General features: G+C 45.1%; 1 protein-coding gene and 1 long non-coding RNA gene across 3 annotated transcripts; both read left to right on the plus strand.

Moving 5' to 3' along the window:
* Window positions 1–2,670: 2,670 nt before the first annotated feature.
* Window positions 2,671–106,795, plus strand: POLR3G (RNA polymerase III subunit G). Its single transcript, XM_077288987.1, has 8 exons — window positions 2,671–2,795; window positions 12,165–12,283; window positions 12,837–12,966; window positions 50,891–50,959; window positions 52,279–52,332; window positions 55,198–55,259; window positions 77,070–77,192; window positions 106,434–106,795. The coding sequence occupies exons 2-8, from the start codon at window positions 12,167–12,169 to the stop codon at window positions 106,515–106,517; spliced, it is 639 nt and encodes a 212-aa protein (XP_077145102.1). The 5' UTR covers window positions 2,671–2,795; window positions 12,165–12,166; the 3' UTR covers window positions 106,518–106,795.
* LOC143807428 (uncharacterized) lies at window positions 4,998–6,486 on the plus strand. Of its 2 annotated transcripts, none has more exons than XR_013221721.1 (3): window positions 4,998–5,375; window positions 5,759–5,981; window positions 6,236–6,486. It is a non-coding gene; the product is annotated as an uncharacterized LOC143807428 (long non-coding RNA). The 2 variants fall into 2 exon arrangements; XR_013221720.1 differs by lacking the exon at window positions 6,236–6,486 and having other exon boundaries at window positions 4,998–5,197; window positions 5,307–5,375; window positions 5,759–6,192.
* Window positions 106,796–118,771: the final 11,976 nt, after the last annotated feature.

The raw sequence follows: 118,771 nt of genomic DNA on the forward strand, positions 1-118,771 counted from the left end.
CCATGATGCAGATACAGTTGAATGCGGTGCACACTGGGGGGCAGCGCTGGCACCGGGCTGGGCTTATGGGAGCCCTTGGGGGAACAGGGCCCTGGTCTGCCAGCCCTGATAGTGGGCAGTGTTACATGCAGGCCCACTATTAAAGTGAATTGAATATTCACTCCTCTCCACGCACATGGGGTCATGGGGAAGAGTGAATATTCATTTATCTTTAGCAGCGGGGACAAGTTTTAGCCGCAGCAGCTCGCTTCTACCTCCTGTCACCCGCTGCTGCTCCGCTGGCACTGGGCAGCCCCCCTGACTTATGGGCCCCATAGCAGCTGTGTGGTGTGCTGCTATTAGCGATGTAAGGGGCTCTAAGGACTGATGCTTGCCCCTACCCCTTTAAGAACCGCCCCGGTTCTCATTGTAACATGTGGATGTTTTATACGATTGTAATTGCTGATATGTTCATGTTTGCTGCTATGTTGCTGTATTTAATATGCCCTTTTACAGGTCCTTCTCAAAAAATTAGCATATAGTGTTAAATTTCATTATTTACCATAATGTAATGATTACAATTAAACTTTCATATATTATAGATTCATTATCCACCAACTGAAATTTGTCAGGTCTTTTATTGTTTTAATACTGATGATTTTGGCATACAACTCCTGATAACCCAAAAAACCTGTCTCAATAAATTAGCATATCAAGAAAAGGTTCTCTAAATGACCTATTACCCTAATCTTCTGAATCAACTAATTAACTCTAAACACATGCAAAAGATACCTGAGGCTTTTAAAAACTCCCTGCCTGGTTCATTACTCAAAACCCCCATCATGGGTAAGACTAGCGACCTGACAGATGTCAAGAAGGCCATCATTGACACCCTCAAGCAAGAGGGTAAGACCCAGAAAGAAATTTCTCAACAAATAGGCTGTTCCCAGAGTGCTGTATCAAGGCACCTCAATGGTAAGTCTGTTGGAAGGAAACAATGTGGCAGAAAACGCTGTACAACGAGAAGAGGTGACCGGAACCTGAGGAAGCAGTGGACTGAGTCTGGTGTGGAAACATCCAGAGCCACCGTGCACAGGCGTGTGCAGGAAATGGGCTACAGGTGCCGCATTCCCCAGGTAAAGCCACTTTTGAACCATAAACAGCGGCAGAAGCGCCTGACCTGGGCTACAGAGAAGCAGCACTGGACTGTTGCTAAGTGGTCCCAAGTACTTTTTTCTGATGAAAGCAAATTTTGCATGTCATTCGGAAATCAAGGTGCCAGAGTCTGGAGGAAGACTGGGGAGAAGGAAATGCCAAAATGCCTGAAGTCCAGTGTCAAGTACCCACAGTCAGTGATGGTGTGGGGTGCCATGTCAGCTGCTGGTGTTGGTCCACTGTGTTTCATCAAGGGCAGGGTCAATGCAGCTAGCTATCAGGAGATTTTGGAGCACTTCATGCTTCCATCGGCTGAAATGCTTTATGGAGATGAAGATTTCATTTTTCAGCACGACCTGGCACCTGCTCACAGTGCCAAAACCACTGGTAAATGGTTTACTGACCATGGTATTACTGTGCTCAATTGGCCTGCCAACTCTCCTGACCTGAACCCCATAGAGAATCTGTGGGATATTGTGGAGAGAAAGTTGAGAGACGCAAGACCCAACACTCTGGATGAGCTTAAGGCCGCTATTGAAGCATCCTGGGCCTCCATAACATCTCAGCAGTGTCACAGGCTGATTGCCTCCATGCCACGCCGCATTGAAGCAGTCATTTCTGCCAAAGGATTCCCGACCAAGTATTGAGTGCATAACTGAACATTATTATTTGATGGTTTTTTTGTTTGGTATTAAAAAACACTTTTATTTGATTGGTCGGGTGAAATATGCTAATTTATTGAGACAGGTTTTTTGGGTTATCAGGAGTTGTATGCCAAAATCATCAGTATTAAAACAATAAAAGACCTGACAAATTTCAGTTGGTGGATAATGAATCTATAGTATATGAAAGTTTAATTGTAATCATTACATTATGGTAAATAATGAAATTTAACACTATATGCTAATTTTTTGAGAAGGACCTGTATGTGCTGTTGTACCATGTATATTACTTTCTTATAGGGAAAGTGCAGTACCTTAGTTAGGACACTAGATGGGGCACAATAGTGTATATAGTTAACATAGGAGGGCCAGCTGTGGGTAATACAGGAGCCCACAGAGGTGATAACTAGCATCCAGAGTACGTATCTATGACAGGGAGTAGTTATCGAGGAAAGGATACACCAATTTATTACTGCGCTGTGCTTCATCTTCTCCAGTCTTCTGGCCATTCTCCAGTCACCCCCACTATATAGTCTGAAAACCCATTTAGCACGTCATATGTGAAGCATCAGGGTTAGGGCTCATACTCACATGCGAGAAACTCGGATGAGTCTTGCACGTTAATACCCGGCACTCAGATTGGAGTGTGCGGCCGCATAGAAATACTTAAAATTTCTGCATGAAAATTAATATAAGGTGTGGAATGTCAAATCTTTGTGCAGGACTAATTGCGGATGCAATGCACAAGGTGAAATCTGCAACAAAATCTGCACATAATGTGGATTTTGCTGCAGAAAAATATGCAACAAATCTGCCAAGTGTGAACATAACGTCAATCTGCTCTCCTGTTTCTTTAAGAAGTTACTTCTGGATTAGCTCACCTGCCGGCAATGTGAGTCCTGCTAGTGAACAGGTAATGCCTGCGACTCTGGGCTGGGAGCTGGACGTCTCCAGAGAAGATCTGATTGTGCACTTTAGCTAAAGATCAGGGTTCTTCTGGTAAACAATAAACATTATGATTATTACTATATTATGATTTCATATAAAACATAGAAGATGTGTATCTGTAAACTATTTATGACATAAGGTGAAAAATAGGTAATGAAGTGATGTTGGTGCAGTCATTGTAATATGTGTGTATGTATGCTCCATATGATAACCGTATTGTTTGGCACAAGCAATGTACACAGTGATGGGACGCTTTGCCTGTGATGTGTAAGGGAAGTTGCTGTTGTGCCTTCTCTTATCCTAGAACAGGTTTCCATAGGGCATCTGACCTGTATGAGGCTTTTTTCACTTTTCGTTGGAATACAGCACCGCTAGACTATGTTCACACACTGCTTGTTTTTGTTTGTCTATTTTTTTTTTCTTTTTTTAACAATAAATGTAAAGCTGCTTTTTACAGTGCAAGCAAACACTATAAGATGCACACACTTGTTTGTTTTTTTTCCTTACTGAATTTGAATATTGCTGTGTGTTTTTAAAAAACTGCAGCATGTCAAATGTTTCAGCATTTTTTTTTTCACTTAGAACGTGGTGAATAATAATGCAGCAAAAATGTTGCCTTCAGTTTTTGTAGCATTTGTGTTGGGGGGGGGGGGAGGGAGGAAGAGCACGTGCGATAGGATGTGAGGCACATTTATTTTTTGTGAGCTTTCCACGTTTGAACTATGTCTTGGTCTCCTCACGTGAGCATGGATGTTCATTTTAGTTTAATTACGCTAGTGATAGGTGTTAGGCCAAGATCACACATGCGAGAAAATCATGCCTGTCCGATACAACTCTACCCGCTTTTATTACACTTGCAATTGTGTATTTTTTTTCATGAACTCGTGAACTTTTTTTTCTCCAGAATAGTCACTATTTTTTCAGACATAAACAAAAAAACAAAAAAAAACTTTTCCACTAATTTGATCAAATTGTTCGCTTTTTTTTTTTTTTTTTTTTTTCTAAAAATGTTTTATGGTATCATAGTGTTAAGAGTTGGAAGGGACCTCCAGGGTCATCGTGTTCAACCCCCTGCTCAATGCAGGATTCACTAAATCATCTCAGACAGATGTCTGTCCAGCCTCTGCTTGAAGACTTCCATTGAAGTCACCACCCACCTTTCACATACTGTACGTATTGCATTAGTGGCCTGTATTGTTTATACTTGCATGGTGGAAACAAAGCTGACTTTTGGAATCCTGAAAAACACAGCAAAAACTGCGTTGTTTTTTTTCCCTACTGCCAAGAGATCAGGTTTTGGCTGCAGAAAAAAATCAGGCACAAAGCAATGTGTGAACATAGCCTTGTAGTTTTCTGTAGAAATGCACCACATAGGTGTATTGGGATCCATATTGTACATATGTGTTCATGAAGCCTCGTATTGAAAGTGTAATAGATCCATGTGTTAAACTGGGTGCTCAGGTTTTGCCATGGCTCTGAGAAGAACAATCTAGCTCTAAGGCTGCCGTCACACGATCAGTATTTGGTCAGTATTTTACATCAGTATTTGTAAGCCAAAACCAGGAGTGGAACAAATAGAGGAAAAGTATAATAGAAACATATGCACCACTTCTGCATTTATCACCCACTCCTGGTTTTGGCTTACACATACTGAGGTAAAATACTGACCAAATACTGCTAGTGTGACGGCAGCCTAAGGCTGGGTTCACATTGCGCTAGGTGTGTCCGTCTAACGGACTCGTTTTTAAGTAGTAAAAACGCAATGTAACGCACTTACTAACGCGCCCATAGACTTGCATTGTAAAACGCATCGTGACGCATCCCTAAATTGGTATGCGTTTGTCACATAACGTTTTTTTTCTGACGGACCTTCAACGCGGCTTGCAGCGTTCTCGGGTCCGGTCAAGCTAACGCACTACTAACGGAAGCGTTCATTCTGCCATAGAAGGCTATGGCAAACGCAGTCAGACGCAAATCATGAAAAATTTCCAAATAGGACCACACGTTTTAATAGCGTTTGAGGGTGGTCACATGTGTCATGTGACAGGAAATGTGATTTCGGCCATTAAGAGGAATATACCACCCACAATAGGACTACTGCACGTGACAGAGTGTTGCAATACCTCTCCTGAAATGTAAGTACATTTCTATATATATATCTCAGTATACATCATGGGAGTCTGTAAAATGTCCGTCGGATGTGTGTGTACTAAACATGTTGCTTTGTTGCACACAGATGTCGGACACAGATGTCAGCAGCAGCAGCAGTGTGTCTGCGATTTTTTCGTCACAGTCGGTAGGCTTGCACTTTAAAAAACCACTATAATGTTGTGTGAAACTCCATTGTATTGAGCTAGGCATAACAATCCTGTTTATTGTTTTATTGTGAATAGGAGTCTTCTGAGCCCGAGGCTGCTAGACCACCCCCCAAAAAACATGCTAAAAAAACAAAGGTACATAGCACACATGTTGAATTTTTCAGGCATAAATTTATTGATCCAATGAATGTTAACATAATTTAATGTTAAAATGTTTTTTTTTTACATTTTACATACACAATAGGTGGTGCAACACGGAGGACAAAAAAGAAAGAAGGTCCCTAGCCGTCTGTCGTCGCCACAACTGCCAGTGGTAAATATCAAATTAGAAATATTCTATCCAATATTTATCAACAATCTATCTATTCAATTTCTATCTACTATACCTGTAAAATATCAACTATCTATCGCTCCATCTATTTTTGTCAATCTATATCTATGTATATATCTATATCCATGTATCTACCGGTATCTATTTATCTATCTATCAATATCTATGTATCTATCTATAAATATGTATCTATCTATGTATCTATCTATCTATATCTATATCTATGTATCTATCTATATCTATATCTATCTATATATATGTATCTATCTATTGCTATATCTATGTATCTATCTATCTCTGTATATATGAATATGGCCATCCAGTGAAATTGAAACTATCAACCTAAATTTTTTGGGTTTACCTAGTCCAAGTCAGCGGCCAAAAAAAAAAGGATTGTCGTTGACGAAGAGCCATTGACTATCCACAACGAGACACTGATCAACCTTGTTGAAGCCAACCCCTCCATATGGGACCAGAGCGACAGCTCCCACCATGACATCGTGAAAAACCGGAAGTTGTGGGATCAAATAATCTGTCACTTTGATCCCCGATACATGGAGAAGTCTACAACTTCAAAGAAAAAAATTGGTAAATATTGGTGACGTAACATCGGAAAATGTAAACCCCAAAAAAATTTCTATCCTATCAACCTATCCACTTGTTGTCTATCTCTCAATTATGAACTATCTGTACACTATCTATCTATACACTATTTCTAAAAACTATTTCTTAACTATCTATCTACTATTTATATCTCAACTATCCTAGCAAACTATGAAAAATGTTTCCTATATCTTCAAACTATCTGTCTACTATTTATTTTTATTTTTTTTAATTTAAAGCCGATGCTGTCCATACCCGTTGGAAGTCCATCCGCGATCGCTTTGTCCGTGACTACCGGAACAATCAAAATGCAGCAAGTGGATCCAGTGGTAAACGGGTGACCCCGTATGTGCATTACGACCAACTGCTCTTTCTTCAAAAAACATTGTCTCAGCGCTCGTAAGTACAAAAACGTCTGTGTGCGAGACAAAATTGTTTAATAAAGGTAACTAATTTACTTTATTTATATTAATTTTTTTTTTGGGTTACAGCACAATATGCAGTACCGCTGCTCCGAGACCGACAGAGGAACTGGAACCTTCTCCAGTGGAACCAACACAACCTGAAGATGTGTCTGGCATCAGCGAGCCACGATCTGCGGACAGAAGCACTGTTGCTGCAGGTGTGAGTGCCCGGTTGCAATCACAGCGTGGACGCAAGCGAGCAACCCAAAAAGATGAAGCTGATGCAATTATCGTGGATGGACTCCAACGGGTAGAGGACATGTGTCGCAGTGAGCTGAAAGACGTGAGGCGAGAAATTACCGAGCTGCAAGCACGCGAGTCTGTCTACTCTGCTAATGAGTGGAAGCTACTTTTCTTATCCTATGTGCCTGTTGCCCAAAATATCCCGGCACATAGAAACTTTATGTTTAGACAAAGACTGAACGAGCTTGTAGAGGAATTTGTGGGACCACAAGAACCCGCTCCATCGGGAACTAGAAGAATGGACTTGCCGGCCTACAACCCTCAATATAGAGGCCGGGGTGAAACGAGCGTGGAACCTCATAGACATAGTAGCAGTCCATCATATAGTTGGGCAGACAATACGCCCGTGCAGTACCAAAGTCTTTAGTACAGTTCAGTGTCCCCAGCCAGGTGCAATAACCATGTTGCAAGTTTTCTATTTTTTTTTTTTTATGTTTTTTGTTGTGAATTTCTATTTTCCTTTTTTTTCTTCCCTATGGGATATCATATGTTAAACCTGTGTACCAAAAGTTTGTTGGAAAAACCCATAAACATGTTGTAAACTGTTTCAAATTTAATAATCTTGGATGACTTTAACTTTTAACACAACACAACTTTATACACGACATAAGGTAATTTTTAACACGACATCTGGTTAAAAAACTTTTTACACGCCATAAGGTAACTTTTTACACAACATCAGGAAGACTTTACAATATTTTCACACGTATCTGTCTTGCCATGGAACATGGCCTTCATGTGTGAAGTAGTGTGCAAACTGATCACGAATCCTCATTATTTGTGCTGTTGACCGAACAGCAGTAGATTCAATGCTCATGAGGTTCGACTCACAATCATCAGGGTCTACCACCTGGGTTTCATGTCTCGCCACAAAATTATGCAGACAGATGCACGCCTTCACAACACGGTCCACATTTTCTGGTTGCAGTTGCATGCAGGTTAGTAAAATCCGCCATTTCAATGTCAAAATCCCAAAGGCACACTCCACATAACGTCTAGCCCGGCTCAAGCGATAATTAAAAATGCGCCTGCTGGAGTCTAGACTACGGCTTGAGTAGGGCTTGAGGAGATTTTGTCCTAGTTGGAAGGCCTCGTCACCAACTAAAACATAGGGCAAACTTGGGCCTTCGGTCCCCGGAAGAGGTCTTGATGAGGGTATGTTGAAACTTTGGCTGTACAAACATCGGCCCATGTTGGAGTCTCTGAATACTCTGGAATCGTTAGTCCGGCCATAAGCACCAATATCCACAGCAACAAAACGGTACCTGGCATCCGCAATAGCCATCAATACTATAGAAAAGTATTTCTTATAGTTATAGTACAGGGAACCACTATGCGCAGGTTTCTGAATCCGAATGTGCTTGCCGTCCACGGCACCAATACAATTGGGGAAATTAGCCACATCCTCAAACTGTTGGGAAATCGCTAGCCACATTTCTGATGTCGGGGTTGGTAGCACAAGTGGTTGCAAGTTATTCCAAATGGCATCACAAGTTTCCCGAACCAGTTGGCAAATTGTTGACTTCCCAAGTCTAAACTGATAATGCAGTGATGCAAAAGTTTCTCCGGTAGCCAGATATCTGTCGACATTTAAATAAAAAAAAAAAATTAGGATTGTTAGTGATCATCTAAAGCCTAGTTACAATAGAATATACAATTGCAAAATGAACATTATGCCCCACGATACCTACATCTAGTGTTTGTCAATAGAATGCTAAAAAAAATGTATAATTACCTCACAGTCACTACTAGACGTTGCTCCGCACTGATGCTTTCACGGAAAGTGCTGCGCTGATGATGTATCTCATCCTTCACATGCGAGAGCAGAACATCAAAGGTCTCAATGGACATCCTGAGATAGCGTTGGAATTTGGAGGGGTGATCCCGAAGCTGCACATACAGGGTGTGAAAGGCACCATATGTACTCCGCAAGAAATTCACTTCGTGGATCCAATATCTCCTTTGCGAACTGCGCTTTCTCTGACGAAGTCGCAACCGCATCAAGCGAAATCTGACGAGCTCAGACACAAACATCTTGCTAGCAGAAGTTCACTCAATGCTTTCAAAATGGAGAATGAGTCTGTGCCCACACCCGACAATGACAAAAGGGAAAAAAAAAAAAAAAGAACAACTTTATTGACAGTGACAAACGCAGACAAACGGATACGGACATCAAAATGAAAAACGCGATCACATGCGTTAACGCTAGCGTTACTGTGACGACGAATTTCACATATTTTTTGCTCCTTTTCTGTACATGCGTTTAACGCCATGTACTTGACGCAATGTGAACCTAGCCTAAGGCTATCCATCTGTAATACATGGTGACCATAAATTTGCAGTCTGCTCTACTCCATAGGTTTTGGGAGGAAGCGAAGCTTTGTTTGGCACACAGTACATCTTATTCTATAAAGTGACCCTCTCAGTGGTAGTAATTGATTTATGGATGGATTTATGTGTCGCACTTGTGGTTAGAGCGTAGCATCCACCACTGCACCATTCCACAAGATCTCGCGTCCATGTACCGCTGGCACAATACTCCAGCTTTGTCATGCACGAAAGACGGTCCGCATGCTAGCCAATCAAATTATGAGTTCACAGGCAGTTTGCAAAAATTGGGGAAATTTGACCATGTCTGCGTGTTTTATATTTTTCTTCTTATCATTTGATAAAGGCACATAAAAGTTTGCCAAACTACATCCGAGCCTTCAGACTCTCCCTTGGCAGATGATGTCAGGTGAGAGCAGATGCAGCCGTAGTAGACTATGCTCCCACAATGGTTATTTGGTGAACCTTTGATGTTGCAGATTTTCTACACCTTTTAGGTCATTGTGGTTTTTCTAATATATTTTTCTTTTAAATGCGGTTGTATTGCCTATGGCGTTACTTTTTTTTTTTTTTTTCTCTTGTTGATATCTCATTTTAAAGTGAGCTACTTTGATTTCGATACTTCCTGGTATTTGACTTTGACAACTTTTATTCATCTAGTCATGTGCGAATTACATGTGTTTATAGCGTTTCTGAAGAAGAAACGCGCTAAAAACAAACATATGCTTTGTGCCTATGGATTTTACATATTGAAAGCAAGTCTATGCAGAAATTCTTGGCATACCCACAAGAGAAATTGACATGTTGCGGATTTTAAAAAAAACTCACCGCAGGCCAATTTCCACAGCGTAAAAAGAAAAAGAAAAAAAAAATCAGTGGGCATGCTATTTCTATAAATGTCATCTACTTTGTTGGATCTGTAAAATGCTTTTTTTTTTTTTTGCTGCAAACCTAGCATCAGCAATTCATCATAGGTGCTTAAAGGGGTTGTTCACTGCTAGGACAATCTAAATGTTTGCCCCCATTAAAATAACACTTAGGCCGGAGTCACACTACAGCGAGATACGGCCGAGTCTCGCAGGTTAAAAACAAGCTCTGGCAACGGCACTCCGGAGTGGAGCGTGCGGCTCCATGATCTCGCTGTGTGTGATCCCGGCCTTAGTCTCACCTCCCGTGCCAGCTTGTCGATACACCGGTGTCAGCACTCGCATTCCTGGGGCTCACATGAAGTTTTTTTCATGTGAGCCATGCGCCCAATTAATGCTGGCGTCACTGTCCCCACGTTCAGACATATTGAACATCAACAGGAAGTCGGGGCTGTGTCTCTGACACCAGCGCTGATTTGGTGCCAGGCTCCAGAGGTGTATCTAGCGTTTCTGGCACCTGGGGCAAGAATTCATTTTGGCGCCCCCCCGTCAGCCCCATCATTGTCCTCTCCTCCACCACCATCCCTATCATTGCTCTCTCCCAGTCAGCCCCATCATTGCGCTCTCCTCCCCCCACACACACACACCATTCACTTCTCTGCACATTCCCCTGCAGCGCGATATATACACACACACACACACACACACACACACACATACACACATTCTCACACACACATTCACACACACCTCTCACCTCTCCTCGCGCTCTGCCGCAGCAGCTCCATCGCCTTCCTCTGACACAGCCGGCGGCTGAATGATTACGTCATCCAGCAGCGCCTCTGTGTGAGAGGAAGCAGGAAGACAGATCGCTGGGCAGCGGAGCTGCAGGGATTTCTCCCTGCCCGCCGCAGCCACTTGTCAGGGGCTCCCCTCCCCCTCTGCACACATTGGGAGCCGGCACTCTGCAGCTTCTCTGTGCCGGCTGTCAGCTTGACAGTTGGCACAGAGAATAGCTGACTCCCAGACCGGGGGCGGCAGAATGCAGCTGCCGGGGGAGACACTGTGGACCGCCGAATTAGGCGGCACGACTGCGCCCCCCTGCCGGCTGCACCCGGAGCACATGCCCCGGCTGCCCCCCCCTAGATATGCCACTGCCAGGCTCACATGACAAAACCATGTGTGAGCCCTGGAAACAAAAGTGCCGACATCACTGAAACCACACCGGCGGCACCGAAGGTGAGTAGAAGTGTTATTTTAATGGGGGAAAACATTCAGATTGAGAAGGGTTGGTCCTAGTGGTGGACAACCCTTTTAACCTTAATCTATGACACTGGATCCTTTTCTTAATCCAGGAGATGAGCTCCTACCACGGGTGTTCAGCAGCGCCTTACTCCCCTCTTCCCACTGAAAACACATGCAAGCTTGGTCAGGCTTCTGTATTCGCGGGTGAATCGGGAAATTGTTGGCTGAACAATAGTGATGAGCGAATATACTCGTTACTCGAGATTTCCTGAGCACGCTCGGGTGACCTCCGAGTATATTTTAGTGCTCGGAGATATAGTTTTCCTCACCTCAGCTGAATGATTTACATCTGTTAGCCAGGCGGAGTACATGTGGGGGTTGCCTGGTTGCTAGGGAATCCCCACATGTAATCACGCTGGCTAACAGATGTAAATCATTTAGCTGAGGTGAGGAAAACTAAATCTCCGAACACTAAAAAATACTCGGAGGTCACCCGAGCGTGCTCGAGAAATCTCGAGTAACGAGTATATTCGCTCATCACTACTGAACAACCATTTGGGCGACCCTTATCCTAGTTATATGGGCACCATTTGGTGGCAAATTCAAGAAAAAAAAACCTGTGGTTATGCCAAACAGCAATGTATTAAGTAAAGTAGCTCCAGTAATCCAGTAAATCCTGAGAGTTTTATTTATTTTTTTAATAATCATATCACATTATTTCTGCTGCAGACTTCAATGACAATAGGCAATGTATTTAGATGTCGTCTTGGTGCGGGGATGGTCCGCCTTTCTGTGGGGTGGTCTTAGTATACAAATACAAACTGGAGACTATGGATCTCTAGACATGAACTTAGTAGAGATACCAGTCCTGGATGTGATTCCTTCTGCTGTATTGTTACTTTGTGTTTTTGTATTTTTTTATGCTTGTTTGCATACTTCTAAAGCAACATAATTACAATATTTTAAAAAGTTGTATAATTATAATAATCATTGCTGATTTTACATGTTTTTTTTATAAACAGGTATGGCTGGTAAAGGAAGAGGGCGAGGGTCAAACTTTACATTTGACCTGCAAGCAATTGGCTTTTCAAGGGGTGATGCTCTTCCAGAGACTCAAGCACAGCCCTTGCCCCTGTACCCAGTAAGTGCTGTTAATGCTATGGATTTCAAAGGCCTCATTCTGATGTCCGTTTTTTGCATACGATTGCTATCCGCTATTTTCATAGATGGCACTTTCACTTATAATAGTCTTTGGGGCCATTCACAAATTAGATATTTTTTTTTTTCCTCGTACAGAGTGCCGCAGTCAGATTAAAATAAGCAATGAAAGTCAATGGGGCAGTGAAAAATTGGACTGCACTCTGGTTACATCTGAGCGCAGACCAATTTTCACAGACCTTAAAGAGAGCCCCATTCTCATCTGTCAGTAAAAACTCAAAGAAAGGATTACACTCTTGGGCACAAATGAGAGGTGAAGTTCTGTCCACTTCTGCTTAGGACAGACACTTTCAGGGCTTTGTTGTGGCCTATAATGCTGGTGGATGGTAAATGCATGCTCCCTCCTTATGGATCCATACTGGTTCATCTTGTGGCTCTTCTTGACGATTCTTGTGGTATTGATTACTGAGTACTCGGTGTAATAAGATCTGTATATTTACGAATATACATATGCTTGTTGTTTCTGCCTATTCTAGCACATAGACTTCAAACCGTCTTCTTTACTAGAAGGGGAAGAACAGAGCTACTTACTGGCATTAAAACAAGAACTGCGAGGAAACATGAAATCTTTACCGTACTATATGGGGAACACCAGTGAAAAGCAAAGTATGGTATACTGAATTCTGTACAATGTATTACACCACTACGTACACTCGGGGTAATATACTGTGTATACGGTAATTTGTATTTCTATAACTATATGCCCTCCATAAAAGCTTCCACAGGGGTGTTGCTTAGTTGTTATCTCTGCCAGGATTGCATAGTAAAGAGCGGACTCCTGTATTCTCGTGGTCACCGCTGAAGACAGCTTGGCCCTAACCCTTGCATCTGGGCATTATTTGTGGCAGCTCCTGATTAAAATTGTTATCGTCTTTAATATAGTGCAAAGATCATATTATACAGCACTGTGTACTTACAATTGCTCATTCTGTCCTTCTACCCAGCTCATTCTTCTCTTTTCCATTAGATCTATGACATCATGTGATTAAAAATTGACTAGCTGAATCCTTCTAAGTTCTATATAGAAACAAGAGGTCATTTAAGGCAAAATGAACAATTGTAAGTACACAGTGCTATAAAATATGACTGCAATATATTAAGAGGCTGAAAACGTTGATGGGAGGAGTGCTTCTTTAAGAAGGTTGTACATATGAGAGGTATTGGTATCTATAGCTTGTTTTAAAGTTACTCTCCGGTGCAAATCCAAAACTTGACTACACAGCTCTGGCAAAAATTAAGAGACCACTACAAAATGTTCAGTTTGTCTTTTTTTTTTTTTTTTTTTTCTCTTTATAGGTATACAGTGGCATGTAAAAGTTTGGGCACCACTGGTCAAAATGACTGTTATTGTGAACAGTATAGAAAGTTTAAGATGAAATGATCTCTAAAAAGCCTAAAGTTAAAAATGACACATTTCCTTTGTGTTTTAGGTAAAAACAAATAAATATTTTCATCTTTTGCATCTTAAAAAATACAAAAAGGAAAATGGGTAGATGGAAAAGTTTGGGCACCATTGAAGAAGTTGTGTGTTTTCAGATAAATTTGACCAATGTTTCAAACCTTAATAAGCCTGTTAGGGGTTATGGCTTGCTCACTATCCTTGTTAGGAAAGACCAGGAGATGCAAATTTCCCAGCTTTATAAAAACCCAGCCTCCTCTAACCCAGGGGCGGATTATCAGAGGGTCAATATGGGTGGTAGCCCAGGGCCCAGTGGTGTGGGGGGGCCCTGGGCTACCGCACATATTGACCCTCTGATAATCCGCCTGAGTGTGAATGCCCGCCGGCATTTATGTGCCCCCGGACCCGGTGGGCAGAGAGAGGGGGCCCGCATCGGGCCCCTTCTCATCTGCCCACCGGGCCCCTTCCGGCGCTGCGGCAGTTTATTCCTATTGACGTGCGGGCGCGCGCCCGCACGTCAATAGTTAACAGCCGCCAGCCAATTGGAGGCTGGCAGCTGAAGTCAGCCGCAGTGCACACGTCGACGGCGTCTGGCGTCATTGTCAGTCGCCGGCGAGTGTGCGCTGCTGGAGGGAGCTCACCGCCTGGAGCGCTGGTCAGGTGAGGAGACTCTGTTTTTTTTTGTTTTGTTTTGTTTTTGATGAGCTAACGGTGGACACACTGGGGCAATGCTGGAGACACTGGGGCAGGTTGCTGGAGACACTGGGGCAGGTTGCTGGAGACACTGGGGCAGGTTGCTGGAGACACTGGGGCAGGTTGCTGGAGACACTGGGGCAGGTTGCTGGAGACACTGGGGCAGGTTGCTGGAGACACTGGGGCAGGTTGCTGGAGACACTGGGGCAGGTTGCTGGAGACACTGGGGCAGGTTGCTGGAGACACTGGGGCAGGTTGCTGGAGGACACACTGGGGCAGGTTGCTGGAGGACACACTGGGGCAGATTGATGGAGACATTGGGGCAATGCTGGAGACACTGGGGCAGATTGCTGGACACACTGGGGCAATGCTGGAGGACACACTGGGGCAATGCTGGAGGACACACTGGGGCAGATTGCTGGAGACACTGGGGCAATGCTGGAGGGGACACTGGGGCAGACTACTGTACAAACTGGGGCAGATGATTGCTGGAGACACTGGGGCAATGCTGGAGACACTGGAGCAATGCTGGAGACACTGGGGCAGATTGCTGGACATACTGGGGCAGATTGCTGGACACACTGGGGGCAATGCTGGATACTCTGGGGCAATATGCTGGACATACTGGGGCAGATTGTTTTAAACCAAATATTTTTTTATTGTGCAAAAGAAATATAATAAAATCCATTTAAATAACAGGGTGCATTAGTGTTTTTGATTTTAAAGAAACATACCCCCCCACCCCCCTTGAAGACCAACTCCAATCGTACAAAACTGTTGGAAAGAAGAGAGTAAACATTACATACATATTTACTATTAGCATCATTTTACCACCACCCCTCAGTTATTCCCATCCAGCCATGGCTGCCACAGCTTTTGAAAAAATCCCATCCTGTTCCTCTTATTATATATGCTTTTTTCGAGCTGGACAATATGATTCACTTGTGCAATAAACTCTCGTCTAGTAGGAGGTCCCTCCCTGATCCAATACCTTGCAATCACCTTTCTCGCAATGAACAATAATCTAGCAATTGCCATTTTGGCAGTTTCGTCGGTCAGGATTTCCTCCACATACCCAAGTACACAAACCACCGGATCCCTGGGAATCAAACATCCATAAATTACCCCTATCTGGTTCAGCACAACAACCCAGTATGCAAACAATCTGGGACACAGCCACAACATGTGCAGTATCCCCGCCTGAGACTGGGAGCACCTAGGGCACCCAGAGTCAACTCTGAGCCCGGCTTTAAACAACATGTCAGGTGTCCTATAGGCCCTATTTATCACATACAGGTCCTTCTCCAAAAATTAGCATATAGTGTTAAATTTCATTATTTACCATAATGTAATAATTACAATTAAACTTTCATATATTATAGATTCATTATCCACCAACTGAAATTTGTCAGGTCTTTTATTGTTTTAATACTGATGATTTTGGCCTACAACTCCTGATAACCCAAAAAACCTGTCTCAATAAATTAGCATATCAAGAAAAGGTTCTCTAAACGACCTATTACCCTAATCTTCTGAATCAACTAATTAACTCTAAACACATGCAAAAGATACCTGAGGCTTTTAAAAACTCCCTGCCTGGTTCATTACTCAAAACCCCCATCATGGGTAAGACTAGCGACCTGACAGATGTCAAGAAGGCCATCATTGACACCCTCAAGCAAGAGGGTAAGACCCAGAAAGAAATTTCTCAACAAATAGGCTGTTCCCAGAGTGCTGTATCAAGGCACCTCAATGGTAAGTCTGTTGGAAGGAAACAATGTGGCAGAAAACGCTGTACAACGAGAAGAGGTGACCGGACCCTGAGGAAGATTGTGGAGAAGGACCGATTCCAGACCTTGGGGAACCTGAGGAAGCAGTGGACTGAGTCTGGTGTGGAAACATCCAGAGCCACCGTGCACAGGCATGTGCAGGAAATGGGCTACAGGTGCCGCATTCCCCAGGTAAAGCCACTTTTGAACCATAAACAGCGGCAGAAGCGCCTGACCTGGGCTACAGAGAAGCAGCACTGGACTGTTGCTAAGTGGTCCCAAGTACTTTTTTCTGATGAAAGCAAATTTTGCATGTCATTCGGAAATCAAGGTGCCAGAGTCTGGAGGAAGACTGGGGAGAAGGAAATGCCAAAATGCCTGAAGTCCAGTTTCAAGTACCCACAGTCAGTGATGGTGTGGGGTGCCATGTCAGCTGCTGGTGTTGGTCCACTGTGTTTCATCAAGGGCAGGGTCAATGCAGCTAGCTATCAGGAGATTTTGGAGCACTTCATGCTTCCATCGGCTGAAATGCTTTATGGAGATGAAGATTTCATTTTTCAGCACGACCTGGCACCTGCTCACCGTGCCAAAACCACTGGTAAATGGTTTACTGACCATGGTATTACTGTGCTCAATTGGCCTGCCAACTCTCCTGACCTGAACCCCATAGAGAATCTGTGGGATATTGTGAAGAGAAAGTTGAGAGACGCAAGACCCAACACTCTGGATGAGCTTAAGGCCGCTATTGAAGCATCCTGGGCCTCCATAACATCTCAGCAGTGTCACAGGCTGATTGCCTCCATGCCACGCCGCATTGAAGCAGTCATTTCTGCCAAAGGATTCCCGACCAAGTATTGAGTGCATAACTGAACATTATTATTTGATGGTTTTTTTGTTTGTTATTAAAAAACACTTTTATTTGATTGGACGGGTGAAATATGCTAATTTATTGAGACAGGTTTTTTGGGTTATCAGGAGTTGTATGCCAAAATCATCAGTATTAAAACAATAAAAGACCTGACAAATTTCAGTTGGTGGATAATGAATCTATAATATATGAAAGTTTAATTGTAATCATTACATTATGGTAAATAATGAAATTTAACACTATATGCTAATTTTTTGAGAAGGACCTGTATAGTTGCGACAGTCTCCCAGGTTCACTCATCGACAGACTGGGTATGTATTCCAATATAGATTCCCACCTATCGTCATCTATTTGTCCCAGTTCATCCTCCCACTTCCCTCTGGCCTTAATAGGGTAATCCACTAAAAAGGTATGTAGTAAATCGCCATATACTTCGGATATTGCCCCTTTTGTACCGTTGTTATTTAGTATAAAGTCCAACATTAGGTCCTTCTGAATCACTATAGGCCCTCTCTTTTTTTGTGCCTGAAATGCGTGTTGAACTCGTCTATAGTGATACAACTTCAACCCCGGGAACTGAAATTCCTGCTGCAGCACCTCAAAAGATTTAAGATTCCCGTTATGAATCAACTGACCTATCAACCCAATGCCTTTTTCCCTCCACTCTCCTATTCCTTCCATATGATTAAATTCTTGATTAGAGGGGTTATCCCAAATAGGTGAAAACTCAGTGAATTTCACAACCCCCCTTATACGTTTAATCGTCTGCCATACCTTATGAATTAACTTTATAGTGTGAAAACAAGCTCCCAATTTCTTAAATAGTCCTGCTTCTAGACCCTGACCCAAGGGCCACATGCCGATAATATGTACCAGGCTACTATGTCCCTGACCTTTCTCAAGTCCTTCCTCCCATCCTCTAAGATGCTGGCTCTGCGCAGATAAAAAGTATAACCAGGGATTAGGCAGGGCAAGTCCCCCTTCATCTTTAGGTCTCTGCAGTATCTCCTGCCTAATTCTAGGGTTCTTCCCACCCCACACCAATTCCCCGAATAATGATCTTAGTTTACGAAATCTGGTCAGAGGGATCCATACTGGAGAGTTATGCAAAATATACAAAACCTGTGGCATCACAACCATCTTAAGGAGATTTACGCTACCCACCACTGACAGATGCAACTTATTCCAAGCTGAGATTTTGGCGCGTAATTTATTTATTAATGGCTCAAGATTAAGCTCCTCAAATCTAGTTAAGGGAAGAGAAACCTGGATCCCTAGTTATTTAAATTGCGACACCACCCTTAATTTCGTACTCTGCTCCACCTCCCCCGTACAATCCAATTCCCTATCCACCTGCATAACACTTGATTTGTCCCAGTTGATAATCAATCCAGAAATTTGCCCAAATCCTTCAATTAATGAAATCAGCAACGGGGACAACGGACAGCCCTGCCGCGTACCTCGAAACAGTTGAAAGCTTTCCGACAGTACATTGTTCACCCTAAGTTTAGCCACTGGAGAGGAGTATAAGAGTCTCACCCATGACACAAAAACTGGCCCAAACCCAAAGCGACCCAGAACCGACCACAGGTATTGCCATTCTATACTATCGAAGGCTTTATGTGCATCGAGGGAAACTACCACCCTCCTACCAGCATTCTCCGCCGGTATCTGCATATTGAGGAATAACCTTCTCAAGTTGATGGCAGTGGATTTATTAGGCATAAAACCGGATTGGTCCGAATGAAACACCTTTTCTATTACCCGAGTCAGCCTGTTCGCCAAGGCTTTAGCCAGGATCTTAACATCTGTTGTCAGGAGTGATATCGGTCTGTATGACTCTGGCAACCGTGGGTTTTTGTCGGGCTTAGGAATGACCACAATAGTGGCCTCCCTCATGGAAGCAGGCAATATTCCCCTCTCCAGCGACTCCTCAAATACCCCCAGCAATCTGGTCAACAACTCTTCAGAAAGGACATCATAGATTTCAACAGGGACGCCGTCAGCCCCCGGAGCCTTCCCCCCCCGCCATTGACCTCAAGGCACCTTCCAACTCTTCCACCGTGAGCGGTCTATCTAACAAATCTCTATCCTCAGCTTCCAGCCTAGGTAAATTTGCCTCCTCTAGAAATCTGTCAATTTCACCTTCCCTCTGTCCCGTATGTGAAGCGTACAATTTACTATAAAATCCCTTAAACCCTTCCAGAATTTGGGCCCCGTGTGTCACAATGCTACCATTTTCTAATTCAAGAGCATATACGTGTGTCGAGTCCCTCTGAGCAGACGTCACCACTGATAGCAGGTGACCCACCTTCTCCCCCTCCGCGTAAAAGGCCTCTCTTTGGAAAGCTCTCGCCCTCTCTGCTTTGCGTAAGTGTAATTTGTTAACCTCCTCCTGAGCCATCTTCATACGATTCATGGTGTCCTGAGAACGTAGATTACTCAATGCAGCCTCCGCTGCCTTCAATTCCTCCAATATGGCTTTGTCAGACTCCCTTGTTTGTGTTTTATGCCTAGATATCCCTTTAGAAATTATTCCCCTCAAATAAGCTTTCATGGTATCCCAAACCACGTTTCGCTGCACTTCCATCATTAAATTTAAAAAATTCCCCTATCTCTTCCCCGATCTTCCCCATGTCAAGAATTTGTAACCAAAAGGGGTTAATCTTCCAACCCAATTTAGCCATTTCCCCAGGGCCTTCAATTTTCAGTGTTACTACCAATGGGCTATGATCCGACACAACTCTAGGCATATAGTCTACCTCCTGTACCAACCTATCCATTTCTTCATTACCTAGAGCCATATCAATACGGGATAGAGAGCCATATGTCGCCGAATAACAGGAGAAACAGTATGTATCCTTATTACGAACTCTCCACAAGTCCCTCCATGCCACCTCTTTCAAATAGCTACCAAACGCTGTTAAATTCCCCTCCTTCCTCAACATAGCCTGCTGCCCCCTATCCCAGTGATCATCAATAATATTGTTCATATCCCCAATTATGAGCAATGGAACTCCTCCCCACCTACCAGATATATTTGGGATTTCCTGTAGTTTTTTCCCCGAGTACGGTGGAGGAATATACACCGACACGACACACAACAGCCTAGCATACATCTTACACACAAGGAATACATATTGTCCATCACTATCTATTACCACCTCTACCTCCTCGAACGGTACACTTGTATGCACAAGTATTGACACTCCTCTAGCATAGGCCGAGAATGTTGCATGATATGCCTTTCTCACCCATCTTTTCTGCAATAAACCCGTTTTTTCTTTTACTAAATGAGTCTCTTGAAGGCACATCAGCGAGGGTCTCTGCTTCAAAATATATTGCAAGATAGCTTTACGTTTGATATCATTCGATAGACCCCTAATGTTCCAGCTCAAAATTTTAACTTTATCTCCCATCATTTTGCATAGTGGTGAAACTTCTCAACTTCCTTCCGTTGGTCTCCCTTACCCCCCTAACCTGAGCCCACCTACCCAAAACTCCCCCCCCCCAAGCCCTCATTATTACTAACAAAACCCTTCCTTTACCCATCCCTTCCCTCTACCCTTCCCTTCCCTCAATAACTTCCTCCCCCAGAACTTTATACCAATCAACTTATAGTCTCCTACTCCCTCTCTTTATGAGAAAGGGGAACGCGCTGTCGCAATCCCAGCAGTGGCTCAAAAGCCGACACCAACCCCCAATAGGTTTAACACTCTCCTACAGTCGTTCCTCTCCCCGCCCTTTAGAAACAGAATATAGAAACAGTTGCGCTGCCGAACACAACTTTAACACACATGAACCACATATCAGCTTCCTCTAATAATATATCTGAATCAACCAACAACTCGATTTTCCTATCGCCACGACAGCACCCCTACGAGAGAGGGGATCCGCCCACCTTCCTGACAGGAACCTACAGGATTTAAAGGGGCGGTCCCCCTCATCACTCCAGTTTGGGTTCCTGTCCGGACGGCGGGAGCCTGCAGGCAGTCTTACCCGGGCCTCCATGCCTCTGCGCGGTGTCTTTAGGAACGGCAGAATCGGGGGCTCGGAAGCAGCGTCGGGGGTGTTCTGCTGGCAGACCCCCCCTCGTCTGGCCAAGTGGATCGCGTCCCAGGAGTCGGGCAGTGCCGTCCTGGTTCGCAGTTGAGCGCGGTGCACACCGGCGCTGGTGAACCCGGAAGTAGTTCTTACACTTCCGGGGTAAGCCGGGGGAGGAGCGCTGCAGCGTTGTAAAAGAGCGCCGCCTTTGGAATGATGCGTGCAGCTATGTCCTCAGTCGGGGACGCCGAGCACCCTCATGGAGAGGGAATGGAGCAGCGCAGTAAAGACGGTAGCGGCCGCTCAAGAAGAAGCAGCAGCAGCGTGGTACGGGGGCAACGTGCGAGCGCCCCAGCGTCACATTTGAATCCCACTCCTTCAGAATCGGTATTCACAAAGTCAGCCTTATGGTGAGTGTTAAACAAAACTCCTGGTGCTGATATGGTCTGTTATTGTGTGCTTTGTTTTAGGGGAAAAAAACAACTAAATCTAAGCACAAGCAATGTGCTCTATGCACGACTCCAATGCCTGACAGTTATACCAAGAGGCTGTGTCAGGCTTGTATATGTCAGACCTTAGAAGAGGAAGCTCCCCTCCGGTCATCAGACCTTAGAGCGGTCATCAGGGAAGAAATAAGCTACTCCCTTAAAAGCAGCCGCCAGGGAAGGTCGGGCAGGGACATATCTCCGGGATCTAGTCTGTCCCTGCAAGAAGGTGAATGTTCCCGCTCCTCATCTCCATCCTCCTCAGATGAAGAGGGAAGGCCTTGTTTCTCTGTGGATAACATGGACACGTTAGTTAAAGGAGTCCGAGCTACCATGGGTGTTACAGAGAGCAAGGAACCAAGGTCCGCACAGGACATAATGTTTGCGGGCTTGTGCCAGAGGAGTCGTAAAGCATTCCCGGTTGTGAATACAGTTAAGACCCTTATAAAACGGGAATGGGATAAGCAGGATAAGGGTTTCCTGCCGTCATCAGCCAAGAGGAGGTATCCCTTTGAAGACAATGATCTGGCAAAATGGATGAAAGTCCCGAAAGTGGACGCAGCGGTGGCTTCTACATCTAAAGCCGGTACTTTGCCACTGGAGGATGTGGGCTTTCTAAAAGATCCGTCAGATAGGAAGGCGGACATGTTTTTGAAAAAAGTATGGGAGTCATCTGCGGGGGCGTTCAAACCTGCTATCTCTAGCACATGTACGGCTAGATCCGTTATGGTGTGGATATCCCAGCTGGAGGAACAGCTGAAATCCAAGGTGCCCAGAGACAAGATGCTGAACTCCCTTTCGCAAATACGGGATGGTGTGGCGTATTTAGCGGATGCATCAGTGGATTCCTTAAAATTAGCAGCGAGATCGGCGGGTCTCTCAAATGCTGCTTGCCGAGCCCTATGGCTTAAGACCTGGAAAGGGGATGCCCAGGCGAGAGCTAAACTGTGTACAATACCGTGTAGGGGTGAGTACCTGTTTGGCCCGGTATTGGATGACATCCTAGCTAAGGCTGAGGATAGGAAGAAAGGTTTTCCTAAAACTTTCAATCCTACCTTTAGGAATACCTTCAGAAGACGCTTCCAATACCGAAGACCTTACCACAACCGAGACTGGGAACCAACAGACCCAAAAAAGAAAGGTTCGGACTTTAATACCTCATCATCTTCCTCAAGAAGAAGAAGAAATTATCGCTAATAAAAATCTTCCAGTAGGGGGCAGGTTAAAATATTTCTATGCTCAGTGGGCTAAAATAACTGCAAGCAATTGGGTTTTAGGTATAATTAATTCAGGGTTAAAATTAGAGTTCCGGGAAAAACCTTCTGATTTTTATATCTTGACTGCCCCCGATTCCTTACACCAACAAGAGGCCCTTGAGAAAGAGGTCCAGACGTTAATACGGAAGAAAGTTATAGTGGAGGTTCCTAAACATCAGCAGGGGAAAGGGTTCTATTCCCCTTTATTTTTAATCTCCAAACCAGATGGATCCTTTCGAACCATCATAAATTTACGGAGATTGAACAAACATCTACAATATCATGCCTTTAAAATGGAATCTATTAAAACGGCAACTAAACTTCTTTTTCCCAGATGTTATATGACAGTCCTGGATTTAAAAGATGCGTATTACCATCTGCCCATTCACCAGGATCATCAACAATTCCTCAGAATGGCGGTGCGCTTAAACGACCAGGTCAGACACTTTCAGTTTACTGCAATGCCGTTTGGTCTATCTATGGCACCGAGGGTGTTTACTAAGGTCATGGCGGAAGTAATGGCCTATGTCAGAGAACATGATACGTTAATTGTACCCTACTTGGATGACTTCCTGGTAGTGGGAAATTCGTTTTTCCAGTGTGGTGGTCGCCTAAATCATGTAATATCTTCCTTACAGGACTTGGGTTGGATAGTCAATATGGAAAAATCAAGATTGGAACCATCAATGACTCAGACTTTCCTAGGCATTCTGCTAAATTCGGAAGAGCAACTATGTTTCCTTCCGGAAGAGAAAAAGCAGAGGATTCTGCACAAAGTCAGTACGGTAACAAAAAAAACAGATCTGACTTTGAGAGACGCTATGTCCCTTCTGGGGTCCCTAACGTCTTGCATACCAGCCGTTCAGTGGGCTCAATTCCACACTCGGGTGTTGCAGGCCCAGGTCTTGAATGCAGAGAGCAGTCTTCAAGGGCAATTAAGCGGAAGACTCAGGCTGTCCGCCACCACTCTACACAGTCTGAGATGGTGGTTAAACAAGCGACATTTAGGAAAAGGAGTACGCTGGAGTATAGTTCCAGACAACGTGGTTACAACCGATGCCAGTCCAATAGGATGGGGAGCTCATATAGGAGATGTTTGGACTCAAGGGCAATGGTCTCTCTTAGAGGCCCAGGAGTCCTCCAATTGGAAGGAGCTCACGGCAGTAAAAAAGGCCCTTCTCAGGTTACTACCATCTCTGCAGGATTCACATGTAAGAGTCCAATCAGACAACACAACAGTAGTAGCGTATCTCAACCATCAAAGAGGTACAAGGTCAAGATCTCTAATGAACACCACCACAGACATATTCAACATAGCCGAAACCCACTTTCGCTCTCTGTCAGCCGTTCACATTCAGGGAGAGCTCAACACAGAGGCAGATTACCTCAGCCGTCATTCTCTGCATCAGGGAGAATGGGTTCTAAGTCGACGGGTGTTCAAACGGATAGTAGACCTATGGGGATTGCCCGTTATAGACCTATTTGCAACGAGAGAGAACAGACAGACCAACAGATTTGCTTCTCTTCGGGTGGCGGACAAGCCCTGTATAATAGACTCCCTTCAGATACACTGGGATTTTCCTCTGGCTTATGCGTTCCCCCCAAAGTGTCTGATCCCTATAGTACTCAGGAAGATCAGGGAGGAGAGGGCGAGAGTGATCTTGATTGCCCCCTTCTGGCCCAGGAGGGCATGGTTCTCGTTACTCAGGACAATGTCTGTGACCGATCCCTGGGTATTGCCAGTCAGTCCGGAGCTTCTTTCGCAGGGTCCATTCCGTTACCCCAATGTGGAATCCCTGCATCTGACGGCGTGGAATTTGAGAGGGAGTTATTGAGGAGAAGAGGGTTTTCAGAGGCTCTGATAGCTACCCTTTTAAATAGTCGGAAAGAGATTACTACCAAGATCTATGCTAAGACTTGGAAAAAGTTCCTTGCCTTCTACCAAAAACCTTTTTCAGGCAAGGTTCCAATTCCGGCTATTCTGGAGTTTTTACAGAAGGGCCGAGAATTGGGCTTGGCAGTAAATACCCTTAGAGTCCAAATTTCAGCTTTAGGGGCGTTATATAACAACGATGTGGCGGGAAATAGATAGATGGGTTTCCCGATTTATTAGGGCCACTGAACGCAGTAACCCAGTGTATATTCCTAGATTACCCCCATGGGATTTAAATTTGGTTTTAGACGCCTTTAACAGAACCCCCCTTTGAGCCATTAGATTCTGTCTCCATAAAAAATTTTACTTTAAAAACAGCCTTCCTGGTAGCCCTGACCTCTGCTAGGAGAGTGAGTGATTTACAAGCATTGTCAATTGATCCTCCTTATTTAATGGTCTTTCAAGATAGGGTAGTATTAAAACCGGACCCCGCATACCTACCAAAAGTAGCTTCTAAATTTCATAGAAGTCAAGAAATAGTTTTACCATCTTTCTGTGACAATCCGAATTCAGCGGATGAGCAGAAGTATCACATGTTGGATGTTAGAAGAGCTTTATTAGAATACCTACACAAAACAGAACCATGGAGGCAGAGTAGGGCTCTGTTTGTTTCCTTTCAGAATCCAAGGAAGGGGGCGACTGTAACTAAGACGTCTATCGCCAGATGGATAAGAGATGCCATATATCTTGCTTATACGGCTAAAGGCCAGACACCACCAGATGGCATCAGGGCCCACTCCACTCGAGCCACGGCCTCATCCTGGGTGGAAAGAGCGGACGTCTCCATAGACGTAATATGTAAGGCGGCAACGTGGTCATCTCCTTCCACCTTTTATAGACACTACCGTCTTGACCTATCATCAGAGGCCAATTTAGTTTTTGGCCGTTCAGTACTTAGTGCTGTAGTCCCTCCCAGGTGATTGATCTTTGAAAATCTCTCGTAGGGGTGCTGTCGTGGCGATAGGAAAACCGGTGTTTACGTACCGGTAATAGGATTTTACGGAGCCACGACAGCACCCGCACATTCCCCCCCGTAGTTGATCACTGGTTTCTGCACCCTTTGGGAAAAGTGTGCCTTTTAAAAAACCACTCTTTAGAAGGTGATGGTATTTAGTAATGTTTAAGTATATATGTTTATGTACTAACTCAATGGGCGGTGTCCCTTATGCTCTGAAACACAAACTGGAGTGATGAGGGGGACCGCCCCTTTAAATCCTGTAGGTTCCTGTCCGGAAGGTGGGCGGATCCCCTCTCTCGTAGGGGTGCTGTCGTGGCTCCGTAAAATCCTACTACCGGTACGTAAACACCGGTTTTCCTCCCCTCCCAAAACTGTCACATTAGCCAGAAGTTCACGTCTGATCCTCCTCAGCGGGTCTTTTCTGCTACAATACGTTTTGCATTCAAATCCAGCCAATGAGACACCTACTCAGGATTTTGAAAAAAGTGAACCTTTTCCATGGCCACCACACGTAGTTTAGCTGGATACAGCATAGAATAAACCAGACCCAGTTCACGTAAGCGTCTTTTAGCCTCTCCGAACTTCATCCTGAGCTTCTGTACAACTGTGGAATAGTCAGGGTATATAGATATTCGGTTGCCATCAATAGTTAATTCCTCCATATTCCTGGCTCTTCTTAGCAGAATATCCCGGTCTCTGTAATTTAGGATTTTGGCAAGAAAGGTCCGTGGGGCGGAGCCAGGGGGCAGAGGTCCGGTCGGCACCCGGTGAGCTCTTTCTACCGCAAATAATTTAGTGAGACTGTCCCCTCCAACCTTAGTTTTCAGCCATGTCTCGATAAAGTCCGTGGGGTTGTTTCCTTCTGCCTTTTCAGGCACACCAATAATTCTCAAATTGTTCCTGCGCGAACGATTCTCTAAATCATCAGTTTTATGCTCCAACTCCGCAATGTGCTGGACATATTTTTTCTCTCTTTTTGCCAGTTCAGCAATCTGATCTTCTGCACCACCCACACGTTCCTCCAACATTTCAACTCTCCCCTCCATCTTGTGCATAGCCGAGCGAAAAGAGGCAACCTCCCCCTTCAGGTCATCCACCTGCACAGTTAGAGTTGTCAGAGCAGTCTTGCAGAATAGTACTGCAGAAAATATATCCTTCAGGGTTGGCTCCCCAGCCTCATCATTGCTCACAGATCCCATTTGTGCAGCATATTCCTGAGTCGGCTCAGCTACCACATTCAAAGAATCAGTCCTAATAACTGGTACTGTAATAGTTGTTTTGGGGGAACCGCTCACTATCCCCTCTGCCTGTGCCCCAGACCCCACATCCATCCGCACCCCTGAGTCTCTCTCTTCTCCTGTTACCTCTCCACCGGCTCCCTGCACCAGCCGCCCTGAGTTTTCTGTCCTGGCAAACTGTTCCAGCTGGGCGATCACTTCAAGCCTCCTCTGGTAGGCAGCGTCTGCCTTTGCCGCCTCTTCTACAGCGCTGTCGGCGCCATCTTGGGAGCGTGTGCTGCCCGCCATCCCGAGCTCTTTCTGCCGTTTGTGCGTCATCCCGCTGTTTTCTCACAGTGCGGCCGGCTCCCTCCGCTCCCCGGACACACCGGAGCTCCTTCCCTGGTACTTGGCGTTCGGCGGCGCCTCTAATGTTATCAGTTCACCGTTCGGGCGTCAGGAGAGGTCCGGCACACGTCCTCTCACATCTCCTGCTAGGCCACGCCCCCACTGGGGCAGATTGTTGAACACACTGTCTGGGGGCAATGCTGGAGACACTGGGGCAATGCGGGACACACTGTCGGCAATGCTGGACAATTGGACATACTGGGGCAGATTGCTGGACACACTGGTGGTAATATGCTGGACACACTGGGGCAATGCTGGACATACTGGGGCAGATTGCTGGACACACTGTCTGGGGGCAATGCTGGCCACACTGGGCAATATGCTGGAGTCAGACACTGGGGCAGATTGCTGGAGACACTGTCTGGGGGCAGATTGCTGGAGACACTGTCTGGGGGCAGTGCTGGACACACTGGGGCAGATTGCTGGACATACTGGGGCAGATTGCTGGACACACTGGGGGTAATATGCTGGACACACTGGGGGTAATATGCTGGACACACTGGGGGTAATATGCTGGACACACTGGGGCAGATTGCTGGACACACTGGGGGCAGGACTGGAGGCATGGGCAGAATGTAGACACGGGGCATGATTGGAGACACGGGGAAGAATGAAAGACATGGGGCAGGATTGGATCATGGGGCAGGATGGATACGATGGAGACAGATGGGGCAGGATGGGGAGATCATATGGTGTAGAATGGATACTCATGAGTGCAGGATGGGAGAACATATGGCTGGAGCCAGGAATGAGACACACGGGGCCAGGGTGGGGAATATTATTACCATAGGGGCTAATTAAGGGATATTATTACTGCAGTGATGTATTTATTTTATTTTTTGAGTATACTGTTTTAAATGGGGGGGCGGTCCTGTTACTGTGCAGAGTGACACTATATCGCCATTTTTTTCTCCATGTGGTGTAATTTAGAAGTTGTGAAAAATTAAGTAATGTGTTCTGCAAGCAGAGCTCGAGATAACTGTGTTATTTCCTGCAGAAACGAGTCCTGGCTGGAAGAAATGATGGCGGTCTGTGCTGGATGAAAAATGAAGGGCTTCACCTAGAGATGTCACTGGTGAGTCAGTGTTACCTATACACTGACACTATACACTGTATACTATATACAGAGGTCCTGTGTACAATGTCACCAGTGATCACTGTATTACCTCTACACAGACACTGCATACTAAGTACAGATCTCCTGTGAATACTGGCACTTATGGTGATAGTATTGTGTTTTTTTGTGTTTTTTTTTTATTACTGATCAGTATTGTAGTATTCAGTCACTATGTGGTGGTAATATGTGGTCTGGAAATGGTGTTGTGGTATTTGTCCCTTGAATGTGCTATTTGGTCACCAAGTGGTGGTAATATGTGGTCTTGACATGGTGCAGTGGTATTTGTTCCTTGTATGTGATATTATTCGATCACTGTGGTTGTAATTTGTGGCCTGGTCATGGTGCGGTGGTATTTGTTCCCTGTATGTGATGTTATTGGTCAAAATATACCTAAATTGTATTGCAGATTTTAACAAATATTTAATAGGTTACAGTAGAGTAGGGCCCGGCCATTTTTCTGGAATAATCTGGTTCGGGTATAAAATGACCCCCCCCCCCGTCACATGACTGGGGGGGGGGCCCACAGTGTCTGAACAGCCCGGGGCCCTGGCTACCCTTAATCCACCCCTGCTCTAACCTTGTGCCAAAAATGAGCAGATTAGCAGCCATGGGTTTTTCTAAGCAGCTGCCTAGCACTCTGAAAATGAAAATGGTGGAGGTCCACAAAGCGGGAGAAGGTTATAAGAAGAAAGCAAAGAGTTTTGAAGTTACTATTTCCTCAGTTAATTGTCATTTCTTAATTACATTTTTATCAGGAACAGTGGAGGTCAAAATTAGTTCTGGAAGACCAAGCAAATTTCAGTGACAGCTGCTCGTATGATTGCTAGAGAGGCAAATAAGAATCTCTGGTTGACTGCTAAATCTTTCTGAAGGTGTTTTACAGACTCTGGACTTCTGGTATATTTTTTCTAATTCTACTGTTCACAGACACCTGCACAGATACACTCTCCTGCGAGAAAACCTCTCCTGCGTCCTCACAATAAAACTCAGCCTCAAGTATGTAAAAGAACATCTAAACAAGCCTGATGTATTGCGGAAACAAGTCCTGTGGACCGATGAGGTTAAAATAAAACTCTTTGGACACAATGATCAAAGGTATGTGTGGAGAAAAATAGTGCACCAAATTCCAGGAAAATAAAATCTCAGCAACCATTAAGCATGGGGGTGGATCAATCATTCTTTGGGGTTGCATTGCAGTCAATGGCAAAGGGAACATATCTCGGGAAGAAGGGATTCAATGAAATTTCAACAAATTTTTGATGCAAACATAACACCATCTGTAAAAAAAAAAAAAAAAGCTGAAGTTGAAGAGAGAATGGCTTCTACAAATGGATAATGATCCTAAACACACATCAAAATTCACAAAACACTACCTCAAAAGGTGCAAACTGAAGGTTTTACAATGGCCTTCACGGTCCCCTAATCTGAACATCATTGAAAATCTGTGGCTACACCTCAAAATAGCAGTGCATGCAGGACGACTTAAAAATCTCACAGAACTGGAAGAATTTTCCAAGGAGGAATGGATGAAAATCCCTCAAACAAGAAGTGAATGACTCTTGGCTGGCTAGAAGAAGCATTTACAATCTGTGATACTTTCAAAAGAGGGTGCAACTAGGTACTAACCATGCAGAGTGCCCAAACTTTTGCATTGTCCCATTTTCCTTTTTGTAATTTTTAAAATGTAAAAAAATGAAAAATATATATATATTTTTACCCTTCGCCACGACAGCACCCCACATGAGAGAGAGAGAGAGGGATCCGCCCATAGGAACAGGAAACCTACAGAATAAAAGGAGGCGGTCCCCTCTCCTCAGTTTAGGTTTCCTGTTCCTATAGGTCTCCGAAGTACCTACAGTCCAAGAGGATTCCTGGGCCATGCACCCGCCTGCGTCGGTCTCTGTGGGAACGGCAGGGGCTGCGGTTCCAGAAGCAGCGGCGGGGGAGCCCCTGCTTGCAGCCTCCCCCCTCGTCTGCCATCCATGGTCCGGTCACCGCTGGTCCGCCCGGCTCCATGAGGACGCGCGCGCTGCAGCGGCCGGCTTAATATCCACAGCCGCCGCATGGTAAGAGAGAGCGGCGCATCTAACCCGGAAGTCTCTGGAGCACTTCCGGGTTGGGTCCGGGGAGGCAGGAGATTCGGCGCCAGTTTTAAAAGAGCGGCGCTGACGTCGGACCGGTGTGTATGAGATGGCTTCACCGGCCGACGAAGCACACCTGCCTGCAGCAGAGCAGCGCTCTCCCAGCAAGGAGAGAAGCGCTAGAAGCAGCACAAAAAGTGGTGGTCGACCTCCAGAAAAGAGATCTACCACCAAACAGAAGGATCACTTGCCAAAAAAATCCGCCTCCAGAACCGGTACCTGTCAGCTTCACTGGGTGAGTTTTTAAAAGAGCCTCTTCCTATATGCTGATGTATGTTCCTCCTGTATCCCCTTCCTCTAGACTAAGAAAAGGACACACAAGTCCAAGCCCAAGGAATGTGCCTTATGTGCGCAGCCCCTCCCGGATTCTTATACTAAAAGGTTATGCTCAGAATGTATCATGCTAACCTTACGGCAGGAGAATATAATGATTCCATCTGATGTTAGAGCCATAATCCGGGAGGAAATGCAGGGTTTGGCGCATACAAGTAGCACCAGTACCCGCCAACCAGGGGGATAGGAAACAAAGGGTGGTTATTAATGGAGCACACTCGGACTGGGTCGCGGTTAGCAGTGGGGTACCACAGGGTTCAGTATTGGGCCCCTTTTCTTTTTAACATATTTATTAATGACCTTGTAGGGGGCATTCAGAGTAGAATTTCAATATTTGTAGATGACACTAAACTCTGCAGGGTAATCAATACAGGGGAGGACAATTTTATATTACAGGATGATTTATGTAAACTAGAAGCTTGGGCTGATAAATGGCAAATGAGCTTTAATGGGGATAAATGTAAGGTCATGCACTTGGGTAGAAGTAATAGGATGTATAACTATGTGCTTAATTCTAAAACTCTGGGCAAAACCATCAATGAAAAAGACCTGGGAGTATGGGTGGATGACAAACTCATATTCAGTGGCCAGTGTCAGGCAGCTGCTACAAGGCAAATAAAATAATGGGATGCATTAAAAGAGGCATAGATGCTCATGAGGAGAACATAATTTTACCTCTATACAAGTCACTAGTTCGACCACACTTAGAATACTGTGCACAGTTCTGGTCTCCGGTGTATAAGAAAGACATAGCTGAACTGGAGCGGGTGCAGAGAAGAGCGACCAAGGTTATTAGAGGACTGGGGGGTCTGCAATACCAAGATAGGTTATTACACTTGGGGCTGTTTAGTTTGGAAAAACGAAGGCTAAGGGGTGATCTTATGTTAATGTATAAATATATGGGGGGACAGTACAAAGACCTTTCTGATGATCTTTTTAATCATAGACCGGTGACAGGTACAAGGGGGCATCCTCTACGTCTGGAGGAAAGAAGGTTTAAGCATAATAACAGATGCGGATTCTTTACTGTAAGAGCAGTGAGACCATGGAACTCTCTGCCGTATGATGTTGTAATGAGTGATTCATTACTTAAATTTAAGAGGGGACTGGATACCTTTCTGGAAAAGTATAATGTTACAGGTTATATATACTAGATTCCTTTATAGGGCTTTGATCCAGGGAACTAGTCTGATTGCCGTATGTGGAGTCGGGAAGGAATTTTTTTCCCCAAGGTGGAGCTTATTACTCTTTGCCACATGGTTTTTTTTTTGCCTTCCTCTGGATCAACATGTTAGGTTAGGCTATGGGTTGAACTAGATGGACTTAAAGTCTTCCTTCAACCTTAATAACTATGTAACTATGTAACCAAGCAGGTCCCGATCCCCAGCAAGCTCAGAATCAGGGGATGTACATAGATCCTCAGACGAATCTGGATCCCAGCTGAGTTCATCCGAGAATGAAGGGGGGCTTTGTCTACCTAACAGCAGTGTAGATGGAGCGGCCCCCAAGCGAAGGGCAGCGGGGTACTCGGTACCGGGTCTCTCTCGGTTCTGGGGATGTCACGGTGGCCTGACCCGGTCCGTGGCCCTGCTAAGGGGCGCCCAATTAAAGATGTAGGTGATGGTGTAGGTCGCAGTAAATAACGAGGACACAGGGTTGCAGTCTCTTTACCTCTTTACTGAAGGCTTCGGCATCCACAATCCAGAGCACTGCTAACAGGGCTGGCTGAGACCGGCCAGTCCGAAGGCACATCCAGAGTTCCCTTTGCAGGTGGAAATCAGTAGCCTACCTACTAGCGCCTGGGTGTTGTAGTACTTCCCTGCTGAGCACCACGAGATAGTCATCACAACTGTCATGTATGTTTCTGTTCTTTCTCTCTCCGTCCCCCAGATGATATGGATAGGACGCACCCGTATGATGGGGTAGGCCTGTAGTTTTTATAGGGACCCTAGAGACGCCCCTCTCCCACAATTGCCTCCGTTGTCTTCATTAGGTGTAAAAGGTGAGACAGCCAACCTAGAGTTAACTGCCCTGCCGTTGGTTCAAAGTAATGCGTAGAGTCTATTACTTCCTCGGCGTTCCGGCCGCCGGCTACGCGCCTCAGTAGGATGTTGCCGATCTCGGGGCACGACTCCTACTGGTTCTATCGCCTTTGTGCTGTGATTTTGTTTCTCACTTCTCCACAATATCCTTTGCTTCGTGTCCTTTCTTAAGATGCCGCCGCAATGAGGTGCAGGCACGGCTCCGTAACGATCTGTCCTTTGCTAGGCCTCTGCCAGGATCCCACCCCTGACAGGGACCCCCCTGAATCTTCCCATGTAACGCTCTCCTCTCACTAGATGTTACCTGGGCAAAACCCAGTCAGCTTCTCCCTAACTTCCTATCCAACCCCCAGTTTTACCAGAGTGTGAGGAGTGGCCTAATACATAGAACCTTTTGCTCCCCTGGTGGCCAGAGTATGAAGTGCAATGTGTGACTGTGATACCTGGACAGGTGAACTTTTAGTGCAATCAGACGTACCATCACTCCCCTTAGGGGCAGGGCGACGTTACTGCAACGACCAGGTCTCTGGGGTGCTGCCCTCCAACCCCCCCCCCCCCCCCGGTTAAATCCAGTACTCCCGGACTGGGAAAGAAGAACAACAATACATGTTAGCACAAGACATACAAAATTTTGAAATGCTGTGAACAAGTAAATTTTAACAGTGCTTCCCTTTATGGGAGGTGAGGACACTTGAATGTTACAAACAAAAACCTATTTACATGGTGCTTAAGATTTTAAATAACACTTATTAAATAACTATCATTACCCAGCCGGGCATACTATCTACTTAAGTGCAAACTTTTCTCGAACAATAATTTAACTTTTCCTTTAAGGGCGTAAAGCAGGTGCCCACTAAAGGCATACTACAAGACTAAAAGTGCAAATCAACATTTTCCTGAGCTCTCTTTCTCATATGCAGGACTCTCTTGTCTACCCCCACGGGACTACTGCATCTTTCCTTGTCTCTCTATCATTAGTTCCGGTAATCACTTTAACTTCAATTTTATTCATATATCATCAACATTTCTATTCCTTATCACTATCTTTCTATCTACAGACTACTACTATGTAAAACATTATTACTATTTAACTTTCTTAAGGCAACATTATATTTCGGCTTATTGCAACAATGAACATTCCCTTTAAGAGGGACATCTCAAGTCTCTTTGAGGTAGTGCAAACTATCAATTTGCAAATCTGAGGTAGACAAGAACTTCTGCACTGTATCCAGGAACAGTCTCTTCAAAAAGCTCTTTTCTTTGTGAAACCAGTAGGGGGGGGGCACCTTTAAGAAGGTGCAACTATATACAGCAACAGTTTGTGAATCATTCACCGTCCATGATTCGGCAGTCTTTGATAAACGTAGAAAACTTGTGCAAAAACAAACATAAAACAATAGGGATCCCGGGTAAAGGAAGGGATCCCTTTAAGAACTAACCCTGGTCGGGTTTAAAGCAGCAAGACCGCAGACAAACAACCAGTTAAATATTTACATACTCGTGGTTCCGAGGTTTATTCTCATAGTAGGTTGCAAGACACCAGCCGGTAGCCAACACTTCCTGACCGGGGAAGCTCCGGTTCCTTGTTCTCGGCTGATGCGGCGTCGGTATCAGTGGTTCGTCTCTCAGGCGCGGTCAGGTCACCCGGTGTCTGGATTCGAATGTCCGCTTTGGTTGCAAGTTCAGTAGCAGCAATAATGCACACAGTGGTGATAGTAGCAGAATTTGTCAGGTCCGAGTTAGTCGTAGTCAGGACAGCAGGTGGCGCCACTACAGGCCCGCATCGTTGGAGGTTCCGAGCGCACCATCCTTGCGCACTCCGATGGCGAGTGTATGTCACCTGGTCCCCTTTACATAGAAGTTGATTGTCACATCTGTTGCGGGACGGGGTCTTCACATTGTAGCTGGTGAAGAAGACTTCAGTCAGCAGTCCCGGTTCCTGTATAGAGCCCCAACCCCTTTTTGGGTGAAAGGCTAGTACAGTCCCCTGTTTTACCAAGTTCTTCTTACCGCGTTCAGTCTTTGGGTTTTGTACTTTCGGTGGGTCACTTTGTTCTGTCTCTTTTCGGGTTTTTCCAGTGTAGAATTAAGCATTGTTTAAATTGTTCCCAGGTGAGCACAGCAATGCTGAGGCCCTCCTGCCTGGCCCCGTCTGGCCCAATCCTTGGGGTATCCCATTGGAAGATCACCCCCTCTGAGCTCACATCTAGTGGTTCCCCCATAGTTGTTGGTAACGGAGGCACCAGCTTCTCCATAGTGTGGGGGGTTATCACTACCAGCTCAGCGGCGAGGATACGGTCATTGTCGGGACGGGGAGCGGTCACGGGAGCAGGATCGGTCGGTGGGGCAGGAGCGCTTTCCATACCTGCGTCTGATGTGGTTCCACCGATGTCGGTCCGTTCCATTGACGAGGACACTGGAGTCGGCGGCGGCTTGGACCGCGGTTCTTCCAATGCGACCCTCTGGGACAGCTCCGACTTCCATTGCTTCACATCTGCTGGCTCCGTGTTCGGGATAGGTGGACTCGGCTCCTCCGCCCGCGGCTCTGAGAGGTCTGGATCCTCCAGCTGCGGTGGGTTCGGATCCGCCTCCGGACGGTGGGGATAGTCCGGGATTACTTCGTCGTCATTCAGGTACTCGCTGGTCACCCTCGCTGTTTCGCGATCGACAGCTGCACACACACATGGTTCCGCCATCTTCCCAGGGTGGAGCTCCTTCTTGTCTTGGTTCCCGGGGGCGGTTCTTCTCTGCTTCGGGGCAGGTCGTCATCTTGCAGCAATAGTCGGAGTGGGCGGTCGCCACTTTTGGCGCCGCTTTGATAGTCTCCTCCCATGGCATGCCCTTCTTTTTCTGCGCTCCTCGTGGCACTGTAATGGCGGCGGTTTTGGCGGGAATTTTTGGCGGCAAATAGCAATACACAGTCTTTGCAATAAATCACGATTCAAGCACAATTCAATCACAATTCCAAGGCACACATGACCTGATTCTTCAGGCTTAAGTAGATCCTGTTCGTGACGCCAAGTTTGGAGCGGCCCCCAATCGCAAGGCAGCGGGGTACTCGGTATCGGGTCTCTCTCGGTTCTGGGGATGTCACGGTGGCCTGACCCGGTCCGTGGCCCTGCTAAGGGGTGCCCAATTAAAGATGTAGGTGACGGTGTAGGTCACAGTAAATAACGAGGACACAGGGTTGCAGTCTCTTTACCTCTTTACTGAAGGCTTCGGCATCCACAATCCAGAGCACTGCTAACAGGGCTGGTTGAGACCGGCCGGTCCGAAGGCACATCCAGAGTTCCCTTTGCAGGTGGAAATCAGTAGCCTACCTACTAGCGCCTGGGTGTTGTAGTACTTCCCTGCTGAGCACCACGGGATAGTCCTCCCAACTGTCATGTATGTTTCTGTTCTTTCTCCGTCCCCCAGATGATATGGATAGGACGCACCCGTATGACGGGGTAGGCCTGGAGTTATTTTATAGGGACCCTAGAGACGCCCCTCTCCCACAATTGCCTCCGTTGTCTTCATTAGGTGTAAAAGGTGAGACAACCAACCTAAAGTTAACTGCCCTGCCGTTGGATCAAAGTAATGCATAGAGCCCAATACTTCCTCGGCGTTCCAGCTGCTGGCTACGCGCCTCAGTAGGTTGTGGCTGATCTCGGGGCACGACTCCTACTGGTTCTATCGCCTTTGTGCTGTGATCTCGTTTCTCACTTCTCCACAATATCCTTCGCTTTGTGTCCTTTCTTAAGATGCCGCCGCAATGAGGTGCAGGCACGGCTCCGTAACGATCTGTCCTTTGCTAGGCCTCTGACAGGATCCCACCCATGACAGGGACCCCCCTGAATCTTCCCATGTAACGCTCTCCTCTCACTAGATGTTACCTGGGCAAAACCCAGTCAGCTTCTCTCTAACTTCCTATCCAGCCCCCAGTTTTACCAGAGTGTGAGGAGTGGCCTAATACATAGAACCTTTTGCTCCCCCTGGTGGCCAGAGTGTGAAGTGTAATGTGTGACTGTGATACCTGGTCAGGTGAACTCTTTTAGTGCCATCAGACGTACCATCACTCCCCTTAGCGGCAGAGCGACGTTACTGCAACGACCAGGTCTCTGGGGCGCTGCACAGACAACCTAGTAAAATCTGACAGGAGCACAATGGGGTGCCCAGATGAGAAAGGGAAGAAATCAGCCCAAGACATCATGTTTGCGGGGTTAGGACAGAAAAAACGTAGATCCTTCCCCGTCATACCCACTATTAAAGAAATAATTAAAAAAGAATGGGATAAGCAAAATACAAGAGGTTTCCTACCATCATCCTCTAAGAGACGCTATCCCTTCAGCGATGAGGAACTAAATTCCTGGTTAAAGGTGCCAAAGGTTGATGCCGCAGTCGCTTCCACGTCTAAACAATCGGTCCTACCGGTTGAGGATTCGGGGGTCCTGACAGACACGTTAGACCGTAAAGCAGAAGCCTTACTAAAAAGTTTGTGGGAGGCTAACACGGGGGCATTCAGGCCAGCTATCTCTAGTACCTGCACTGCAAGGTCACTACTAGTGTGGATGGAACAGTTGGAGGAACAAATTAGAGGTAGAACTTTGAGAGAGTCAATCTTGCCGAAAATCCCTCTAATTAAAGAAGCGATAGCATTCCTGGCAGATGCCTCTGTGGATTCGCTACGCCCAGCAGCCAGATCAGCCGGCCTAGTAAACACAGCCCGGCGAGCACTCGGTTGAAAAACTGGAAAGGGGACGCACAGACAAAAGCAAAACTTTTATGCGATCCCCTGCCAGGGTGAATTCCTTTTTGGGAAAACGTTGGACGAACTCCTGAATAAAGCGGGAGAAAGAAAGAAAGGCTTCCCTAATCAATCTCTTCCATCTTACAGGACAGCCTTCAGAAGACGCCCCTTTACCAGAAACAAACCGTTCGAACAAAGGGAGCGATGGGAGACGAAAGATCCAAAACAAAAAGGTGCTTTGTTTAGCGGATCCTATAATCCACCAAAGCGTAACAAATACCGCTAACCATGAAGTGGGTGGCAGATTAAAAATTTTCTTTCCCAAATGGGAACAAATAACATCTAGCCAATGGATTCTGGACATTATACAATACGGTCTAAAATTGGAGTTTGATCGAATCCCTTGGGATTCTTTTATAGTAACATCACCAAAAGGACGGGAGCAACAAATGGCTCTGGAATCAGAGATCCTATCTCTTCTATCTAAAAAAGTCCTAGTAGAGGTTCCCCAGGATCAAGAAGGGAGAGGGTTCTATTCCCCTTTATTCTTGATCAATAAACCAGATGGTTCATTCAGAACCATCATAAATCCCAAAAAATTAAATTCCTTTTTGCGTAATCATACTTTTAAAATGGAATCCATTAGTTCTACCATCAAACTTTTGTTCCCTAGATGTGTCATGGCCGGGATAGACCTAAAAGATGCCTACTATCATCTTACCATACATGCCGATCAGCAGTACCTAAGGGTAGCAGTCATCCTGGCAGGACAGGTTCGTCACTTTCAATATGTAGCAATGCCATTTGGGCTTTCTATGGCTCCCCGCATCTTTACAAAAGTGATATTAGAAGTGATGGCTCATCTACGCCAACGGGACACTTTGATAATACCCTACCTAGATGATTTTCTAGTAGTAGGAAATTCTTTACTTCAATGTAAAATTCGATTATCTAATACGATCTCGTCCCTACAGGAGTTAGGTTGGATCCTCAACTTCGAAAAGTCCAGGCTGAATCCAGAAACCATTCAAACATTTCTAGGAATCCAGCTAGACTCCGTAAGTCAGAAATGCTTCCTCCCACAGTCAAAAAGAGTGACTATACAATCAAAAGTGTCAGAGGCAAAGGACAAACCACACATGACACTAAGGAAAGCTATGTCCTTACTGGGATCATTATCCTCGTGTATCCCAGCTGTGCCGTGGGCACAATTTCATACCCGTCAATTACAGTATGAAGTATTGTCGGCTCAGGGAAAAGGACATTTGGAAAGTAAACTAACTCTTTCCAAAAATGTCATAGAATCCCTATCCTGGTGGCTAGATATGGAGCACCTTTCAAAGGGTGTACCATGGATAATGGACCCTTCTAAGATAATTACTACCGACGCCAGCCTTATGGGGTGGGGTGCACATATGGAGGATAGTCTGGCCCAAGATACTTGGGACCAGGCAGAATTAACATGTTCTTCCAATTGGAAAGAGTTAAGAGCGGTAGAATATGCCTTAAATCATTTTCTTCCACAGATTCAAGGAGCACATGTAAGGGTTTTCTCTGACAATTCCACCACAGTGGGATATGTGAACCGTCAATGTGGTACAAGGTCAGGAAGTCTGATGACCATAGCAGCAGACATCTTCCAGCTAGCAGAGACTCATCTCGCATCCCTAACAGCCCTACACATCGGAGGTGTAGAATACATCAAAGCAGACTACCTCAGTTGGAACATGTTACGCCAAGGGGAATGGACCTTAAACAGAACCATATTCAAAATGATAACAAGATCATGGGGTATACCACAGATAGATCTGTTTGCCACAAGAGTCAACAGGCAAGTAAAAAGGTTCGCTTCCCTGAACTTCATGGATCATCCAGACATGTTGGACTCTCTCCACCATCCTTGGAAGTTCAAACTGGCATACGCCTTTGTAGCGCCCCCACCGCCGCAGGGCCGAGGGGTACCCGGTACCGGGCCTCTGAGTCTCTGCTCTGGGGTTGTCACGGTGGCTAGGCCCGGTCCGTGACCCTGCCGAGGGGCGCACAGTGAGTGATAAGTATGGATAGTGGTGGTGGTGCGGTGCAGTAAATAACGAGGACACCAGGTTGCAGTCTCTTTACCTCTTTACTGAAGATCTCTGGGTCCTCAGTCCGGAATCCGGATACCCAGGCTGCGCAAGTCCGGCCGGTCCAATGGCACCTCCAGAGTTCTCTTTACAGGTGGAAATCTGTGCCTTCCTTCTAGCGCTATGTGTTGCGGTCCTTCCCTGCTGTGCTTACGGAAAGTCCCCACAACTGTTGTGTCTGTTTCTTAAGTTCCCTCACAACACGATTAGTTGATGTTCTGCTAATCTTCCGTCCCTCCCTGTTACGGTTAGGACGGCACCCGTTTGACGGGTAGGCTCGGAGCTCTTCCGGGACCCTAGAGTCGCCCCTCTCCACAAGTTGCCCCCCAAGACTGCATAGGTGATTTAGGTGAGACAGCCCGCCTAAGACTGACTGTCCTGCCGTAGGTTCGAAGTATTGCCTGAAGCTGTATATAGAAATACATCCTTCGGCGTTCCGGCCACCGGTTGTTTGCGCCTCAGTAGGATGTTGCCTCGGTCTTACAGCACGACCCCTACTGGTATTCTCCTTCTTGCTTTGATCTCGTTTCTCACTCAGCACAATCTATCTCGCTTCTAATCCTTCCTTGGGCACCGCCGCTATACTGTGCAGGCACGGTCCCGTTACGTTCGCTCAGGTTGCCAAGCCTCTGTCAGGATCCCACCCCTGACAGGGACCCTACCGAATCTTCCCCTGCAACACCCTCTGCCACAAGGTGTTGCCTGGTTCCAACCCAGTCAGCTTTCTGTCCAACTTCCTGCCTGACCCCCAGTTTTACCAGTGTGTGGAGAGTGGCCTAGTAAATAGAACCCTTAGCTCCCCCTGGAGGCCCGGCGGTGAAATGTATTGGTGTCTGTGATATCTGATCAGATGAACCCCTTCAGTGCCATCAGACGTACCATAGCTCCCCTTAGTGGCGGAGCCACAGTACTGCAATGACCAGGACTCTGGGGCGCTGCACCTTTCCTCCGATGTCTCTGATTCCACTAGTGATCAGGAAAATCAGAAGCGAACAAGCAAGAGTAATCCTCATTGCACCCTTTTGGCCAAAAAGACCATGGTTCTCTTGTCTCCAGACCATGTGTCTATGCGACCCATGGATTCTTCCATCAGACAAGGAGCTGCTGTTCCAGGGCCCCTTTTTCCACCCGCAAGTGAAAGGGCTTCACTTGACGGCGGGGAATTTGAGGCAACTATTAAGTTCAAGGGGGTTTTCAGTAGAACTAGTAAACACCCTTTTACTAAGTAGAAAAAGATCCACCACCCTAATATATAGTAGGGTATGGAATAAATTCTTAAATTTCAATACAGTACCGTTGACTAAGCAAGTTCCGGTGACACCTATTCTAGAGTTCTTACAAAAAGGCCGAGAATTAGGGTTATCGGTAAATACCTTAAGAGTTCAGGTCTCGGCATTAGGAGCCTTATATGGATGCAATATAGCAGCTAATAGGTGGATCTCCAGATTTATAAAGTCTTGTGAATGTAGTAACTGGTACATATTCCCCGTCTGCCTCCGTGGGATTTAAATCTAGTACTGGAGGCCTTAACCAGCTCCCCATTTGAGCCACTAGATTCCATACCTTTAAATGTCCTAACATATAACGTAGCCCTAACCTCAGCTAGAAGGGTTAGCGCCATCCAGGCCCTATCAGTAGACCCACCTTTCTTACTAATATTTCAAGATCGGGTAGTCCTAAAACCAGACCCCTCATACCTCCCTAAGGTGGCATCCACCTACCACAGATCACAGGAAATTTTTCTCCCTTCCTTTTTTGATTCCCCTGCAACTCCAGAACAACATAAGTTCCACACGTTAGATGTCAGAAGAGCCATCCTGACCTATATAGAAAGGTCTCAGACATGGAGGCAGAGTAGGGCTCTGTTTGTCTCCTTTCAGGGCCACAAGAAAGGACATGGGGTCACAAGAGCTACCATATCTCGGTGGATCAGAGAAGCCATCTGCTTGGCCTATGCATCAAAGGGCGAGATTCCTCCAGTGGGGATAAAAGCACATTCAACACGAGCCATGGCTTCCTCCTGGGCGGAACAAGCAGATGTACCAATCCATTTAATATGTAAGGCCGCAACCTGGTCTACACCTTCTACAACCATTATAGACTTGATCTATCTACATCTTCTGACCTGACTTTTGGTAGAGCTGTTCTTAGTACAGTAATCCCACCCAGATAATGATTCTCTGAAAATCTCTCATGTGGGGTGCTGTCGTGGCGAAATGTAAAAAGCCGGATTACTTACCGGTAATGCTCTTTTAATGAGTCCACGACAGCACCCATTTACAACCCTCCCTGATTATGCACAGTTTCTTTCTTTTAAGCTCACAAATAATGGTTGTATAGAGTTTAAGACATTTATGTTGCTGACTAAGAGTTAATACTAAAGCTTTTGCGGTTCCCTTTTTATACTCTGTAAACTAAACTGAGGAGGAGAGGGGACCGCCTCCTTTTATTCTGTAGGTTTCCTGTTCCTATGGGCGGATCCCTCTCTCCCATGTGGGGTGCTGTCGTGGACTCATTAAAAGAGCATTACCGGTAAGTAATCCGGCTTTTTTGCATAAAATACAGAGGAAATGTGTCATCTTTAACTTTAGGCCTTTTAGACATCATTTCATCTTCAACTTGCTTAACTGTTCACAATAACGGTAATTATGACCAGGGGTGTTCAAACTTTTACATCCCACTGTATTTTTGAGTAAAATGTTAATTGTTCTTTTATTCTATAAACTACTGACAATATGTCTCCGAAGTTACAAGCAATATGTTTTGTATTTATTTTCTGAAAATGAGAAATGGTCAAAATAACAAAAAAATGAAAAATGCATTGCTTGCAGATCTCAAATAATGCAAAAAAAAAAAAAAAAAAGAAACAACAATACTAATGTTTTAACTCAGGAAGAGTTCAGAAATCAATATTTTGTGGAATAACCATGATTTTTTGTAATCACAGCTTTCATGTGTCTTGGCATGATTTCCACCAGTCTTTCACACTGCTTTTGGGTGACCTTATGCCACTCCTGATACAAAAATGTAAGCAGTTCTTCTTTGTTTCATGGCTTGTGACTATCCATCTTCCTCTAGATTACATTCTAGATGTTTTTGCAGCGCCCCAGGTTCCTGGTCGTTGCAGTGATATCATTCTCCTCTAGGGGGGAGTGATGTTACGTTTGGAGGCAAAGAAGGACAACCGAATCCAGGTAACACAAACATACAACACATTTCGCACTCCAGGCCACCAGGGGGAGCTATGCTCCTATTTATTCTATTTATTAGAGCACTCTTCACACTTAGGTAAAACTGGTTGCCTGGGGAGGAAGTTAGGCAGTTGCTGGCTGAGCTTCGCTCAGTTAGTAGGTCCCTGACAGGGGTGGGATCCTGTCAGAGGCTGAGACAGAAGGACACAGAGCTGTGCCTGCCCTGAGTGCGGCAGCTTCTAGTAAGAGACATTAAAGAACTGTATTTTAGAGAGGATGAAGAAGTCATAGCAAAGGAGTGGATATCAGAGGAGTTCTGCCCTACACAGGCTGCCTCCTTCTGAGGCACAGAATCCCGGTAGCCGGAACACTGAGGGAGCAAACGTCCATTATGCCTTGCTCCAGAGACCGGCAGGACAGCTAATTTCACGTTACCTGCCCGCCCTATACCCAGGAGGCAAGGTGGCACCGCTTAGAGGATGGGGCATGATAGAGTCCCTGTAAAACTCCTCAAGCCACCGGTCATACGGGTTTGTCCTATCCATCTGGGGGACAGAGAGAGACATAACATCTGTAACATCTTCAACAGTTGTGAGGACCTTATGAGAGGCTTAGCAGTAAGGTACTACAACACACGGCGCTAGAGGAAGTCTACTGATTTCTACCTGGACAAGGGGACTCTGGATTTGCCTCCAAACCGGCCGGACTCTGCCTGCCCTGTTGTCCGTGCTCTGGACTGTGGATGCTGAAACCTTCAGTAAAAGGTAAAGAGACTGCAACCTTGTGTCCTCGTTCTTCACTGCGCCTCTCACCATCCACCATCTACACACTGGGAAGCCCTGGGAACATACTTCACCTGTGGGAAGGTATACCATCTAGCTGCCATAACATCACCCCAGCGGACCCCTTAAAGCAGCGTCGGTCACCCTGACCTAATACCACAGGTGGCGTCACGAACATTTCCCCTTTAAAGACCTTTCCCCCTTTTACATGGACGTCTCAAGGGCCATGGACCGGTTCAGCCACCGTGACACCCCCCTGAGAACCGAAGGGCCCGGTACCGAGTACCCCGCTGCCTTTGGGGGCGCTCCATTTTCAATGGGGTTCAGGTCTGGAGATTGGGCTGGCCATGACAGGGATTTGATGTGGTGGGCCTTCATCCACACCTTGATTTACCTAGTTGTGTGGCATGGCGCATTGTCCTGCTGGAAAAACCAGTCCTCAGAGTTGGGGAACATTGCCTGAGCAGAAGGAATCAACTGCTTTTCCAGGATAACCTTGTATGTAGCTGTTCGAGCATGAACAGGAAGTCCAGAACAACCTGCCCATTTCCAGCCTTGCTGTAGTGGATCGCCCCCACGCAAGGGCAATGGGGTACTCGGTACCGGGTCCTTCGGTTCGGGGGATGTCACGGTGGCCTGACCTGGTCCGTGGCCCTTTGAGGGGCATCCAATTAAAGGTGTAGTTTGTATAAGGTTTGTGACGCCACCTGTGGTATTCGGTCAGGATGACCGACGCTGCTTAGGGGTCCACTGGGGCGATGTTATGGCACAGATGAAGTGTATCCCCAGGGCTTCCCACAAGTGTAGGTGGTGATAGTGGACGATGTAAGGCGCGGTGAATAACGAGGACACAAGGTTGCAGTCTCTTTACCTTTTTACTGGAAGCTTCAGCATCCACAGTCCAGGGTGCGGACCACAGGGCAGGCAGAGTCCGGCTGGTCCGAAGGCAAATCCAGAGTTCCCTTATCCAGGTGGAAATCAGTAGCCTTCCTACTAGCGCCTGGGTGTTGTAGTACCTCCCTGCTGAGCAACTCGGGATAATCCTCACAACCTTTGTAGATGTTCTAGATGTTATTTCTTCCTCTCTGTCCCCCAGATGGTATGGATAGGACAAACCCGTATGACTGATGGCCTGAGGCTTTATAGGGACCCTAGAGACGCCCCGACCCCCACAATTTGCCACTGTGTCTTCTTAGGTATTAAGGTCGGGCAGCCAACTTGGAATTGACTGTCCTGCCGGTCTCTGAAGTAATGCGTAGAGTCAATTACTCCCTCGGTGTTCCGGCCACCGGCTACGCGCCTCAGAAGGAGGCAGCCTCTCTCAGAGCAGAACTCCTCCTGGTGTTGTCTCCTTGTGCTGTGACTTTGTTTCTCACTCTCCACAATACAATTCCTTTCTTGTCCTTTCTTAGGATGCTGCTGCACGTGGGGCAGGCGCAGCTCCGTGTCTTTGTCTCATGCTAGGCATCTGCCAGGATCCCACCCCTGACTGGGACCCTCTGTCTGCAGCTCAGATGTTCCTCCTTTCCACCGGTCTGCCTGACAGGTGTTGCCTGGGATGAGCCCAGTCAGCTTCTCTCTCACTTTCTATCCAAACCACCAGTTTTACCCTTCTGTGAGGAGTGCCCTACTAGATAGGAGCGTAGCTCCCCCTGGTGGATTGGACTGTGAAGTGTAGTGTGTGTTTTGTGATACCTGGTAAGGTGAACTCCTTGAGTGCCATCAGACGTAATATCACTCCCCCTGGTGGAAGAATGACCTTACTGCAACGACCAGGACTCTGGGGCGCTGCACTAGCATCCCCAGATCATCACCGATCCTCCACCAAATTTCACAGAGGATGCAAGACATTGTGGCTTGTACGCCTCTCCAGGTCTCCGTCTAACCATTAGATGACCAGGTGTTGGGCAAAGCTGAAAATTAGACTCATCAGAGAAGATTATCTTACTCCAGTCCTCTATGGTCCAATCCTTGTGGTCTTTGGCAAACTTCAGCCTGGCTCTCCTTTGCTTCTCATTGATGAAAGGCTTTTTTTATAGCTTTACATGACTTGAGTCCTGCCTCTAGGAGCCTGTTACACATTGTTTTTGCCGTGCATTTCACCCCAGCTGCCACTTGCTTATCACTTGATGTCATCCTGCGGTTGCTGAGTGACACTCGAATAAGATGACTGTCATCCCGGTCAGTGGAGAGTCGTTTTCGCCCTCTGACGGTCTCTAGATTTGTTGTACCCAATATCTGCTTGACCTTATTATAATGGACTGCTGTCTTAGAAATTTTTAGGCTGGAGACAACATGATGCTCACTGTGTCCCTCTGCTAGTAAAGCCAGAATTGAGCCCTTCTATTCCTCACTCAAGACTTTTTTCCTTTTCAACTCCTTTGGCATGGTTAAAAGTTATTTTTTCATTCCTATTACTTTTGAGATATTACTAGCACTTGTTTTGCCATCCAGCTTGTCATATTGCAAGAGGATTGTGAACACCACAGCAGAGTATTTATACTTTCCTTCATTAAATCACCTAATCAGAAGCACATTAAGTAGAATGAGGTGTACCCTGTTGGAATTCAACTGATCCTGGAATGGCAGTCGGACATGTAGAGAAGCTGATTTTTATAAAGCTGTGCAGTGGTCCCCTAATTTTTGCCAGAGCTGTATGTTATACAAATGATTGTTTTTTCCCTAGTCCTAAGACGTTTTCTTTTTTCTGTCTTTCTTCTGTCCAATGTCCAGGTGTGGGGGAGAGAAGTCCTCATTCGTGATCCAACAATAGCTGCTTCTGCTCAAATCTTCGTTCTTGTTACTGTATGTCCTGTTTTCTGAGGAAGTTCAGCTGGAAACATGAATGCACAGGATCCTCCGCTAGGTACCATGCGATCCTGCGAAGTACAGATAGTACATGTGTCCTCACTTTCTTCTGATGCATTTCAGAAGAGATGAGGAGCGTCCACAGAACTGCTGTTTAGGTAGAAGCCTGGAGCGGGATTTTAAGGCATTAACTTGTAGTTCCATCAGTTCTACAATTTGAAATGAAAACCGTCACTATGTTGCAGTTACATTACATCACAGGGGCGCATTTATAAGATAATCTCATTTGTGAATGAGATTTCTCTAAGGATATGTTCACACAAAAAACATTCCTGCAACCGAAAATCCATTCCTTTCACCTGAATAAGGCTGTTTTGGTGAAAGGACATAGATTTCTGCAAGTTTTATTTTAATGTTTGCCACAAACCCACTACTAGAGATGAGCGAACCTAGCTGTAAAGTTCGTGATTCATGCCAGACAGATAAGTGTCTGGTGCTAAACGCCGAACACTGACTTCTCAAGGAAGTCCGTTTTACAGGACGGAAATTGATTTTCCAGCTCCAAAGCTCAGGTCCTCATTGATTTCTATGAGGTTCTGGCACCCGACCTGAATTTTGGACTAAGCCGAACTTTCACAGGTCCACTCATTCTTACCCACCATGTATGAATTCACTCTAAATCTCATTCACCTGCTGTAGAGAAAATTCTTTGCAAAAATTAACCTGATTTTGCCCATCCCTTGCAAAAGGTGAAATATGCCATAAATCCACACCATTTCCACAAGCAAATGTCCAGTGTGAAACTAAAGCTCCCGACAGATTTTCTTTAAATAAGCACTCCTCCCATCAAAGTTTGTATCCTCTTAATATATTGCAGTCATCATATTATAAAGCACTGTGTACTTACAATTGCTCGTTTTGTCTTTCTACCCAGTTAATTGTTCGTTTTTGTTTTTTTTTCTGCTCTATGTAGAAACAGGTAGTTTTTTTCCCCTTCTTCAGCTCCTCCCCCCTGCCAGAGAGTTTTGCACTGACTCATGAGTCATGCAGGAAAAATTGACCCCCTGTTTCTACATAAAGTTTAGAAGGATTCAGCTAGTCAAATTTTAATCACATGATGTCATAAACTTAATGGAAAAGAGAAGAATTAGCTGGATAGAAGGACAGAATGAGCAATTGTAAGTACACAGTGCTGTATAATATGATGACTGCAATGTATTAGGAGGATAAGAACTTTGGTGGAAGGAGGCGTGCTTCTTTGATATCCCCTTCTGAGAAGTTGGCAAGTAGGAGATATTTATTCACAATTAGAATGAAAAAAGATAAAATATACCTCTTTCCATTTATTTATATGGGTAGTGAGGGCTTATGCCCATCTGAGAGCACATACCTCCTTGCCGACTGTTCCTGACGTGCCGCTCCTATCATTTGTTTGGTATTTATTCACAAGTTAGATGACGAGAGTGTTTATTTACGACAAATAAAGACTTGATGCGCACTTCAGTTCTGGGGATTGTAAAGGGCATTCAGGATTAATACACCAGATGGATATTACAAAAGCCTGTTTAGTGGACATTACAGTATATTTACTGGTCAAACCAGCCCATGGGTGACCACCACAGGCTCTACTTCATGATGCGTGAGCAGGGTCGGACTGGGGCACCGGGACACCGGAGAATCCTCCGGTGGGCCCCGCCCCCAGCTCCTGTCTCCCTCATTTGTGCCTGCCCTGCATGTTCGTAGCGTGCACCCAGCAGTGTGCGCTTTATTGTATAGCCGGCACCGCACTGGCTGGCAGACTGCACAGGTGATGGGAAGTGCAGGAGCAGCTCCTTCCCATCACCTGCTGCCTCTGCCATGACTCTGCCAGGAGGGTTGAGCTGTGTGCCGACCCTCACTTCAGCCAGCACAGTAAGCGGAACAGCTGACTGTGAGGTTGAGAGGAGACGGACACACAACCCGCAGTCGCCTGTTTCCTGTACTACTGCTGCGAGCCTGCGACTCTCTGCTCCGTCCTCTTCCATCCACAAAGCCCTGGGCAGCTTTGTAAACGCTGATTGGCTGCAATTCAGCCAATCAGTGTTAGTTTTGTTTGTGTGACCTCACAGTACAGCTCAGGCAAGGAGCTATATGCTGTGATTGGTCAGCAGTCCTGCCCAAGCAGCACACAGCACGGCTGCAGTCACAGTCAGTGTGTCTGTAAGTACATAAATAGTTCTGATACCTGCACCCTGACTACATCTCCAGCCACAGAGGCAGGTAGGGGAGGGGGCCCATGCAACCTAAAGGTGACACAGGGGAGGGGGTCCACAGTGATATTCTAATTTTCTTGTGGGCCCCCTCCCCTATTGTGCCAACCACCTCTATTTTACTGTGGCTCCCCTTTCCCTCTCTGAGCAAGCCCATAGGAAATTAGAGGTGAAATAGTGGGGGAGGGGGCCCACAGGAAAATAAGGTTGAAACAGTGGGGGAGGGGGCCCACAGCATATTGGGTGACACAGTGGGGGAGGGGGCCCACAGGAAAATAGAGGTGACACAGTGGGGGAGGGGGCCCACAGGAAAATAGTGGTGAAACAGTGGGGGAGGGGGCCCACAGGAAAATAGAGGTGACATAGTGGGGGAGGGGGCCCACAGGAAAATAGAGGTGAAACAGTGGGGGAGGGGGCCCACAGGAAAATAGAGGTGACACAGTGGGGGAGGGGTCCACAGGAAAATAGAGGTGACATAGTGGGGGAGGGGGCCCACAGGAAAATAGAGGTGACATAGTGGGGGAGGGGGCCCACAGGAAAATAGAGGTGAAACAGTGGGGGAGGGGGCCCACAGGAAAATAGAGGTGAAACAGTGGGGGAGGGGGCCCACAGGAAAATAGAGGTGACACAGTGGGGGAGGGGTCCACAGGAAAATAGAGGTGACATAGTGGGGGAGGGGGCCCACAGGAAAATAGAGGTGACATAGTGGGGGAGGGGGCCCACAGGAAAATAGAGGTGAAACAGTGGGGGAGGGGGCCCACAGGAAAATAGAGGTGACACAGTGGGGGAGGGGTCCACAGGAAAATAGAGGTGACACAGTGGTGAAGTGGGTCCTCAGGTAATTAACACCTTTACGACATCAGCCTTACATGTCTGGCTCGTGTTAAATGCCAGTGTCAATATCTGACAGCAGCATATAACACATGCCAACATGTGTGCACATCATTCTCTCACCCATTGGCGCCCATGATGTGATCGTGGGTCGCCGATGGGTTATAATGACAGCCAGGGGTCTTCTTCCTGTAGCCGAGCTTTAAAGGAGACCATAATTTCTTCTATATGCAGTGATGCTGTGGCATCACTGTATATAATAGCACATGCAACATCATGTCCTCTAAGGGAGCTAACTGTACCAGTGAAAGGTAAAAAAAAATAAAAAAAAAATCCTAAAAGTTAAAATCACCCCTTTTTATCCCATTGAAAATAAATATATTTTAAAAATAAAAAAACAAATATTTGGTATTGCTGGGTTCAGAAAAGTCCGATCTATCAAACTATAAAAACAATTAACCCGATCAGTAAACATCGTAAAAAGAAACAAATGCCAAATGTCCTTTTTTCTGTTCGCCACAATTCCACAAAAAAAGCTATAACAAATGATGAAAACATCACATCTATCCCAAAATCGTACTAATAAAAACAATGTCTCGCCCCAACAGAAAGCTTTCCTGTGTGTAATAAAATACAAAGCAGTCGCCATTTTCTGCCGCTGTGTCGTTGCTTCTGTCTTCATTGCAGTGGAATATGGCCACCGGTAAGTATTTTACTACACACACTGGATCTACATTACTGCTCTCCTGTGTAGTGTAGTGTAGTATATAGAGATGTATGTATATATGTATATATATATATATATATATATATATATATATATATATATATATATATATATATATATATATGTGTATGTATGTAGAGGATCTGTTGGCTCTCCCTTGTGGTGTAGTATGTAGAGGATCTGTCAGCTCTCGTGTGTGGTGTGGAATATATAGGATCTATCCTGTGTGGTATTTTTAAACTGCATGGTGGGCCCCAAGAATAATTTTTCTCTGGTGGGCCCAAGGTACTCCAGTCCGACGCTGTGCGTGAGAGTATACGAGCGACTCTGAACATACAGTGTAATTTCTCATCTTTCTTGCCCAGGATTACTGGAATCTATGGAATATTATCTATGAATTTTTCTAATCTGTTGGCATATGTTTCAGGCATTGACAAATACAGCACAAAATATGTGCTTGAAGCGGAGAAGAAACGTACTGATGTGTGGACACCAGGTAATGCTGGACATAACATGAGACATTCGGTCCTTTCATCATGTTCTAGGCAGAGCACGGCTGTAACCTTCTAGAGAGGAGATGTAAGAAGCCCCAATACCATACTGGAGCCACGGTCTCCTCCTGCAGATGAAAGCCATGATGAAATTGGTGGAGTAGCGTTTACATGCAAATTGATACCGTAGCTTTGGTGTTTGCACTGCCAAATACATATAGATCATATATATATATATATATAATCTACTATATAATTGTCTAAGGGTACTTCCGTCTTTCTGTCTGTCTGTCGCGGTTATTCATTCGCTGATTGGTCTCGGCAGCTGCCTGTCATGGCTGCCGCGACCAATCAGCAACACGCACAGTCCGGAAAAAAATGGCCGCTCCTTCCTCCCCGCACTCACTGCCCGGCGCCCGCATACACCCCTCCGGTCCCCGCTCACACAGTGTTAATGCCGACGGTAACGGACCGCGTTATGCCGCGGGTAACGCACTCCGTTACCGCCGCTATTAACCCTGTGTGTCCCCAACTTTGTACTATTGACGCTGCCTATGCGGCATCAGTAGTACAAAATGTAATGTTAAAAATAATAAATTAAAAAAAAAAAAAACAACTGCTATACTGACCCTCTGTAGTCCGCTGAGCCGCTCGCGCCGCCCGCCATCTTCCGTTGCAGCTTGCGGTGGCAAAGATGGTATGGCAGCACGACCTGCCATGACATCACGGTCATGTGACCGCGACGTCATCACAGGTCCTGCGCTCACACCAACACTGGGACCAGAAGCTGCCGTGGACTATAAGGGGCCCTCGGAAAGGTGAGTATATGTTTATTGTTTATTTTTTATTTTTTAACCTGTGACAAACCTGGCTGGGCAATATACTACGTCACTGGCTAATATACTACGTGGCTCTGTGCTGTATACTACGTCACTGGGCAATATACTACGTAACTGGGCAATATACTACGTCGCTGGGCAATATACTAAATACTACGTGGCCGGGCAATATACTACGCGGCTGGGCAATACACTAAGTGGACATGCATATTCTAGAATACCCGATGCGTTAGAATCGGGCCACCATCTAGTATGTGTGTGTGTGTGTATATATATATATATATATATTCAACTCTTTAATATCTGACCCCTACCTCAGAGATCCAATACATTTATTATAGACTGTATATTGGTAAAATTAAATTAAGGAACTGCTTTATATTTGTAAATGTGACTAATGCAAGTTCAGAAACCAGGAACGTTTCAATGTTTCCCCATAGCGTCTGACTTTCTTGATTTTACTTTTTTTTTTTTTTTAAATATAGATTGGCGGCTACTCCCAAGAGAAATGAAAGCCATCAAGAAGACTAAAAAGAAAGGTATATCCAATGGGTGACTTTTATAGGACAAGCATTAAAGAGAACTGGTAACATGAGGAAAAAACAAACAAAAAAAACCCCTTAATCTGCAGATTAATAACCTTCTGGATCTGTCCAGCGCCTGCACTTACAACCCTGCTGCCGGGAGGAAATAAACGTTATTCTGCCTGCAGCGTTCGGAGTCATGGAGATGGTGCCAGAATGGATTCAGACACCACTCTGTGTAGTGAACAGTGGCTGTAACCGCCCCCGGCACTGACTGACAGCTGGCCCTAATGCTGAGCTGCTGTCAGTCAGTTACAGCCGCAGCTCTCAACACAACCGTCCCAGTGCCATTCCCATCACTGAACACCGGCGGAGGGGGATAATACTCATTTCCTCCAGGCAGGGGGACTGTCAGTGAGGGTGTGGAGCAGGTTCAGAAATCCATTAAAATGCCGGTTAACCCCATACCTGCAGGATATAAGCATTTTTTTTTAACGTGACCGGTTCCCTTTAATATAAAGTAAGATGCCCTAGATTTATTAAGAGATGTCTGACTAAATACTTTGGCAGTCCATGGGAATGAACTTGAAATCGATAATTGGCATTTATCAAAGGCTTTATGCTACTTTTATAGTGTAGAAAACTCCTAAATTCAGATACCTGCTATATTTGTGTTATACTTCTATATGTTTTCAAAAAGGGTTGGGTTTCACGAAAGTGGCAAAACCTCCATGGATCTGATCGAGATCATCACTCACTAGAAATTATTGCAAATTATAGTACAAATCTAGAGTTGCTCACAGCAGACTTGGAATTCAATTTCCAGCACAATCGAAAATTATGCCATATGTTCTAAAAATACCTTTTAACCAAAGGTGAACTGGAGTAAAATGTGCAAAATTTATCGAGATCTATAAATAACAATAAGTAATTTTTCCTCTAACCTGTCATGAGCTGGTGTAACAGGCCAAATTACACCTGGGTATAGTTTGGCCCAGGCCAGGGTATGCCCTGGGGATAAACTGTCCTAGGCCACCCGGGGGGTGAAAAATGGCCAAGGCCAAACTATACTTAGGGCTGACATCAGGGCATTACTATCCTTATTGGCTTATGGAGCCAATACATGAACATGAAGCGCCATGGCAAGACAAGCCGCTGAATGGGATGTACCATCGACAGATAATGGAGGTGGCTGACAAGGAGAAATCCTACCAATGACTGGAGAAACCTGGAAGATGAAGGTAACAGTGATTCCAGTGGTAATAGGAGCACTTGGAGCAGTTTCCCTAAGTTGGGCGAATGGCTACAACTAGGGTTGAGCGACTTTTGCTTTTATAGGATCGAGTCGGGTTTCGTGAAACCCGACTGTCTCGAAAGTCGGATCGTGTGAAATCGGTCGATTATTGTGAAAAGTCGGGGGGCCGACCGAAACACGAAACCCAATGCAAGTCAATGGGGATTGATTTTTATTTATTTTTTTTCTCTCCCTCTCCCTCCCCCTCTCTCCCTCTCCCCCTCTCCCCCTCTCTCCCTCCCTGCAAAATTTGTGTTTCACTGTGGGAATCGCTATATCCCAAACGTTAGGATGGCGGTTTTACCCCTTGTGACGCCGCACAAAGCGAGCCGGAACCCATGTCATCACACTGCACACACTCCTTCATTGGCTGAAAAAAATGGCGGGGAAAGCGTCATTCGAAACGCGACTTTGGCGCGAAAATCGCCGACCGTGTGGCCGATCCCACGCTGGGGTCGGGTCGGGTCGGGTTTCATGAAACCCGACTTTGCCAAAAGTCGGCGACTTTTGAAAATGACCGATCCGTTTCGCTCAACCCTAGCTACAACAGATCCTGGGTGCAACACCTCAACTCTGTCCAGAAAAGAACAATGCTTGGAACAACTAAGATCCTACGCCGAACCCTCAAACTCCCAGGCCTCTGGTAAAGGACCCGAAAATGAGAGAGGACAAAAAATACCACCCCCATTGGGGGGTGAGAAGGAAGATTTATATATAAATATTTGTGACAGGGTCACTGGCACAGTGTAGGAATGGAGATATGTGTAACTGCGCATATTAACGTCAGTGATGTAACACTAGGATAGTTTTCCTCCAGCACGCTATATGTTGAGAGGGTTCAGTTGTTTATGGGCTGGACCTTCATAGAGCGGGTGGGAGGAGGTCCACCGTATCTCCACCTGCGAAGTTCTGACAGGACCTGTGTGATGTCAAGGTCATTTGATCATCACATGGGGTGTTAAATACCTGGCCATGAGAGTGAGGGTGGTGTGTTTGGAGAGGTAGAACTCCCACGTAGCTCCAGGAGGAGCTAAGGACGCTATGCATGTTGCCTCCAGAGCAAGGACTCTGTTAAACATTACCTTTTCTTTTGTTTTACTGTGTTATGCCAGAAAAGCTCTGTTTATTTTTCCTGATCGCTGCTTAAGTTTATGCTATCCATAATAAACTAGCAGGTGAACTACTACCACTACTACCAGTATGGCTCCTGTGTCTACCTGGTGAAGGAGCTGAGTGAGTCGACCCCTCAAAAAAACGGCTGCCTGGAATCAATATGAAGTCAAAGTTTGTGCTTTTTCTACCTAAATAAATAAATGGGCAGCATGTCTCACAAACTGGCACACAAAGATGACTTCCATAACAAGTCTTCATCCAGAAGATAAAGAACTAAATAAACCTTCCCCCATCCTTGCCAGACAATAAGTTCACAGCAAAGGTCATTAATAGGTGGGCACCCCTTGCTGAAGTTTAGGGAGAACTAAAACTTGCTTCCAGGTAAGCTGCCACTCTAGTGACAGTTGAGAACCTTCGTCTATGTCTGCCTAACCTCAGAAGTTTTTATTAACTGTTGATAAATCACTTATCAGGTGAAAAAAAGGCCAAAGCGGCTAAACCTGGGACCAACGTGGATGTTCTGAAGAAAATTGAGGTGAGCTTCATGTGTTTGTAAATGTGTCATGGCTCGGTTTCGGGACTCAATCAGGTGACCTCTTGTTGGTTGGGTTCCCTCTCTGCTGAGCCACAGCCTGTGTGGTTTCTGTCCAACTGATCATAGTTCTCTTGTATTTCCCTTCCTTTAATTGGATTGCTGTTTTTCAGGTGTCTCTCACTTCCGTATTTTGTTCTGTTCTATCACATCTTGGGAGGGGATATTTAGACTTTGCTTGCACCTGCCTTCTTTGGTTGCTATACGTCAAGGTTGATGGGTGTTTGGAGTTCCATCTCCTTAGCTAGATATTATCTTGTTTTAGTAATCTCAGTTGCTTTCCTTCAGTCTGTTTGTGCTTTATCGTCCCCTGCACCATTTCTTTTCTTCCACGTTTGCAGTCTGGGAGGTTTTCTCTGGGCCATCTATTTTTAGTTTCTGCGTGAGCCTGTTTAGTATCTTACCATATCTTGCTGTCAGGGGTATTTTCCATTTTTGCGTTTCCATTTTTTGCTCCCCTTCTTCCCACGGCCATAACTTTTTTTTTTTTTTTTTTCCCATCAATATGGCCATATGAGGGCTTGTGTTTTGCGGGATGTATGGTACTTTTGAATGGCACGATTGATTTTACCATATCATGGACCGGAAAATGGGGAAAAAATTACAAATGCGGTGAAATTGCAAAAAAAAAAGTGCAATTCCACAACTGTTTTGGACTTTTTATTTTTACCATGTTCACCAAATGCTAAAACTGACCTGCCATTATGATTATCCAGTTCATTACACCAAACATGCCTGAGTTCTTTTTTTTTTTTTTTTTTTTAAATTAGTGAAAAAAAAATTCCAAAGTTTGTTTGTGTGTATGTATGTATGAATGTGTGTGTATATATGTGTGTGTATATATACACTCACTGGCCACTTTATTAGGTACACCTGTCCAACTTCTTGTTAACACTTAATTTCTAATCAGCCAATCACATGGCGGCAACTCAGTGCATTTAGGCATGTAGACATGGTCAAGACAATCTCCTGCAGTTCAAACCGAGCATCAGTATGGGGAAGAAAGGTGATTTGAGTGCCTTTGAACGTGGCATGGTTGTTGGTGCCAGAAGGGCTGGTCTGAGTATTTCAGAAACTGCTGATCTACTGGGATTTTCACGCACAACCATCTCTAGGGTTTACAGAGAATGGTCCGAAAAAGAAAAAAAATCCAGTGAGCGGCAGTTCTGTGGGCGGAAATGCCTTGTTGATGCCAGAGGTCAGAGGAGAATGGGCAGACTGGTTCGAGCTGATAGAAAGGCAACAGTGACTCAAATCGCCACCCGTTACAACCAAGGTAGGCCTAAGAGCATCTCTGAACGCACAGTGCGTCGAACTTTGAGGCAGATGGGCTACAGCAGCAGAAGACCACACCGGGTACCACTCCTTTCAGCTAAGAACAGGAAACTGAGGCTACAATTTGCACAAGCTCATCGAAATTGGACAGTAGAAGATTGGAAAAACGTTGCTTGGTCTGATGAGTCTCGATTTCTGCTGCGACATTCGGATGGTAGGGTCAGAATTTGGCGTAAACAACATGAAAGCATGGATCCATCCTGCCTTGTATGGAGCATCTTTGGGATGTGCAGCCGACAAATCTGCGGCAACTGTGTGATGCCATCATGTCAATATGGACCAAAATCTCTGAGGAATGCTTCCAGCACCTTGTTGAATCTATGCCACGAAGAATTGAGGCAGTTCTGAAGGCAAAAGGGGTCCAACCCGTTACTAGCATGGTGTACCTAATAAAGTGGCCGGTGAGTGTGTATGTGTATGTATATATATATATATATATATATATATATATATATATATATATATATATATATATATATATATATATATATATATATATATATATATCCATTTTGGTGTGTATACGATCTTTATATCGCTTGTTATTGCATTTTATTGCAATGTTGCAGCGACCAAAAAAAACGTAATTCTGCCGTTTCGAATTTTTTTTTTTTTTTTAAGCTACACCATTTACCAATTGGATTCTTTTTTTATATTGATTGGGCGATTCTGAACGCAGCGATACCAAATATGTGTATATTTGTTTTTTTTCTTTGTTTTATTTTGAATGGCATGAAAGGGGGATGATTTTAACTTTTATATATTATTTTTTTTTTTTTACTTTTTTTAAACTTTTTTTTTTACTTGCTTCATTACTCTCCAAGGGAAACTAGAAGCTACAATCATCCGATCACTTGTGCTACATAGAGCAGGGCTGGGCGGCGCTCATAGCTATCTGGCTATGACAACCACAGGGGTCTCCTGCAGACCCCGGGTTGTCATGCCAATCCATCGGTGACCCGCGGTCATGTAACACGGGCGCCGTTGGGAGGAGGTAATGATGCGCCTTCTGCGCGTGCATGTTAAATGCCACTTTCAGAGTTTTTACATGTTAACAGCCATGGGTGAATCACGATTTCACCTGCGGCTGTTAGGGGCACATGTCAGCTGATCAGATCAGCTGTCATATGCCAAAAAAGGTGCGGGCTCCGGTGAGGGGAAGGTGTCCAATGACGTTCTCTGCCCGTCAATGGACGCTAAGGGGCTAATGCAATTTTTTATGGTTTGTACAAGAGGGCATGGCTCACAGGATTCCCTAGGGCATGTCTTTAGGTTGCTCTGCATAATTATCCTGTGAGCACTGACCCCTTGCGAAGACTATAAAAAGTAGCATTAATTAAAAGGCCCAGATCTCTGGGAGTGTATGATTGAGCAACACAGAATATCAGGGAGGGGGGCGGTGAGATTAAAACTAGAGGAAAAAACCTGTCCCCTTTATACTGGTGACCAGTCCTCTCTAAGCAGAATGCTTTAGGTCACTTTCCCACTGTGTCTTGCAGTGTCCATTGGCCATTGAGCCCCATCGACATGGAGGTAAAAAAAAACGTCATGTGAGACAAAAGGATCTACCCAGAACACCCACATAACCTCCTGTCATTATTTCTCACATCCATATAGTTTTAATAATAATATACAGAACAGCCTATAGACATACCGAAGAAAATCCTGTGAGCCATGCGCCCTTGTTAAGACCAGAAAAATTGTCATAAATTGGAAAAGCCCAAATCTATGCATCCATATAGCGAATTTTATGAAAACAAAATTCTACTCGGGAGTAGAGGGACTAAAGTGAGAGCGAACATTGACTACTTTTCACCTGGTAATAGGTAGGTTGTGTGGATTGTAGTATTTCTACTAATGGGAGAACTATGAGCAAACAAATTTTAAGATTAGAACCCAATGAATTTGATGAAAAATATATAATACAAGATGACATCTGGAGGGACATAATGCTATTTTTACTGCATTTCCACATAGACAACTTTGGGGTAATATTTAGGCCCCCTTCAAGCTGTTATACCATTGTATATTCTGTTACATACTGCTCTCACTATTAATTAAATCTCTCCAGAAAAACAATATATTGTGAGGCCCTTCAAAACTAATCAAACCTTAAAGTCCATAACGACAGTGGCCGTCTGACATGAAGAGATCCCAAACTTGAAAGTTAAAACCATAATATTAAATTAATATTATAAAAAAACAATACTAAATAGACATGGCAAACAAGCATCCAAAAATAGAGGGGGGACGCTGCAAGATCAATCAGATAACCCACCCAGTGGGTGTGGGGTGGACACAGCCTCCTGTCTGCATCTCTGACCTGTCTCACCTTCAGGTATTGCTTTGGGTATTTGTAATGATTTGAGGCTACCATATTGATATCATGTCAGGAATGCCTTTGTCTTCTTCCCTCTGGATCTAATGCCTGGGATGGTATGATGGAGACACCGGACACAATCTAAGGCCGGCGTCACACTGGTGAGTTTTACGGACGTATGAGCGCAGAAAATACACCCGTAAAATACGCATAACACACGGCCCAATGATTCCCTATGTCCCAGCTCCTATCTGCCGTATATTACGCATCCGTAATATACGGTCTTCTACGGCCGTACAAAATCGCAGCATGCTGCGTTTGTCACCGTATTGCGCAAAAAAATCGCCAATGAAAGTCTATGGGTGCGAGAAAAATACGGATTACACACGGACCAGCAGTGTGACTTGCGAGAAATACGCAGCGGTGTTCTATAGAAAAGCCGGTAATTCAATTGCCGGCTTTTCATTTCTCCTTCACAAACCCGACATGATATGAGACATGGTTTACATACAGTAAACCATCTCATATCCCCTTTTTTTTTTTGCATATTCCACACTACTAATGTTAGTAGTGTGTGTATGCAAAATTTTGGCGCTGTAGCTTGTAAAATAAAGGGTTAAATGGTGGAAAAAATTGGCGTGGGCTCCTGCGCAATTTTCTCCGCCAGAGTGGTAAAGCCAGTGACTGAGGGCAGATATTAATAGCCTAGAGAGCTAGAGAGGGTCCATGGTTATTGGCCCCCCTGGCTACAAACATCTGCCCCCAGCCACCCCAGAAGAGGCACATCTGGAAGATGCGCCTATTCTGGCACTTGGCCTCTCTCTTCCCATTCCCGTGTAGCGGTGGGATATGGGGTAATGAAGGGTTAATGTCACCTTGCTATTGTAAGGTGACATTAAGCCATATTAATAATGGAGAGGTGTCAATTATGACACCAATCCATTATTAATCTAATAGTACGAAATGGTTAATAAAACACACACACATTATTTACAAGTATTTTAATTAAATAAAGACACATGTTGTTGTAATATTTTATTAGACTCTTAATCCACCTGAAGACCCTTGTCACCTGAAACAGTTTCAAAAAAACAAACAACAATATTCCATACCTTCCGTCATTCTGTCCCACGTTGTAAATCCATCTGAAAGGGTTAACTAATTTTACAAGCAGAAGCCTGTTAATGCAGCCGCTTCTGCCTGTAAAAACCCGGCGAATGAATGGATTGCACGGGACTGACCTGTAGTTACCTTGAGTTGCGGTGATGCGCCCTCTGCTGGATGTCCTCATGAACTGGAGCCTTGGAATTTTTCCCACGCTCGAGTTCATATGAGGACATCCAGCAGGGGGCGCCTCACCGCAACTCAAGGTAACTACAGGTCGCCCTGCTTCCCATTCATTCCCCGGGTTTTTACAGGCAGAAGCGGCTGCATTAACAGGCTTCTTCTTGTAAAATTAGTTAACCCTTTCAGATGGATTTACAACGTGGGACAGAACGACGGAAGGTATGGAATATTGTTGTTTGTTTTTTTGAAACTTTGTTTCAGGTGATATATTACAGCATGGTCAACCTCAATAAATACTAAAACATAACATTTAATAAACTTTTAAAATACACAAACAGCATAAAGAAATCTAAGTGCTCAAAATAACCAGTGCTCAAGTAAAAAAAGGTTTTGGTTCAATCTCACCCATATGAGTATTTCCTTCTCATTTCTTTTTGGCTTATTCTTTTAAAAAATAAACCGCACCAGCAGGATGAAGAAGATATAAATATATAGTTATTGGGGGGGGGATTCTTTAGGGTCTAAATCTCCTTGTCGTGCCCCTGTATATCTCCCGCCCTAACAAGGGCAGTACCCAAATGTCATCCTGCTCAAAAGGATACCCATGACAAATGTAGCCTCCCTATAGCATGTATACTCCCAACGCGTTTCCTTCCCCGTTACGGGGAATTCATCAGGGGAATTTTTTGAATAGGCTCAAACAGTTGCCTGCAATAACATACAGGAAGGGTAGGTCTCTAAAAAACAGACTAGTACATAGCCATTTTAGTAAGTCCCAGGATAAAAAAACTTGGCTGCCAGAGAAGCCAAAAGGTTGCTTTAAATGTGGAAGATGCGTGGCCTGTATGTCAATACAATCAGGTAGGGAATTTATAAATGACCACACAAATGAAAGTTTCAGGATTAAACACTTTATCAATTGCAAAACCACGGGAGTCATCTATAAGGCATCATGCTTATGTGGAAAGTCATATGTGGGAAAGACAATAAGGGAGTTTAGGAGAAGGGTTAGAGAGCATATTGGAGACATATGCAATGGTAGAGATACCCCATTAGCGAAACATGTCAATAGTTATCATGGGGGTAAAAGTGAAGTTATCAAATTTATGGGAATTGACAAAGTAGAACCATCAGTAAGAGGTGGAAATTATGACAAGATGATTTTGCAAAGAGAATGTAAGTGGATCTTTTGGTTAGATACGCAGCAACCATTAGGTTTAAACGAACAGCTAAATTATAGCTGTTTCCTATGAATGAAGTATCTTGACTCATTTTTTTTTTTCCCCCGTCTCCTCTTCACCTTGTATAGTTTATGATTTTGTTACATAGCTAGGTGTTCGACAGACTATAAGGAAACTAAGCCTATAAAACAGATTTATAATTAGTGTATCATGCTTAATCGTATTATAGAGAGTTATACTGAGCTGTATTTACAGTAGATATCAGTATTAATATTGATCCATTAGTAGAACGAAAGCAGAAGATATAGACCTGAAAATATCTAGGCTGCAGACTAATAGGAATTATTGGTATGGTGGTGGTTTGGTTTATTTGGTATATTATACAAGAATTGGCGTCAGAAATTTTGGTTATCTAAATAGTTTCTCATAAGTAAGATGTGCACCCAAACACTGACCTATATACAATTATAAATAGAGGCTTTATAGTTAAACAAGAGATAAGGTAAAAATGTAACTATTCATTAACACTTATCAAAGTGATACATGGAATAAAGCCTCTCGAGATATATTTTGAGCGCAGGACCGGTCATCACATGACCAAGAGAAGCGGTTCAGATAGCGCATGCGCCATTATGGCTCCTAGATTAGGGAAGACAGTGCTGCAAAGGAAAGGAGATACTCCGATTATAGGACCTACGGTCAGGTGACCGGGAGGTGCAGTGCGAGACACGCATGCGCGGTGATCAATAGCAGATCGACTACAGGACCTGTGGTCACGGGACCGGGACATGTAGCGCTACCAGCGCATGCGCAGTAATCAGTTATGGACCGCAGCCCCTGCATTATAGACGCTTGATGAGCAGGTATGTGAAAACATGGTGGGTGACTGACGAATGAGAGGGTTTGATGAATGAAGCAACGGAAGTTATGTCAGACGCCGTGGGAGTGGAATATTATCCACCACCTATTTAAGGACAGCATATCCCGGAAAGACAGAGAGCACTTTCCCGATTGAGGGGCACCGACCACACCAGTCGGTTTTCAAGTTGCACGTGCTATTGCAGGCAACTGTTTGAGCCTATTCAAAAAATTCCCCTGATGAATTCCCCGTAACGGGGAAGGAAACGCGTTGGGAGTATACATGCTATAGGGAGGCTACATTTGTCATGGGTATCCTTTTGAGCAGGATGACATTTGGGTACTGCCCTTGTTAGGGCGGGAGATATACAGGGGCACGACAAGGAGATTTAGACCCTAAAGAATCCCCCCCCCCCCCAATAACTATATATTTATATCTTCTTCATCCTGCTGGTGCGGTTTATTTTTTAAAAGAATAAGCCAAAAAGAAATGAGAAGGAAATACTCATATGGGTGAGATTGAACCAAAACCTTTTTTTACTTGAGCACTGGTTATTTTGAGCACTTAGATTTCTTTATGCTGTTTGTGTATTTTAAAAGTTTATTAAATGTTATGTTTTAGTATTTATTGAGGTTGACCATGCTGTAATATATACTGTTGCCTATGGGTCAGTTAATGGCAGAATAGATAATTCTAGTTCCTTAAGCTGAATTGTTTGTTTCAGGTGACAAGGGTCTTCAGGTGGATTAAGAGTCTAATAAAATATTACAACAACATGTGTCTTTATTTCATTAAAGGACTTTGTAATTATGTGTGTGTGTGTTTTATTAACTATTTCGTACTATTTGATTAATAATGGATAGGTGTCATAATTGACGCCTCTCCATTATTAATCTGGCTTAATGTCACCTTACAATAGCAAGGTAACATTAACCCTTCTTTACCCCATATCCCACCGCTACTCGGGAGTGGGAAGAGAGAGGCCAAGTGCCAGAATAAGCGCATCTTCCAGATGTGCCTTTTCTGGGGTGGCTGGGGGCAGATGTTTTTAGCCAGGGGGGGGCAATAACTATGGACCCTCTCTAGGCTATTAATATCTGCCCTCAGTCACTGGCTTTACCACTTTGGCGGAGAAAATTGAGCGGGAGCCCACGCCAATTTTTTCCGCCATTTAACCCTTTATTTTAGCAGCTACAGCGCCAAAATTTTGCACATACACACTACTAACATTAGTAGTGTGGAATATGCAAAAAAAAGGGATATGAGATGGTTTACTGTATGTAAACCATGTCTCATATCCTGTCGGGTTTGTGAAGGAGAAATGAAAAGCCGGCAATTGAATTACTGGCTTTAATGCTATATCGCGCTGAATTATATATATATATATACACACACACACAGTGGGGCAAAAAAGTATTTAGTCATTCAGCAATAGTGCAAGTTCCACCACTTAAAAAGATGAGAGGCGTCTGTAATTTACATCATAGGTAGACCTCAGCTATGGGAGACAAACTGAGAAATAAAAATCCAGAAAATCACATTTTCTGTTTTTTTATCATTTTATTTGCATATTATGGTGGAAAATAAGTATTTGGTCAGAAACAAACAATCAAGATTTCTGGCTCTCACAGACCTGTAACTTCTTCTTTAAGAGTCTCCTCTTTCCTCCACTCATTACCTGTAGTAATGGCACCTGTTTAAACTTGTTATCAGTACAAAAAGACACCTGTGCACACCCTCAAACAGTCTGACTCCAAACTCCACTATGGTGAAGACCAAAGAGCTGTCAAAGGACACCAGAAACAAAATTGTAGCCCTGCACCAGGCTGGGAAGACTGAATCTGCAATAGCCAACCAGCTTGGAGTGAAGAAATCAACAGTGGGAGCAATAATTAGAAAATGGAAGACATTCAAGACCACTGATAATCTCCCTCGATCTGGGGCTCCACGCAAAATCCCACCCCGTGGGGTCAGAATGATCACAAGAACGGTGAGCAAAAATCCCAGAACCACGCGGGGGGACCTAGTGAATGAACTGCAGAGAGCTGGGACCAATGTAACAAGGCCTACCATAAGTAACACACTACGCCACCATGGACTCAGATCCTGCAGTGCCAGACGTGTCCCACTGCTTAAGCCAGTACATGTCCGGGCCCGTCTGAAGTTTGCTAGAGAGCATTTGGATGATCCAGAGGAGTTTTGGGAGAATGTCCTATGGTCTGATGAAACCAAACTGGAACTGTTTGGAAGAAACACAACTTGTCGTGTTTGGAGGAAAAAGAATACTGAGTTGCATCCATCAAACACCATACCTACTGTAAAGCATGGTGGTGGAAACATCATGCTTTGGGGCTGTTTCTCTGCAAAGGGGCCAGGACGACTGATCCGGGTACATGAAAGAATGAATGGGGCCATGTATCGTGAGATTTTGAGTGCAATCCTCCTTCCATCAGCAAGGGCACTGAAGATGAAACGTGGCTGGGTCTTTCAACATGACAATGATCCAAAGCACACCGCCAGGGCAACGAAGGAGTGGCTTCGTAAGAAGCATTTCAAGGTCCTGGAGTGGCCTAGCCAGTCTCCAGATCTCAACCCTATAGAAAACCTTTGGAGGGAGTTGAAAGTCCGTGTTGCCAAGCGAAAAGCCAAAAACATCACTGCTCTAGAGGAGATCTGCATGGAGGAATGGGCCAACATACCAACACCAGTGTGTGGCAACCTTGTGAAGACTTACAGAAAACGTTTGACCTCTGTCATTGCCAACAAAGGATATATTACAAAGTATTGAGATGAAATTTTGTTTCTGACCAAATACTTATTTTCCACCATAATATGTAAATAAAATGATAAAAAAACAGACAATGTGATTTTCTGGATTTTTATTTCTCAGTTTGTCTCCCATAGTTGAGGTCTACCTATGATGTAAATTACAGACGCCTCTCATCTTTTTAAGTGGTGGAACTTGCACTATTGCTGAATGACTAAATACTTTTTTGCCCCACTGTGTGTGTATGTATATATATATATATATATATATATATATATATATATATATATATATATATATATATATATATATATATATATATATATAATATATATATACACTAGCTGAAGAGCCCGGCGTTGCCTGGGCATAGTAAATATCTGTGGTTAGTTATAGCACCTCACCTCTCTTATTTTCCCATCAGGCCTCTCATTTTCCCCATCACTCCTCTTATTTTCCCCCTCACTCCTCTCATTCCCCCCTAACACTTGTCATTTCGACCTCACATCTGTCATTTTCCAATCACTCCACTATTTTCCCTCACTCCTCTCATTTTGCACTCACACCTCTCATTTTCACCTCAGTATATACATGTTTGTCATCTCCCTTATATATAGTATACACCTGTATGTCATCTCCTGTATATAGTATATACCTGTATGTCATCTCCCCTGTATATAGTATATACCTGCTGTGTGTCATGTCCCCTGTATCTATATATATAATTGTCTAAGGGTTTTTCCGTCTGTCTGTCTGTCTGTCTGTCCTGGAAATCCCACGTCTCTGACTGGTCGAGGCCGCCAGGCCTCGATCAATCAGCGACGGGCACAGTATCGACGTAGATGTCATAATGGTTGCCATGGCGACGACGATGTCATAAAGGTTGCCTCGACCAATCAGCGACGGGCACAGTCTGCCGCGAATTCTGGAATCATCATTGTCCATATACTACGGAGACATGCATATTCTAGAATACCCGATGCATTAGAATCGGGCCACAGTCAACAATCGGGCCACAATCAGCGATGGGCACAGCAAGGCGACGATGATGTCATAAAGGTTGCCTCGACCAATCAGCGACGGGCACAGTCTGCCGCAAATTCGCCTCGACCAATCAGCGACGGGCACAGTATCGACGTAGATGTCATAATGGTTGCCATGGCGACGATGATGTCATAAAGGTTGCCTCGACCAATCAGCGACGGGCACAGTCTGCCGCAAATTCGCCTCGACCAATCAGCGACGGGCACAGTATCGACGTAGATGTCATAATGGTTGCCATGGCGACGATGATGTCATAAAGGTTGCCTCGACCAATCAGCGACGGGCACAGTCTGCCGCGAATTCTGGAATCATCATTGTCCATATACTACGGGGACATGCATATTCTAGAATACCCGATGCGTTAGAATCGGGCCACAGTCTAGTATAGTATATACCTGTATGTCATCTCCTCCTATATATAGTATATACCTGTATGTCATCTCCTCCTATACATAGCATATACCTGTATGTCATCTCCTCCTGTATATACTATATACCTGTAGGTAATCTGCTCCTGTATATAGTATATACCTGTGTGTCATCTCCTCCTGTATATAGTATATACCTGTGTGTCATCTCCTCCTGTATATAGTATATACCTGTATGTCATCTCCTCCTGTATGTAGTATGTACCTGTATGTCATCTCCTCCTCTATATAGTATATACCTGTGTGTCATCTCTCCTGTATATAGTATATATCTGTGTCATCGCCTCCTGTATATAGTATATACCTGTGTGTCATCTCCCCTGTAAATAGTATATACCTGTGTGTCATCTCCTCCTGTATATAGTATATATCTGTATGTCATCTCCTCCTGTATTAGACCTCGTTCACACGTTATTTGGTCAGTATTTTTACCTCAGTATTTGTAAGCTAAATTGGCAGCCTGATAAATCCCCAGCCAACAGTAAGCCCACCCCCTGGCAGTATATATTATCTCACACATACACATAATAGACTGGTCATGTGACTGACAGCTGCCGGATTCCTATATGGTACATTTGTTGCTCTTGTAGTTTGTCTGCTTATTAATCAGATTTTTATTTTTGAAGGATAATACCAGACTTGTGTGTGTTTTAGGCCGAGTTTCGTGTGTCAAGTTGTGTGTGTTGAGTTGCGTGTGGCGACATGCATGTAGCGACTTTTGTGAGATGAGTTTTGTGTGGCGACATGCGTGTAGCAACTTTTTGTGTGTCGAGTTGCATGTGACAGGTTAGTGTAGCAAGTTGTGTGCAGCAAGTTTTGCGCATGGCGAGTTTTGCGCATGGCGAGTTTTATGTGTGGTGCCTTTTGAGTATGTGCAAGTTTTGTGTGAGGCAACTTTTGCATGTGTTGCAACTTTTGTGCATGTGGCAATTTTTCCGCGTGTGCAAGTTTTGCGTGTGGCGAGTTTTCCATGAGGTGAGTTTTGCACGTGTGGCGAGTTTTGCATGTGGAGAGTTTTGCGCGTGGCGAGTTTTGAGCGGCGACTTTTGTGTTTCGACTTTTATGTGGCGAGGTTGGTGTATGTGTGGTGAAATGTGCGCTGAGGGTGGTATATGTGTTCGAGCACGTGGTAGTGAGTGGCGCATTTTGTGTGTGTGTTCATATCCCCGTGGTGGTGTGGTGATTATCCCATGTTGGGGCCCCACCTTAGCAACTGTACAGTATATACTCTTTGGCGCCATCGCTCTCACTCTTTAAGTCCCCCTTGTTCACATCTGGCAGCTGTTAATTTGCCTCCAACACTTTTCCTTTCATTTTTTCCCCATTATGTAGATAGGGGCAAAATTGTTTGGTGAATTGGAAAGCGCGGGGTTAAAATTTCACCTCACAACATAGCTTTGACGCTCTCGGGGTCCAGACGTGTGACTGTGCAAAATTTTGTGCCTGTAGCTGCGACGCCTCCAACACTTTTCCTTTCACTTTTTCCCCATTATGTAGATAGGGGCAAAATTGTTTGGTGAATTGGAAAGCACGGGGTTAAAATTTCACCTCACAACATAGCCTATGACGCTCTCGGGGTCCAGACGTGTGACTGTGCAAAATTTTGTGGCTGTAGCTGCGACGGTTCAGATGCCAATCCCGGACACACACACACACACACACACACACACACACACACACACACACACACACACACACACACACACACATACATACACACATACACACATTCAGCTTTATATATTAGAGAGATATATATATATATATATATATGTTTTAACGAGCATTTGAGGCCATAAATCCATTAGATGTCGGTTTTGCAAGCCTACGAGAAAATATCGCAGTACGGATTACATACGGAGGATGCCATGCGCAAAATATGCTGACACACCCTGACTACGGATGACATACGGATCACTATTTTGGGGATTTTTCTGCGTATTAGGGCCGTAAAAAACGGACCGTATTTACATACGCTGAGTGTGACGCCGGCCTACTAGTTGTATGGATCAATATGGTCTACACCTTTACTCTATAGTGTCCTGTTTATCTCATCACCATCTTACCTTTTTTCCATGGAGAATGGGTATCCTCTTAGGATGGGTATGCTAATGAAGATTGTTACTTTATTTGTACTTTATTGACCGATAACTTGATTAGTCCTTGGCATTTACAGTTGTATGCATTCCCGTTTCCTCTGTCCTTTGATTTATTATATAGTCTAATTTTCTAAATGACTTACTAGGTCATCTGATTTTGCTGTGGTCCCCCTGTATCTTTGGATGCTTGTTTGCCATGTCTTTTTAGTATTGTTTTTTTAATAATATGGTTTTAACTTTCAAGTTTGGCATCTCTTCATGTCCGACTGCCACTGTATGTTTGCTCTCACTATTGTAAGTCTGCATTGGAGCTGCGCACCAGATGGTAAGATAGCATGTTATATAGAATGTACACCGCTTGATAAAGCGACAGCGAAACGCACGTTGGGGATCTCCCCAGGATTCTGCACAGGCACTTTATTATGGGTAAGCGCTTGTCATGGCTAGTAATATTTCACATTGATTACATACTGCTGAGAAACGTTACCTTTTAGACCCCAGTCCAGAGCCTCTCACCTAGCCAAATCAGTTCTCATGCTTCGCACTGACGAGGGCCAACAGCCCGAAACACCGTGTCTGCGAATTGAGATACTGATTTGGCGTTTATCCTAAGTCATATTGCACGACTCGTTAGAGGGTTGATTGTGACTTGTAGGATCGCTACTTCCAAGAGGTGGCGCTATAGAGTTAAGTCCTCTTTTTCTCAGAAGAGGCAATTTGAATACTGCTGCTATACATTAGAAACTGGGCATTGATTTAAGTGGGCTATATAGCATATACTTTCTCATTTATTGTTGGCACTTGAAATTGCTCAGTTAACCGGTGTTTATACCACTACATAACTATGCCATTGTCGACTTTTGCCTGCTAACCCTTGAGGTTTTTTTGGGGGGATAATCTTTTGTTCACCTCCTTTTTATATTGTGTACTTTTAGTAAAATTAACATTTTACCTATATATTTTGAAGTTGGTAGTCCAGTTTGTGCACATCATATAGGTTATATTGGGCATTTACTTCTCACTATATTCAAAATTATTTTTATAAGGGGACCGTGTTGTTGTCATGACGTGCTTCCAGCAAAATTATTTTGTGTCCTGTCAACATTAGACTATTCTGTATAATAATATTATCAGGGAAGGCACCCCACACGGGGCAGCCAAAATACACTGGAAGCTGCAGGGCAGTTCTCTATTGACTTTACAGCGGATTGGAGGCACAGGAACAATACACAACCATTTACAAGACAGTTCCTACAGGAATTAATTGGATTAATGTAAACAGCCTTCACTTTACACTTTTCTGAGGCATACGGTCTATAGTCTAATTTTGTTGTGGTTACTTCCTCTTCAGAAGTAATTCCCTAGGTCTTATTTTTGATGGGATTTGAGCAACGACTGTTTTCTGGCTGGCCTTAAATTCAACTGTTGGTGGCGTCATTCCCTTGTTTTCAGTCTCCCTATTCACCTTGGGCCCAATCTTGGCTGACACTGCAGGCCTCATATATCTACAGGCTCATGCTATCTCTCCAGGCTCCAACAAATTCAACATTTCCTTCTCATTACCTTCAGGTGGTGTGTCTCTGCTTTCTTTGCTTGAAGGCAATAATCTTTTGTAGATCTTGGTGGAACTTTCATGCAGGCACCACCTTGTCAGCTTCCTCTGCAGATTCCTCACCAACATACACTCACATACAGGTGGGGGACCCCACGTTCCTTGAAACTTTTATCCCATTCTTATACACATAGTAAACATCCCCCCCATCACTATTTCAAAAACACGGAGGAGTGCTCACTTATCCAAATGATTCCAGTGTCATTCGCCAGCCACTAGCCTCTCAAACCTCCTTCTACAACTTTCCACACAAAATTGTGAAAAAACAAAGAGAACCTGTCATCACGATTTATCCTGCTTAAAATAAAGGTATGGCCATAATGACCCAGTTATACTGATTTAATGGATACTGTAGTGAAAAAATCTGTAGCCTGGTTCTTTAATTTACCCTAGAAGTTTTGGTGCAATAGCCTCTTTGTCAATCGGGGCGGGACGCACATAGGGTCTTCAGCTCTGCCGTTCACCTTCTGCATTTGTATGAGCCACATCTTTAAAAATCAGCAAAATGGCACCGCTGGCAGAGCAAGCACACCATCAAGATTTTAACTTATCATTGAGCTAAGATCTATGCATACACAGCCACTGGCACCAATGTTGTGAATTTACCTTTTGGCTCCCTCTAGTGGTTACTAGTGATTTGACTCTGGGTATGTCATTCATCCCTTGTATGCTCACCTGGGTCGTTAGGTCAGGGGTGTTGCTATATAAGCTCCCTGGACCTTCAGTTCAATGCCTGGCAACGTTGTAATCAGAGCTAATCTGTTGTGCTCTTGTCTACTGATCCTGGTTCCTGCTAAATTAAGCTAAGTCTGCTTTCTTGCTTTTTGCTATTTGTTTTTGTTTGCATTTTTGTCCAGCTTGTACATAATCTGTATCCTAACCTTGCTGGAAGCTCTAGGGAGGCTGGAGTTCTCCCCCCGGGCCGTTAGACGGTTCGGGGGTTCTTGTATCTCCAGTGTGGAATTTTGTTAGGGTTTTTGTTGACCATATAAGTTATCTTACTACATTCTGCTATTAGTAAGTGGGCCTCTCTTTGCTAAACCTAGTTCATCTCTGTGTTTGTCATTTCCTCTTACCTCACCGTTATTATTTGTGGGGGGCTTGTATCCGACTTTTGGGGTCTATTCTCTGGAGGCAAGAGAGGTCTTTGTTTTCCTCTTCTAGGGGTAGTTAGTCCTCCGGCTGGCGCGAGACATCTAGCGACCAACGTAGGCATGTTCCCCGGCTACTTCTAGTGTTGGCGTTAGGAGTAGTTATATGGTCAACCCAGTTACCACTGCCCTATGAGCTGGATTTTTGTACGTCGCAGACTTACTTGTTCCTCTGAGACCCTCGCCATTGGGGTCATAACACACCAATTTTGTTGGAGTCTCCCCTGAGGTTAATCCGAGCATGCGCTTCCTACAGCGCCGTTTTTCTTGGTGAATGCCAGGACATGACTTATACAAATGCTGAAGTGTCATGCCAGAGCCAAAGACCATACCCACAGTCCTGCCCCGATACATGGCTATTCCACCAAAACTTCTAAGGTCAATTAAACAAGAAACAGATTTTATTTTTTTCACTACAGGCAGAGCCGCCATCAGGGCTTTACTGCCCTTACTGGTGTATGGGGCCGATGAGCGACGCTAGCAGTGAATGCGCCGCACAATGGGGGCAGCGGATGCTGTTTTTCAGCGCATCAGCTGCCCCATTGTGAGGTGCGGGGAGGAGGGGGCGGAGATGCTGGACACGACGACCAAAAAAGTTACATGCAACGTTTTTTGGTGGCGACGGTCCGACGCAACCATCTCACGACGGTTGCGACGTGTGGCAATGCGTCGCAATGCGTCGCTAATGTTAGTCTATGGAGAAAAAAACGCATCCTGCAAGCACTTTTGCAGGATGTGTTTTTTCTACAAAACGACGCATAGCGACGTGCAGTGCACGATGCTAGAGTGAAAGTAGCCTTAGTAACTGATTGTGCTTCAGAGGATGTGCAATCAGTTAAAATATGTTGCCATTCAGGAGAGTCTTCCCGCATGGCAACAGTTAACAGCCAGCAGCTGACATACGATGTCACTGTTATACGCCGGAACGATCCTGCGCTCCTCATCTGAAGCATAGTAGAGCCTGGCCAAAAGGGTCTACCTTGTCACGGTGGCGGATTAAAAATTATTTTGGCCAAAACAAAAGCTGCTGGCTATGTATGTGATGATGAGAACTGTAAATGTGTGATTGATGAGGATGTGGTGCAGAAGTGGAGTTTTTTCCAAAAGAGGGTGGTGGGACTGTGGGCGGTTAGAGGGTTGGAGGCGGATCTGGGGTGGAGCCTGGGAAGACTCTCAAGGGGGCCCCGAGAATGTTGCCAGTATGGTGCCTCGAAATTCCTGGTGGCCCTGACTACAGGTATCCATTAAATTAGTATAACAGGTCCAATATGGTCATACCTTTACTTTACAGGTTAAATCGTGATGACAGGTTCTATTTATTATTATTATTATTATTATTATTATTATTATTATATATATATTTTTTTTTTTTATATAGCACCATTAATTCCATGGTGCTGTACATGAGAAGGGGTTACATACAATGTTATAGATATCATTTACAGTAAACTAATTTACGATGACTGACTGGTACAGAGGGGAGAGGCCCCTGTCCTCACAGACTTACATTCTACGGGATAATGGGGAAGAGACAGAAGGTCGGGTGTGCAGCAGCTCGGGTGGTGGTGAGGCGGCAGAATGGTTATTGCAGGCTGTAGGCTTTTCTGAAGAAATGGGTTTTCAGGTTTCATCTGAAGGATCCGAGGATGGTGGATAATCGGACGTGTTGAGGAGTGGAATTACAGAGGATGGGGAGATATTCGGGAGAAATCTTGGAGGCAGTTGTGTGAGAAACGAATAAGTGTGGAGGAGAGTAGGAGGTCTTTGGAGGATCAAAGATTGTGAGGGGGGAGATTAGTTCAGAGGTATAGGCAGGGGACAGGTTGTGGATGGCTTTGTAGGTCAGTGTTAGTAGTTTGAACTGGATTCGTTGGAGAATTGGGAGCCAGTGGAGATATTTGCAGAGGGGAGAAACAGGAGAGTAGCGAGGAGAGGTGGATTAGCCGGGCAGCAGAGTTGAGGACAGACTGGAGTGGTGCAAGAGTTAGAGGGGAGGCCATAGAGAAGGGTGTTGCAGTAATCAAGGCGGGAGATGATGAGGGTATGCACAAGAGTTTTAGTAGATTATGGGCTGAGGAAGGGATGGATTCTGGAAATACTTTAGAGTTGGAAACGACAGGAGGTGGCAAGAGTTTGGACGTACGGTTTGAATGACAGAGCAGAGTCGAGAGTTACTCCGAGGCAGTGGATTTCAGGTGTGGGAGAGGGCGTGATGCCGTTTATCATAATAGATAGGTTGGGTAAGGGAAAATACGCGAGATGGAGGAAAGATGATGAGTTCGGTTTTGTCTGCATTGCGTTTTAGGAAGTGAGAGGTGAAGGAGGATATGGCTGATGGACACTCCGGGATTCTGGACAGAAGAGAGGTGACATCTGGGCCAGAGAGGTGTCGCCCGCATACAGGTGGTACTGGAAGCCATGGGACTTTGAGTTGTCCTAGGCCAAGGGTATAGATGGAAAAAAGTAGGTGCCCCGGGACAGAGCCTTGAGGGACTTCAACAGAGAGAAGGTGGGATGAGGAGGTAGTGTGGGAGTGGGAAATGCTAAATGTGCGATCAGAAAGGTATGAGGCAATCCAGGACAGGTCAAGGTCTTTGATGCCAAGGGAAGAAAGAATCTGTAGCAGTAGGCAGTGGTCGACTGTGTCGAAGACAGAGGACAGGTCGAGAAGGAGAAGGATGGAGAACTGTCTGCTAGCTTTGGCTGTGAGTAAGTCATTAGTAATTTTGGTTAGGGCAGTTTCGGTGGAGTGGTGGGGGCAGAAGCCAGATTGGAGGTTGTCAAGGAGAGACTGAGGTGGGAGTAAAGTTGAGCATGGACATGCTGCTCAAGGAGTTTGGAAGCAAATGGGAGCAGTGATATGGGGCGGTAGCTGGGCATAGCAGTTGAGTCAAGGTTAGTTTTTTTTGAGGATGGGTGTGATGGTGGTATGTTTGAAGGCAGAGGGGAAGGTACCAGAAGATAGCGATAGGTTGAAGAGATGGGTTAGGGCTGGAATGAGCGTGTTAGTGAAGTTGGGGAGCAGGTGGGAAGGGAGGAGGTGAGTAAGCTCTCCTTCAGTGATGTTGGAGAGAGAGGTTATTGGGGAAGGGCAGAAGTCTGATATATGGAGTGGTGGAACAATAAACGTTTGCCACCTACTTCAAAAATAAGATCGACCAAATAAGGCAAAGTCCTCAGCAGAGATGAGGGGAGTTGGAGGTGCCACTGGTGGGCAGAGGAGAGGGTTGAATGTGCTGAACAGTTGTTTTGGGTTGTAAGATAATGAAGATAGAACTATTTCACAAATCTTGTGTTTAGCAGAGGTGAGGGCTAATTTGAAGGCAAGTGTAGCTTGTTTGAAAGCAGTGAAGTTGTCTGGCAGGCGTGTTTTCTTCCAACACCACTCCGCGACCCTGGATGCCTGTCGAAGTTTTTCGGTGAGATTGTTGTGCCTGGGTTGCCTATTGATTTGTCGCACTTTGCCATGTATGAGAGGGGCCACTGAGTTTATGGCTGATGTGAGGGTAGCGTTATAGAAAGTGGTGGCGCTGTCCGTGTCGTGGAGTGAAGAGAGTCTGAGAGTTGGTGAATGTGTAAGTGTGCGAGATTTCTGCGAGGATGTGCTAGTGGCTGGAAATGGGGGCGAGTTAGAAGGACAAGGATGAGAAGGTGAGTAGATGGTGGGCAGATAGGTGGAAGGGAGAGGTTGTGAGATTAGATAGGGAAAAGAGGCAGGTGAAGATGAGGTCTAGTGTATGTCCGTCGGTGTGGGTAGCTGTGGAGGACCACTGAGTACGTCCAAAGGATGAGGTAAAGGACAGGAGTTTGGAGGCTGCTGACTTGCGGGTGTCAATAGGGATATTAAAGTCGCCCATGATGATGGTGGGGATGTCAGCAGATAGTGAAGAAGCCAGGTGGAGGATTGGTCAATGAAGGCAGTGGCTGAGCCTGGTGGTCAGTATATGACAGCCATTTGGAGATTAGAGGGAGAGTAGATACGGACAGAGTGAACCTCGAAAGAAGGGAGTATATGGGAGGGTGGGGGTTGGATAGGGTTGAAGGAGCAGTTTTTAGAAAGAAGGAAACCCACTCCTCCGCCATGTCTGTTGCCAGAGCAAGGAGTGTGGGTAAAGTGAAGGCCGCCATAACTCAGTGCAGCAGGGGAGGCCGTGTCAGGGGGCGTCAGCCAGGTCTCAGTGAGGGCCAGGAAGGAAAGGTTGGGAGAAGTAAAGAGATCGTGGATCACATGGAGCTTGTTGCAGATGGAGTGGGCATTCCAAAGTGCTCCAGAGAGAGGAAGCAGGGGGGTGGGGGTCAGTGGCACAGATTTTAAGTGTGAGGGATTGTGGTGGTTTCTCTTAGGGTATATGCACTGCACACGTTGCAGATTTTCTGCGGATCCGCAGCATTTCTTGCAGTGCAGAAACGCTGCAGATCCGCAAGTGATTTACAGTACAATGTAAATCAATGTGAAAAAAACCCCGCTGTGCTGATGGTGTGGAAAATTCCATGTAGAAACGCTGCGGGTTAAAAGAAGTAGCATGTTCGCATCTCAGCTTCAGGAAAATGGCCGCCGCGATCTCCATCTGCGCACGCGCGGCATCCCGTGGCCATTTTCCTGAAGCTGCGGCCAGCAGAGCGTCGCTTCTGCGCACGCGCGGCCAAAGGAAGATGGCCGCCCCCACCGATCACCAATGAAATAGTGCACATCGCGCTCTTTTAACTCCCCTGTGCAGTGGATTCGGGACCTTGGGCATGCGCAAACCACTACGCCACCAACGGAAAACTAAGCAAGATCTGGGGGAAGACACCACGCCCATCTGACCAGACCAGCCTGATTGACAGGCGAAAACGGCTACTTTGGTAACGTATTTTGGCAGCATAGGTGGGGAATCGGGGTCCACAAAATACACTGTTGTAATGCACAGCTCAGGCCCTATTTAACAGTATTTTTATCTCATACGGAAAAAACGGAGTGACAGGTGCCCTTTAAGTCTCACCTTCTGACCAATTTCTGGACTATTTCTGATATACTTCTACACTTTTTAGGTCATATCTGACCTGCTCCATTCAACTTATACCATTCAATTGTCCATGAAATGAAGTCCGGTGAGAGAGAGGGGAGGAGGAGGGAGCAGGAGGGACAGTTCACAGCAGAGAGCAATTTACAGATTGCAGTTAATAAAACATTTGACTAGCATCAAAGCTGAAGAAAGAGGCAGAAAGATATGGAAAGGTGGGGCTAGGTGTGAGGAGCACGGACATATCAATATACATTCAGTAAATTTGAAGTATGATACGTGGAATAAAAGTCAGGGAAAAAACAGCAGCGTACCAGTTAGAATAGAGGAAGAGGAGTACATGGGATTCTGGGGTGCAGTGGGTACTCTGGATTAAGAGGGAGTTCAGAGGTACCTGTGCATGAAAGCAGATGGATCAGGGCATGGCAGCATGAAGGAGAATATACCATTGGTTAGCATGCTGGTATATTTTTGATGTTACACTTTAAAGATGTCACACTTCAAATGATGTCACATCTGACCAAGGTCATATCTATTTAAACTAAACATACCATAATTCTCAGCGACAGGCAGAAGAAAAGTGTTATTTGTAGTGAGTCACTTTTAATAGACTTGCTTTTAAATCATGACCACTAATGATCACTGTATGTTGTATCATTGATAACAGGAACTTGAGAAAAAAGGCGATAATGAAAAGTCTGATGAAGAAAATGAGGAGAAAAAGAAAGAAGAGAAAGGAGAAGATGAAGAAGAGGCTGAAGTAGATCTGGATGATGAAGAAAATGAGGAGGTATCTCATATCGTATTATATGTAAAGCATTTCTGTTCATTTTTCATGACTTTCCTTTTAATTCCTATCTGTGATCTAATAGATAATTTCACCTACTGTGGGTGCAGGGGTTGCAGTTGCATCTGGACCTTAGAGCAAAAGGGAACTCAAATGGTACCTTTGGGTCCATATAAGAAAAGAAAAACTATTCTAGCCCCATGATAGTTGGGGCTTTTGTTGAGGACTTTGCATTGAGGCTCTCGAGCTCCAAGGTATGCCACTGCAGGACTGCCAGTAGAAATTTCGGGGCCCCATACTGGCAACATTTTCGGGGACCCCTTGAGACTCTGCCCAGGCTCCACCCCAGCCCCGCCTTCACCCCTCGAACTGTCCAAAGTCCCACCGCTCTCTCTTGGAAAAACTCCACTTCTCACCTATCACACATTAACAGTTTCCATCACCAGATCACACATATAGCCGGCAGCTTTTGATTTGGCCAAAAGACTTTTTAGGCCGCAACCATAACACGGTAGACACTTTTGGCCGGGCCCTACTCTACTGTAACCTATTAAATATTTGTTAAAGTATGCAATACAATTTAGGTATATTTTTATTTATTTTTCAATTTTTAAAATGACCAATAATATCACATACAAAGAACAAATCCCGCTACACCATGATCAGACACCATATTACCACCACAGTGATCGAATAATATCAAATACAGGGAACAAATACTACAACACCATGACCAGACCACATATTACCACCACAAACTGACCAAATAACACATACAAGAAACAAATACCACCGCACCATGACCAGACCACATATTACCACCAATGACCGAATAATATCACATACAAGGAACAAATACCACCGCACCATGACCAGACCACATATTACCACCACAAAGTGACCAAATAGCACATACAAGGGACACATACCGCAACACCATGTCCAGACCACATATTACCACCACATAGTGACTGAATACCAAAATACTGATCAGTAATAAAAAAAAATAAATACAATACTATCACCATAAGTGCCATTATACACAGGAGATCTGTACTTAGTATGCAGTGTCTGTGTACAGGTAATACAGTGATTCCTGGTGATATTATACACAGGAGCTCTGTATATAATGTATAGGTAATACAGTGATCACTTGTGACATTATACACAGGAGCTCTGTATATAGTATACAGTGTATAGTGTCAGTGTATAGGTAACACTCACCAGTGATGTCTCTAGGTGAAGTCCTTCATCTTTGTTTTTCATCTTTCATCCAGCCCAGACCACTATCACTTCTTCCAGCCAGGGCTCGTCTCTACAGGAGATAACCGTTATCTCGAGCTCCGCTTGCTGAACACATTACTTAATTTTTCCCAACTTCTACATTACACCACATGAAGAAAAAAGTCACTCTGTGCAGAGTGTCACTCTGCACAGTAACAGGACCGCCCCCCCATTTAAAACCGTATCCTCAAAAAATAAAATAAATACATGATTGCAGTAATATCCCTTAATTAGCCCCTATGGTAATAATATTCCCCATCCTAGCCCCAGTGTGTCTCATTCCGGGCTTCAGCCATATGTTCTCCCATCCTGCCCTCATGAGTATCCATTCTGCCCCATATGATCTCCCCATCCTGCCCCATCTGTCTCCATCGTATCCATCCTGCCCCATGATCCAATCCTGCCCTCATGTCTTTCATTCTGCCCTGTGTCTCCAATCATGCCCCGTATCTCCATTCTTGCCCCATCTGTGTCCAGCATTCTGCCCCCATCTGTGTCCAGCATTCTGCCCCCATCTGTGTCCAGCATTCTGCCCCCATCTGTGTCCAGCATTCTGCCCCCATCTGTGTCCAGCATTCTGCCCCCATCTGTGTCCAGCATTCTGCCCCCATCTGTGTCCAGCATTCTGCCCCCATCTGTGTCCAGCATTCTGCCCCCATCTGTGTCCAGCATTCTGCCCCCATCTGTGTCCAGCATTCTGCCCCCATCTGTGTCCAGCATTCTGCCCCCATCTGTGTCCAGCATTCTGCCCCCATCTGTGTCCAGCATTCTGCCCCCATCTGTGTCCAGCATTCTGCCCCCATCTTGTTTGATGTTTGCTCCCAGCCAGGAGACGGACCCAGAGAGTGAGTGGGGGTGTGTAATACACCCCGGCACCACTCACTCTATCTGGGTCCTGAGAACAAACATTGCCAGTGCTGCTATGTGTGTGTGCTTGCAGGGCTGTATGTGTTGTGTGTGTGCAGAGCTGTAACTGTGTGTGTGTGTGTGTGTGTGTGCGCGCACATGGAGCTGTGTGTGTGTGCGCGCACGCGAAACTGCTGTGCGTGCGGAGCAGTGTGTGTGCGGAGCTGTGTGTGTGCGTGCGGAGCTGTGTGTGTGTGTGCGTGCGGAGCTGTGCGTGCGGAGCTGTGTGTGTGCGTGCGGAGCTGTGCGTGCGGAGCTGTGCGTGTGGGGGGGGGGGGGGCTGTATGTGTGTGCAGAGATGTGTGTGTGTGTGTCAGATATTGTCCGATGGGACAAATAGTCCCATCCAGCTATGCCTGCTACAGAGTGACAGGTGGCCGGATCATGGGACAGTAGTCCCATCATCCGGCTACTGTGTTGAAGGTTTAGAAAAGAAAAAAAGAACACACAAACAGTATATACATACAGTACATACAACATACAGTATATACTCACTATACACCTAATCCCTGAAGTCCTTGATCACCTGTATAAAATATATATATATATATATATATATATATATATATATATATATATATATATATATATATATATATATATCGTAATAAACCAACAGTATACTCCATGATCCGATATAATCCATGTAATAACGAGTGTCCAACGATGATCTCCCGTGGAGAACTGTCACATCGGCAGAAGCGACCTCTCTCCAGGGGCGCCAGGATACATGAAAGAGCTACATGGGCATATACATAGATTTGGACCCCTTACTTATTCCCTATGGGACTTGCAAACATGTGTGGCACTTGCGGTTTTGCACTTGCGGCGAGACGAAAAAAACACCGCTAGCGGAGTTTTTTTTCCGCTGCTGCAAGTACCGCATTTACCAGATCGCAGCAAAACCGCAAGTGCCGCACATGTCCGCAAGTCCCATAGGGAATGAATGAGGCTAAACGCAGTGTTGCCGTAAGTGATGCGTTACGTGGCAGACGTGGAAAAACTGCCGGATCTGCCGCGAAAGGCTACTTTTCACATCAGCGATTTTTGCCAAAGTCACTGCCGACAGTGTCTCCATTAGTCCTAGTCACCAATGGGGGAGGCAGCACGGGAAGTGCCTAGAGCAGCATAAACTCTAAATACGGCCCTGGATTACAGCGATAACTCAGTTATATTTTTTTATGTTTTGGCACTTTTATACAATAAGAACTATTTTATATAAAAAAAATAATTATTTTTGCATCGCTTTATTCTGAGGGCTATAACTTTTATCTTTTTTTGCTGATGACGCTGTATGGCTTGTTTTTTGAGGGACCAGATGACATTTTCAGCAGTACCATGTTTATTTATATCTGTCTTTTTGATCGCGTGTTATTCCACTTTTTGTTCGGCTGTATGATGATAAAGCATTGTTTTTTGCCTCGTTTTTTATTTATTTTTTTACAGTCTTCACTGAAGGGGTTAACTAGTGGGACCGTTTTATAGGTCGGGTCGTTACGGACGCATCGATACTAAATATGTGTACTTTTATTGTTTTTTTTATTTACATAAAGAAATGTATTTTTTGGGGAAAAAACTATTTTTTCTTAGGTTTTTTTTTTAAAAAAAAAATATTTTTACACATGTAACGCTTTTTTTTTTTTTTTTTTTTTTTATAAGCTTTCTTACATTGTCCCAGGGTGGGACATCACCGTATAAAGGCAGATCGCTGATGTGACACTTTGCACAGCACTGTGTCACATCGGCAATCTGACGGGCAGTGTAGGAGGCTTCTCAATGCCTGCTCTCAGCAGTCACTGGCAAGCCACCCCTCTGAAGGGCCCCCGCATCCAAGATGGCTGCAGGGTCCTTCCGGTTCCTGAGGAGGAGACCCTGGGGACAACACGATCACATCGTGTTGTTCTGAGGGTCTCAGGGAAGCATGCAGGGAGCCCCCCTCCCTACGCGATGCTTCTCTATGCCACCGGAACACTGCAATCTTGTTTGATCGCAGTGTTTCCAGGGGTTAAAGTGCCAGGAGCAGTCCGTGACCACTCCTGGCACATAGTGCCGGGTGTCAGCTGTGATAATCAGCTGACACCCGGCCGTGCTCCTCCCGCGAGCATGGCTGATCGCGTATGACGTACTATCCCGTCTGGTCATACGGGCCCAGGTCTCCTCAATGGGATAGTACATCGGATGTCAGAAGGGGTTAATAGCCATTGACTATGCATAGAATCATAGAATGGTAGAGTTGGAAGGGACCTCCTGGGTCATCTGGTCCAACCCCCTGCTCAATGCAGGATTCACTAAATCATCTCAGACAGATGTCTCTCAAGCCTCTGAAGACTTCCATGGAAGGAGAACGCCCCACCTCTCGTGGCAGCTTGTTCCAATCATTGATCACCCTAACTGTCAAAAAGTTTTTTTTCAAATATCTAATCTGTGTCTCCTCCCATTCAGTTTTATCCCATTGCTTCTAGTCTTTCCTTGTGCAAATGAGAATAAAGATGATCCTTCTACAATGTGACAGCTATTAAGTCTCCTCTCAGTCTCTTCTTTTTTGCAAGCTAAACATTCCTAAATCCTGTAAACGTTCCTCATAGGACATGATGTGCAGACCGGTCACCATTCTGGTCGCTCTTCTCTGAACTTGCTCCAGTTTATAAATGTCTTTTTTTTTTTTTCTAAATGTGGTGCCCAAAACTGGACACAGTATTGCAGATGAGGTCTGACCAAAGAGGAGTAGAGGGCAATAACGACTTCACGTGATCTAGACTGCATGCTTCTGTTAATACATCCCAGAATTGTATTTGCCTTTTTGGCTGCTGCATCACACTGTTGACTCATGTTCAGTCTGTGATCCATTAGTATACCCAAGTCATTTTTACATGTGCTGTTGCTTAGCCCCATTTCTCCCATTCTGTATATGCTTTTATATTTTTATTGCCCAGATGTAGTACTTTGCATTTTTCCCTGTTAAAAACCATTCTGTTAGTTGCTGCCCACTGCTCCAGTTTTAGGTGCTGCCCACTGCTCCAGTTTATTTATATCTTTTTGAATCCTCTCTCTCTTCTCTAGTATTAGCTATCCCTCCTAGCTTTGTGTCATCAGCAAATTTATTCAGTTTACCCTCAATTCCTTCATCTAAATCATTGATAAAGATGTTGAACAATACAGGTCCCAGGACACAGCCCTTTGGTACCCCATTCTTCCAACTGGATGTGCAGCCATTTACGACCACTCTTTGGGTTCGATCACTAAGCCAGTTATGAATCCACCTGGCTTAGTTGCCTTGTCCATTCCATACTTAGTCATTTTTTTCAATAAGGATTGTGTGAGATACTTTGTCAAATGCTTTGCTGAAGTCAAGATATACTATATCTACAGCATTCCCTGATCCACCCAGTGATTCTGTCATAGAAGGAAATTAAATTAGTCTGACATGACTTTAGTTACAAACCCATGCTGACTCTGGTTAATCACTTCATTATTATTATCAAGGTACTTGCATACATGTTGTTTAATAATTTGTTCAAAGATCTTTCCTGGTTTAGACGTCGGACTCCCTGGCCTATAGTTCCCTGGATCCACCTTCTTCCCCTTTTTGAAGATAGGAACAACATTTGCTCTTCTCCAGTCTTCTGGGACTTCTCTGGTTCTCCATGAATTTTCAAAGATTATGGAGAGTGGTTCAAAAATTTATTCTGCTATCTCCTTCAGTACTCTGGGGTGTAATTCATCTGGACCTGGAGACTTGAATTCATTTATGTTAGCTAAGTGTTTCCTCGCTATATTTCTGTTTATAGATATCCTGGATTCTTCTAATCCCTCAATAGGACAGTGAAAATCAGTTAAATTTCCTTTCTGAGAGAAAACAGATGCAAAATAGGAATTAATAAGTTCGGCCTTCTCCACATCCTTTCTTTCCATTTCATTATTTTCATCCTGTAAAAATCCTATAGCATCTTTGACTTTTATTTTACTTTTGACATATCCCCAAAATCCTATTTATTGCTTTTGGCGTTTCTTGCAAGCCTTAAAGGGAACCTGTCACCCCCAAAATTGAAGGTGAGCTAAGCCCACCAGCATCAGGGGCTTATCTACAGTATTCTGGAATGCTGTAGATAAGCCCCTGATGTATCCTGAAAGATGAGAAAAAGAGGTTAGATTATACTCGCCCAAGGGCGGTCCCGCTGCGGTCCGGTCCAATGGGCGTTGCGGTCCAGGGCCTCCCATCTTCTTACGATGACGTCCTCTTCTTGTATTCACGCTGCGGCTCCAGTGCAGGCATACTTTGTCTGCCCTCTTGAGCCCCTGGCGCCTGCGCACTGCAGTACTTTGCTCTGCCCTCAACAGGGCAGACAAAGTGCGCCAGAGCTGCGGCGTGAATAGAAGAGGAGGACGTCATCTTAAGAAGATGGGAGGGCCCGGACCGCGACGCCCATCGTACCGGGGACCGCCCCTGGGTGAGTATAATCTAACCTCTTTTTCTCACCTTTCAGGATACATCGGGGGCTTATCTACATCATTCCAGAATGCTGTAGATAAGCCCCTGATGACGGTGGGCTTACCTCATCATCGATTTTGGGGATGACAGGTTCCCTTTAAGGTGGAAAGCTGTGCAATAAACATTCCAGAATGCTGTTGATAAGCCCCTGATGCTGGTGGGCTTAGCTCACCTTCGATTTTGGGGATGACCGGTCCCCTTTAATTAATTTTCAGCTTTGGATAATCTGATTTGTAACCTGCAGGTTATGCAGACAGCATTATATTCTTCTTTAGATATGCCTCCCTCTTTCCATTTGATAAACACATGCTAAAAAGGAAGAAATAAATGTTTAAGTTCTGTGTTCATCCATCCTGGTTTTCTTAAATGCTTCCTATTCTTCGCTCTTTTCGGAATTGTTAACGATTGTTCTTTGAGAATCTCATTTTTCAAGATTTCCCATCCTTCCTGGACATTTTTGTCCTTAAGGATATCCAGCCATTGGATCTCTCCGATTCTCTTCTGAGTCCCTTAACCCCTTCCCGACATTTGACGTACTATCCCGTCGAGGTGGGGTGGGCCCGTATGACCGCCGACGGGATAGTACGTCATCACCGATCAGCGGCGCTCACGGGGGGAGCGCGGCCGATCGCGGCCGGGTGTCAGCTGCATATCGCAGCTGACATCCGGCACTATGTGCCAGGAGCGGTCACGGACCGCCCCCGGCACATTAACCCCCGGCACACCGCGATCAAACATGATCGCAGTGTACCGGCGGTATAGGGAAGCATCGCGCAGGGAGGGGGCTCCCTGCGGGCTTCCCTGAGACCCCCGGAGCAACGCGATGTGATCGCGTTGCTGCGAGGGTCTCCTACCTCCTTCCTGGCTGCAGGTCCCGGATCCAAGATGGCCGCGGCATCCGGGTCCTGCAGGGAAGGAGGTGGCTTACCGAGTGTCTGCTCAGAGCAGACACTTGGTAAGCCTGCAGCCCTGCACAGCAGATCGTCGATCTGGCAGAGTGCTGTGCACACTGCCAGATCAATGATCTGTGATGTCCCCCCCTGGGACAAAGTAAAAAAGTTAAAAAAAATTTTTTCCACATGTGTAAAAAAAAAAAAAAAAAAAATCCTAAATAAATAATAAAAAAAAATAATATATTATTCCCATAAATACATTTCTTTATCTAAATAAAAAAAACAAAACAATAAAAGTACACATATTTAGTATCGCCGCGTCCGTAACGACCCAACCTATAAAACTGCCCCACTAGTTAACCCCTTCAGTAAACACCGTAAGAAAAAAAAAAAAAAAACGAGGCAAAAAACAACGCTTTATTACCATACCGCCGAACAAAAAGTGGAATAACACGCGATCAAAAAGACTGATATAAATATCCATGGTACCGCTGAAAACGTCATCTTGTCCCGCAAAAAACAAGCCGCCATACAACATTATCAGCAAAAAAATAAAAAAGTTATAGTCCTGAGAATAAAGCGATACGAAAATAATAATTTTTTCTATATTTTAGTTTTTATCGTATAAAAGCGCCAAAACATAAAAAAATGATATAAATGAGATATCGCTGTAATCGTACTGACCCGAAGAATAAAACTGCTTTATCAATTTTACCAAACGCGGAATGGTATAAACGCCTCCCCCAAAAGAAATTCATGAATAGCTGGTTTTTGGTCATTCTGCCTCACAAAAATCGGAATAAAAAGCGATCAAAAACGGTCACGTGTCCGAAAATGTTACCAATAAAAACGTCAACTCGTCCCGCAAAAAACAAGACCTCACATGACTCTGTGGAGCAAAATGTGGAAAAATTATAGGTCTCAAAATGTGGAGACGCAAAAACTTTTTTGCTATAAAAAGCGTCGCTGGTTTCACACTTGCGTTTTTGTCTGCAGCGTTTTTTGCACAAAAAAACGCATGCGTTTTTTCCCTATATTTAACATTGAAAACGCATGCGGTTTTTTTGTACGCGTTTGGTCGCGTTTTCAAACGCATGCGTTTTTTTTCTGCATGCGTTCATTTTCAGAAATACAACCTGCAGTATTTTCTTGCGTTTTTAAGCACATGCGTTTGTTTGCGTTAAAAACGCATGCATTTAAACACACTGAAAAGCCACCCACCACCATCAAGGTGATAAAGGGATCCAAACCCTAACCCTAACTCTACCCCTAACCTCACCCCTAACCGTTTAATGAACATTTTCTGACAGTCATAGTGCCACGTATTTCAGTGCCACGTATTTCAGTGCCACGTATTTCAGTGCCACGTGTTTCAGTGCCACGTGTTTCAGTGCCACGTGTTTCAGTGCCACGTATTTCAGTGCCACGTATTTCAGTGCCACGTATCACATATTTCAGTGCCACGTATCACGTATTTCAGTGCCACGTATCACGTATTTCAGTGCCACATATTTTAGTACCACGTATTTCAGTGCCACGTATTTCAGTGCCACGTATTTCAGTGCCACGTATTTCAGTGCCACGTATTTCAGTGCCACGTATTTCAGTGCCACGTATTTCAGTGCCACGTATCACGTATTTCAGTGCCACGTATTTCAGTGCCACGTATTTCAGTGCCACGTATTTCAGTGCCACGTATTTCAGTGCCACGTATCACGTATTTCAGTGCCACGTGTTTCAGTGCCACGTATTTAAGTGCCACGTATCACGTATTTCAGTGCCACGTATTTCAGTGCCACGTATTTCAGTGCCACGTATCACGTATTTCAGTGCCACGTATTTCAGTGCCACGTATTTCAGTGCCACGTATTTCAGTGCCACGTATTTCAGTGCCACGTATTTCAGTGCCACGTATCACATATTTCAGTGCCACGTATTTCAGTGCCACGTATTTCAGTGCCACGTATTTCAGTGCCACGTATCACGTATTTCAGTGCCATGTGTTTCAGTGCCACGTATTTAAGTGCCACGTATCACGTATTTCAGTGCCACGTATTTCAGTGCCACGTATTTCAGTGCCACGTATTTCAGTGCCACGTATTTCAGTGCCACGTATTTCAGTCACGTTTAGGGTTAGGGTTAGGGGTAGGGTTAGGGTTAGGGTTAGGGCTAGGGTTGGAGGTAAAGTTAGGGTTGGGGCTAAAGTTAGGGTTGGGGCTAAAGTTAGGGTTAGGGTTTGGATTACATTTACGTTTGGATTAGGGTTGGGATTAGAATTATGGGTGTGTCAGGGCTAGGGGTGTGGTTAGGGTTACCGTTGGGATTAGGGTTAGGGGTGTGTTTGGGTTAGGGTTTCAGGTAGAATTGGGGAGTTTCCACTGTCCAGGCACATCAGGGGCTCTACAAGCGCGACATGGCGTCCAATCTCAATTCCAGCCAATTCTGCGTTGAAAAAGTAAAACAGTGCTCCTTCCCTTCCGAGCTCTCCCGTGCGCCCAAAAAGGGGTTTACCCCAACATATGTGTTATCAGCGTACTCGGGACAAATTGAACAACAACTTCTGGGGTCCAAGTTCTCTTGTTATCCTTAGGAAAATAAAAATTTGGGGGGCTAAAAATCATTTTTGTGGGAAAAAAAAGATGTTTTATTTTCACGGCTCTGCGTTATAAACTGTAGTGAAACACTTGGGGGTTCAAAGTTCTCACAACACATCTAGATAAGTTCCTTGGGAGGTCTAGTTTCCAATATGGGGTCACTTGTGGGGGGTTTGTACTGTTTGGGTACATCAGGGGCTCTGCAAATGCAACGTGACGCCTGCAGACCAATCCATTTAAGGCTGCATTCCAAATGGCGCTCCTTCCCTTCCGAGCTCTGTCATGCACCCAAACAGTGGTTCCCCCCCACATATGGGGTATCAGCGTACTCAGGACAAATTGGACAACAACTTTTGGGGTCTAATTTATCCTGTTACCCTTGTGAAAATACAAAACTGGGGGCTAAAAAATCATTTTTGTGAAAAAAAAAAAGAATTTTTATTTTCACGGCTTTGCGCTATAAACTTTAGTGAAACACTTGGGGGTTCAAAGTTCTCAAAACACATCTAGATAAGTTCTTTGGGAGGTCTAGTTTCCAATATGGGGTCACTTGTGGGGGGTTTGTACTGTTTGGGTACATCAGGGGCTCTGCAAATGCAACGTGACGGCTGCTGACCAATCCATTTAAGTCTGCATTCCAAATGGCGCTCCTTCCCTTCCGAGCTCTGTCATGCGCCCAAACAGTGGTTCCCCCCCACATATGGGGTATCAGCGTACTCAGGACAAATTGGAAAACAAATTTTGGGGTCCAATTTATTCTGTTACCCTTGTAAAAATACAAAGCTGGGAGCTAAAAAATCATTTTTGAGAAAAAAAATAAAAATTATTTTCACGGCTCTGCGTTATAATCTGTAGTGAAACACTTGGGGGTTCAAAGCTCTCAAAACACATCTAGATAAGTTCCTTAGGGGGTCTACTTTCCAAAATGGTGTCACTTGTAGGGAGTTTCAATGTTTAGGCACATCAGGGGCTCTCCAAACGCAACATGGCGTCCCATCTCAATTCCAGTCAATTTTGCATTGAAAAGTCAAATGGCGCTCCTTCCCTTCCAAGCTCTGCCATGCGCCCAAACAATGGTTTACACCCACATATGGGGTATCAGCGTACTCAGGACAAATTGCACAACATTTTTTGGGGTCCAATTTCTTCTCTTACCCTTGGGAAAATAAAAAATTGGGGGCAAAAAGATCATTTTTGTGAAAAAATATGATTTTTTATTTTTACGGCTCTGCATTATAAACTTCTGTGAAGCACTTGGTGGGTCAAAGTGCTCACCACACATCTAGATAAGTTCCTTAGGGGGTCTACTTTCCAAAATGGTGTCACTTGTAGGGAGTTTCAATGTTTAGGCACATCAGGGGCTCTCCAAACGCAACATGGCGTCCCATCTCAATTCCAGTCAATTTTGCATTGAAAAGTCAAATGGCGCTCCTTCCCTTCCAAGCTCTGCCATGCGCCCAAACAATGGTTTACACCCACATATGGGGTATCAGCGTACTCAGGACAAATTGCACAACATTTTTTGGGGTCCAATTTCTTCTCTTACCCTTGGGAAAATAAAAAATTGGGGGCGAAAAGATCATTTTTGTGAAAAAATATGATTTTTTATTTTTACGGCTCTGCATTATAAACTTCTGTGAAGCACTTGGTGGGTCAAAGTGCTCACCACACATCAAGATAAGTTCCTTAGGGGGTCTACTTTCCAAAATGGTGTCACTTGTAGGGGGTTTCAGTGTTTAGGCACATCAGGGGCTCTCCAAACGCAACATGGCGTCCCATCTCAATTCCAGTCAATTTTGCATTGAAAAGTCAAATGGCGCTCCTTCCCTTCCAAGCTCTGCCATGCGCCCAAACAATGGTTTACACCCACATATGGGGTATCAGCGTACTCAGGACAAATTGCACAACATTTTTTGGGGTCCAATTTCTTCTCTTACCCTTGGGAAAATAAAAAATTGGGGGCAAAAAGATCATTTTTGTGAAAAAATATGATTTTTTATTTTTACGGCTCTGCATTATAAACTTCTGTGAAGCACTTGGTGGGTCAAAGTGCTCACCACACATCAAGATAAGTTCCTTAGGGGGTCTACTTTCCAAAATGGTGTCACTTGTAGGGGGTTTCAGTGTTTAGGCACATCAGGGGCTCTCCAAACGCAACATGGCGTCCCATCTCAATTCCAGTCAATTTTGCATTGAAAAGTCAAATGGCGCTCCTTTCCTTCCGAGCTCTGCCATACGCCCAAACAGTGGTTTACCCTCACATATGGGGTATCAGCGTACTCAGGACAAATTGTACAACAACTTTTGGGGTCCATTTTCTCCTGTTACCCTTGGTAAAATAAAACAAATTGGAGCTGAAATAAATTGTGTGTGAAAAAAAGTTAAATGCTCATTTTTATTTAAACATTCAAAAAATTCCTGTGAAACACCTGAAGGGTTAATAAACTTCTTGAATGTGGTTTTGAGCACCTTGAGGGGTGCAGTTTTTAGAATGGTGTCACACTTGAGTATTTTCTATCATATAGACCCCTCAAAATGACTTCAAATGAGATGTGGTCCCTAAAAAAAAATGGTGTTGTAAAAATGAGAAATTGCTGGTCAACTTTTAACCCTTATAACTCCGTCACAAAAAAAAATTTTGGTTCCAAAATTGTACTGATGTAAAGTAGACATGTGGGAAATGTTACTTATTAAGTATTTTGCGTGACATATGTCTGTGATTTAAGGGCATAAAAATTCAAAGTTGGAAAATTGCGAAATTTTCAAAATTTTCGCCAAATATTCGTTTTTTTCACAAATAAATGCAAGTTATATCGAATAAATTTTACCACTAACATGAAGTACAATATGTCACGAGAAAACAATGTCAGAATCGCCAAGATCCGTCAAAGCGTTCCAGAGTTATAGCCTCATAAAGGGACAGTGGTCAGAATTGTAAAAATTGGCCCGGTCATTAACGTGCAAACCACCCTTGGGGGTGAAGGGGTTAAAATCGGCCTTTCTGAAATCTAACCTTGACATCTGAGTCTACACAAGTCTTCCTCCTCTAGTTATCCAAAATTACAAAATAGCATGGTCACTACCTCCTAGGGTCCAAGCCACTCTTACCTCCTCAACCATTTCCTCCCTGTTTGTAAGGATTAGATCCAAGGTAGCAGATCCCTTGTTTTCTCTCCTACCTTTTGGAAGATAATATTGTCAGCAAGAGAGGATAAGAATTTGATTGACCTGTTAGCGTAGCTACCAGGGGGGCAGAGGGTGCGGGCGCCCCGGACCCAGTGCTCTGGGGGAGCCCACCCGGAGCTATGATACTGTAACTGTATCGGCGCGTGCAGCGCGCCGATACAGTTACTTTCTGCAGCAGAGCAGGGAGAATCGATCTCCCTGCTCTGGCGCTATGGAGCCCCTGAGCAGGCGGGGGGCCAGGTGCCAGCAGAGGGCCCCCTGCCGTCATCGGAAGATCAGCTGTACCGGCATTTAGCTGATTCAGCTGATCGCAATGATGGGAGGAGCGCTACGCTCCTTCTCCCATCATCCCCCTGTCAGTGCCGGCGTCTGACGTTGCCGACGCTGACAGCAGGCGCGATGATGTCACTGCCCAGCGCCCGCTGTCAGGAGATGAGCGGGAGCAGAGCAGGAACCAGGAATAAGAGAGGTGAGTATTTACTTATTTTTTAATGGGTGCTGCTGCCTTATTACAGGGTGTGCCTATGGGGGGGCTGCCTAATTACAGGGTCTGCCTATAGGGGTGCTGCCTTATTACAGGGTCTGACTATGGGGGCTGCCTCATTACAGGGTCTGACTATGGGGGCTGCCTCATTACAGGATCTGACTATGGGGGTGCTGCCTTATTACAGGGTCTTCCTATAGGTGTGCTGCCTTACTACAGGGTCTGCCTATAGGGGTGCTGCCTTATTACAGGGTCTGACTATGGGGGCTGCCGTATGCTATAGAGTCTGCGTATGGGTTGTGCATTATACTATATTGTGGACTATTTGGTGCATTATGCTACTGTATATGGAGGCTATCTAGGGGGCCATCATACAGTATGGAGATTACAGTGTGGGGGTCATTATACATTGTTGGAGCCATCAAACAGTTTGGGGGCTACTAAGGGGTCAGTATACTGTGTATAAGAGCGCATCATGCCGAGTTGTACAGGGGGAGACTCGGGACTTTATAAAGTGGGCACTTATTGTTATAGGGTAACTCAGGTTACTGTGGCTATCAAAGGGGCACACAGTGCATTATTACTTTCTAGGGGCAAAATATGGGCACTGTTTTGTAGGGCACTTGCACCCGGCATTACTATATTATAATATAATTATAGAGGGTTGCTTTAGAATTTAGGGGCACAGAGAACCACACAGCAGGTGCAGTAATAGGGACACATATGGCAGCAGCGGCTCAGTATTAGGGTATCAGGTGCAGTAATAGGGACACATACGGCAGCAGCTGCTTAGTATTGGGGTATCAGGGGCAGTAATAGGGACACATACAGCAGCAGCGGCTCAGTATTGGGGTATCAGGTGCAGTAATAGGGACACATATGGCAGCAGTGGCTCAGTATTGAAGTATCAGGTGCAGTAATAGGGACACATACGGCAGCAGCGGCTCAGTATTGGGGTATAAGCAGGATGAGGAGTTTGTGCAGGTTGGGAATAGATGGTGATGGGGCTGGAATATGAGAAGTTAAATGTCTTTGTTGTATTCTCTGCAGGTGAGTCGTTGCTGGAAGAAGTTGTCATGTCATTCTGGGCCAGATGGAAAAGACGGGAAAAATGAACGATTCCATCAGAAAGGACGTCAGCGGTAAGACATTATCTGTAACTGTGCAGTGATCTATTATATTTTCAGTAGGACTGGTATCTACCACTGACCATATGGTGGTAATATCCACATTGGTCGTTATATAGAGATTATCTTCAGTAATAGCGCGGTCATCTGCTGAGGTCCTCCTCCTCTATTAGGGCGCATCACCGAGTTGTAATCAAGGTTACCTGGTTAGGGGCCCACTCAGAAGCTTCGCCAACCCCCCACCGGACCAAAACCCTAGCTACGCCTCTGGTCTGGATAGTTGAAATCACCCATGACAACTGTCATTTTTTGGAGAACTTGGCAATTTGATGCATAAAGAGTTCATCCATATCTTCAGCTTGCACAGGTGGCCTGTAGTAAATGCCTACAATGGTGTCCTTTACGTTGTTCTCTCCTTGTATTCTTACCAAAACAGTTTCCACAGAACTCCCAGTCTCTGAAGCTTCAATCTCTGTGCAGATATACTCTTTCTAATATACAACGCGACACCTCCTCCTCGTTTAGCAAGTCTGTTCCTTGCAATCAACTTGTATCATTCTACCCTTGTATCTGTCCCTGGCGCCTGTGGCTGCAAATGTCTCTGTGAGATGCTGAACCTCTTCACCCTACTTACACTTGGCGACGTTCACAGATAGCTTAACTCAGCTGCCGGCACACATGTTATGAAGAATCCAGAAGAGACTTTGATTTCTTTAAGAATTCTTGTTGAATGCATACAAACAGCAGGTAAAAAAGACTTTCTTCAGACAAGCTGAAAGCACATGTGCCTCTAATGAAGCCAAGATGGAGACTGAGACACAGGGAGAAGAAGGAAGTGACATGACATCTCCTGATGAGTGCAGCAAGGTGACTTCCAAATACATGTTTTCCAATCTTCGTAAGGTGCACCCCATCTCTAGCAAGCAGTCCATCGTATAAATTGATTGATGCTAGTCTCACAGCAAGGGGCGGCCCTGGTGCACTACATGAAAATGTAGGTCCTGGCTGGGTGTTCGTGATGATGCTGTGAGGACCTTATGTCCATGCCGGTCGCCTGTAGTTGATGGTGTTGGCTGGCCAGGAACATAGGTTCTGCAGTTCTAAAACGGTCTTTACTGAATGGTAACTTAATGCGCGTTATGTACAAAGGGTAGGGGGTACAAAGTCTTATGGATGTTTATTTTGCAGTATAAAGCATTTTCATACACACAGTAGCCTTCCACTGTAGTCCACTTCAGGGTCGGTGAAGCACACTGTTGTGCCCTACTTAGTTACAACCTAAATTATCCTATCAAAAATAATAGGAGAACGCTTAATAAAAACAGCAATTCTTTATTAAACGCAATAATAAAACATGTAATTTGTAAGTAGTACATGATTAGACAATACATGCATACCTCCCAACTTTCAAGGAAGGGAAAGAGGGACAAAGTTTGCGGTGCGCACAGCGCGCCACAGCAAATTTTAGGCCACACATCTGACCACACCCATTTCACAACTAGTCACGCCCCAACCACACCCATTTAGCACTTCTGATCACAATGTTTCGTAAACAATAATTATAAATAAAAAAAAATATGGCCACACATGACGCTCCATACTGTATAATGGCCACACATGACGCTCCATAATGTATAATGGCCACACATGACGCTCCATAATGTATAATGGCCACACATGACGCTCCATAATGTATAATGGCCACACATGATGCTCCATACTGTATAATGGCCACACATGACGCTCCATAATGTATAATGGCCACACATGACGCTCCATACTGTATAATGGCCACACATGACGCTCCATACTGTATAATGGCCCCAAATAATGCTGCGTACAGTGTACTAGCCCCACGTGATGCTCCATACTGTATAATGGCCACACATGACGCTCCATACTGTATAATGGCCACACATGATGCTCCATACTGTATGATGGCTCCACATGATGCTCCATACTGTATAATGGCCACACAGTGCTCCATACTGTATAATGGCCACACAGTGCTCCATACTGTATAATGGCCACACAGTGCTCCATACTGTATAATGGCCACACATAATGCTGCATACTGTATAATGGCCACATTATGCTTCATACTGTATAATGGCCCCACATGATGCTGCGTACAGTATACTTGCCCCACGTGATGGTCCATAGAGTATAATGGCCCCACACGATGCTGGGTACAGTATAATGGCCCCTCACGATGCTCCATACAGTATAATGGCCCCACACAATGCTGGGTGCAGTATAATGGCCACACATGGTTACCCTACCCCCATCATTGCCTTCTCCATCACTACACACACACACACACCTTTCACCGCGCTCCCTCACAGCAGCCGGCAGCTTCCACTCCCACGGCGCTGAATGATGTCATCCAGCTGCGCCGCTGACTGCTCACGTCGCTGCAGCTGTGATACGCCACTGATAAAGACCTCCGTGTCTCCTGTGCCAGTCAGTGTCAGAGCGAGGAGCAATATCTGCTCCGATCCGACACAGCCAGCGTCCGCTCCGTACACCTCGTACACATGCGACTCCGCTCCATACACATTGCAGACGCTGCTCCGCTCCGTATACCTTGCTCACACACGGCTCCGCTCCGTACACCTCATACACACACGGCTCCTCCCCATACACCTCGTACACACACGGCTCCACTCCGTACACCTTGTACACACATGGCTCCTCCCCATACACCTCGTACACACACTGCTCCGCTCCATACACCTTATACACACACGGCTCCGCGCCGTACACCTCATACACACGGCTCCTCCCCATACACCTTGTACACACACGGCTCCACTCCGTACACCTTGTACACACATGGCTCCTCCCCATACACCTCGTACACACACTGCTCCGCTCCATACACCTTATACACACACGGCTCCGCGCCGTACACCTCATACACACACGGCTCCTCTCCATACATCTCGTACACACACGGCTCCGCTCCATACACCTCGTACACACGGCTCTGCTCCATACACCTCGTACACACACGGCTCCGCTCCATACACATTGCACACGCTGCTCCACTCCGTATACCTTGTACACATATGGCTCTGCTCCGCACACCTCGTACACACGTGGCTCCGCTTCGTACACGTCTTACACACACGACTCTGCTCCATACACGTTTCACACGCTGCTCCGCTCCATACACCTCGTACACACACGGCTATGCTACATCCACACTGTAAACACCTCCTGACCTCACACATACTTACCTTCCTCCAGCGCCATGACAACCAGCAGAGTCCTGTACACCAGAGGTGTCAAACTGCATTCCTCGAGGGCCGCCAACAGGTCATGTTTTCAGGATTTCCTTGTATTGCACAGGTGATAATTTAATCACCTGCACAGAATGATTCCAGCACCTTGTGGAATGCTAAGGAAATCCTGAAAACATAACCTGTTGGCGGCCCTCGAGGAATGCAGTTTGACACCTCTGCTGTACACGGAGGTCCTCCCGATCATGTGACCCCCTGACTCCTCCCATCCTGTGACTTCATCACAGGTCCTGTGCGCACAGAGCAGCTGCTCTGCGGGTGCAGGGGCTCAGGGAGCTGATCGGGTGATATACACACCTCCCAACCAGTGCGGGACAACTAATGTCCCGCCCGGGATCGCGGGGCTGACTGTCAAAATCGGGACAGTCCCGCTGGATCCGGGATGGTTGGGAGGTATGTACATGGCACCTTCAAATACGAAGTGGCACAAATATTAGATAGTTCTTAAAAGATACATAATTATTCTTACACAAACCGTCCTCATTATATTGAACTATGGAACTATATTTACCATAACATTTTCAAGAATTGCAGTGACAAATCTCCGCAGTTTATTCATACAAAATCAATAGATTTTTTTTTATATATAGGATGATTTTTTTAAATATTTTATTATGCTGCCCTCTAGTGGGATAGAAAGAATTACATCCTATTGGTGATTTAAACCACATATGCTGCTGCAATGTTTCCTATAGTCCCTTATACTGTATGTATTTTTGCAGAGTGTGCCAATCACCATCCAATACCCATATATATCTTCTTTAAATCTATATTCTAATCACTGCAATATAAAAATATAATATAAAAAATCATCCTACAGTGTATATATAAAAAATCTCTTTATTGATTTTGTATGCATAAACTGCAGAGATTTGTCACTGCAATTCTTGAAAATGTTATGGTGAATATAGATCCATAGTTCAATATAATGAGGACGGTTTGTATAAGAATAATTATGTATCTTTTAAGATATCTAATATTTGTGCCACTTCGTATTTGAAGGTACCATGTATTGTCTAATCATGTACTACTTACAAATTATATGTTTTATTATTGTGTTTAATAAAGAATTGTTTTTATTAAGAGTTCTCCAATTTTATCATTGATTCAGGAGAATTAGTGTGTTGTGCCCAAAGCTATTGGGTATACAGTATATTGGTTACAGCCTAGCTTGTTGCCACAATCCTGATCAGCAGGTCTCTATCTGATCAATGGTTCTTATTTCTTCCTCCACTGTGGCACCCTGGATCTACCGCTCGCGACCCCCATTAGTCCCATGAACTCAGTCCAATTACCTTCAGCGTTTTGCATGCTCATGGTTTCTCGTGACATGTCATTCTATTCAAGCACCCCTTTACTGAGGACACTCTGTGTCGTTGGTCACTTCAGAATCTCATTAATCCCTTGTCTCTTAGGGTATGTGCACACGTCGGTGGAACCTCTGCGGATTTTTCCACACCTGTTTTGGTAAATCTGCAGGTAAACCGCACTGCGGTTTTTATGCGGATTCCACCTGTGGTTTTACGCCTGCGGATTCCTATTATGGAGCAGGTGTAAACCGCTGCGGAATCCGCACAAAGTATTGACATGCTGCGGAATAAACAACTCAACGTTTCCGTGCGTTTTTTACGCAGCATGGGCACTGCGAATTTTGTTTTCCATAGGTTTACATGGTACTGTAAATGCATGGAAAGCTGCTGCGAATCCACAGTGGCCAATCCGCTGCGCATCTGCAGCAAAATCCGCAACATGTGCACATACCCTAAATCTCCTTTTCTTGCAATCCACCCAAAACAGCAGCAGTGCTCACATAACATTTCATACTTGTACTTGAGCTCTCTTCAGAAAGCAGTCGATTGCGCTACCACTAAGTCCCTCCCACTATGGGCTAGTCCCAAACACCAATGTTTACCTTACGCTAACATCACTACCTAACTACAGTCAACTATCTTATACTGCCTACCTTATATAAGAAGCCCTAAACTGTATGTCCCTACATTACCTATTTTCTATTATTACATCTTACACTGTACACTTCTAACATTACTTATAGACTACACAGGAACATGTTACATTTTACATGGCACATTGCATCACACTATTAACAAAGATGCAGGACATTATTCACATTACACATTACATATCGCGTGATTGGTGTTGTGAACTCTGTTTTTGGGCTCCTTCTTGTGGTCACAACTGGTACTGTGTGAGTGCTGTCTTTGGGCTCCCTCTGGTGGTTCTTTGTGTCATTCTGCAGGTCTGAGGCAGGATCAGCTGTCTCGTTATCTCTTAGCTGGTTTCCTATTTAGTTCACCTGGACTCTCAGTTGTTGCCTGCTGTCAATGTCTTCAGTGCTATTTTGGAGCTCTCCTGCAGTCCTTCGTTATCAGTCTCTTCAAGAGAAGCTAAGTTTTGCTTGGTTCATTTTTTGACCATCAGTGGTCATATGTTTCTTGGTTTATTTTTGTTTTCTTGTCCAGCTTGCTAATATGTGATTTCCTTGCTTGCTGGTAGCTCTAGGGGGCTGAGTTTCTCCCCTCACACCGTTAGTTGGTGTGGGGGTTCTTGTATTCTCAGCGTGGATATTTTGCATAGGGTTTTTTACTGACCGCACAGTTCCCTATCTGTCTTCTGCTATCTAGTATTAGCGGGCCTCATTTGCTTAATCTGTTTTCATTTCTACGTTTGTGTTTTCCCCTTACCTCACCGTTATTATTTGTTGGGGGCTTCCTATATCTTTGGGGTGATTTCTCTTGAGGCAAGTGAGGTCTTACTTTCCCTCCAGGAGTAGATAGTTTCTCAGGCTGCGTCGAGACGTCCAGGATTTTAGGCACGTTCACCGGCTTCTTTTAGTGTGTTGGTTAGGATCAGGTTTGCGGTCAGTCCAGTTACCACCTCCCTAGAGCTCGTGTCTATGTTCATAAACTTAGCTAGTCCGTTTTGTGATCCTCAGCCACTAGGATCATAACAGTACAGCAGGCCAACAAAAAAAAAGTGTTTAATGCATCGCAGAAGTGGGATAAGAGAAGCCCTGAGTACAATTTTTATTTTTATTTTTCTCTCTATCTTTGCTGCAGTCTGTCCAGCTTCTCTCATCCCCTTAATCTCTGGGTGGTTTTGTGTTCAGCTGCAGACATGGATATTCAGAGTCTGACTTCTAGTGTGGATCATCTTGCTGCAAGGGTGCAAAGCATTCAGGATTTTGTTGTTCATAGCCCTATGTCAGAGCCAAAAATACCTATTCCTGAGTTGTTTTCTGGAGATAGATCTAGGTTTCTGAATTTTAAGAATAATTGTAAATTATTTCTATCTTTGAGACCTCGTTCCTCTGGTGATTCCGCTCAGCAAGTTAAAATTGTTATCTCCTTGTTACATGGCGACCCTCAAGATTGGGCCTTCTCTCTGGTGCCAGGAGATCCTGCATTGCTGAATGTGGATGCGTTTTTTCTGGCGCTTGGACTACTTTATGAGGAACCTAATCTTGAGAACCAGGCAGAAAAGGCCTTGCTGGCTCTTTCTCAGGGCCAGGATGAAGCTGAGGTGTATTGTCAAAAATTTCGGAAATGGTCGGTGCTTACTCAATGGAATGAGTGTGCCCTGGCTGCAAATTTCAGAGAAGGTCTTTCTGAAGCCATTAAGAATGTTATGGTGGGGTTCCCCACGCCTGCAAGTCTGAATGACTCAATGGCTTTGGCCATTCAGATTGATCGGCGTTTGCGGGAGCGCAAATCTGCGCACCATCTGGTGGTGTTTTCTGAAAGGAGACCTGAGTCTATGCAATGTGACCGAGTTCTGACCAGAATTGAGCGGCAAAATCATAGACGTCAAAATGGGTTGTGCTTTTACTGTGGTGATTCAACTCATGTTATCTCAGCATGCTCTAAGCGCGTTAAAAAAATCGCTAAACCTGTCACCATTGGTAGTATACAGCCTAAATTCATTTTGTCTGTTACTTTAATTTGTTCTTTGTCATCCTACTCGGTTATGGCTTTTGTGGATTCAGGTGCTGCCCTGAATCTGATGGATTTGTCGTTTGCCAGGCGCTGTGGTTTTGTCCTGGAGCCTTTGGAATTCCCTATTCCACTGAGGGGAATTGATGCTACACCATTGGCTGAGAATAAGCCTCAATATTGGACTCAAGTAACCATGTGCATGACTCCTGTACATCAGGAGGTGATTCGCTTTCTTGTGCTGCATAATTTGCATGATGTTGTCGTGTTGGGTCTGCCATGGCTGCAGGCCCATAATCCAGTTCTGGATTGGAAAGCTATGTCTGTGTCAAGTTGGGGTTGCCAGGGGATTCATGGCGATGCTCCTTTGGTATCAATTGCTGCTTCTACTCCTTCTGAGGTCCCTGAGTTTTTGTCGGACTACCAGGATGTATTTGATGAGCCCAGATCCGATGCCCTGCCTCCTCACAGGGATTGTGATTGTGCTATAAATTTGATTCCTGGTAGTAAGTTCCCTAAGGGACGACTTTTTAATTTGTCTGTACCAGAACATGCCGCAATGCGGAGCTATATAAAGGAGTCTTTAGAGAAGGGACATATTCGCCCGTCCTCCTCCCCTCTTGGTGCAGGATTCTTTTTTGTGGCCAAGAAGGATGGTTCTCTGAGACCTTGTATAGATTATCGTCTTTTAAATAAAATCACGGTCTGATTTCAGTATCCTTTGCCATTGTTGTCTGATCTGTTTGCTCGGATTAAGGGGTCCAGTTGGTTCACCAAGATAGATCTTCGTGGTGCGTATAACCTTGTGCGCATTAAGCAGGGGGATGAATGGAAAACAGCATTTAATACGCCCGAAGGCCATTTTGAGTACTTGGTGATGCCTTTTGGACTCTCTAATGCTCCTTCTGTGTTCCAGTCCTTCATGCATGACATCTTCCGAGAATATCTGGATAAATTTATGATTGTGTATCTGGATGACATTTTGGTCTTTTCTGAGGACTGGGAGTCCCATGTGAAGCAGGTCAGGATGGTATTTCAGTTCCTGCGTGCTAATGCCTTATTTGTGAAGGGCTCAAAATGTCTCTTCGGAGTACAGAAGGTTTCCTTTTTGGGTTTTATTTTTTCTCCTACTATTGAGATGGACCCAGTCAAGGTCCAGGCTATTCATGACTGGACTCAGCCTACATCTGTTAAGAGTCTTCAGAAGTTCTTGGGTTTTGCTAATTTTTACCGTCGCTTCATTGCTAATTTTTCTAGCGTGGTTAAACCTTTGACGGATTTGACCAAGAAGGGCTCTGATGTGACTAATTGGTCTCCTGCGGCCGTGGAAGCCTTTCGGGAGCTGAAGCGCCGGTTTTCTTCGGCTCCAGTTTTGTGTCAGCCTGATGTCTCTCTTCCTTTTCAGGTCGAGGTTGATGCTTCTGAGATTGGAGCAGGGGCTGTTTTGTCGCAGAGAAGCTCTGATTGCTCTGTGATGAAGCCTTGTGCTTTCTTTTCAAGAAAGTTTTCGCCTGCCGAGCGAAATTATGATGTTGGTAATTGGGAGTTGTTCACTATGAAGTGGGCATTTGAGGAGTGGCGACATTGGCTTGAGGGAGCTAAGCATCGTGTAGTGGTCTTAACTGATCACAAAAATCTGATTTATCTCGAGTCTGCCAAGCGGCTGAATCCTAGACAGGCTCGTTGTTCGTTGTTTTTCTCCCGTTTCGATTTCGTGGTCTCGTACCTGCCTGGTTCGAAGAACGTGAAAGCTGATGCTCTTTCTAGGAGATTTGTGCCTGACTCTCCGGGAGTTTCAGAGCCGGCTGGTATCCTCAGAGAGGGAGTGATTTTGTCTGCCATTTCCCCAGATTTGCGACGAGTGCTGCAGAAATTTCAGGCGGATAGACCGGACCGTTGCCCACCAGAGAGACTTTGTCCCAGATAGATGGACCAGCAGAGTTATTTCCGAGGTTCATTCTTCGGTGTTGGCAGGACATCCTGGGATTTTTGGTACCAGAGATTTGGTGGCTAGGTCCTTCTGGTGGCCTTCCTTGTCGCGGGATGTGCGTTCCTTTGTGCAGTCCTGTGGGATTTGTGCTCGGGCTAAGCCTTGCTGTTCTCGTGCCAGCGGTTTGCTTTTGCCTTTGCCTGTCCCGAAGAGGCCTTGGACGCACATTTCCATGGATTTTATTTCGGATCTTCCAGTCTCTCAGAGAATGTCTGTCATCTGGGTGGTGTGTGATCGTTTTTCCAAAATGGTCCATTTGGTGCCCTTGCCTAAGTTGCCTTCCTCCTCCGATTTGGTTCCTCTATTTTTTCAGAATGTGGTTCGCTTGCATGGCATCCCTGAAAATATTGTGTCTGACAGAGGATCCCAGTTTGTGTCCAGATTTTGGCGGATCTTTTGTGCTAAGATGGGCATTGATTTGTCTTTTTCGTCGGCCTTCCATCCTCAGACGAATGGTCAAACCGAGCGAACTAATCAGACCTTGGAAACTTATTTAAGATGTTTTGTTTCTGCTGATCAGGATGATTGGGTGACTTTTTTGCCATTGGCCGAGTTTGCCCTTACTAATCGGGCTAGTTCTGCTACTTTGGTTTTGCCTTTTTTCTGCAATTCCGGTTTTCATCCTCGTTTTTCCTCGGGTCAGGTTGAGCCTTCTGACTGTCCTGGGGTGGATTCTGTGGTGGATAGGTTGCAGCAGATTTGGAACCATGTGGTGGACAATTTGAAGTTGTCACAGGAGAAGGCTCATCGCTTTGCCAACCGCCGTCGCGGTGTGGGTCCCCGACTTCTTGTTGGGGATTTGGTATGGCTGTTTTCTCGGTATGTTCCTGTGAAGGTTTCCTCTCCTAAATTCAAGCCTCGCTTCATCGGTCCTTATAAGATTTTGGAAATCCTTAACCCGGTGTCATTTCGTTTGGACCTCCCAGCGTCGTTTGCCATTCATAACGTGTTCCATAGGTCTTTGTTGCGGAGGTATGTGGTGCCTGTGGTTCCTTCTGTTGAACCCCCTGCTCCGGTGCTGGTTGAGGGCGAATTGGAGTACGTGGTGGAGAAGATCTTGGATTCTCGTATTTCTAGACGGAGGCTTCAGTATTTGGTTAAGTGGAAGGGCTATGGTCAGGAGGATAATTCCTGGGTTGTCGCCTCTGATGTTCATACGGCCGATTTGGTTCATGCCTTCCATGTGGCTCATCCTGATCGCCCTGGGGGTTTTGATGAGGGTTCGGTGACCCCTCCTCAAGGGGGGGGTACTGTTGTGAACTCTGTTTTTGGGCTCCCTCTTGTGGTCACAACTGGTACTGTGTGAGTGCTGTCTTTGGGCTCCCTCTGGTGGTTCTTTGTGTCATTCTGCAGGTCTGAGGCAGGATCAGCTGTCTCGTTATCTCTTAGCTGGTTTCCTATTTAGTTCACCTGGACTCTCAGTTGTTGCCTGCTGTCAATGTCTTCAGTGCTATTTTGGAGCTCTCCTGCAGTCCTTCGTTATCAGTCTCTTCAAGAGAAGCTAAGTTTTGCTTGGTTCATTTTTTGACCATCAGTGGTCATATGTTTCTTGGTTTATTTTTGTTTTCTTGTCCAGCTTGCTAATATGTGATTTCCTCGCTTGCTGGTAGCTCTAGGGGGCTGAGTTTCTACCCTCACACCGTTAGTTGGTGTGGGGGTTCTTGTATTCTCAGCGTGGATATTTTGCATAGGGTTTTTTACTGACCGCACAGTTCCCTATCTGTCTTCTGCTATCTAGTATTAGTGGGCCTCATTTGCTTAATCTGTTTTCATTTCTACGTTTGTGTTTTCCCCTTACCTCACCGTTATTATTTGTTGGGGGCTTCCTATATCTTTGGGGTGATTTCACTTGAGGCAAGTGAGGTCTTACTTTCCCTCCAGGAGTAGATTGTTTCTCAGGCTGCGTCGAGACGTCCAGGATTTTAGGCACGTTCACTGGCTTCCTTTAGTGTGTTGGTTAGGATCAGGTTTGCGGTCAGTCCAGTTACCACCTCCCTAGAGCTCGTGTCTATGTTCATAAACTTAGCTAGTCCGTTTTGTGATCCTCAGCCACTAGGATCATAACAGATTGGTGTCTTCTGGGGTAGGAACGCAACAGACATTGTCCACCGCTCTTACAGTCAAACCTTTTAGCTTCTTTTTATGATAGACTAGCTGAAGAGCCCGGCGTTGCCTGGGCATAGTAAATATCTGTGGTTAGTTATAGCACCTCACTTCTCTTATTTTCCCATCATGCCTCTCATTTTCTCCCTCACACCTCTCATTTTCCCCCTCACTCCTCTTATTTTCCCCCTCACTCCTCTCATTCCCCCCTAACACTTGTCATTTCGACCTCACATCTGTCATTTTCCGATCACTCCACTATTTTCCCTCACTCCTCTCATTTTGCACTCACACCTTTTCATTTTCACCTCACACCTCTCATTTTCACCTCAGTATATACATGTTTGTCATCTCTCTTATATATAGTATACACCTGTATGTCATCTCCTGTATATAGTATATACCTGCTGTGTCATCTCCCCTGTATATAGTATGTACCTGTATGTCATCTCCTCCTATATATAGTATATACCTGTGTTGTGATCCTAGTGGCAAGGATCGCAAGTTTGACTAGCTAAGTAACTAAACCGACGACCAGCTCTGGGGAAGTGGTATCTGGATTGACCGCAACCTGATCCTATCCGCAAACAACTATAGGCAGCCGTGGAACGTTACCTGGAAATCCTAGACGTCTCTTCACGGCCTGAGAAACTACCTATTCCTAGGGGGAAAGTTAAGTCCTTACTTGCCTCAGAGAAATGACCCCAAAGATATAGAAAAGCCCCCCACAAATATTAACGGTGAGTTAAGGGGAAAGCACAAACGCAGAGATGAAATAGATTTAGCAAATGAGGCCCGCTAACACTAGATAGCAGAAAATAGGAAGGGAGCTGTGCGGTCAATAGAAAACCCTAAGCAAAATATCCACGCAGAGATTGCTTGAGCCCCCCGCACCAACTAACGGTGCGGGGGAAGCAACTCCGTACCCCAGAGCTTACCAGCAGCAAGAACTCACATATTAGCAAGCTGGACTAAACTCATCATACACTGAAATCATATTGCAGACTGATGAGCAAAAAATAATCAAACAGAAACTTAGCTTCTCCAGAAGAGACTGAAAACGAAGATAATCAGGGGAGATCAGAATAGCACTGAATACATCGACAGCCGGCAACAAGTGGAGGTGAAGCAGAGCTAAATAGGAAACTCCCTAGTGCATAACGAGGCAGCTGATCCAGCCACAGATCCGCAGGATAACAAACAAAGCCACCAGGGGGCGCCCAAAAACAACTCACACAATACCACCTGTGACCACAAGAGGGAGCCCGAAAACGGAGTTCACAACATACCTGTATGTAATCTCCTCCTGTATATAGTATATACGTGTGTCATCTCACCTATATATAGTATATATCTGTGTGTCATCTCCTCCTGTATATAGTATATACCTGTATGTCATCTCCCCTGTATGTAGTATATACCAGTGTGTCATCTCCCCTGTATATAGTATATACCTGTGTGTCATCTCTCCTGTATATAGTATATATCTGTGGGTCATCTCCTCCTGTATATAGTATATACCTGTGTGTCATCTCCCCTGTAAATAGTATATATCTGTATGTCATCTCCTCCTGTATTAGACCTCGTTCACACGTTATTTGGTCAGTATTTTTACCTCAGTATTTGTAAGCTAAATTGGCAGCCTGACAAATCCCCAGCCAACAGTAAGCCCACCCCCTGGCAGTATATATTAGCTCACACATACACATAATAGACAGGTCATGTGACTGACAGCTGCCGGATTCCTATATGGTACATTTGTTGCTCTTGTAGTTTGTCTGCTTATTAATCAGATTTTTATTTTTGAAGGATAATACCAGACTTGTGTGTGTTTTAGGCCGAGTTTCATGTGTAAAGTTGTGTGTGTTGAGTTGCGTGTGGCGACATGCATGTAGCGACCTTTGTGAGATGATTTTTGTGTGGCGACATGCGTGTAGCAACTTTTTGTGTGTCGAGTTGCATGTGACAGGTTAGTGTAGCAAGTTGTGTGCAGCAAGTTTTGCGCATGGCGAGTTTTATGTGTGGTGCCTTTTGAGTATGTGCAAGTTTTGTGTGAGGCAACTTTTGCATGTGTTGCAACTTTTCTGCATGTGGCAATTTTTCCGCGTGTGCAAGTTTTGCGTGTGGCGAGTTTTCCATGAGGTGAGTTTTGCACGTGTGGCGAGTTTTGCACGTGGCGAGTTTTGAGCGGCGACTTTTGTGTTTCGACTTTTATGTGGTGAGGTTGGTGTATGTGTGGTGAAATGTGCGCTGAGGGTGGTATATGTGTTCGAGCACGTGGTAGTGAGTGGCGCATTTTGTGTGTGTGTTCATATCCCCGTGGTGGTGTGGTGATTATCCCATGTTGGGGCCCCACCTTAGCAACTGTACAGTATATACTCTTTGGCGCCATCGCTCTCACTCTTTAAGTCCCCCTTGTTCACATCTGGCAGCTGTTAATTTGCCTCCAACACTTTTCCTTTCATTTTTTCCCCATTATGTAGATAGGGGCAAAATTGTTTGGTGAATTGGAAAGCGCGGGGTTAAAATTTCACCTCACAACATAGCTTTGACGCTCTCGGGGTCCAGACGTGTGACTGTGCAAAATTTTGTGCCTGTAGCTGCGACGGTTCAGATGCCAATCCCGGACATACACACATGCACACATTCAGCTTTATATATTAGATTATACATTTTGTCAAGTTTGTCTTGAAACACAAGCCTTATATTGGAAGTGTAAAAGCTCATTCAGACAGCCATGCACATCAGTCAGAGGTCAGACCATTGATGCACGGACTGTCCAGGAGTCTCCCGACCCGAGCATGACCGCTTCATGTATTTCTATGCAGCCTTGAGGTCCAATCTCCTAACGATTTGCACGGACGTCTGAAAGAACCTTTAGTCTGTGTTCACACATACCTTATCTTCTAAACCAACATTTTTATTCATCATAGGAAAATGATTATATTGCTTCATATTTCGAAGATGGAGATGATTTTGGTATCAGTGATGACAACATGGATGAAGCTACTTACTAAACGTGTGCAAAAGCATGCACACTACTGAAAATATATCAGTCAAGTTTTGTTTTCTATTGTGTGGGAAAAATGTAAAGCTTTCTGTTCCACCATTTGTAAAAAAAAAAATAATAAAATAAATAAAAAATAGTGGACAAAATGCAGAAGTCTTAAGATATTCTATAGGAATTCATATAAGCCCACATAGTGCTTTCCTTGTGCTTGACCGCTGCACCACATTAACTGTTCCTTACCATTGTAGTGGTAGTGTTCAAGAGAGCAAGCGATTCCCTGATCTGTCGATTTAGTGGAAATTCCTACATTGTGGACATTATGCACATACTATGGGGGCAGAACTCTATCCTGATCCTGTATAGAGATGAGCGAACCTTTCAAGGTTTGGTTTGGTGACCATCTGCATGTTGGTTGAACATACCTGAACAGCGTCAGACTGGAGCACCTTGGACCCACCACAGAAAATCATGTTTGGGGCCCACTATGTAGCTACATAATAATAATAAATAAATGCAAGACCACCAATTGTGCGGTAAAACATGCTAATATCAGGGTATAATATAAGGTAGACACACATCTTAATTATGTAGCAGGAATTGTGGTAGCCCCCCTCGTAGAATATAAAGCAGCCCCTTCATAGAATATAATGTAGCCCCCTCCATAGAATATAATGAAGTTCTCATATGGTGTAATGCTGCCCCCTCATTGGGTACAATACAGCCAGCCTCATAGGGTACAATGCAACCCCTTATAGGGTATAATGCAACCAAAACTCTGATATATATGTGGCGCCCCAGGGTCCTGGTCATCACAGTAACATTGCTTTCCTCCTGGGGAGAGTGATGCTACGTTTGGAGGCAAGAAAGGATAACTCTAACCAGGTACCACAAACGTGCAACACATTCACACTCCAGGCCACTAGGAGGAGCTTTTGATCCTATTTACTAGGTGACTATATATATATATATATATATATATATATATATATATATATATATATATATATACAGTTAGGTCCATATATATTTGGACAGAGACAACATTTTTCCAATTTTGGTTATAAACATTACCACAATGAATTTTAAACAAAACAATTCAGATGCAGTTGAAGTTCAGACTTTCAGCTTTCATTTGAGGGTATCCACATTAAAATTGGATGAAGAGTTTAGGAGTTTCAACTCCTTAACATGTGCCACCCTGTTTTTAAAGGGACCAAAAGTAATTGGACAGATTTAATAATTTTAAATAAAATGTTCATTTCTAGTACTTGGTTGAAAACCTTCTGTTGGCAATGACTGCCTGAAGTCTTGAACTCATGGACATCACCAGACGCTGTGTTTCCTCCTTTTTGATGCTCTGCCAGGCCTTCACTGCGGTGGTTTTCAGTTGCTGTTTGTTTGTGGGCCTTTCTGTCTGAAGTTTAGTCTTTAACAAGTGAAATGCATGCTCAATTGGGTTGAGATCAGGTGACTGACTTGGCCATTCAAGAATATTCCACTTCTTTGCTTTAATAAACTCCTGAGTTGCTTTGGCTTTATGTTTTGGGTCATTGTCCATCTGTAGTATGAAACGACGACCAATCAGTTTGGCTGCATTTGGCTGGATCTGAGCACACAGTATGGCTCTGAATACCTCAGAATTCATTCGGCTGCTTCTGTCCTGTGTCACATCATCAATAAACACTAGTGACCCAGTGCCACTGGCAGCCATGCATGCCCAAGCCATCACACTGCCTCCGCCGTGTTTTACAGATGATGTGGTATGCTTTGGATCATGAGCTGTACCACGCCTTTGCCATGCTTTTCTCTTTCCATCATTCTGGTAGAAGTTGATCTTGGTTTCATCTGTCCAAAGAATGTTCTTCCAGAACTGTGCTGGCTTTTTTAGATGTTTTTTAGCAAAGTCCAGTCTAGCCTTTTTATTCTTGATGCTTATGAGTGGCTTGCACCGTGCAGTGAACCCTCTGTATTTACTTTCATGCAGTCTTCTCTTTATGGTAGATTTGGATATTGATACGCCTACCTCCTGGAGGGTGTTGTTCACTTGGTTGGCTGTTGTGAATGGATTTCTCCTCACCATGGAGATTATTCTGTGATCATCCACCACTGTTGTCTTCCGTGGGCGCCCAGGTCTTTTTGCATTGATGAGTTCACCAGTGCTTGCTTTCTTTCTCAGGATGTACCAAACTGTAGATTTTGCCACTCCTAATATTGTAGCAATTTCTCGGATGGGTTTTTTCTGTTTTCGCAGCTTAAGGATGGCTTGTTTCACCTGCATGGAGAGCTCCTTTGACCACATGTTTACTTCACAGCAAAACCTTCCAAATGCAAACACCACACCTCAAATCAACTCCAGGCCCTTTATCTGCTTAATTGAGAATGACATAACGAAGGGATTGCCCACACCTGCCCATGAAATAGCCTTGGAGTCAATTGTCCAATTACTTTTGGTCCCTTTAAAAACAGGGTGGCACATGTTAAGGAGTTGAAACTCCTAAACCCTTCATCCGATTTTAATGTGGATACCCTCAAATGAAAGCTGAAAGTCTGAACTTCAACTGCATCTGAATTGTTTTGTTTAAAATTCATTGTGGTAATGTCTGTAACCAAAATTTGAAAAATGTTGTCTCTGTCCAAATATATATGGACCTAACTGTATATGTATATATGTATGTATATATATATATATATATATATCTATATATATCTATATATATCTATATATATCTATATCTATATATATCTATATATATATATATATATATATATATATATATATCTCTATATATATATATATCTCTCTATATCTCTCTCTATATATATATATATATATATATATATATATCTCTATATATATATATATATATATATATATATATATATATATATATATATATATATATATATATCCCAAAAAATGGAACAGCACAACTCCTTATACTTAGCTTCGGGTGCAATGCCCATAGACCACCCATCCACCGGTCGTCTCCAGTCAATATTCAAAAAAAGCAGGCAGCACTCCGTTTTCAGAAAAATATGCAGGACTTTAATGAACCCACATGTCTCAGCGACGTTTCGGCTCAACTGAGCCTTTCTCAAGCCTATATGTTATAGTTATATATAGTCTGTAGGGAAATTTAGTGAATTCCAGACATCAGTCTGAGGAGGATAGAGGGTTTACAGAGCTGTGTAAGCCACAGTGCTACAGCTCCTGGAAAGAGACATTTAGAAAGCAGACTTGATTGCAGTGAGTGTGCAGGAGAGGAAGCACAGGAGAGGATACCAGAAGGGGACCAGCCCCGAGCAGGCTGCGCAGAACGCCGGTAGCCGGTACACCGAGGTTGTAAGGGCCTCCACTCCTTACATCAGAGACCGGCAGCTAATTGCATGTTACCTGTCAGCACCCACACCCAGGAGACACGGTGACACCCCAGAGTCATCTAAGAGATCCTATAAACAAACTCAAGTCACCACTCATACGGGTTATGCCCTATCCTACCCGGGGGACAGAGAGATAGAGATAACATCTGTCAGGACCTTATGTGAAGCTTCTAGCAGTAAGGGACTACACCACTACAGTGCAAAGGAAGGCTTCTATTTTCCACCTAGATAAGGGGACTCTGGACTTGCCTCCTAACCAGCCGGACCCTACTTGCCCTGTGATCCAGTGCCCTGGACTGTGGCTGCTGAAACCAACAGTAAACAAGGTAAAGAGACTGCAATCCTGTGTCCTCGTTCTTCTCTGCACCTCGCACCATACCACCATCTACACATTGGGAGCCCTGGGGATATACTTCACCTGTGGGAAGATATACCATCTAACTGCCATAACATCACCCCAGCGGACCCCTTAAAGCAGCGTCGGTCCCTTTAAAGACCTTTCACTTTTACATGGGCGCCCAGGGCCACGGAACGGGTCGCCACCATGACATCCCACTGCCCCACGGCCCAGGCAGGGCTATATATATATATATATATATATATATATATATATATCTCACACACACACACACACACCTCTGTCAAAGATTAAGAGACCCCTACAAAATTTTCAGTTTGTCTGATTTTTCTCTTCATAGGTATATTTTTCAGTGAAAAGTAAATTGTTCTTTTATTCTATAAACTACTGTCAACATGTCTCCGAAGTTCCAAGCAATAAATTTTGTATTTATTTTCTGAAAATGAGAAATGGTCAAAATAACAAAAAAAATGCATTGCTTGCAGACCTTAAATAATGCAAAAAAAGAGTTCATGATCATTTAGAAACAACAATACTAAATGTTTTAAAATTCAGAAATTTAATATTTTGTGGAATAACCATGATTTTTAATGACAGCTTTCATGCGTTTTGGCATGCTTTCCACCAGTCTTTCACACTGCTTTTGGGTGACCTTATGCCACTCCTGGTATAAAAATTTAAGCAGTTCTTTGTTTGATGGCTTGTGACTATCCATCTTCCTCTTGATTACATTCCAGAGGTTTTCAATGAGGTTCAGGTCTGGAGATTGGGCTGGCCATGACAGGGATTTGATGTGGTTGTCCTTGATCCACACCTTGATGACCTAGCTGTGTGGCATGGTGCATTGTCCTGCTGGAAAAACCAGTCCTCAGAGTTGGGGAACATTGCCAGAACAGAAGGAATCAACTGTTTTTCCAGGATAACCTTTTATGCGGCTTGATTCATACATCCTTTGCAAAGAACAACCTGCCCAATTCCAGCCTTGCAGAAGCATCCCCAGATCACCGATCCTCCACCAAATTTCACAGTGGGTGCAAGACACTGGCTTGTACGCCTCTCCAGGTCTCCGTCTAACCATTAGATGACCAGGTGTTGGGCAAAGCTGAACATTAGACTCATCAGAGAAGATTACCTTACTCCAGTCCTCTGTGGTCTAGTCCTTATGGTCTTTGGCAAACTTCAGCAAGGCTCTTCTTTGTTTCTCATTGATGAAAGGCTTTTTTCTAGCTTTACATGACTTGAGTCCTGCCTCTAGGAGGCTGTTACGAACTGTTCTTGGCGTGCACGTCATCCCAGCTGCCATTTGCCATTCCTTTTGTAGGTCAATTGATGTCATCCTGCGGTTGCTGAGTGACATTCGAATAAGATGACGATCATCCTGGTCAGTGGATAGTCATTTTCGCCTTCTGCCGGTCTGTAGCTTTGTTTGTCCCCAATGTCTGCTGCTTGACCTTGTTGTAATGGACTGCCGCCTTAGAAATGTTAAGGATGGAGGCAACATGACGCTCACTGTGTCTTTGTGCTAGTAAAGCCAGAATTGAGTCCTTCTTTTCCTCACTCAAGACTTTTCTTTTCAACTCCTTTGGTATGGTTAAAAGTTATTTTTTCATTCCTTTTACTATTGGGATATTACTAGCACTTTTTTTGCCATCCAGTTTGTCCTGTTGCAAGAGGATTGTGAACACCACAGCGGTGTTTTTATACTTACCTTCATTTTATAAGATTTGGTTCAGGTGATCACCTAATCAGAAACACATTAGGTAGAATGAGGTGTACTCTGGAATTCAACTGACACTGGAATGGAATGGCTGTCAGACATTAGAAGCTGATTTTTATAAAACTGTGCAGTGGTCGCTTAATTTTTGCTAGATACTCCTCCATTATTGCTTTCAACTGTATTGGCATCTATGAAGTGTTACAGTTGAATGCGGCGCGCACTGGTGGATGGTGCTGGCGCCAGGCCCCCCTGACTTACTATGCCATAGCGGCCTTGTGGTCTGGGGGAGCGGGGGCCCTGGTCTGCGGGCCCTGATAGCGGGCAGTGTTAGCCGGTTACTGCTGCTAACGCTGCCTACTATTAAAGTGAAATTAATATTCACCCTTCTCCATTCCCATGGGGACAGGCTTTCGCCGCAACTTCTTCCTCCTGTCACCGGCTGCTACTCTGCTTGCACCGGGGGCCCCCATAGCAGCTGCGTGGTGTGCCGCTATTAGCAACATGCAAGTGGCTGGGGGCCCCTGGAGCAGTAGGGGCCCTAGGCAGAGGCTGGCCTTGTATTCCAGCAGGTGTCAGTGCCTTGGGCCACCGGAGAATCCTCTGGTTCTCCGGTGGGCGAGTCTGACCCATTGAATTCAATTGGAGGCCAAACTCATAGACAACATCTTAAAGGGGCCAAAAAAGCTTCCCAAACAGTTCAAATTAGAGGCACACACCATGAAAAGTGGCATCAATTGACCCAGAGTACAAATACTATAATTGCGCAGCATGGATGCATGGGACAGGGCTTGGACCAGCATTTCTAGCTGAAACATTGATCAGTAACGGATGAGTGACAGGTGTAGGACTGGTGCACTGAGAGGCCAGCCAACTTCAGGCAGCACGCATGAAGGGAAGGAGACCCAACTATTTAAATTATGAAATGTCGGCTGGTGCCTGCACTTCAATATTAGCCCAAATAATTTTGATTAGGAAATGTGGCCTTCTTCCTGCACCCCAATATTAGCCAAAACTATTTTGATTAGGAAATGTGGCCTGGTGCCTGCACTCCAATATTAGCTTGCACGATTTTGATTAGGAAATGTAGATGCCTGCCTGCACAACAAAGTTAGCACAAACTAGTTAGACGCTGGAAGGTTAATTTCACACAGGATCCTATCTAACTATACTACAACTTAAAGGAGCACCCTCTCTGTGCTGTTACAATGACAAAATGGTGAGGGTCATGTGACTTCAGCAGACAATGACAGAAGCCCTTGTGTCTGCACGTTGTGGATGGTTTCTGCATCCTGATTGGCAGCTGAAATCTACACACATTTAAGTTAATTTAAAGAGGAAAACAAATTACAGTCAGCCGCTACTCGCCCTTACCAAACATGTCCCCCCTGCTCATCATACAACACTAGAGTTGTGCGACTTTTACTTTTTGAGGATCGACTTTTTGTCAAAAGTCGGGTCGGGTGAAATCGGCCGATTATTGCAAAAAGTCGGGGATCCGACTGAAACACGAAAGCCAATGCAAGTCAATGGGGAAGCGAAGTCGGCAGTGAGTGGAGGACAGGAAAACACCTACAGTGCCCATTTTAATGCCAAAAACATCAATTTTTGTTACTTAAGCTTGTCAATCTTAATTTGCCTTATAATAATAGTTAGGCATTGAAAATTGGGGTCATTTGGCTAAAGTTGTGGGCGGGGGTAGGGCTGGCTCAAGTTTTCCGTGGGCCCAGGAAACGCGGACTACGTCACGGCGGTGGAGCAGGGAGAGGTAAGTATTTCAACTTTGCAAGTGCTGTGATCCTGAGCAAGCAAGGGGGGGCACACTCGTTCGCATTGGCACTGGCACAGGGCCCCTCAAAGTACGGCGGTGTGTTGGATGGCGGGGCCGCCTCCCACCGGCAGAGACACTTTTGCGTACTATGAGGGGCCTTGTGCCAGTGACGTCGTCAACGACTATGCCCCCCCACCTGATGAAGGAACCTGCACTGTCATCTGCACCTTCCTCTTTGTCCCCGTGTAAGGTGGTATAGTATGCGGGAAGGGGAACCAGACTTTCAGCAGGGTCAGATACTGGCTGTGTAGAGTGCAAGGGGAATGTAGTGGTCTGGGTCAATGTACCAGCAGACTCATCTAGCAGTGGCTGGGCAATGGGCAGGATGAGGAGGAAACAGATATAGGCACAAAGAATAAAGTAGGCTAAATGCAGTTCAAAATTGGTAACAGGACTAAACAGGCGGCACTGCTTTGTTCAGTGGAGGAGAACAACAAGCAGCGGCAGACACCGTTAGTAGGCCCAACCAAACAAGTAGGCCAAATGCAGTGTAATATCTGATATAGCCTGAAAATTGAAGCTCAGCTGTGTTCAGTGGAGAACACCAAGCAGCGGCAGACACCGTTAGTAGGCCCAACCAAACAAGTAGGCAAAATGCAGTGTAATATCTGATAAAGCCTGAAAATTGAAGCTCAGCTGTGTTAAGTGGAGAACAACAAGCAGCGGCAGACACCGTTAGTAGGCCCAACCAAACAAGTAGGCAAAATGCAGTGTAATATCTGATAAAGCCTGAAAATTGAAGCTCAGCTGTGTTCAGTGGAGGAGAACACCAAGCAGCGGCAGACACCGTTAGTAGGCCCAACCAAACAAGTAGGCCAAATGCAGTTTAATATCTGATATAGGCTGAAAGCCTGAAAACCTAAGCTCGGCTTTGTTCAGTGGAGGAAAGCTGTATTGAGTGGCGCAGACAGACACAGGTAGTAGGCCTAAAATAAAACAGTTGGCTCAATGCAGTGCAAAATTGGTTACAGGGGTTCACAGGTGGCATTGGTTTGTTCAGCGGAGGACGATTGTAAGGACTCGGAGTGGCGCAGACAGACTTTGTAGGCCTATAATAAAAAAGTTGGCTCTATGCAGTGTAAAATGGGTTACAGGGGTACACAGGCGGCATTGGTTTGTTTAGCGGAGGATGATTGTAAGGAGTGGATGACACATTTAGTTGGCCAAAATCATAAAGTGAGGAAAATGTCTGATAAATAAACAGGTGGCATAGCTACGTACAGGGGTGGGCTCCTCTGCTGAGTAGCAGACAGTGGTAGTTGGCGCAAAGTATTAACTGGTCTAAATGGAGGCCAGGGCCCCTGTATATTTTTACTATCCTCTATCATTTCAACACATTTTGATTGGCAGTGCCACTGAAGGATTTAACAGCACAGACTACACAGTGGTGGAGCCGGGAGAGGTAAGTTTTGCAAGTGGTAGAGCGCTGTTCGAGCTTGGGGGGGACACTCTCTCGTGGGCGGCGGTACTGGCCCAGGACCCCTCATATTACGACGGTGTGTCTGACGTTGGTTGTGCACCACCACCGTCAGAGACACTTCATTGTACTATGAGGGACCCTGTGCCAGTGCCGTCGCCCAAGAGTGGGCACACCCACCTGTCCAGGCAAACGGCACTCGCACGGGTGCTTGCGCTAGGTGGTCACCACAGCCCTGTGGGGGGAGTCAGCCCATTTATGGAGGTAAAAAAATGGCCTGTGGTGGACATTCAGCAGCTGCAAATGGAGGAATTGGAGCAGTCAGTAAGAGGAGGCCAAAAGCAAGACATTTTTCAGGCAAGCTACGTGTCAGCAGGGGAAGGTGGGGCAAAATAATTTGAAATCCATGATTGGTTCATTTTAATGAAGGTTAGATCATCAACATTTTGGGTAGCCAGACGAGTCCTTTTTTCGGTCAGTATTGAACCAGCAGCACTGAAGACTCTTTCTGACAGCACACTAGCAGCTGGGCAAGCTCCTGTAATGCATATTCTGCCAATTCAGGCCAGGTGTCTATTTTAGATGCCCAGTAATCAAAGGGGAATGACGTGTGAGGGAGAACATCGATAAGGGAGGAAAAATAGTTCGTAACCATACTGGACAAATGTTGTCTCCTGTCACTTTGAATTGATGCAGCAGTACTTGTTGTGTCTGCGGTCATTGCAAAATCACTCCACAACCTGTTCATAAAACCCGTCTGTCCAACGCCACTTCTGATTTGTACACCTCTGCCATGTTGCCCCCTGCAGGTCATGTGAGAACCATCACCGCCGCTGTGTGCTGGGAATGCCAGAACCAAACGGTCTACAAGAGTTGCATGTTTGATAGCCAATATTTGCTCAAGGTTCTCATGTGGCATGATATTTTACAATTTCCCTTTATAGCGTTGATCCAGGAGGCAGGCCAACCAGTAATTGTCATCGGTCATCATTTTGATAATGCGGGGGTCCCTTTTAAGGATACGCAAGGCATAATCAGCCATGTGGGCCAATGTTCCAGGTGTCAGTTCACTGCTTGTGCTGGGTTGAGGAGCACTTTCTGGCAAATCAACATCACTTGTCTCCCGCAAAAACCCTGTACCTGACCTTGCAATGCCACCAGTTTCTATTGCCACCTGAGAAGCTTCCTCCTCCCATAAATATTCATCCCCATCATCATCCTCCTCCTCTTCGTCCGCCACCTCGTCCACAAGAGTTCCCTGAGCAGACAATGGCTGACTGTCATCAAGGCTTCCCTCATCCTCAGCTGCAGACGCCTGCTCCTCGATGTGCGTCAAACTTTGCATCAGCAGACGCATTAGTGGCATGCTCATGCTTATGATGTCATCGTCTGCACTTACCAGCCGTGTGCATTCCTCAAAACACTGAAGGACTTGACAGAGGTCTAGTAGCTTCGACCACTGCACACCTGACAACTCCATGTCTGCCATCCAACTGCCTGCCCGTGTATGTGTATCCTCCCACAAATACATTACAGCACGCCTCTGTTCGCACAGCCTCTGAAGCATGTGCAGTGTGGAGTTCCACCTTGTTGCAACGTCAATTATTAGGCGGTGCTGGGGAAGCTTCGACGATCGCTGATGGTTCTGCATACGGGTGGAGTGTACGGCCGACCGGCGGATGTGCGAGCAAAGTCTTCGCACCTTCAGGAGCAGGGCTGGTAACCCCGGATAACTTTTCAGGAAGCACTGCACCACCAGGTTCAAGGTGTGAGCCAGGCAAGGTATGTGTTTCAGTTCTGAAAGGGCTATGGCAGCCATAAAATTCCTTCCGTTATCACTGACTACCTTGCCTGCCTCAAGATGTACATTGCCCAGCCATGACTGAGTTTCTTGCTGCAAGAACTCGGCCAGAACTTTTGCGGTGTCGCCCAAACACTTCATTTCCAACACAGCCTGCTGACGCTTACCACTAGCTGTTCCATAATGGGACACCTCGTGTGCAACACTGGCAGCTGCGGATGGAGTGATCGTGTGACCGCGCTCTGTGGACGAGCTTTCGCTTCTGCTGGAGGAGGAGGAGGAGGAGGGGTGTTGAACGCCTACAGCCAACTGTTTCCTAGACCGTGAGCTGGGCAGAACTGTCCCACTATGGCTGTCCCCTGTGGACCCTGCATCCACCACTTTAACCCAGTGTTCCGTGATGGACACGTAACGTCCCTCGCCATGCCTACTGGTCCATGCATCTGCTGTGAGGTGCACCTTTCTACTGACTGATTGCCTGAGTGCATGGACAATGCGGTCTTTGATATGCTGGTGGAGGGCTGGGATGGCTTTTCTCGCAAAGAAGTGTCGACTGGGTAGGTCATAGCGTGGTACTGCGTAGGCCATCAGGGCTTCGAAAGCTTCACTTTCAACCAACCGGTAGGGCATGATCTCTAACATTTTCAATGTGGGCGTTCAAACCCTGTGTACGAGGATGTGAGGATGAGTACTTCCTTTTCCTAACGAGAGTCTCTTGTAGGGTGAGCTGGACTGGAGAGCTGCATATGGTGGAACTAGCGGGGGTGGTGGTGGACATGGCAGATTGAGAGAGGGTTGGTGATGGTATTCTTGATGTTGGCCTACATACAGTGTTTCCTACCAAGAACCTGGTGATTCCCTGACTGCTTTGGCCTTGTGGCGATACCTCCGCATTTGCTGCTGGTGGTGTCCTAAACGGTGGGCTTACAGTGAGGGAAGGAATGTAGCATTGCTGACTACCTTCATTCTGAGCAGGTGCACCGTTACGGGCCGTTTGGTAGTTAGTCCAGGCTTGCAAGTGCATGCTGGTTAAATGTCTACGCATGCACGTTGTATTTACATTTTTGACATTCTGCCCTCTGCTAAAGGTCTTTGAGCATTTCTTACAGATAACTTTGCACTGATCATTCGGATCTTGGTTAAAAAATTGCCACACTGCACTCTTCCTACTATCGAATACCTTTTCAGGCATTGCACGCTGTCCTAAAACTGTTTTTGTTTTTGACACACGTTTTTGGCCTGATACGGGCCTGCCAGATGAAAGCTGTTGCGATGTTGATGCCTGCTGCGGCTCATCCTCCTCTGCTTCTGAGCTACTGCCAGTCGCACCCTGTTCCCCCAATGGCTGCCAATCTGGGTCAACAACTGGGTCATCTATCACCTCCTCTTCAATGTCCTGTGCACCTTCCTCTGTGTCACCGTGTAAGGTGCTATAGCGTTCGGGATGGGGCACCATAGTCTCATCAGGGTCAGGTTCTGGCTGAGTACACTGCGAGGGCAATGTTGTGATCTGAGTCAATGGAACAGCATAATAATCTAGCTGTGGCTGTGCATCTGTGCACTGCATGTCCGATTCATCTTGTAAAGGGCTGTGAACTATTTCCCTTTCTAACCCTGGCACGGTATGTGTAAAGAGCTCCATGGAGTAAACTGTAGTGTCGCCTGCCGCATCCTTCACTTTCGCTTTGGGTGAAGGACACAAGGAAGCGACTTGTTCCTGACCGTGAGCATCCACTGACGACTCGCTGCTTTTAAATTT

Source organism: Ranitomeya variabilis, chromosome 1 (assembly GCF_051348905.1).
Source record: "Ranitomeya variabilis isolate aRanVar5 chromosome 1, aRanVar5.hap1, whole genome shotgun sequence".
Classification (NCBI taxonomy): Eukaryota; Metazoa; Chordata; class Amphibia; order Anura; family Dendrobatidae; genus Ranitomeya; species Ranitomeya variabilis.

Coding starts and splice junctions, on each gene's coding strand:
- POLR3G (XM_077288987.1), top strand. CDS start 12,167: ATGGCTGGTAAAGGAAGAGGGCGAGGGTCAAACTTTACATTTGACCTG. Junction 12,284..12,836: donor AGCCCTTGCCCCTGTACCCA/GTAAGTGCTGTT, acceptor TGCCTATTCTAG/CACATAGACTTCAAACCGTC. Junction 55,260..77,069: donor ATGTTCTGAAGAAAATTGAG/GTGAGCTTCATG, acceptor CATTGATAACAG/GAACTTGAGAAAAAAGGCGA.